The sequence below is a fragment of the Crotalus tigris genome, unplaced genomic scaffold (assembly GCF_016545835.1).
Source record: "Crotalus tigris isolate CLP2741 ecotype Arizona unplaced genomic scaffold, ASM1654583v1 scf7180000024167.7108832, whole genome shotgun sequence".
NCBI lineage: Eukaryota > Metazoa > Chordata > Lepidosauria > Squamata > Viperidae > Crotalus > Crotalus tigris.
In genome coordinates this window covers 297,810-410,849 of record NW_024100417.1, presented here as the reverse complement: position 1 = coordinate 410,849, position 113,040 = coordinate 297,810, and the positions used below count along the sequence as shown (strand labels likewise).

At 37.6% G+C, this 113,040-nt stretch overlaps 5 protein-coding genes across 33 annotated transcripts; 2 read left to right on the top strand and 3 right to left on the bottom strand.

The window, feature by feature from the left end:
- Positions 1-3,281: 3,281 nt before the first annotated feature.
- Positions 3,282-21,987, bottom strand: NFYA (nuclear transcription factor Y subunit alpha). Of its 8 annotated transcripts, none has more exons than XM_039323116.1 (10): positions 21,864-21,987; positions 19,481-19,597; positions 18,533-18,619; positions 15,245-15,391; positions 13,675-13,806; positions 13,389-13,494; positions 10,681-10,847; positions 9,607-9,780; positions 7,071-7,163; positions 3,282-6,263 (listed from the first exon to the last, which is right to left on the bottom strand). In XM_039323116.1, the coding sequence occupies exons 2-10, from the start codon at positions 19,553-19,555 to the stop codon at positions 6,210-6,212; spliced, it is 1,035 nt and encodes a 344-aa protein (XP_039179050.1). In that variant the 5' UTR covers positions 19,556-19,597; positions 21,864-21,987; the 3' UTR covers positions 3,282-6,209. The 8 variants fall into 8 exon arrangements, with proteins under 8 accessions (XP_039179050.1, XP_039179055.1, XP_039179053.1 ...); XM_039323121.1 differs by having other exon boundaries at positions 10,681-10,829; XM_039323119.1 differs by having other exon boundaries at positions 18,536-18,619.
- OARD1 (O-acyl-ADP-ribose deacylase 1) lies at positions 21,961-29,103 on the top strand. 11 transcript variants are annotated; one of them, XM_039323130.1, is made up of 7 exons: positions 21,965-22,093; positions 22,775-22,840; positions 23,557-23,628; positions 25,572-25,716; positions 26,664-26,722; positions 27,794-27,906; positions 28,649-28,906. In XM_039323130.1, the coding sequence occupies exons 2-7, from the start codon at positions 22,805-22,807 to the stop codon at positions 28,749-28,751; spliced, it is 528 nt and encodes a 175-aa protein (XP_039179064.1). In that variant the 5' UTR covers positions 21,965-22,093; positions 22,775-22,804; the 3' UTR covers positions 28,752-28,906. The 11 variants fall into 11 exon arrangements, with proteins under 11 accessions (XP_039179071.1, XP_039179064.1, XP_039179068.1 ...); XM_039323128.1 differs by lacking the exon at positions 21,965-22,093 and adding an exon at positions 22,189-22,271; XM_039323126.1 differs by lacking the exon at positions 21,965-22,093 and adding an exon at positions 22,232-22,373.
- An 844-nt stretch (positions 29,104-29,947) lies between these two features.
- APOBEC2 (apolipoprotein B mRNA editing enzyme catalytic subunit 2) lies at positions 29,948-40,116 on the bottom strand. Its single transcript, XM_039323125.1, has 3 exons — positions 39,867-40,116; positions 31,552-32,090; positions 29,948-30,101 (listed from the first exon to the last, which is right to left on the bottom strand). Exons 1-2 carry the CDS (start codon positions 40,001-40,003, stop codon positions 31,553-31,555), a joined length of 675 nt encoding a protein of 224 aa, XP_039179059.1. The 5' UTR covers positions 40,004-40,116; the 3' UTR covers positions 29,948-30,101; position 31,552.
- Positions 40,117-40,235: 119 nt separating this feature from the next.
- Positions 40,236-112,761, top strand: LOC120298930. 8 transcript variants are annotated; one of them, XM_039323162.1, is made up of 9 exons: positions 92,146-94,194; positions 96,158-96,269; positions 99,948-100,373; positions 101,829-101,941; positions 102,752-102,849; positions 106,449-106,472; positions 106,823-106,950; positions 109,846-109,942; positions 112,255-112,761. In XM_039323162.1, exons 3-9 carry the CDS (start codon positions 100,021-100,023, stop codon positions 112,264-112,266), a joined length of 825 nt encoding a protein of 274 aa, XP_039179096.1. In that variant the 5' UTR covers positions 92,146-94,194; positions 96,158-96,269; positions 99,948-100,020; the 3' UTR covers positions 112,267-112,761. The 8 variants fall into 8 exon arrangements, with proteins under 8 accessions (XP_039179095.1, XP_039179090.1, XP_039179094.1 ...); XM_039323161.1 differs by lacking the exons at positions 92,146-94,194; positions 96,158-96,269 and adding an exon at positions 40,236-40,437; XM_039323156.1 differs by lacking the exons at positions 92,146-94,194; positions 96,158-96,269 and adding an exon at positions 40,521-40,939.
- Positions 61,156-91,992, bottom strand: BAK1 (BCL2 antagonist/killer 1). Of its 5 annotated transcripts, none has more exons than XM_039323167.1 (7): positions 91,386-91,809; positions 86,220-86,426; positions 83,101-83,214; positions 71,088-71,223; positions 70,864-71,007; positions 67,200-67,380; positions 61,156-66,384 (listed from the first exon to the last, which is right to left on the bottom strand). In XM_039323167.1, the coding sequence occupies exons 3-7, from the start codon at positions 83,180-83,182 to the stop codon at positions 66,283-66,285; spliced, it is 645 nt and encodes a 214-aa protein (XP_039179101.1). In that variant the 5' UTR covers positions 83,183-83,214; positions 86,220-86,426; positions 91,386-91,809; the 3' UTR covers positions 61,156-66,282. The 5 variants fall into 5 exon arrangements, with proteins under 5 accessions (XP_039179101.1, XP_039179099.1, XP_039179097.1 ...); XM_039323165.1 differs by lacking the exon at positions 91,386-91,809 and adding an exon at positions 84,872-84,920 and having other exon boundaries at positions 86,220-91,376; XM_039323163.1 differs by lacking the exon at positions 86,220-86,426 and having other exon boundaries at positions 91,386-91,808.
- Positions 112,762-113,040: the final 279 nt, after the last annotated feature.

The window sequence follows — 113,040 nt, the reverse complement described above, 5'->3', positions numbered from 1 at the left end:
CACAATAGGAGCTCCATTCCTTTGCTGCTAGAAAGCGAGTGTTGCCCACCACTGCTTCCCTAATGCTTCCTGAACTCAGCTGGTATTTTTCAATATTCAATTTCAAACAAATGTTTCTTTTTTAAATATTCTCTCTGGTAGATCCCATAATCTATTTTCTTAATTTTCACTTTGATCTTTTTCCTTTGACCAGTATCTTTCTTAATCAGTGAGATTTGCTGAATCAAAAAGTTTTTCCATATATTCATGACTGCTGCTATAGGTATAAGAAGTAAATCAAATGTTTCTTTTTTTTTGTAGATGTAATGTCCTTAATTTATATAGCTTACTGTTTTCTACTATTTAATTGCTTTTCCTGAAAAAGAATAAAGTGATGGGCGATGTAGAAAAATGTATGCTTTGTCCTGTTAGTGCTTATTTCTGTAAAAAAAAAAATAGGGCTGGCCACTAGGGGGCAGATTGGTTTTAAATTCAGAGAACAGCTACCTGTATATTCCGGCATATAAGATGACCCCCGACTTTTGAGAAGATTTTCAGGGTTTAGAAAGTCGTCTTATACGCCGGAAAATACGGTATATGCTATGCTGTTGGGTGATTGGCACAGTCATAATTCCTTGACAATTTCCCAGCCAGTCTTGCAATCCCTCACTCCCTTCCCCACCAGCAGCCACTTACCTGCCTCTGGGAAGAGAAGGGGGAAGGAAGAAAAGAAATCCTCTGTGCCCCTCTCCACTTGCCTTCCCTAACCCATGCAGCACCCGTTGCACACCCCATGCATCTTCCATGACTGTGTGCCTTCTCAATCCACGCTGTCCCCCAAATGTCTTCCCTCAGTCAGCAGCGCCTTTTACATACCCCTACACACCCACCCCAACCCACTCCCTCTTGCACCTTCCCTGACCCATGCAGCACCTCTTGGGCACCTCCACGACCCTTTCTGATCCATACTACCCTCCACATGCCTTCCCTCACCCTATAGCACCCACCCCAACTCACTCCCGACCATATGGTACCTCTTGGGTACCTGCGTGTATTTCACAACCTGTGCTGTCCCCATGCAGTCTGAGTTGCACAGAATCTCTTGCTCACTCTCAAGCACTTCTCCCACAGGCCATCCCCAACTGGCACAGTATCCCTCTCGCACACTCTTACCTTCATGCACCCACCTTGACATATTTTTCCTCCATGTAGCTGACATGATGCACAGAGGACCTTTCACACCTCCCCCAGCACCCTTCCCGACCTATGCTACTCACCTATCTGCTCTCTCCAACTTTCATGACATCTCTGGGCCACATTTCTGACCTGCATTTCTGCACGTACTCCCTCGTTTCCTCCCCCACCTGGCAGCAGCTGGGAATAAACTGATAAATTTAAGGTTTTTTTTTTTTTTAAGCTGGGCTGCTGTGCAGGACATTTGCAGCCCATGGGCCATACATTGTGCAGACTTAATTTAGATCTCCCTTGATGTGGAATCATACTGCTCATATACAGAGACAATTGTTTGGTACTAGGCTTAGAATGGGTTGAAATCTCTGATACAAATTTTAAGTGAAAGTACATTCTGATTATCCACCAAAAGCATGAGAGAAAATAAAATTTCATTTTATTTGAGGCACTTTTATTTCATTTTATTTGAAGCACTTTATGGCACAGCAGGTGTTGGATGTTGACATGAACTGCCAGTTGAATCTTATCTCAGTATTGATAAAAGAACATTGCCTTCCATTATATTTGAACTGATGTCACTAACATTAATTTTATTTATAGCGATTTATAGCATATCTACTGCTGGTTCATAATCTTAGTAAAAGTTGGAGACGAGCCACATTTTTAAATGGTATTATTTAAAAAAAAATGCTAGATTTGAGTGGCATTATCAGCATTTGGGGAGGCAAGGGAGCAAATAACATGTACATCATAACCACCATTTGCATCGTAACATATGTGCATCATTATGACATTGCTATGACTTGTTAGATACTGAATGCCAAGCTGAACCATGAGCAAATCCTTCACTTTTAAACCAAACCTTTTAAAATGCTGAAATCCAACAATACTTTTACATTTTTTAAAAAAAAAGCATTACCGTATATTCCAGCGTATAAGGCGACTGGGCGTATAAGACGACCCCCAACTTTTGAGAGGATTTTCAGGGTTTAGAAAGTCATCTTATATGCCAGAAAATACAGTACAATATTGAATTTCTGTTTATAGATGAGCACAATAGGAGCTCCTTTGCTGCTAGAAAGCTTTGTCCTGTTAGTGCTTAGTTCTGTAAAAAAAAAAAATAGGGCTGGCCACTAGGGGGCAGATTGGTTTTAAATTCAGAGAACAGCTACCCGTATATTCCTGCGTATAAGACGACCCCTGACTTTTGAGAAGATTTTCAGAGTTTAGAAAGTCGTCTTATACACCGGAAAATACGGTATCTTAGTTTTTGAGATACATTAGGCTAGGTTGCAAAAGTTTATAAAATCCTTATACCCGCATAATTGTAGCATTTTTCAAGCAGTTAGAGACGTAAATAAATACAAGTTCTGTAATAATGGGTTGCTGAAAGTAGCAGAAACTATATTAATAGATGAACTACAGTATTAACAATTCCTCAAAAATATAAATTTTGATATACCGTAATTGTGCTTTAAAAAGAGAAGCTTTTGTTCTAAGTAGATATTGCAGATCAACAGAAGTGGCAGAGGCCCAGACAACCTGGCCATTTTGTTACTTAATATCTACTTAATTATCTAATAACTATGTAATACATTTCTGGAATACTGTACAGTATAAAATGTTCTAATTTGCCATTTTTCTATGTAAAAGTGTTCCATAAACTATTAAGCACTCAGATGTTATCATCTTAATTGTAACTGTGATTAAGATTAAGAAATGTCCCAAGAATGATGATTCCAGATTAATGTATGCAAATTTCCATGAATTCAATTCAAAATGGGGGTGGAGGGGGGAATTGTAAGCTATCTTTAAAGCCAAAGCAAATTGTAGTTTAAATTTTAGTATAGAAAGTTTATGGAACAAAGGACGGAATCAGCAGAGTTCTAGTAAAATGCAAGACAGTTCTTTAATCAGGTAAGAAGGTAACTACTGGACACATCAATTTGCATCAAACTTAAATGTAGCGAAAATGCATAGCTTTTATAACCTGCTGCTGAGAAAATGTTTCTCCAAAGTCAAACTTTTAAAGGGTACTTCTAGCTGTTTAGAACTGTTGAGTATCTCTGTCATTCCAGATAAAAGTGTGAGTGCAATGAAAGTAATCAACATATTTTATAAACATTTTATTGGTTTAATAGTGTACACAGTACTTACAGTTGTATCTATTAAAGACAAAATACACTTCAAAATGCAGAATAAAAAATTATAAACTTTTGAACTATATACAAACTTTGCATTACAATTTCACAAATATCAATGCCCCAGCTCCATTCACAACCCAAAAGAAAAGAAAAAAAAGTTTTTTTACATGCAAAAATTTGGAAGAAGCATCACTTGGGGGTTACCTATTCCCTCCCTACACTTCAAGCCACTTTATATAGGCTCAACATTCCAGTGCTTTCTAATTCAAAATAAAAATTCACACTTTTTTTTAAACCCACTACATCTTTATCCTTAAGTCTACTTCCAATTAAGCATTTCATGGTCTGTCTTTTCACTTGTAATTAAGAGTTTGCATTTGGTATATTACTTTTTGCTTGAAAACAAAACATTTTGCATCATCTTGTAGTTTGAGATTCTCAAGATTAAAAAATCTAAGCCATTGGAATAATAGATTCTATCAGGTAATTTGCACAATTACAGAAAAAAACTAACTAGAAATTTTGTAAAGACTAAAAATTAAATAGTTTTCTGCATCATCTACATACAGATATCACAAAGACCATTTTTGTTTCTTTTTTTTTAATAAATGTAAAGGTTGCAGTGGCTAGATAGTTTTAAGTTGCAAATGTATTGTTATGTTTTAAATATACATAAGAATTAGGAGAACCTTGATCTATTTAATACCCAATATGCAGAATTAAAATGACAGCTGAAAAGAGGAATTTACGGGAAGAAAAATCCCTAACCCAAACAATAGAGTATCTTCCCCTTGCTCAGCATTATTTCAAAATGCATCAGTGCTTTTAATATTTACAGCAACCTCCCAATCTGATGTTCTACAGATATTTTGGGATCAATCCCAAGAATTCCCAGAAAGCATAGCCTTTGGGAATTGTCAATGGGAATTGTAGGAGTGATAGACCTAATACATCTAAAAGATACAAGATGTAAGAAGGCCAATATACAGCAATAGTAGAAAAGAAAATCCATTCCCTACCCACAAAGCATTTATTGTTCCTTTACTAATACCATTACTTAAATACCAATCAGATATTTGTTATTTAAAACAGTGAAGAGAAATGCTACATGCTGAAGCATCCAGCTGAAAAACAGGACAATAATCAAATACTCAGTATACTGAAAATATAAAGGAAAAATCAGAAAGACAGAAGGAAACACATTTATAAATATACAAGCTATAATGCAGACTTAAATAGGACTTTACAGATACCAAATGAAACAAATCTCTTTGCTGCCAAGAGCTTAAGTTATAGCACTAAACTGCATGTAATCGGCAACTGCTTAAAATTTGGTCCACACCCAACTTCAAGTTGAAAATTTTTAAAACTAATTCCAAAGGTTTACCAGCCTATTAAATACCAGTTGTTTGATTTTTTTTTCACTTTTGAACTCTCTATTTCAAGTAAAAAAGGAATTTTGTGAAGGCAGACTTCTCCAAGCTACAACAAAATTAAGTGAGGACCAATATCTACTTTTTTTTTTTTTTTTTAGTAAGGAACCACTTTTTCTAAAATCTCAAGACCCCTTTAAAAATGTATTGGTCAATTACCAGGCCACTTTTTTTTTTGTATGCAGCATTGTGTTTAACTCACTGTTTTCCATAACAGACCTACTCCAGTATTCCTCCACTCTCAGATTTGCTGAGCAGCCGAAGGGCTGAACAGAAGCCTATGAACATACAAAAGCAGACCTCTCGGCATTTACCAAAATAAGTAATGGAAGATACACAAATGAAATAAAGCTATATGTGCCAGTATGAATCTCAGATCTGATGTCAAAATCTGAGTGATCAAGTGAGACTGCAAAAAACAATCATGGTTTTGCAGTTTTGTGTAACAATAAAACATAAAACTGTTATAGACAGGACCAAGGGGAAGAAAGAGTTCTTCACAACAGGAAATAGATTTTGAATTGTTAGATTTACAAAGTGCATTATATGTAAAATTTGAAAAGAGTTTATATTTTCATATCCAAAGCAGTCTGAACTTTGACAGGATACAGTTATTATAGTTTAGTTAGATGAGTGATATGGTCCTTACATACTGTCTGATGTTCATAATTCAGTAATGCATCTTATCCTTTGATCACAGAAAATCAATGGGTCCAGGCAAAAGACTAGTTTGCATAACTGCAGGCATTCACAACCTGCACAATCAGTTTCTAGGGGAGCAGGTTAGTGAACTTTAACTGTCAAAAGCACAATTCAGCTACAAAACACTTTACTAGCCATAAAATCAGATACCCCTCCCCCAAAGGCCATTCCCTGAGATGAGATTAATTTTGTCCCAGATATATGATGGACAGTATTTCAAGGACAACTTTCAGCACCTTGGCAAGATTTTATGAGAGATTATGCTTCAACAATAGAAAGTTATGCTGCTAGAAAGTAATAACAATCGTAATAAAAAGTTGAGTCTGTGAGAGACCAAAAAAATCACACTGAGAAAATAAACATGTCAGCTCTGGCTGTTCCAAATATTAGTATTTCTGTGTGGTTCAAACCCCATGGTTTCCAAATGGTATAGTTTTCCTTTAACAAGTCAGTTATTGCTATTGCTATCAAGCTGAGCCATTGTCCTGCCAAGAATGCTAAAGGTCTCTTGAGCCAGATTTTCAATCCCCGGTCTGAGAAGGGTGAATGGACACTCCATTAGTACCTCAGTTGATTGAATTCACTGCATTGAAAAGCCTAAAACAAATCACTCACTGCAAGTGTATTATTTGTTCTGAAAAAGAACAAGGTTGTGCATGTAGCAAATTTTCCCATTCAGAAGTTGATTTGATAGAAAGGTGAGGGAACAATTGCAGAGACACAAGATATTTGTCCAGATGTTTTGTTATTTAGTTGGTTGTTAGGATACTCTAATCATCTGTGTCATAGCTTCTTCGTTTGCCTGGCCAGGATCCTGTATGTATATATATAAAAAAAGGTTTTGTAATAGCTACATCTACTTCATAATATCTAAACACAAGCAAGAGCCACATGTTATTTAAAGTTAGACCTGTTGCTATAGTACAAATCAGGAATGATAGAAATTTGCTTCAAGGAGAGGAGACTTATCTGCAGATGGATTTATTAGTTTCTACTTGGAATGTGGTACTCATACTAATGCAGCCTGAAACATTAAGTATTGGCTTCAGATGTGAAAAAACCCTATTTATTTATGCCTGTCCCTGATGCTTTAAGACCACCCAAATTCTCAAAGTTCAGAAACAAATAGTGTTTATGATTTCTAATGTAAATTTTAAAATATGTAAATAAAAATAAATTAGCAGAATTATACTGTGAATAACTGTAATTTTTTTACTCTATAAAACAAAGCAAATCAGATTACCTCCACAATTAAGTAAGATTTCTGTCAAAAGCAGTTGCTAAATAAATACCAGTGGCATTGCTTTTGAAACTACATATATTGAAATGTACTAACAGTATAAACTTTATTTTTATTTAAGAATTTAAACATGTATAAGAAAATTAAAGCGTGCTCCCCCACTCACCTGGAGATGACTGTTTTCTGACATATATTACTTAAGTGTTCCATAGTTTTTTTAATAAGTGAGCTAGGTGAAAATGTCAAAGTGAACCAAGTCTGCATGCTTTGTAAAATGAAAAATAAGTAACAAAAATTCAGAATTTATTTCTGGTAAATGCTAAAATGGTAAATTGGAAGCACCAAGCCATGAAAATCAATTTAAATAAATATTTCATTTACCTGCATATCTTTTTCTTTTGGAGAAAAGAAGCGTCCCCCTTCTCCTCGTTTCCTTGCCATCGCATGTCTATGTCGGGATTCATGAAGATATTTCTGTATATACAATTACAAAATTGTAGAGATGAAAGCACACTTTATGTAATGCTAGAACACATATCCATCCATTTTCATTAAGTAAAGACTAGGGGCAGAAAAGGCTGAAATAATACTAAGGCTAAAAAGGAAGGGAAGGGAAAAATCCTCAGTACTATCTAGCTTGAAAGAAGAAATTTCCCCAAAATGTAATATTGAAGCCCCACAGACCTAAAGAACGTGAGTTTCAATTAACTTATTCTAGTCATTTTAACTAGCATTTTTTACAACTAGGTTGGATTGATATCAAGAGGTAAAAACAAAAGCCCATTTGGCCTTTATAATGTATATACCACGGGTCAGCAATCCGCGGCTCCAGAGCCGCATGCAGCTCTTTGACCCATTTCCTGCGGCTCCCAGCCTCCTCTATCATTTGCAGAGAGAGAGACAGGGACAGAGAGAGGCACTTGCACCCCCCCCCTCTCTCTCTGTAAAAAAAAGAGTGGCCTCATGCAGTTCTCTGATGAGCTGACAAGCTTATTGGGTGGGGCTCCTGCCTTGGCTGCGTCTCTGCAGGAAGCAGGAAGGGCAGGAAAGAGGCAGCCCAATAAGAATGTGTGTCAGCTTGTTGTAGAACAGCCTGAAGCAAGCTTGCCAGGTAAGCAAAAGATCGGAGGGAGAGAGAGAGAGAGGGAGAGAAAAAGGGAGGGAGAGGAAAGAGAAAGAGAGGAAAGAGAGAGGGAGGCAGAGGACAGAGAGAAAGAGAGGGAGAGGAAAGAGAAAGGGAGAGGAAAGAGAGAGAGAAGGAGAAGAAAGAGGGAGAGGAAAGAGAGAAAGAAAGAGAGAAAGGGGGAGAGGAAAGAGAGGAGAGGAAAGAGAGAGAAAGGGGAGAAGAGGAGCAAGAGAGGGAGAGAGAGAGGAGAGGAAAGAGAGAGAGAGAAAGAGAGAACTCATGCACAGCAGCCTCTATTTCTTTTTAATTAAACTCTTCAATCAAGCTCTATTCCCCTCTTGCGCGCAAGTGTGCACGTTTTGCAGCTCCCAGTGTTTTCTTTTCTCTGGGAAATGGGTCCAAGTGGCTCTTTGAGTGTTTAAGGTTGCAGACCCCTGGTATATACTATCTGACATTGCCCTTTCAGTAACGGAACCATCTGATGCTTCATAAAGAAAAACACAATGTTTAGGAATCAAATGTATATCAAGCCATCCAAATATATCACCATTCAAATTTTTTGATCAAACTGAATTCTGCTTTAAAATAAAGGTAACTGTTACATATTTCTTACGGCTGCCGTTTTTTTTCTTCCAGCTCTTAAGATAAAAAAGAAGGAATATCTGGGAACCGCCATATTTCTAACAAATGTGCACTTATTTCCCACACAAATCATCAAACAGAAAAGTTGGGTCCTGAAGACTTATATAGGCTGCCTTTATAAGTAGATACCCAGAGATCTAGGGCCTGGAATCTAACTGCTAAATATTACTTCAACTAAAACAGTATTTGGAGTGACATGTAAGTTAACCCAGAGGGCGTAAAGGTGAAAAGTAAGTATGGGCTTTTCTGTAGAGCTTCTTCCCTTCTTTTAGTATTTGACTACTGAGGCATTTTATCTAATTCTAATCCCTGGGGGCCCCCTTGGAGAAAGAATAAAGGAGAGAAAACTGCTCAAAGATCTGAGAAAAAGAATGATGATCTTTGGGGGTAAGTTATTTGTTTGGCTAGAAAGATAACAGGAGACACAAAAAAGAATGGAAGGAATGCAAATCTTTTAGAAACTGTTACATGGCTAATAATTTTGAGCTTTATCCTTTTAATGTTCAGAACCCATCTCTCTTTGTTTATGGAGTCACTTTCTATTATGTAACTATCCCTTATATAATAACCAAGCCTCCACAATTAAAGTTACAAAGACTGCTTACTTCTTTATCCAGGATAACCGATTCATTTCTACATCTTGCTCATTTATTGAGTTGTCATTATTTCTTAACAAGAGGTAACCAAAATTTGTACTGCTGTTCTAAACAAATCTTATCACTGTCCTAAACAAGGCGTAAGTATTAACGTGTTGAACTCCTTCTGAAAGTGCAATGTATTCCACATGTACAAGTATATGCATCTTCTCTCGTCCTTCTATGATCAGCTAAGAACTTTTTCTGTAATTTTCAGCTGAAATTTATTTTAACTCATTAAAATGTATGAAACATCTATGCCTAAAAACATAGGCAATCTATTTCTAGTGACTTGCCAAGAAAGACTTTGAAAACCAATAATCTATTTCTATTCATTAAACAACAACAACAAAAAAGTTTATACTGTAAATATGGTATCCTTTTGAGTCCCATATGGTTCATTATAATGATTGGGAAAAGACTTCTAAAGATGGATGTTACTGAGCAATTGTAATGATATACAGCTATTTATCTTCTGCATCTCATGAATTATAATAGTAACTGATAATCTCACCCGCCTCTCTTTAGGTATTTTTCCTTCTGCTTCTAACTTGGCTCTTGCTTGTCTTCTTTTCAGAATCCGGTGATACTGTTTTGCATTCACGTACAGAGGCTCTTCCTCCAACATCTCAGCCCCAGGCAAAGGTATCCTTTGGATGGCTGGCACTGATCCAGCACCTGGCACCATCTACATCAAAGCAGGGAAATGCCTGATTAAACTATATCTCACCAAGAGGCACAGAAAGACAAGGTAGGAGTGGGAAGTGAACACAACCGACTCCTAGAATTCAAGTCACTTCCTGAAAAAATATTCTCAAAATTCTGCAGTAAATCTCATAGAAATTAATATAAAAGCATCTGTAGTTTGAATATTTCTATTACATCAACTATATTCTAAATATGCAAAATCAAAGCAAATTTCTTTAAAATAAAATAAAGCAAATGGATATCAAATTAAAAAGCAATGGTCTAATTTATAAATCAAGCTGGCAACCTTTTTGGTCCTGTGGCTCATGAATGTTTCTGAGAAGGGGCTTTGCAATCATTCAAAAGTTCTCATTCACATATATCATACATACTAATAAAACATCCCATCATTAGGGTGGAGGGAAATTTCATTATTCTATATACTCATGGATAATTTGAGGTGCCAAAATGGATGGATTTAGCCAACTATCTACCATACTACTTTTCCACAGTACTGCATTTCTCATATATACTTACATGTAAGTTCATACAACGATAAGCCAAGCTTCAAATTTCCAACCAAAATATAATGAAAAATATGGGTTGGTATTATCTGTGAATTGCACAATTTTCATGATATTTTGGTTAAAAATTTGAAGGTCAGCATATGTGTGGATGGGCTTTTATGGTACTTTCCTGTCCAATGATGGTACTATACATTTTATTTATTTGTTTCTCCTGCTGGCAAGGTTTGAGGAAAATTAGTGATTGTAAGCAACTTTGCTGGAAGAAAAGCCATGAGAAAAAATAGGCAATGTTCCTGGAGGCCCCAAAGTTTGCCCATTTGTGGTATACAATAATACACAATAATAGAAGGAGGAGTATAGAATGCAATACACACCATGACCATTCCACCAGAGTTAACCACATTTCCAGCAACAGGCAGAGTCACTGTTACTGTCCCTTGTCCACTGCTAGTTGTATTGGTGTTGGCTCCAGTCTGAACAATCTGTGCTCCAGCCAAACTAGCTGCTGGGATGGTGATCATGCCTGTAACAGGGACTGTAACTTTAAACAGAACAGAACCCATGAAAAATAAGGAACAATTTCAAATGTTATTCCCTCATTTTGAGTCATGCTTTTGGATGTTTTTTAAATAAGATTTTTTTTTTTACTTGAGATCTGAAATGAGAGTTATGCATGTATTTCTAAACAGAGCTGAATCAGCATGAAATTCAAAGTTTTTGCTAAATACCTTGTTGTTAAGGCAATAAATACAAGAGATACCTTACTTTTCACTTGTTGCTAATTGAACTGTATCATTCCACAAAGGTATAATAATTTCCACTAGGTTTTATATAGGCTTAAATAAATTCACAGAGCAGAGTGCGACAGATAGGAAATGCCAAAGGGCTTTCCAGTTCTATGGGAATGTATTTCTGAATATTAGTTATTGGGAACAGGGATGTCTGTTATTTAATATTTTTCACATAAGTTAGTAGAAAATTTATACTACATGTTAGCTTCTAGTATAATTAAGGCTGCATAATATTTTAGATTAGGCTCTTTGAGGTGCATGCAAATGTTGATGATCTGTTAAAACAGAAACATCTTTTATTTTGTATATGCTACTGATGATCTTTTAAAACAGAAACATCTTTTATTTTGTATATGCTACTGACAAATGCTGCATTTCATTCCTGCATATTTTAAAGCAATTTTACAGAATTGAATCTGAAGAACAATTTCAATCCAAAAATCATAAAGGAAGTCTGAGTTAGATCTAATTCAGTGAAACAAAGCAGATGTAAAGGATTTCTCAAAATTTGGACAAGTGGTGCAGTTTGCAAAATATTACATGTGGAACATTTTGCATGCCTATCAGAAAAAAATGGGCAACTACCTTCCCACATCATACACAAGCCATTAGTGAGAGGATCAAGGAATCCTACATTAAAGTCAGAGCTAAACAGATGCTGAAATAAACGTATCCAGTTGTCCAGATTAATATCAAGCCCCTAAATAGCCACTTACAACCAAGTCAGCTGGATTCATAGTTTATAAACCAAATTTATAGAAAGTGGAGAAAAGGGGGAGCTATATTACAGAAATCTTGGCAAATGGATACATTTACTTTAGCATAGCAGAAAGTTTCTCCTCAGAAATTAAAATTGCTCCACTGCTTATCATTTTCTAGAAGCTAATAAAAAACTTTTGATGTTCATTACAAGATACTATTTCTTCAGCTGTGGCATAAAGGCTCCAGTTATATTTTTAAGAATAATGTTAATAAACTGGTTTGTGTGCTGCTGTGGAGGTTTTAATTTAATTTTACTTGGTATATAGTGAATGGCTCATTGTGTACTTCTGTTGTGTTGTCAGGAATATCAGTGAAACATGTTGGCACACAAGAGCACTCAGTAAAAATAAAATAAACCATGCCACATGACATTTGGAAATTATGGGAAAGAGAAGTGCTAAGCAGCACCTCCTAACGGTCAATGAGGAGTCTTCAAAAGTTCCTGTATAATACCTTATAAAATATGGATGGATCTTGCATTTACTTGCTACAAATGTAATTTAATTAATTTTAATTTTAATACATTTGTACATTTACAACGTACATGTACATGTATTTTAATACATTTGATGCATTTTAAATATTTTACTTTAGGTATTAAACTGCATATATAATAGTGCCCAAGATTTCTACTGTATATTTATCCTTGCTGAGTATAACTTAGTCTCCAACCTCTATAACAAATAATTTTTAACAATACAGTAGGTACTCCTAAATTGTATTTTAAAAAACAGAAACAAAACCCAACACTTTTATCCCTATAGTCCATGAAAATGCATCTGTAAATCCTTCAGTCATTTGGATAGTGAGATGGGTGGTGTTCAAATCTGATAAACAAATAAAATATTTTAATACATATTGCATGTTTAGAAAGTGAAATGTAATTTCCAAGTTGCATATACATGGATTTGTTGAACCTAGTATTCTTGCTGGAATTCTAGAATGATCAGTTGACATTTCAAAAAAGAAATGTACTTTTCAGGAAACCAACAGTTTCATGCCTGAAATCCAAGCGTCATAGCAAATAGCATATCACCATTAGTAATGGCCATCTAGAGTCCATCACTCTAGAAAGCTCATAACTGCTAATATTATACCAATATCCTACAATTCTACTGTGAGATTAAAAATAATCACATGCATGCATATCTACGTTAGACTGGCAGGTTTCTGGGAATGTATATATACATACCTCTAAGAAAGTATATCTGCTAAAACACGAAAGTGAAGGAAAGAGAACAGTATAGCTCTGAGGTGATCAGGAAATAATATGTAAATCAGATGTCAGTATGAAAACACTGGTGCTCTGGGGATGGGAGCACTCTTTAGTACGTCCTCTAACAGGAGACTGGAAAACTACCAGAACAGCTCTTGTTAAAGGGCACATTGTAGAGAGCACAAGAGGCTGTCAAGGACTATATGGAACTTATTAGCCACCTACTCATGTTCCAGAAATTTTTTAAAAATGAATGTAATTCTGAAACAGTTGATATTTCTTAGAAAATGGTTGTAGCACATAGAATTCCTACCTTGTTGAAGAATTGTCCCATCAGCATTAACTGGTTGATAGACAATTGTCTGACCTTCTGCTGTCTGAGCTACCTGTTGTCCTTGGACTGCAATCTGTGGCTGGGTCTACAGAAGCAAGCACCACACAAAATTAAAATAGGGAGCAATATAAAACTATTATACCTTGGGATTTCCCATGGTTTCATATAAAACACTATGCCAAAATCAATTTCCCTGCATGTTCCATTGCCCTTCCTCCCTTTAGTTGAACCCCTCTCCAACTTCTTCCCCTTTTTAATATGCTACCTGTGTTTGGCCAGCTGTTACTGCTGTCTGTGGCTGCTGGATGATGATTTGCTGTGTCTGGCCCTGCTGGCCCTGAACTTGTACCGCTTGTCCACCTTGAATCTGAATTTGACTAGGCTGGACCAACTGAATCTGTGGACATATAAAATAGAGTAAGATGCTGTTAACTACTATTCCTAATCATGGCTTAAATTGATTATTCTGATGTGATTTGTTAACCAAACAAAAAACTAGAGGAAAATTATTCATATTACATAACAAAAGCAAGGATAAAACAATGCTGCACCACTATACATATTTTCTACAGTATTAAAAAATAAGGATAGGGGGAAAAAACCTTTGCAACTCCTTCTTTACAAATTCAAAAAAATATGAAGTCTTAAGCAAGAAGTATTCAAAAATATAGTATTAGCTCTTCTTCATCAAGTAGGGGAGCATTCTTGTACAATGTTCAATATGACTTTAAATAATAACAACATTACACTGATTTTGTAACGAGGGTTACAAAATGAGGTTGGAATTTCATCATTCTCAAGCAGCACATTATATATATTTTTATATGGCATTTCCTTCAAAGAGGAAGGCTAGACAAATAACACAAGTGATACAACCAAGCAGTCCAGCAACATCTGGAGAATCACAGATCAGTACTAATTATTTTGGGAAGCACCAATTGGATTAAGTTGAGAGGCCTATAAGTAGTCCTTTACTTACAACTGTAACGGAGCCTGGATTCTCCATCATAAGTCATTACAGTCATAAGTTAAGGCATCCACTTGACCAAACAAATTTTATGACCTTTTTTGTGGTCATTAACAAATACTGAGGAACACTGCAACTGGCTGTAAAAGTGTAGCGGGTTGCCAAGGGCCTGAAATGCAATCACGTATATGGTGCCATGAGAACTGTGGAACTAGGTTACAAGTACTTTTGAGGGGATTGTCAAAACTTTGAAGGGTCTGTAAACAACTAGTTGTTAAGCAAGGCCTACCTTCATTGCAATAAAAATGGTAAATGTTTCTTCCTCTGAAATCGATGTTCTTGTCTGACACAATTTTTTTTATTTCACAGAGTAAAAATGCAAGAAATTTCTTCACAGAAATGTAATACTTTTTTAAAAAGTATTAAATTAAATTAAAGTAATTTACTGAAATAATTTATCAGCAAAAAGAACATAGACAAGTTCCTGTCTATTCAAACATATTGCATCTTTAAATTCCAGTTGATGAGGGCAAGCAACAAGTTATGGTTGCTTCCCTTTATATTTCAGTTTGAGCTTCCTTGTATTTTCCTAGACAGAGGAATATTTTCTGGTATTTTCCTAGTCAGAGCTGGTTTATCTAGAAACGTATGGATTCATTTGAACCGATTTAAATTAATTTGATCCTTCAAATTAATTAGTGAAAATGCTAGCACAGAGCCTTTTCCAAATTACTGAGTCAATCTGAAGCTAGTAATTTGATGATTTAGTTTTTAAATTGATTTTGAAAAACTGATTTGATTAATAAACGTTTTAATAGAATCACTGCATCATATAACACTAATTTGTATATCATTTGGGCATGCTGACCTGCTGAAGTCCTTGTGATCCTGAAACTGGAACTTGCATAATAGTTTGACCTTGGCTTCCAGGTACAGCCTGTACCATAATTGGTTGACCAGTTGATGTGATTAGCTGGCCTCCACTCACTTGTACCATCAGTGGCTGACCCTGGACCTAAAGAATGGGGGGAAAAAAAAGAACCACAATGAAACACAAGCTCAGATAAGCAACTAACTTCAGGCACCAACCTTTTCCTATATAGAAATTCTGCAGAAAATGATCATCATAATATACCTTCAAAAATAACATCTGCCTATTCCAGGTCCTTGAAAAGGACTGGATAGGTGAATACAAATGTCAATTCAAGTCTAAATATCTGATGACTATGTGACCAAGCATAATAATATAAAAGTATGAATAATAAGAAATGTATATATATATAAATATATCAAGGAATGATATTATTAAGAAAAAAATGTTAAATGTGACTGGAATTAAAGATAAAGAAATTTGCATAGATTTGAGCAATTTGAAGAATTTGAGACAAGGAAACTTGAAAAATAAGAAATCGAAGCAAAACTGTTTGTGAAGCACAATCAGGAAAACCACAGAGGCTACAGAGCAACTGAAACAAAGAGTCATGCTCCTATAGAGAAGATCAAGCAACAGGACAATCAAATAATTTAATTTCAACAGAACTTGCAGTTTAGAGCAAATCAATATTAATTCTACAAAACTCTTGAAAGTAGGAAAGGACTGACTACAAATAATGAAAAGCCTGACAAAGAGACCTTAACATTTGGGACAAGTTTTGGGACAACAATAAGAGTCACAATAAGAAAGTACATGGGTCAAGCAAATTGCGCTCCATGGATTCTGACTAAAATCATTGACAAATCCATGCTTGAGGTTAGTAGACCAAGGTTTTGGAAGCATCAAAAAATGAAAAATGGCTAACAACTAGAAGGCCATTCTTAATTGAGGAGGAAGAAAGAGGAGAAGGGAAATGACCTTGAAAATCACAGGGTACAGCCCCATAACCTGTTTCTCAACAACATATAGCTAGTCCTGAACATATAACAATTTCGATCATTTCAAGTTACAATGGCACTGAAAAATCTGACTTATGACCGTCACTGTGCAGGGGGCATGTGATTGCCATTTGTGATCTTCCCAGCAGGCTTTTGATAAGCAAAGTCAATGGAGGAAATCAAATTTGCTTAATGACCCCGTGATTCAGTTAACAACTGCAATAATTCACTTAGCAGCCAAGGCAAAAAAGGTCACAAATTTGAGCATAACTTACTTAGCAACAGAAATTGTGATCCCAGAGTGTTTGTGTCATGACATGCATTAGAACAGAGGTGCTAGACATTTGCTAGTTACACACATAGACTTCCAAATATTTCACACAGATTGAGACTTCGTTCAGGTAGTATTAATTTTAAAACAGATGCTTAAAATTATGAGATCTGAATAAGAATCAAAACAATGTCCTTCATGTCTTTTAGATGTAAATTACATAAAATTGACATATGTGCTATAAGGGTATGTTTCTGAAACAAGTTTCCATTCTCAAGATTCTTAAATAAGTGTGAGAGATAAGAATATAATGTATATTGCCTATTATGTCTGTTCAACTCTTGGATCTGATCTCAAGAACATGCCGTGCAGTGCACAGGATACAAACAGACCACCTGCTTGCAAAGCAGCCAGATGTTTTTCTAAGACTGATTCCAAAGTATTGCGTACTATATGATCTATTAATACAAGGAACCAAGAGGCTCCTGAATTTCATGAAACTCAAATATTTTATGAATACAGGTAGTGCTTGACTTACAGCCATTTGTTTAGTAACTGTTCGAAGTTACAACGGCATTGAAAAGAGTGATTTATGACTATTTTTCACACTTACAACCAGCAGCATCCCCATGGTCATGTGTTCAAAATTTAGATGCTTGGCAACTGGGATGTATTTATGACAGTTGCAGTGTGCCAGAGGCCTATGATCACCTTTTGCGACCTTTTGACAAGCAACGTCAATAGGAAGCCAGATTCAGTTAACAATCATATTATTAGCTTAACAACTGCAGTGATTCACTTAACATCTGCTGCAAGAAAGGTCATAAAATGGGGCAAAATTCACTTAATGTCTGTCTTGCTTGGCAACACAAATTTTGGACTCAATTGTGGTCATAAGGTCTACCTATATGTGCACTTGTAACTAACTCAGACATATTTGGGAACTGAAAAGGAAGTCCAAGAAGAACATACAATATAAATGTCTTCTGAAGGTTTTTCTATGGAGTTTAGGCCAAGCTAAATAAAAACTCTTTCAGAATACTGGGTTTTAATTTTCATGATTACCAAAGTGATTATGGATTTGAAATTGAACACATATGGATAATTCTAGGATGGAAAAGGCTAACAAAACAAGAAATAGAAGAGCTAAAAAGGAACAGTGTAAAATTCAGGGTAAGTCAATATAATGCAAATACATTTTTATCAACTTTATTTTATTATTTCTTAGATGTAATAAAATATTGAATATTTTGAAAACAAAACAAAAAAATCTGAATAAGAAAAAAGATACCTTTGATATTATAAGATGGATGTTAATGTGCTTTATAACACTAATCCTTAAAAAGGGCAGAGGAAACGGAAATAGTAGTCTTGTTTTCTTTAATACATGATAAGAGTCTTCACATGACATTTACTATTTCACAAGAACACAAATCAGGATTTGAAATCTTTCTTCTCCAGTATTTTAATATTTTAAGCTAACATATATTATTGATTTTTGTCCTAAACATAATCTATTAACTAAATCTCTCAAACAAAATTTCCTTTTTTGCAAATCTCACTGGTAAAAGGGAAAACAACCCTTCAAATAGATAATTTTAAGTGTTCTTTATTTAAAAAGACTTTTTGAAGAGTGGCAAGCCCACAGTCCTCCCCCAGCATATTATCCTTATTTTTTCAATCTATAGTAATAGAAGTTTCAGATAAGTCAGTTTGCGGCATGCATTTTTAACTGGATAATCCATTCCAACATTTTTGTTAATTGAACTGTTATCTGCTACAGTTAGAATGAACTATCATCCATACATTGAACTGTAACTCCTCTGATTCACAGCCAACATGAGAATTGGTTGAGAAGCTTATTCCATCCCGTTTAGGGACATATTACTTATAATTAAAACTGCCACTATTTTTCTGTTTCCATTTGAAGCCCCAGTGCAAACACAGCATTGAACATGCAGTGATGGTGTGATTCATGCAATGCTCACACAAAAACAACAGATAGATCACCACTACCTGGAGGGTCTGAACTTGCTGGCCTGAGGCAGATGCCACCTGAGCCTCAGTCTGCAACTGGACAGCAGTCACACCACCCTGCTGCTGGGAACAGGAACAGGAAGAGCTTGAAATTTGGCAGGAGGAAAGGAAATGCTCAACACAAGATTAAAAAAAAAAAAAACCTGCCAGAAGAGACAACAGGCCCTACAAGGAGGAATGTGTGAATCCATTTCAAATGTGGTGGCCTACCAATGTTTCATCTTCATATTATTCTCTGGTCAAAAAGGAGCAAAGTACACCCTTTCTCAGTGCAAAGTTTGGAAGCTCTAAATAAGGACAGAAAAGAAACAGATGGCTGACTTGTGGCTTCTGAAGGGAAGAAATATGAACACATTGATATTGCATTGTGCCTAAATCAGTGTAGGCCTTACATTGTGATTTCTCTCAGAAAAAAGCATTGAAATTTAAAAAATATAGCCAAGATATCAAAGAAAAATATACGATAAGCATAACCTTATTTAGATTAATCAAAGAGATCTCTAACTTTGTAGGTAGTACTGTAATGAAGTATTAAATTATTTTATATTGACATCATTCACAAATAAAACAAATCATTATGTTAGTGTTAGAACTGGCCAAGATACGATTTATTTTTCATAATTATGCTTTAATGTATAAAGATTAAATGTGCCCTTGTAGGGCTATGCAAACCATATGGAAGTATAATTCATTCTGGCAAAAATTCTGGTAGAAGTACTCTCTGTGCACATATATGGGCAAAGACATTGGGGAGGGAGCATGATTGTTTTTACACTTGAAGGAGTGATGCTTCTTTTGCAACAAAAAAGGGTAACCCAATATTTTGCACAGCTCTACCAACAGTATGGAAGTACCTATTTTTCTGGGCACTTAAACTGTTAAGAACCAACATACTGAAATCTGAATTACAAGTAACTGTCATACCTGTTGCTGTATTTGTCCAGCCTGTACAACTATCTGTTCTGTTGAGCTACTGCTGTTTGTGGTGTACTGCTCCATAGTTTTCTGTATTAATTCTTTATCCAATCTTCAATCAGAAACCTAAAAGAAAACATAGAACATTATTGTCAGTGTGTATTGAGTACAAGTTATCTGGGAACCCTAAAATAATGAAGTGGGCCCAACTGCAATATAGTAAAATGATAGAAATTGGGAAACAAAGGAAGAATTTCCAGGTGAAGCAGTTTCAAAAGGCAAACTTACTGGTGGCATTAGGTACATAGGACTGGATTAAAGTTCTGGATCTCTAGAAGTTCTGGGAGGGAGGATTCTCTCCTCTCATTTACCAAGCATTTTTTTAACTATAAGAATTACTGCATTTATTATTCAACCTTGCTGATCCTCTTGAGAATTTAAGAGTGCACAGGGTTTTTACTCATTTTATCCCCCATCAACAATAGGCAAAGTAATAGTGGGAAATTCAGTGGGAAATTTAGTTTACATCCTCTTGGATAGGAATTTATAACTGTCAAAAACAAACACCTAATAGTGCAATTTCCTACTCAACAGCTCTAAATATATTGGCTTGTCTTTTCCCACTATCATAGGTGAAGGTAGGGTGGCTATAAATTAGGTGATTATCTGCAAGGAATTAGGATTGGAGAAGATTGAAGTAGTACAAGTACCTCCACCAGATCCAAGTATGAAATAGGTTGAAACCAGGAGTGGGGCTACGATGGTTTAGGTAAACATTCAAATATTCACATCTTCTGATTAATTCTGCAGGACACTGCCAGTGTTAATTTAGTCAAGAAACTGAAATTGTTTTTCATCAAATGTATTTGTACAGGACACAGGGTTTCAGCAAATCCTACCGATAAGCTTAAATCAGAAGTAATGGGTCTGAGGCCAAGGAGGAAGCAAGCAGGCTATACGATTGTGAGATTTTGCATTAAACAGTGGAACAATTTGCCTCCAAAAGTTGTTCGTGCTCCAACATGGAGGTTTTTAAAAAAAGGTTGGACTACCAATTGTCTGAAATGGTATAGGGTTTCTTGCTTGAGCAAGGGGTTGGACTGAAAGACCTCCAAGGTCCCTTCCAACTATTATTCTGTCATTACTAAATTCTACACTTTTTGTTTTCAGCAGAAAAATGCACATTTGTCAAATTACAGAGATAGCCAATTGAAAACTAATACTCTTTAGCCTTACATTTGAAATATCACCTTTTTCTATTTTAACTACATTTTAAGCTTACTTGCATGTAAACAGTAGTTATTTTAATATGCTTTTTTAAAGAAAACAGCCAGTAATACAACAGATTCCTTTTCTGCAAATTCTAGACTGGGCCATAAAGCATGGTCTCTGTAAGATTTTATATTCAATGATATAATACATAAACACAGAATATAATGAAACCAAAAAACCAAACCAATGTTATTCCCCAACACTGAATTTAAGAATTCCTATATAGTATCTCTGTCATAAGCCACTAAACCATTTTGTATAGGAAGTACATTAAAAGATTTCACACACACAAAAGAAGAATATATCACCATATGGTTATTCTAACATGACAGAAGAAAACATGCCTTAACTCCACCATTTATTGAAAGGCTCCTCTTTCGGGTTATCGGTCAGCCTATGTAATATACATTTGTACTACGTGAGCAGCCTACACCAGGAATAAGCAGCAGTGGCTTTCATCTGAAGCAGATTATTTTTGCACAATTGTAACATGATATGTAAGGGAAAACCCTTTTGTTTTTTGTCATGGGAAAAAGCAGCTATGAAGAGGCCTTCTCGGCTACAATATCGGCCTTGATCAAAGGCTAATTTTTTAGAGGCAAAAATTTGGCAGAGTGGCTGACGGAGAAACGCAGCGCTCTGAGCCCCGCGGCGTTCGGTTACAGTCCGTGCTCTGAAAGGCGTGCGAGCGAAACTGACGTCCAGGGCCAGCGGCCGCCAAACACAGGATGGCGAGCCCCTTACACAGGCCACTGAAAGCCGCCCTGTGAAGCAACTGGAGGAAACGCCCCATGGGCTTTCTGTCGTTTCCTTCATCCAGCGAAGGCCACAGAAAGGCATCTCCGAAGGTCCTCCGACGGTCCCGCGGGGACCGGGCCGAGCAAGACGGGACTAGCTAACCCTATTCGCATTTGCCCCAAACAATGACATCTCCGTTCCCACGTCAGTCACCCATCCCATTTCGATGCGGGTTCCGGGCGCCAACGGGCCACAGCCACTCGCTGCCCCAGCGCTCGCCCAGCCCTAGCCCGCGCGCGGCCTTCTGACTGGCCACTCGGCCCCGCCAATCCCGGCTCTTGGGCCGGCGCTCGGGGGCTCCATATTGGCTGCTCGAACTCACCGTGCCTTGCTCCCCCGGTTCGGGTCCCGTTCTGATTGGCTCCGCCACCGGTCCCCGAAACCCAATCAGCGCCTCCACTCAGCCGCCGCGCAAAATGGCGCCCAACCCCCGAAGTCCAACAAAGAGAAGACGAGGGTGCCCTCGCGCAGGCGCGGTAGAAAAGTTCCTCCCGCGGATGCTTGCGCGAGTTTAAAACTGCACGCATGCGTTGGCTTCTTTCGAACTGACGGGTGCGTTTAGGCCGTTTTTATTCTCAACAATTCGTCTCGAGATAGCTTTTCTACGCATGCGCAGGATAAATTTTTTTTTCAGAAGCTTTTTTTTTCAATAGCACTTCACTGACCTGCTTCTTTATATAACGCATGCTCTCGGCCGGGGCCATAGAGTCCTCTTCCTAGGGAGGCCCACGTAAAGGCTGACATTTTGTGTTTTTTGTTTAAGGGGCTTCCGAAGAGGGTTGCCGTAACAGAACTTAGAACTTAGTGGGAGGCGAAACCGAATGCTACAGTTGTATGTCTAGGCTGGTGGCCAGTGTGGTCCTTTTTTTCCCGCCATTGCTGTCTTAGAGAGTTGGCGGGCGGGGGCGGGCTAAGGAAACACGTCATGTCTTGGAGGCGCATCGAGGGGCGGCCACTCGCCCTTTGGTGGAGCTTTGCCGGTTTCAAAAGCAGTGTTTTTGTGGCCCTGTATAGGTTTTTACACACGAGAGGGCGAAGGATGTGTTAAAAAGTCTCAGAATTATTGTTTTTCATGGAGGGGGGGGAAAGGGAAGGTTATCGCTATCTAACTGGTGCCCTAATTCGTATTTGATAGTTTGGGTTTACAGCAATTTTAAATTTTTTAGTAGTCATTTCTCTTTGCTTGCTTTTCCTGCCATGAATATGAAAATTATTATTTTCTAATCTTTGTAGCTGAAAAAAATTCCTGTGATCCACCCAGTTATGGCTAGTACCCGAGTTTCTGGAAATGAAGAAAGGGTTTGTAGTGAAGTTTTTTTTTTAATTTGAAGTTCAGTTTTGAATTCTAAAGATAGTTTTATTTCTCAACAGAAATTAGCTGGTCTGTTTTTAAAAAATACCATCTGGTGTGGAGGATTGATTGTAGGGTTTTGTTTATGCAGGAAAAAATAATCCTAACTCATATTTGTAAAACTATTGGAATTAATTTTTGCATAGGTTTCACTTCATCTTAGTATGCTAGTCATATAGTTCTGCCAAATAGGTTATAATACAATTCATTTTCAGTACTATTCATATTTTATCCATCCTTTAATAATACATTCTGCAGTGTCTGTAAGTCAGTGCTGTTGATAGTTCTGCCTTTTCCTCATCTTTGACAGGCTGATTGCTCAGGTGTAAAACATTGTCTTAAAAAAATTAACTCACAATGGAAGAGTACCCAGATAGAATGGCTGACTCTTTGTTTTCTTCCCCTTTAATGGATTCATAAGAAAATTGATCCCTTATCATTTGGCAATTTCCCAAAGCAGTAGTTAGAATGCTATAAAGTATAATATAAAGCAGTAGCTCTTCCTGTTCTGTTTAAAAATTTAAAGTTACTCTATACCAATAATGTTTATAAATGAGGAATAACCAGCCTTTTTATAGTAAGAATGCATTTGGCATTTCAAGAGTAATTTTGTGATTGATCCACTCACAGAATGGCTAACATACTAAACTTTCCTTTTAACAAGTGGCTACAATCTAGTAGAAACTTTGTGGGGCCAAGAGGAACAGTTCCAAATAAATATGATGCTAAAAGAAAGGTGAGGTTTGGAGTCCAATAGTGTGAGTGTATATGTCTGGATATACATTTGCTTCCATGCATATTGCATTGTCTTGCAGGCTATAGACCTTGTGCAGAGACTGTGCTTGCTATTATAAATCATGCTTGAAAACGACAATGACATGAAATTTCAAATTATGTGAAATTTAATGTGATCTGATTGAACTTCACTTAAGAATATTTTGTGAACAACATCACTTTTGTATGATATATTATTCATCATATATATGATAAGATATAAACATGATCTTTAATATGTTATATAAATTAAATTAGAATATTAATGAAATTAGAATAAATCATCTAAGGGCAAAAACTCTCCCAAAGAGTTCCTCTGCAGATTGCAAAGAGGAAATAATTATACAAGCTGAGGCTCACTTGCATTTTTACCTTCTGCAATGTTATTGATTTATATTATAAAACAAACTATAATATAAGCTAACCCAATTTAAATTGTGTATACTTACTTGAAAGTAATTGGAGCTTACATACAGTTCATTGAATCTGTTGAAATTTTTGTATGACTATTTAGTATAGATACAGAAAATGAAGGTTTAAGAATTGTTAATTACAGATAATATGCCCTTAATCCAGTACTACAGGTCATTAAGGCAAAAATTGTCCTAAAGTTTTCTACCATCTACTGTTTACAGCATAAATGATCTATTGATCGTTAGCATGGAATACTTAAATTGATTTTATGTTACAGCATGAGTACCCGGAATAGATTGCAGTATGAGTCTATATAAGAAGTTTCCCATTATCTCGAAATCTATTTTTGTATGGCATGAAGCCTTAGATTTCTGTGGCATGAGATAAATTAATTACTCCCCTAAAGATTTATAATTATGACTTTCCTGACCTGTTTGCAGTGAAATATGTTTTCTTACCTTTGCAGTGAAATATGTTTTCTTATCTTTCTTACTCTATAAAGTACTGGTGTAATCTATTTTATAAATTCCCCAAATGCCATTCACAGAGTCCACAAATACTCTAACTCGGCAACTGTAGAACTTTGTTTCTAAAACAAGTTAACCAGTTGTGCCTGCTTTAACTGTAGTCAGTGTAATAATTCCATTAAAGGCTTTAAGAAAATGATTGCTTAACTTAATGGAAGTTCCCTTTGAAGAGCATTATGATTATGATTCAAAACAAAAATTAAAAATTTCATTTTCCTAATACAAACTTAAAAATAAGAAAGGCAGTTGAAAAAATTTAACAGTATTGAGATAACAGACATTAAAATAAAACAAATCAATAATCCAGAACGTATAGAGTTGTTAACAGATGAACAGCCAGGTAAGAAGCTGACGTTAAAATAAAGCCAACATAGTATCAAATCTCCACGAAGAGGAGGATCCTGAATCTAGGTGTTAGACTTTAAGAGTCTCTCCTGTTTCTTTGCACAATGTACAGCTGTGAAAGAAGAGAAAGAGACTTTAATATTTATGTGGATATATACTAGGAGGAGTGATCCTTTGGATATTAGAGAAAACAACATTGAACTGATTATTGGGAAGGAGGATGCCAAGAAATTCTATGGTTGTAGGAAATAAAAAAAAATGAGAATGTGGCAGTGGCAAAGTAATGTAGTGCTGTTACCCAGAAAACTAAATGAAACCACCAGGAGTTAAACTCAATTTATGGATGTTGGCTACCTATGTTACTGAATGCATAATACATATTTTTCTTGGAAATAAATTCTATTTTATTGTTTTATTTTGTGTATATCTCAAAAGAAGCCCTATTTTATATAGTGGGAAATTTAGTAAATACTTTTACAGTAGGTTCATTGTGTTAAGAGTCTCTTATGTGTAGTAGTCAGCAGCTTAAACTGTGATATTATCTTTATATATTGCCTTACATTTTCTAGTTCTGAAATTTTATCTCATATATTGAGTCTTCTCTTTCCTTTTTACTCAGATTAAATATGTACAGGGAGATCTTTTTACTTGTTCAGAAACAGATTCCTTGGCTCACTGTATTAGTGAGGATTGTCACATGAGTGCTGGCATAGCTGCTATTTTTAAGAGGAAGTTTGGTGGCGTTCAGGAACTTTTGAACCAACGTAAGTAAAGGGTCAAGGTAGAGCAGTTTATAAAACCACAGAATCTAGGTATTTATTATACTTACTATACAGTAAAAGTGAGTGTTATGCAAATAGATTTCTTCAAGTGGCAGAAACACATAATGTGTTCCAGATGGGGTTTTTTGAGTGTGGCGGGGGCTTCTAAACTAGCTTTTGAGGGCATTTAGTGGTCAGGGACAATTGTCCCTTCCATAGAAACAAAACAAGTATAAACATAGTTAACTAACAAAAATAATACAATTATTAAGTAATATTCAGGATATAATCAGTAGTTAAGCTTGCCGCAGAAGAGGTTTAACTTGCTGTAGTTACATACCTATTTCAAATGGAACTACTAATTTTCATCATATTGTATGCTCCTGCGTTGGAGACAAGCAGCCAGAAGTTCATTACTTTTGTTTAAAAGTATCTAAACAAGGTTTGTGTTAACAACAAACAACAGATGAATAGAACCAATAGGTGATCGAAGAGCTTACTTTGTATGTTAGCTCTACAAAGTCTGGGACTTTGAGACTATTGATGGGGCAGGAATTTTATCAGTATATTATAGTTTTAAATGCACCCTATATGTTATTATACACTTGTTACCAGCTTATTCAGTTGTATTGTCTAGTATAATGTGGAATTGTAACTTAGAAATGTTAGAAATAGGACAGTAACCATATTACAATTTTAGAATGAATCTTATATAAGCACTCATCTAATTCTTACCTACACTTGATTAAGTTACTCATTGAATCCTGTGCTGTAAATTTTTCACATATAATCAATTTATATATTGTTTGGTGTCTGTAAAATATATGAGAATAAAGGATGGCCATAGAGGTCTATTACATGTTTATTATGATAGTTCTGAAAAACAATAAACATATTTTCAGTACTTGGAGATTAGGAATTAACTGATATTTTTAAAAAAATTCTAACAGACAAGAAGACTGGAGATGTGGCTGTTCTGAAGAGGGAAACTAGATACGTATACTACTTGGTATGTCTTTGGGCATATTATTGATTCTAATACAAGAATAGATATTCTAGAGATAAATATAAGATTTATGCATTAAGTATTATGATTGGCGAAGTTAAGCACCCTCTTCATTGACAAATATTGCTGAAATTTTTAATAATGGTTTCTCTGAAGGAATGGCTATACAAATGCAATGTTTGCTGTGCAGTGGTTAGAATGCAGTATTGCAGGCTAATTCTGCTGACTGCCAGCAGTTCGATTCTTACCAGCTCAAGGTTGACTTAGCCTTCCATCCTTCTAAGGTTGGTAAAATGAGGACCCAAATTGTTGCAGGCAATATGCTGACTCTGTAAACTGCCTGGAGAGGGCTGTAAAGCACTATGAAGCAGTATATAAGTCTAACTGCTATTGCTATTGCTATCTAATAAATTCTCAATTGACATCAGATAATCACGGTTTTACTGTGATAAGTGTATTGTTTCAATTGTAATAAAAAAATTTTCAATGATTCTTGAAGTTATACTTCAATCTTTATAAATTAAACCAAATCATTTAGAAGTAACATTCTAAATCAGTTAGATTTCTTCTAAATAAAATGTGTTTATTATTTGAGTATATTATTATGTCTATCTAAAAGCAAGTAATGAATGGGTCTGAAGGATTTTAATTACATTTCATTTATCATCCTCTAAATTGTCATTTAAAAAGACATTTTAGAATTCTACTTCAGCTTTTTTATCACAGCACAGATTAAAACCCCTTAGGAATTCCTTTGACTGATAATTTAGGGTGCCCTTTTATATTTATTATACACTTTAAAATAATCTTGAGATGAAAAACCTGTTATGTTCTTTTTGAATGGAATTAAAATCTAATACATAAGAATAATATATTAATGCAATCCTTTGTATGTCTATCCAGAAGCAAAGCACCTTGAGCTTAGTAGGATTTGTTTCTGGATTAATGCTGCAATTTGGAACATATTTATGAAAGATTTCCCACTGAATTTACTGAAATATCTCAATAGACATATAACATGCAACACAGAATCAGATCTAAAATGTGTCTTATCTACATTTTACCACTTTTTAGATCTCAAAGAACAAATATTTTCATAAACCTACATATGACAATTTACGGAAGAGTTTAGAAGCTATGAAAATCCATTGTCTGAAAAATGCAGTAATTCACGTTTCTATGCCAAAGTAAGCTCATTTTTATACTGTAATGTTACTATACTGTACTATATTTGCACATTGACAAATAAAAAAGTTTTTCATTAATTGAAAATCTTTTACTTTTTTATTTATATTGAAATATTTTGTCTTTGTAAAAGGTCTAAAGCAGGGCTCCATAATAAGTCCAAAAGAACTGGAAGAGCTACTGACTTTTTATATTAAGTACATTCAGAACGTATTTTTGTATATTTAAAGCAAAAGACCTGTTTTCATTGATTTGAATTTGAAATGTTATTAAATGGAAGATATGTTCTGATATGTGATTGTATAACTGAGAAAATGTAGTTTGAGAGCACCACACTTCTATAGCTTAAAAAATGTGACAGAAAATGGTCATAATTATAGATGAGTTTCTAAAAAAAATCTAGATTTTTAGCTTAGTGATATACCTAATGAGCTAGTGAATGAATTTTAGTTTCTTAGTGTAATAAGAGTATTACACACTCTTATATTTTTGTGAGCCACAAGACTTCTTTTCCACTTGTGGGCTAATAATAATAATAGGAATGTTTCTTTAGGATAAATCAATAATTATGACTATATTGAGATAGTTGGCATGCAATTAGTATTGTTATCATATTTGCACCTAATATGTTGGTTTGAACTAATCCTTGTTTTGGCATTGCTTATATGCTTCCTATAAATTATGGTGAAATAAATGTTTCAAAGAAAATATCCAATAAAGACACCTGTATCCTCTATGTTTCAGGATTGGTTGTGGACTTGACCGTCTGGACTGGAAGAAAGTTTCAACAATGCTTGAAGAAGTATTTGAAGATACCAATATTCATATTACAGTTTATACTCTTTAATTTCTAATATAATTGTCTTTTCGGTTTGATGTCATATCGTTGTATCTTAGCTGGCATGTGCTGATAATATTCATATTACTAATTCTAGTTTCCACTAATTCTAGTTTCCACAATTCTTTAAGTCATCTGCTTACTCAAATTAAAAAAAAAAAAAGTCAAAATGTACATTCTAATGTTTGGATACTTTGTATATCTATCTCCTATTTAGCAATTGGAAGATGTTATTTTTGATCTTGATTGGCAATCATGGAAAAGATTGGAATAAGGTGGAACATTATGTTTCAGTTATAGATTTAAATGTTTACAAAAAAAATCAGATGTTCACATATGTAAATAAAAGACCTTTTCCAAATATGAGTTTTATGTATTTATGCCTTTGAAATACTGCAGTATATCAATTGCACATGAATAGTTATTCCTGTCCACCCAGGTCCATTGTTGAAATGTATGGGGGTGCTATTTAAGCATTCCATGAATAAGTTTATACACATCGTAGAATGCTGGATCAGATTTGCTTAGGTGGTTTCTTTGACAGAGTACATATTGCTAAAATAGCAAATGAGTGCTAGATAAAATAAGTGTGAATATGAGGGCATTTTTGACTCATCTCTAGGCCAAATTTTTAATAAAAATGGATAATGGAATAAAAATCATATTTTAAATCTGAAAGAGATCTTTTCAAATTAGAAGTGTAATTGGGGACAACTTACTGAAAATTAGATGTGTTTAGTGAGATTGTATTCTTGCTTTTCATTTGTTTAATTTTTTTAAAAAAATTATAATTTGCTTTAAATAAATTATAAGCAGCTGAGTCAGCAGGAAAATATTTCTCATTGATTAACAGAAACCATTTTTTTAAAAAAATATGTGTTAATCAGTTCACAAGTGCAAAAATATTTCTACCTCCCTCAACCAATGCTTTGTGAATGGTCGCTGTCAATAAAATAATTAGTAATTTCTCTCCCTATTACATTTCCCTTTGATTTCTCTCACTATTCGCTGCATATTAATTCGTTTTAAAAATTATTAAAAATACACAATTATTAAATTTAATGTTTGAAGTTTCTTGGGATGGGACTTTTCTAAACTTAAAAGTGATAGAATTTTGCTTTGATTCTGTCATTCATAATGTTTTTTTCTTCTGTGTGAACAATAGCACTGCAGGTTTATCTATTTAAAAAAATCAAATCCCTACATGCATTATAATAAATTTATTTTTATTTTTAGCAGTGGGTCAGCTGGAGACATCTGGTGTTTCCTGTTTCAAAGCAGCTCTGGAAAACTGAGTTGAGAGTCCCAAATATCAGTATATCATGCTTGTTGCTCCATTGGTTTGGCACATTTTTTTTCCTGGAGAGACAGAAAAAGAGGCACAAAATGATTTTGTCAGCAATATGTTTTATTTCTTGCAAAATAGGAGAACTAATACAAATGTTCCTTATTTTGCAGGGGGTTTGATTTCTTCGCTTGTCTAAATTCATAAAATCTATTTGACACCCTTTATGTAGTCAGAGACACTTTATTAATAGCTTCTTCAAATCTTTCTTGATAATTTTATAGAGATTGATATGAGATTTTTGCCATGTAGAATATGAGATAGGTGGCAGATAAATTTCCTAAACAAACAAAAATAATTTTAATGTTATACCTTAAGATTCCAGTTGAATTTTATTGTAATTATGTATTTGTTTTAGTTGATTAAAATACTCTAAAAGATTATTTCTGAGCTTTTTTATATTCTCATTCAAATATGAGATTTGTAGTATGGAATTTGTATTGCAGAAAATGCAACAGCACTTGAAAAATGCATCACTATAATATATTTCTGTTTAAACAGTAGCAGATGGATTAGGGAGAGAGTCCTAGTTTAATGTTAGAGCATTCCTTTGCATTCAGAAATACTGTGTTTCAATTCCACAAAAGTATCACTCTCCTGAAACTTTAGTAGCTGTTACTTTTGAATTAGATAAGTATTTTTCAAAATTGGCAACTTTATGATGGGTGGACTTTTACTCCCAAAATTCCACAGCGAGCATACTGTGGAGTTCTGTGAGTTGAAGTCCACACATTTTAAGAGTGCCAAGTTTGAAAAATACTGAATTACAATAGATAGATAATATGTTTGGCTTTTTGTAAGACTGATTCTTATATTTATTTGCTATTTCCACCTACCAGTGTTTGTAACTGACCTAATGTAGATACATGGAGTCATTGCCATATGGAAGTGTGAGTGAAGAAGGAATGGATTCCATGGGATCCAGACTCTGAAAGCACTATGGAAAAACAAGCTGATCTGTGAGTCCAGGTTGGAGCAGAAATAGTCTCGTAAAAAGGCAATAAAGAGATGGGGTTTTCTTTTAAAAAAGGGATAACTCGATTTTGCCTGTCTTTCATCAGAGAAGTAGGATCACCTCTCTTCCATGGTTGACTGAAAGCCAGGAAAGAAAAATTGCAGTTGTGTAGAAATCTGAGTTAAAGATTGGGGAATTATAATACATAGCTAGAGATTAGTGAAACATACAGTATGCAGATTAGAATTCTAACCTAGAGGCTAATTTGAGCTATGGAATTTTTGTGCATAATCCTGTCAGAAGGAATACTGTAGGAGCTGAAAGCAACTGTGGAAATTGCTGTCAATTTCTTCTTTACTTTTGTGCCTTTTCAGCTTCTGAAATGCAGAGATGTGTGTTCTAATCTGGCCAAAGTTGTCACATTAAAAACCAAAATAAACTTTGTTTCTTATGATGGTCTGAAAAACTATCCTAAACAGGGAGATTTCAAAATCACATTTAACACTAACCTCAGTGCAAAAGTTCAGCAAGCTTTTCTTCATAAAATTGGAAGTTCTCTTGAATGTCTTCCCAGGGTGTGAATGCCTTTGCTTCTTCTTCCTCCTGCTCTACAAAGTTTTGCCAGACATACTCAAAATCTTGAGGTTTCATGATCCTCAATTTACAACCAGCTGTTTTCATTTTCTTCAAGGCAGCTTGTATGTCAGGTTCCTCCCACATGAATAGACGACCTACTAAAATGGAGAGATGTAGATTCTTGTTCTTCTGAAGTGCTTTAGTTATCCGATCAGCACATCCTACACAGGGGCTACAACTGGCGTACCAGGTGACATTGTAGCGCAAGCCAGACTCACACTTGGGCAAGATAGTGTTGAAGAAGGCGTCTTCTGCATGGGCTGCTGCATGTTCATCTTCCAGGTAGCCCCGTACGATTTTGGACTCCTTGCCCTGAATCTCTATGATGTAGCACAAGAAGGTCTTGTTTCTTCCTGAACTGTATTCGACATTCTTGAACTGGAAATTGAAAAAGCAGGCTGGAAGCCGTTCTCTGGAGAGAAGAGTGAAAGTATCAGTGTGCATACAGAGTTTATAATGTAACCACCTGTATGGTTTTGATTTCGTTAAGATAATTTTATGACAACTCTATTGTTCCCCAAAGTATACTAGAGGTAAGCAACCTCACAATAGCTATTTCCTACTTAACAGTTTATGCAGAAGCAACCTCATCAATAAGGAGGTATGGAACAGGAATTGCTAGGAGTTTGCTTTGAATTGGGAAAAAGTAAACAGAGATGAATCACACAATATTACAATTATCACCAGCTTTTTGTTATTGTTTTCAGAGCAATTTTTTCCATGCTGTCTAAATGTAATAGGCAACATTTCTCACCTGGATAAACATTACAGAATTTCAATTCAGTAGTTTAATTTATTGGGATTTAAACTGGAAAGTTGTGCAAGGGGTAGGCTGTGTGCTATATACTGCTTTTGTAATCTATTGGAGAAATATCCAATTAAAAGCACAATTTATATTTTCATTTTCTTATTTTCTAGTGGTGATGCAGTCTATTAGAGAAGTATATAATTATTCTATATTTTTGTTATCTAAAGCCATTTGTAACTGCGTTACCAACATTTTCTTTTCTATCAGTTTTGCCCTCAGAATACATTAGTTTTACCTCATATACATTACACAATCAATATTATTTAATATAAAAAAATAAAATCAATAAAGCACAAATAGTTTTTATTTTACTGAAAATGAGTGAAATAATTCTTGAGTCCTTGAAAATAAACCTTTAAAAACATTTAGTATTTTTCTTTTGTACTTTAAATAACTTGTACACCAGAAACCTTGTGGAAAATAAATTTAAATCATCTAATGTCTTCCTTTCTTTATTGTTCTTTTAAAGCAGGGGTGTCAAATTCAATTTCACTGAGGGACGCATCAGCATTATGGTTGCCCTCAGGGAACCGGATGGGTGTGGCCAGGGTGGGTGCAGCCTACTGGGTGGGCATGGCCTACTGGGTGGGCATGGCCAGGTCTACATCAGCCGCGTCAAAGGTGCCTGTGGTGGCCTGGGCAGGAGTGGGACAGATCTGAGGGTCTCTGGCAGAAGGGGGTGGGACCAGAGCAAGTACCAAGGCATGGTCCACTGGAGGAGCCTCACTGTTCCTCTCAGGCCATGCGGGGGGGCTCGGTGGTGTGGGCTGCCCGGAGCCCTGGGCAGCAGAGGTCAAATGCCCAGCCTGGCCCTCGAGCACTCACAGCACCAAGCCCAGCCCCACTTCCCCAAGGGGGCGCCCAGCTGCAATTACCTCCTCCTCAAGGCTGCTGCTGCTGTGTTTGCTCTCCTTAGCCAGGTTGCTCATGATGGGTACAAGGGCAAAGTCAGAAAGAGGCCCATTCCCTCTCCATGGGAGGAGACCCGGCTTTGTATCCAAAGCTTCCTTAGCAATAGGATGGGAGACCCCCAGGATAGGCCAGGATGAGGGGGCAAGGGGATGGTGAAAGGGCAGCAGGGCAGGACTAAGGTAGGACTTCCCTCAGACCCTCCCTCTCCTTCTTTCCTTCCTTCTTAAGTACAGAGTGGTGGAAAAATATTTGAGATGAGGGAGGAGAAGAACAGGCAAGAAACGCAGCTGGGGAGGTGTCACCTCCCCAGTATGCACCCAGGGGGCGGGGGCGACGCGGCAGGGGCTGGTTCCTCGTTGTTTCCAGATGGCCATGTGGAGCTAAGACTGAATGCGTTTCAGCATAGATGGTCACCACAAAATTGTACATTGGCTCCCGGCCAGCCTGGGCCAGGGCCGAGGCAGCGGGGGCCATTCCCTTACTGTTTTTCAGGATGGCTTTGCGAGCCACATGAAACCACTTCTTGGGCCGCATCCGCCCCCCGGGCTTTGTGTTTGACATGTCTGTTTTAAAGATTCCCAAGTGCGTGTTCAGTGAGATATGGATGTGTGAGAATATTACAGAATATTTTCAATGGTAAATTAATAGGAAAGGAAAAACGCTTAATTTTCCTGTTCTGTTTTTTCTCCCAGTGACCCCAGCAATAACGTTAACAATACTAAGTAGCCTAGATGTTGCAATGTAAGATGATGGTATAGATCAGGGGTATCAAACTGCCGGCCCGCGGGCCGGATGTATCATAGCAAAATCGCGCCTACCCCATTGACGGCAATGGCAAAAAAAGTTGTAATATATCACGACACGTCACATGACGTTGTGAGTGTGACACCCCTGGTATAGATAGAAACAATATGATTGTACCTCCAAAACATTTACAAGTCTTTTTCTGCAGGTCTGAAGCAATAGCAATGGATAAGGTTTTTTTTTTTTTTTTGCCTTTTCATTGCAGAGAATCTCCCTTGCCCCCTTCCCTTCTACTCTAGTCTAGTCCAATTAAAGAAAGCAAAACAATCTTCATAACGTATGTATTCACAGACTTTGGATGCATTCATGTGTCCCTTATAATGATAATTGCCAGGAAATTCAGCTGTCAGCACCTCTTCAATTATCCTGATTTGTTAGACAATTGATCTATACTGCTGCGAAGTATGAGATACACAGATTTTAAATTAGACTCTTCTTTCTGTATAATACTAGTGTACAGTTTATATATGCTGTTAAAAAGTTAAAGTTAGAAAGCCTTAAGCTCTTTGTTTTGAAAAATTGTTTATGCCTGTTATTGTTTTCCCTCTCAGCTCCAACTACCAAACTGTTATACTACCCATTTTTTGGCAGAATGCTCATTATTGATGAGTACTGAAGTAGTTTTTTCATTTTTTTTGTTGACCCTAGGAATTACAGATAGTCCTCAATTTACAAAAGTTCATTTAGTGATCGTTCAAAGTTACAACAGCACTGAAAAAAATAATTTGTGACCCTTTTTCACACTTATGACTGTTGCAGCATCCCATTGGTCATGTGATCAAAATCCAGATGCTTGCGAAATGACTCACATTTATGACTGTTGCATTGTACAGGAATCATGTCACTTTTTGTGACTTTCTGACAAAGTCAATGGGGAAGTCAGATTCACTTAACAACTGTGTTACTAAATTAACTGTGGTAATTCAGTTAACAACTGTGGCAAGAAAGATCATAAAATTGGGCAAAATTCACTTAACAAATATCTCAGTAACAGAAATTTTGGGCTCAATTGTGGTCATAAGTCAAGAACTACCTGTATATCCATATATTATTAGAGGAATGTTTTCAATCATTTCAATATGATTATATGAAGGGTGTGTCCTGCAAATAATTGAGTCTTCCACTCTATAAATCTGATTTTTTTTTTTAAAAAAAATAAAAGATAGATTTTGTGTTTGGCTAATTAAAATTTTTTTAAAAAAATGTTACTCTATTACTGACAGACCAAACAGAAAATCTTGTGATATCTTTAAGATTAAAAAAAAGATTATCTCACAAGATTTTCTGAACTACAATACAATGTTAATTTCATTTCCACATTAAAATAAAATATAGAAGCCCAAAAAGTGATGGTGGCTGTGCACAAGGGAGTTATTAGGTGTGATATTAGCATTTTTGTACTAGTGAATGGATTGGCCTGTATTAATCTGTATTAAAGAATTTTGAACCTCTTAATTGTAGATTAGTTCTTTTATGAAAAGTTATATTTTTAATATTCTTCTGCCTGAGGACAGCCCTCTACCCTGAGACCAGTGATAGAATGGTATTTCTGCTAAGTTGCTTATATCTTAAAACTGGTTGTAAAGAAAGCTGGCTTTAAAAAGCATTATGGATTTCAGGTTTTGGCAACTATGCTGACCAGAATTATGTCTGGGTAGCAATTTCCATCATCCCTAATTGGTGGATTTCCCTGCTTCTTTACCCCTCCCATTCATGCTGGAAATCAAGTACCAATTACTTTCTTTTTAGTTTAAATCTTTGGAACTATTGTGGACTGGTAAAGAAACCAAAACGCATATCATTTGGGCTAGAAGGGCAAACTGCTAGAACGCTTGTTAGCTTCACCTGGTTAAAAATAAATGAATAAAAATTCACCCTTTTACCATTCCATCAATGAACTTCTTAAAATAATCACAATAGAGATAATTCTCAACTTACGAGCAACATTAGTCCTGGAACATCTGTTGCTAAGTAATATAGTTAAGTGACTTGCATCCAATTTTATGAACGTTTTTGCTGCAGTTGATAAATGAATCCTGCTTTTCCCATTGTAGACGACTCCTGGGAAAGTTGTAAATGGCGATCACATGACCCTGGGACACTGCAACCATCGTAAATACATGCCAGTTGCCAAATACTTAAATTTTGATCATGTGACAGTCATAGGTATGAGGACCAGTTGTAAGTGACTTTTTTCAGCTCTGTCATAACTTTGAACAGTTATTAAATGAATGTTCATAAGTTGAGGATTATCTGTAACGACAACACAGCTTTTCATTGGAACAGCAGCTCAGGATGAAAAGGTTGTGGAGGACAGTGACGAGAAGAAAGGGAGTGTTTCCCTACAATACAATACAATAACTGACTAAAAGCATTTTCCTACGAATTGCCAAAGTGTACCAGGTAGACAATACACTATTTATGCACCAGAAGATAGGAAACACTATTTTTTGATGTAGTGTAAGAATAGATAGCAGGTGCTTGCTTGCATTGGTGATGCGATGGGGACAGGTTGAGGGTAACATCATATTTACCTGACAGGGAGATAACATTTTCATGAATTGGTTCTAACTGCTTAATTTTGGCTGCAGAACAACGTAGTGTAAATGAATGCTCCATATATCTCAAGAAATTTACATGGCTATCTATAAAATAATTATCACACTGAAAAATGGGGCAAGGAATAATCTTAATTCTAAAAACTGGTCAGGCCATAGGACAGTTCCACAGTTACATCCATTTGGGGTGGGGCTCAAAGATACTTTGGCAAAAAAGCAAACTTGTAATCTAGTGATTGTAGCTGAAATGTTTCAACTGCCAGGGATATTTAGGCAGAACTGTTGTTATTCTTAAGGTTTTTAATTCCTCATTAGCTAAATGTCTTTTTTCATCAGACTAATATGTAAATAATTGAAACCATAACTTAATTTTGTGGCCACAGGGGGTGATATAAATCTTAGAATAATACTGTTTTATGAATAAAACATATTTAAATTAAACCTGATGAAGAAAACTGGCATCTTATTGCAGATGAAAAGAAATTTATCAACATCACAACAGTAGGCAACTAATGTTCCTTTTATTTTAAATAAGACTCAATCTATTAATTTTAAGTAATTTGATACAGAGTCCTTAACTGAAAATTTTAGGTCAAGGCTAAAATTCCAATACATAATCATTTTAATCTAATCCATGATGACATTGTTTCAATGACATGAGGCTGATGGTGAGACCACACCATGTGTATGACCTTTGGCTCCTGGGAGATAACATGAAATATAAATATCAACACATTAAAACATTACACTTTCCTAGTTCCCCAGGATACATATTTTCTAATTTGCTTTTCTAGCAGTATAAATAGAATTAAAGACTTTGCCTTCCATGATCCTATTTAATTTTGGGCCTGTCACTCTCTCTCAGTCCAATTCACCTCGCAGGCTTGTTATTGTGAGGAAAATAGGAGGAGAAAGGAGTAAATAAATAAATGATCCTTCATAGGGTACCCTTAAATTTAAGTCACATCTGCTTTCAGGTGAAGGAGCGCACTTGGACTTGAATGACATGCTGGGGAATAACACACCAAACAGACTTATTGAGGTTAAACCAAAGATTAAATATGATTTATTCCACTCATAGGTAAGCTTAAAATTACATATTTAAGTAATACTATATCTTTTAATAAATATTAATATGAGTATCCTCCAGTCACAAATTTGATAACTTTTGTTATGATTAAAATTACAGTTTAACAACTTTTGACAGTCCCTGGGTGCCATTGCCTACTGAGGGGGGAGGACACACATAGCCTTGGTCTTTCAATACAATTTCTTTGCATTGGAAACTATTACTTAGGCAGCAGTTCCTGTAGGACAAAATACCTCCAAAGTGTTAGAAGAGGGAGCTGTGAGGATTGTATAGCAGTCGTAGTCTTGTTGATCTTGTATGCTGCCAAAACACCATTACCTCATAATGAGCAAGTTCATTATGACTCATGAACTGGGATTATTTTATGAGGACTCTAGTGCAAGGGTGTCCAACATTGGTAACTTTGAGACTTGTGAACTTCAACTATGGCTGGCTGGGGACTTCTGGGAGATGAAATGCATAAATCTTAAAGTTGCCAAGATTGGACACTCCTGCTCTAGTTCATAATCTTACTAGGGAGTTCAATGGGATTTATTGCCTAAAAGATGGTGCACTTGCTTACATTCTTACAGTAGTTTCAAATAATACAATACTCTTTGCAGCAACACTGACATTTACAAATTGACCCAAATTGCCTTGTTACTATTTTTGCCACTAGACAAAGGAATGAATAAAATTTAGCCATTGCTCCACCCTGGCATGGCTTAATGGGTTAGGCTAGAAAAAATAATGTCTATCATAAGAACTGAACCTTAGAGAGCTTTTATCTAGAGATTTGTCTATAGATTTGGATAATAGCAAATTATACTGTAGTTTCAGGATTTCACTGCAAGCTTCACTTATTAACACTTATTTTTCATAGGTCACGTATTACTAAAAAACAAATGGCAAATAAAGACAATAGTTCCAACTGACAATGACTTGAAAATATACTACTATAGCTAGATCCTTCACTGATGTTTATGGTAATTCTGTTTTTTTTAATGTACAAAATGAAAGCTAAACTGCCCCAGCTGAGGTTCCAAGGTGCCATTTAGAAGATTATAGGATTTGAAATCCAACAAATATGAGTGGTACTTAGTTGATAAAAGGTCTGATAAACCAGTTAGTTGATTTTTGATTAAATGTGTGCCATCAAGTCAGTTTTGAGTCTTAGCAACTACACAGATTGAGTTTCTCCAGGAAATATAGTTACAGTAGTGAGTTGTAAAAACCATGAAGATAATGCTACATGTTTGATTCTGAGATCATAACAATATTTAATTCAATTATAATTTTAATTCAATTATATTTAATGATTAAATATAATTATATTTAAATATTACAAATGCTTAGCAAATTTTATTTTCTCATTTTTTCCCTCTATAAGTGATTACAATAAATAATTCCTGATACAGAATGATCAGGCTAGGTTTGTTTGTTTTAAAAGTAGTTCTCTTATCTTAATCCTTTCAGAGTTATCTAATGAATTTACCACTCACTGCTGCAATTAGGTTTTTCTGATTATCTGATTTTAAATACCTCCAAATAAACTAGCAGTTCTTATTTTTTCCAGGATATGAATTTAGCCTTAAGTTTCTCCAGTTCTAACCTTTCCCTTTACCTATCATTGCTTTTTAACAGAATTTTTGATGTGGAAAAAATGCATGCTTTTAAGCAGTCTTATGAGCTTTGCAAAGCAATATTGTACAGCCAAGTCATAGATAAGATTTATTTTCTTTTTTTCATTTGCAAAGGGAGAATAATCATTTCAGTGCCACACATGATCATGCTAAAATAAGTGGCTTTGCTCCAGATATATCTCAGCTCAGCCTGGCTGGATATAATTTAAGTCTCTCCCCATTTTATTGCAGGTCTCAAGATACAATCTCCTTTCATTATTAACAGCAAAATCCTCACATGTGGAGACTGGCATTTCTTTTTAAAGAAATCTGCAGACATGATCCTGGTTAGCTTACACAGATTCCTAAGGAAGGAGTTGCTCCTGTCAACTTGGCAATGAAGTAGGGCTCTTACCCTGTGACAATTTCAAAGGGTGGCAATTCCTCCAGTTCCTTTGGCTTTTCTGCCTCTGCAGATTCCTCTGCATTTTCAGCCGTTTCAGCTTTTTCACCATTCTGGGCCTCTGGAGGTTGTTCCTGCTTCTCGGCCATCCTGTTGTACTCTAGCGGGTACCCAAAGACCACAGCGATGGCCAAAAACTGGGCACAGGCTTCAGAAGCAGAAATGGAGCAGGGAGGGAGACAGAGAGTTGTCTGGCAGTTCTCAGGAGCTATATATGGAATGGGAACAGTAGCAGAGATGGGAATAGGCTAGGATGACCCCCCCCCCCCAGCACTCTCAGATATCACCTCCTTCACTTTTAACTCTGGCCTGAGACATTCTTTTGCTCCTTTTTTATTTTAAATATGAAGTGATGAGTGGAGCGTGGGTGGATTAGGTAATGGAGGGATGCAAATGTAATCTATTTATCCACAGAGAAATCAGACACGGTGCAGGAAAGCTGGCCACTCTCCTAGGCTCTTGGACTTACCAAAATGCCTTCTTCCTGCCCCTGAGGGACCACTTCCAGAGGTGCCAAAAAGAGGCAAGTAGCTTTGCTAAAAAAAAAAAAAAAAAAAAGTTCCATATATTATTAGGTGGAGCTGAAATAAAATGTTGTCAGAGGGTTGGGATTTTTTTTTTTTGTTGCTCAAACCTGAATTTTGTTCCTGATGTGAAAGTGACAGCTCTAAAATGCCTTACTTCCAAGGCAAATGTATTGAAAATATTTCAGGTGAAAGTACTGCATTATTATCTGAACCTAATTGATTTCAGTTTTCCTCACCTCCTTAGGCAGCTCACAGAAAACCTGTTGGATACAGTTTGACTTTCATTGAAGATTTAAGAATGCTATTATAAAAGCCTTCTAATGCTCAGCTGATTTTTTCTCTTGTGTCTTACAGTCAACCTTGGTAGTGAATATTGTACTCAGCTGGAATTCCAAGTTAGGGACTAGTACCAACTGCTATTATCTTGAGGCAAGAGATTAAAATAAGAAAAAGAATGCACAGATGAATGTGGAAATGTGTAAAATCTAACCAGATGAGGTATGAAATTGATTTTGGTTGAGATACGGGATGGTAGATGGATTCTGCAGCTGGTTTGTAAGAAGTAAAAACTAGATGCCTCCTCTGAACTGCAATTGGTGCTGGTGCAAGAAAATGGAAGTGCACTGATTTTGCTTGTTAGGGCATCTAAAAAATATACTCATTCATTATTCATATTCATATTAATTCAACCATATTATTTTGCAGAAAATTATATTACTGAGACATACAAGGTAGAAGCTAAAATGCTTACACATGGATGTGATATGACAGATAATCTTGTACTTTGTACTCACTTTTACAACCTTTTTTTAAAAAAAATGCATTATCAAAACTGCTTAGAATTAGATGGTTGGCATATTGTTATACATTGATACATCCCATGATTCTCAATTCTTTCTGATAAATACTTGTTCTATAGAAAGGTAATTTGAAAAAATAAGCACACAACAAAGCACTCAAAAAGCATATTTGTAAAATATATAGTACATTTGCAAATATATATTAGCCATATTTACAGTTAGTATCTTTGTGTAATTTACAAATATATGTAGTGTGAATTTTAAAATAGTGGCATTTTTTTGCACTTGTGGAAAGTCCTTTGGCTTATGAAAGATGAGGCACTTTTTTTGCAGATTCATTTACCTTCTGCAGCTTTTTCAGAACTGAATGTTTGAAAACAGTATTCATAATGGTTTGGAATATTGCATAAATGGCTGTGTTAGAGAAAAGGGAAACAGTGAAATATTTTTGACACAAAGTTTTATTGTTTTTCCCCTAGTGTTAACTATGTTCAAATTCCAGCATCTCAAACCTATGACTGTCACATCTGACATTTTACAGAGGAATTATAGAAATGGGAATCCTGAGTTGATGAGTGATACTCTTCCCCTCCTCTTCTTGTGTCCCTCTGGCCCATTTTATTTTTGGAAACTCTTGACTGCTGGATTAATCAGGGTCCCATCATTCTTGCTGCTTTAACTTTCCCTAGAGCCAGCCAAGCTTTACAGATCAATGTTCAGCTTTAATCTAATCTCTGGAATGTTGATCTGGGCTAGAAGTTTTCTCTCCTCAGCTGCTGCTGAACTCCTTCTAGGGCAGAACTTGGCATTCGTGCAGAGACCACCAAGGGCTCTGCGCAGACCAGCCACAGATGTTATGCGGTGGTGTTATGCTTTACAGATCAAATGGTTTGTTTGATTCTATACATACAGAAATGTATGTGTATTTGCAGACATACAAGGGTGCTTGTGTACACATATCTTCCCCCTCCGAATCTATTAGGAATGTAAAGAAAGAATTGCAAAACAAAAGGATGCCGACTGGAAACTTAAACTACTCTACTGAAATAGAAACAGTCCATGTTACAGATTTACATTTCATCTCTTTTTGCCCATGGAGGGCTTCAAACGAGGTTCTTCATGTTATGCCTGATAAAGAAGAGACCATACCCGTTATGTGAGAAAACACATTCTCAGTATGGCTTTACAAGCCATCTGTTGAAGTAATGTGATCCTTATGCAGAACTGTCTTCTGTAACCTGGCTTTCTCCAGATGTATTGGACTTTAATTCCCAAAATCCCTTGCAAGTCATTGTTTATGCTACGTAGGGGTTATGAGGGCTAAAGTCTAGATATCTAGAGCTAGAGGACGTAGAAACAGTTTTATGTTTTTTTTTTTTTTAGCAAATACATATGGGACAATATACGTAGATGTTCCATTTTCTGAATATGCAGTAACATCCAGATTGGATAACTTATCAGTTTTGTATAGTAACTGGGAAATTTATTTTATGTTAAGTTGCTTTGTCATATAAGTAAATAGGGTTTAAAAAGAATGGTTGCATTGATTTTCTACAATATACCTTTGGTGTTCCTATTTTTTAATTTCATTGTTTTTATAAATTCAATTTGACACGAGTCACTTTTGCTATGATATTTCAAATATCATCCTAATACCATGTTTGATACTGTTATGTTCAACATTATTTGGTACTTTTATATTACCCTGCCAAAATTGTTCTGTAATCTGCCAATTTATAAAAAAAATGCAGGGAGTCTTGTTCTTTTTAATGTTTAAACATATTAAAATAATAACAATCTTAATTTCTACTACTTATAAGGCTGGTCAATCACAATTTGTGATCTAGTTTCAACTGAACTCACTGTGATTAAAGCTACCTTTTATCTAACTGTCTTATAAATATTGAGCAGCAATCAAAATTGCCTTGGCTGTATCCATTGACAGCTCTCCTTAAAATTATGTGTTTAGGGTCATTAAACCATCAGTTGTTTAAGGGATGCTTTGTTGGATTGCACGCCTGTATTAGCTTTGCTGGATGTCCAGCAAACTATCTAGGTTATTTTCTAATTATAAAGAGCTCTGAAGAGCAACAGTCTAACTGGTACATGATCAGAAAATATTTAGCTAGCCAAAGGCAAAAGTGAAATAAGACACTGTATCATGCAGAGATGAGGTGTGCTCTTTAGAATAAAAAGGACAGCTGGTTATCAAAATAAAACATATCCCTGGATATATTGTCTGGCAGTAATTCCCAAGCTGTAAGGACCCACCCCACTTTGCATCTTAAGAAGACAGAACTCTTGGAATAGTTCTTCCAACAGGAATCCTTTATTAAGAGAAAATGGTTGCAGGCATGCTAGACAGGACTTGGGGTCCAAGCTCTCCCATTCAAGGTTTTAAGGGGTTCCCCAGTAGTCCCACCCAATCAACCCCCCTTCCAGTGATAGTTTCAAGTATCACAATTCCACCTCCTTTCTTCTTTCTTCCGTCTGGATGGAGACTTCAGATACTACATGAAAGGCAATTACCCTTCTTTGATATGTTAACGCTTAGAGGTTACAATAAACACACATTCAGCTCTTTGAAGTGTAAAGAAGGAAGTGAGGGCCATAAAGCCCCTTTGCTCTCCCCCTTCTCTCCCTCTTATGGCAGAATCCAGAGAAGGCAGATTTGGGAGTTTCTATATTTGATAATTTAAAGATGAAATATAATTGGATTCTGACATCCGGCCCCTCTTAACAATAAGAGAGATCCACCTGAAAGAAAACGCAAGTAAAAATTTTAGTTAGGCTTGTTAGTATACTCTGTGTGAAACTTCTTCAATAGCTTCGGGGCTCTGACATGACGTTTATGGACCCACTCATTTTGTGAGGGAGGGAGGTGTTTCCAGGCAACTAGGTACTGAGGTGCTCCATGATATCTCCTAGAGTCAAGGACTTCCTTTATTTCGAAGTGTTGTTCACCCTCCACCATGATTGGAGGTGGTGGGGGGGGGGATTTTTGGCCGTAGAGGTGACTGATGCTCTCTTTTCAGCAAGCTGCAATGAAAAATTGGGTGTATTTGCCTGAGATTTTTGGGTAATTCTAATTCTACTGTTACTGGATTTATGATTCTTTTAATTGGAAAAGGTCCTATATATTTTGGTCCAAGTTTTTTACAGGGCTGTAGGGACTTTAGGTATTTTGTAGATAAGTACACCATTTCTCCTATAATGAATGGTGTAGGCTCAACCCTTTTTTTTATCGGCTTGTGTTTTGTAAGCCTGCCTAGCTTCATCTAGTGCTTTTCTGACTATTGGCCAGGTGTTTTGTAATTTTTCCATCCATTCTTTCAGCGAGGGAATCGTTGGTTCGTTTGGGGTTAATTCTGGCATGGGGTTGAAACTTTGACCGGTGGCTATTTGAAAAGGAGTGTAACCTGTGCTGGAGTGGACTGCATTATTGTAGTCAACTTCTGCAAAGGGGAGTAAGTCCGCCCACTCGGTCTGCTGGAAACTAAGAAAACATCTTAAATATTGCTTAAGTACTTAGTTCATTTTTTCAGCCCCCCCATTTCCTTGAGGGTGGTGGCTAGATGTCAGTCCCTGAGTGGTTCCTAAGAGGGATAAAAATTCCTTCCAAAATGCAGACGTAAATTGCACCCCCCTGTCAGAGATGATGCGTTGGGGTGCCCCATGCAATCTGTAAATGTGTTTGATGAAAAGTTTTGCTAAGGCTTTTGCAGTGGGAATCTTTTGGCAAGGGATAAAGTGCACCTGTTTGGAAAACAAGTCCGTGACCGTCCAGACCACAGGATTCCCATTGCTTTCTGGCAATTCCACTATAAAATCCATGGCTATTTCTCTCCAGGGGGCTGAGGGACTTGCCACTGTTTGCAATAGTCCTGGCACTTTCCCTTGCAACCTCTTTGCCGTGGCACATTTTGGACAACTGGCTATATAACTTTCAATGTCCTTTTTCATGGATGGCCACCAAAATTGCCGTTTAATTAAATTTAAAGTTTTTACAAATCCAAAATGCCCTGCTGATTTTGTGTCATGGCAAAGGTGCATGAAAGTTACTCTTTGAGTTGTTGGTATATATAACTTTTCCCCTATCCAAGGCAACCCGTCTTTCATTGTGCACACATTTTTGTTTTTCTGGAACCAATCATCTGTTTCCAAACTTTTTCTGAATTCAATTCCAGTTTGGCTGTCCAGTTGTGGTTTTAATTTGGCTTGGGTTCTTGTGGTTACTGGTGCGCTGCAGTTGTGACTCTGCCATTATTGGTCTAGAGTCTGTGGTTCGTGCGCTGTTATATTGGGGCATGCGAGATAGTGCATCTGCCAGGAAGTCTTTCTTCCTGGTAATGTTTTGAGCTTAAATTGGAATTGGTGAAAATGCTGGGACCAGCGGGCTTGTTTGGGATTGAGTTTCCTGGAAGTTTTCAGGGCTTCCAAATTTTTGTGATCAGTCCACACCTGGAAGGGGATTTTGTTGCCTTCCAGGAACTGTCGCCATGTGAGTAATGCCCAACGTATCCCATAAGCCTCCTTCTTCCATACAGGCCAGCGCTGTTCTGTTTCCGTGAGTTTCTTGGATGTATATGCACAGGGTTGCAATACTGCATCATCATTTTCTTGTAATAGCACAGCCCCCACTGCCACATCACTTGCATCTGCCTGTATTATGAAGGGTTTGTCCATGTCTGGGTGCCTTAGTACTGGTTCGGCAGAAAAAAGTCTCTTTAGTCTCTCAAACGCTGCTTGGCACTACTTGTCCATGTTAGTGCCTGGCTAGGTTTTTACTGAGGCGCTGTTCCCTTCGTTTTTAGTAAGTTAGTGAGGGGCAAGGCTATCTGTGCAAATGAGGGGATGAATTGGCGTAAAAATTTCAAAGCCCGGGGAAACTTTGTAGTTGCGTTTCTTGTGCGGGTGTTGCCCATTCTAATACTGCTTTGACCTTCTCTGGGTCCATTTCAATGCCCTGTGGGGATATGCGATAGCCTAGGTAGTCTATCCTTTCCTGGTGGAATTCGCATTTTGAGAGTTTGGCATATAGGTGGGCGGCTCGCAGCTTCTTAAAAACCGCTCTGACAAGTTTGACGTGTTCTTCTTTTGTTTCGGTAAAGATAAGAATGTCGTCCAAGTAAACAAGGACCCACTTAAACAGGTGCTCCCTTAGAACGTCATTGATTAATTGCATAAAGACTGCAGGGCCCCCTTGTAATCCAAATGGCAAGACTTTGAATTGATAGCACCCCATGGGGCAGTTAAATGCAGTCTTCCATTCGTCCCCTTCCTTGATTCTCACTCGATAGTAAGCTTCCCTTAAGTCTAGTTTAGAAAAAATTTTCCCTTTCGATAGGTGTGACAGCATGTCTTTCATGAGGGGCAGCGGGTATAGGTTGCTTTCACTGATTGTATTCAGGGCCCTATAATCCACGCATAAACGTAAAGAGCCATCCTTCTTCTCTCTAAAAAGGACCGGGGCAGCCACTTTAGGCTTGGCTGGCTCAATGAAACCTCTCTCAGGTTTTTTTTTATAAATCTTTCCATTTCCTCCTTCTCCTTTGGGCTCATGGAGTATAATCTGGGCTTCGGGAGTTTTGCCCCAGGCTTGAATTCAATGGTACAGTCTGTGGGTCGGTGGGGGGGGAAGCTCATTCGCCCTCTCCTCACTGAAGACTTCAGCAAGGTCCCTATATTCCTCTGGTATTTCTGTTAATCTTTTTTCCTCTCCTATGGATGCTTTTTCTATTCTTGATTCTGGTAGCCTCCCTTGGGGTTTTAAGTCCATAGGGTCCCCCTTCGGGAATTTGATTTCTGTCGTCCTCCAATTTACCCAGGGGTTCCATTTTTTCAACCATTCATCCCTAGAATCATTGGGCATTCCATACCTGGGGTCACCACAAACGTTAAGTCCTCTTCATGGTTGCCCAGGGAGAGGTGTATTGGCAGAGTGGCTAGGGTTAGCTGGCACCCCCCCTGCTATGGATCCATCTAGCTGGCCAAATGAGATTGGTTGTTCCAGTCTCCTGGATGGGATGCCCAGATTCCCCACTAGTGTTTGGCTAATGAGGCAGCGGGTGCAGCCAGAGTCTATTAAGGCTTTCACCTTCACAGCTTCGGGCATGGGGGGATTAATATAGTCACTGTTTTGAAGATGGGTGTGATGCATCCACTTACCAGGGGTTCGCCCTCCGAGCTGTCATCTGAGGCATCCACCGTCCCTGTGGTGTAGGCTGGAGTTCTTTCCCCTTGGTGAGCAGAGGTGGGGGTTACTGCAATTTCCATCATTTCATGGCTGTTTCTTTTGGCTTAGCTGAATACCCTCTGGGTTTGTTGATTGGGGATCTGTCTGGGTTGTGCTGGGGGGCCTTTGAGCGACATTCTACAGCTCGATGCCCTTCTCTTCCGCACTTGAAACACCCCATTTGCTTCTTGGCTGTATCCGATGATTTCACCGGTTGGTGTGTCAGCTCAGGCGGGGGGCGGCTCCATTGTTTTCCTCGGCGATGCCTCTTCAATATGTCGATCTCTGCTTCCTCTGCCAAGACGTACCATTCCTCAAGTCGATGTGGGTCTCCTCGGGGCAGGCAAGCATCATATAGATCATAGTTTAGTCCGTCTTTGAAACGGCCAAGGAGGATGTCTTCTGGCCAATTCAGTTTGCTGGCAATGGCTCGGAATTCTTGTGTATACTCAGCCACTGGGCGTTTGCCCTGCCTCATCGTTGTTATTCTTTCACGGGCTTTGCGATCAGCCCGGGGGTCTTCAAATCGTCTTCTCAACGAGGACATGAAACGGTTGAAGTTACTGAGTTCTGGGGCATTGGAGTCATGCAGGTTCACCACCCAATCTGCAGCTGGGCCATCCAGGGCAGATTGCACGATCCGGATGCGGGCTTTGTCGCTGGGGATGTCCTGCCCATATTCCTCCATGTAGCTGAGGACTTGGGTTAGGAAAACCCCAAGCGTGTTGGCTCCCCTTTGAATTTCACCTCCAACGGTGGACGTCTTTGAATGGATCGGTGCCTCCATTGTGGGTGGTAGTGTCTTCCGTCCAGATTTCCATCTGTGGTCCGGTAGGGGGTGGGAGCTCCTGGATCAGTAAATGTCCCTGGGGTTGCAGGTTCCACGTCCCCCTCGGTGTCTCTCCCTTTGTGGCTCCAGGAACTGGGGCGGGCGTAGGGCTCAGGAATCTCCTCTCCTAGGGAGCTGAGAGTTCTCTTCATCAGGTCAATAGCTCTCTCTAGGATCCAGTCTGAGTACGGCATACAGCTTCCTCCCTCTTCACTTGCGTGCAGGGATTTCTCCATCTCCTGCTTCCATTCTGGTTGCTTGGTCCCTCGTCTCAGGGTCACTTTTCTTGATTCCTTTCCCCACTCGCTTTTCTTTCCAACGCCCATCGACCAGCGAGGCTTGTGGTCCTGTGTCTCCACCACTTCTTCTTCTGAGAAATCTGGCCTCTCGGATCCCAACATCTGGCAAGGTTCCAACTGGGTCAGCGGCTCTCTTTCCAGGGAGTTTTCTCCCTCTCTTGCTTCGTTGTCTGACATGGTAAATTTTTGCAAAATCCCCCGGCAAGGGTCTACCTTCCAGGTGGATTAATTTTGCAAGTCCTGTCTAATGTAAGGACCCACCCCACTTTGCATCTTAAGAAGACAGAACTCTTGGAATAGTTCTTCCAACAGGAATCCTTTATTAAGAGAAAATGGTTGCAGGCATGCTAGACAGGACTTGGGGTCCAAGCTCTCCCATTCAAGGTTTTAAGGGGTTCCCCAGTAGTCCCACCCAATCAACCCCCCTTCCAGTGATAGTTTCAAGTATCACAATTCCACCTCCTTTCTTCTTTCTTCCGTCTGGATGGAGACTTCAGATACTACATGAAAGGCAATTACCCTTCTTTGATATGTTAACGCTTAGAGGTTACAATAAACACACATTCAGCTCTTTGAAGTGTAAAGAAGGAAGTGAGGGCCATAAAGCCCCTTTGCTCTCCCCCTTCTCTCCCTCTTATGGCAGAATCCAGAGAAGGCAGAATTGGGAGTTTCTATATTTGATAATTTAAAGATGAAATATAATTGGATTCTGACACAAGCTTCACTGTTCCTTCCTGTGTAACTATTGCAAAGCAAAAAACAATGAATTAATAAATAGTAAAGTGTAGCACGGTGTCCTTTGTCTTCCCAGCTCTGTGGGCTATAGCATCTCTCTATCCACTCCTAATTCTTGAGAATTTTTCCAGGGATGTCAAGGATAGATTGGTAAGATTTCATAACTATCTCTACATTTGTTCCCTATTGTAGAACAATGCTCAGCATGGAGTAGCGGTAGCGTGGAAAAAAAAATCAAAGGGAGAAATGTTCATACCATATGATAGCTTGCATTGTCTTTCTAGAATTAGTTGGAATTTTTCCTCTACTTATCAACATCCTTAATAAGATTTTCAGAATGCAAGCACATGTGTAGGAGATGACAACATGAGTTAATTTAGTAGAGTCTATTGCAATACATATGCCTGAATAATCTGATGACTAGGTATATTTTGTAAATGGGCAGAAACTTATACAACCCATTTACTTTCTGGAAATCAAATAATTATGAGACATAAGTCTTCACTAGGCAATTCTGTGGAACATGAGAATGGGAAATAGCAATTTACTACTCATCGTACTTCTCATTCCTGCTTGATTTGAGATTCCTACAACATAGGTCTCAGAAGGTAAATGCTATTGCAAAGAACAAAAAATTACAAATAAATATTACAAGTACAGAAGTTTTAGTTTAAAGATATTTAAAATATTTCATTTGTATCTCTGTACATGTTAACAGTGTGTTTGGTTTGTGCAATAAAAGTGTTTTCCATTCTGCATATGATGTAGGTATGGCTGTACTTCCAAGAATGCTTTTGTTCTAGACATTTTCTCATTTTCTTCTAGTTCTATACAAACTTTTTTACAAACTTTCTTTTTCATCTACCTTGTAGCATAACAGCTTTGCCAAAAAAGGTTCCAAATTCTATTCCTGTAATATCCAAGCCATGTTGGGAAAAGTTTATGCCTGAAATTCTAGTGAGCAAAATGCCTGTCTGTTTAGACCAATGTTGGCCACTTTAGGATTTGTGGACTTCAACTCCCAGAATTCCCCATGGAGTTGAAGTTCACTCATTTTAAAGTGGTCAAGATTGAAAAGCACTGCCTTAAATGTTTGCAAAAGTGTTACCAAAAATGTTTTCTGTCATGAGGAATAGTTGTGTTTTCTTAACGTCACTAGATGGTGCTATAAGTTTTTAAATCATAGGCTGGTGAAGCACGACATTTACAAAAATGGTCCACTGAAGGATGATCATACAACCTATCTGCAACTCCTCATCTCAGCCATTTTTTTTTTCTGGGACAATGTGGTGGCTGCCATCTGCAGCTGCCCACCATTATGGGAAAAGATATGTCTGGTTTCAAGAAGAGCAAACTGGTGTTAGATGCACTTCCTACAACCCACAAAGCAGATTTTTTCTTCTGATTCAAAGCCCACAGTGCATATGTCCTTATATATATATATTTCCCACAGTTCTACATGCACACATGCGCTGCAACTCAGAGACATCCACAATAATGAATAACAATCATAAAAACAGTAAAGCAACACAACCAAAACAGCACGCTACAAACAATAAACGGAGAAAATGAAGATGGGAATAATAAAATCAGGAGAACAACTGTTTTTAAAAGCTTCCAAAATATCAAAAAGGAATGGGCTAGTAGTCTGATCTCAATCAAGAGTTTGTTACACAAAATCAGTACTGCCATGGGAAAACAGTGCCTGTTTGTTTTAGACTCCTGGAACTTTTAAAAATGTGAGAATAGTAAGTTTCTCTGTTTGAGCTAATTAATTGGCTGGTCCTGATTAGAATAGGTGATCCTGCAGTTAGCCAGGTGCCAAGCCATAAAGGGATTTATAAGAACATCAGCTCCTTAAATTGTACCCAGAAACCATTGTAAGGTTTGTTATATGTTCCCAGTGAGAGATGCCAGAAAACATATTAATGCAGAGTTTTATTCAGTAGTCCCATGAATCCATGAAATGGTGAAAAATAGCTAAGTTAGAAAACAACCTTAAAAAAAAAATCTGAGAAGGTAAATGCCTCTATTAGAACAAAGCACAACCTTTAGCTAGCTTTTGAGTTATTCAACTCCTTGCCAGGCTGGCATGAAATAAAATATAAGGAAGGGAGGGGAGCAGAGCATGGCATTTAAACCCCCAAATCCACAGTTTATAATGGAAATGCAGGAACAACTGTGTAAATGTAGGCTTATGCTGCAATCTTATGTTACCTTAGAATAAAGCTCATGGAATTCAGAGGGATTATTCTAAATAAGCTTAAAGATTCCCTTGGATGCTGAAAAAATTTCAGGGTATATCAAGGGCTTCTGGAATAAAGAAGAGATAATGAATCTTCTCTTGCCTTTTCAAAATATAACATCTACAGACTCTAACGCCAGCACTGAACTGAACTTCTTTAGTTTAAACACCGGTATCTCTGTACTGGGAATTTCTTTCTTTCTCTCTCCTTCTCTTTCTTCACCTTGCAGAAGCAAAAACTACTGAAATTCTAATGAACCAAGTGCCTGTCTGTTAGACCAGTGATTTTCAACCTTGGCCACTTCAATTCCCAGAATTTCCTATGGAGTTGAAGTTCACCCATTTTAAAGTGGTCAAGGTTGAAAAACACTTTCACAAAAACTATTTGACTGAAAATTACTCCTGCTCCATTCCAAACATTTGACTCTTTGCATGCATTTTATGAGATGGAAAACCCAGCTACAGCTTAGTGGCTTACAGCACCACCCAGTTACTGCTTTAGCAAAATCACAACTGTCAGAGTGACTGACTCCACCCTGGGTTTGCAGTCCCTTTCAGAACTCAGGGCCAAGTTGTGCTTGCTTGGTGCATGTCCCAATTTTTTCCCTCTCTGGAATTGTCCCCCTTCTGCTTTGCCAAGATAACTGAGGTGGGAACATGTGGAAATCAGGGTGCTGGTATTCGGAAGAACAGAATTGCTCCGGATATTGTATCTGTGCTAAAACCTTTTCACCTTTATGATATCTTGGGAGTTAGGGAGTGGAGCTGAGAATGTATAACAGCTTGCCAGGTTTTCTTATGTATGTCATCACTCCCATGATTTACAACAATTGCTAAATTACAGCCTGGACACACAATAATCAAGCCCTAAGATTTGCCCTTCTAGGAAGGATATATCCCCTTTTCAGAATTTTCTTTCTTTCTTTTCTTAAATACTAGATCATCTGCAGTGATTGCAATTAGAAGATGTTTGTTTAGGTGGACCCGCTGAATATGATAACAATACTTTAAAGAGGGTGATCCTTTTCCTGGAATTTCAGACTTGTAAAAAATACTTTTAACCCTTAAGAGTTACAAGATGGGCATTCATGCATACTCCAAATTACCTTTCCTCTTTTGAGTCTTTATCAATGCATAATCTCACAGGAAGTGTATACATCCAACAGTCTGGCACATGGATAAACCCACTCTCACCAGGTGAGGTGACAAGGTTTTTAAAAAAAAAAACCCTAGTTCCCAGTTTAGTGTATTTATTAATTAACCCAACACAGAAGAGTCTGAACTGATCAATTAAAATAAAACAATAGATACTTCTGGCTTTTATACTTCTTGAAGGCAAAGCAATTTTATCCTACATGAAAGGAGTTTTTTATAACTTCCAAGAAGAGAAAGCAAACTTGGATGATCTGATTTGGTGCCTTCCAAGTGTTTCTTACCACACCAAGGATAAGTCTGAGTCAAAGAACATTCAGTCTGGAATGAGGATTTAGATGGGTTTTGATCTGGACATGCCTGAGCATAGAAGAATAGTTCAACAAGTGGGTAGGGGAACCTTGATCTGTCATACTCTTTGCCCAAGTTCAACCTGTAAAAATCCATTTTTATTCTCAATGCAATTCAGTCCAGAGATTGCTTTTTAAAATTATTTTATAGGATCTCGTTGTTGTTTAGCATGTTTTTAGTATGTCACCTTTGAGTTGAGCTCACTCTTGATAAGTTACAGTTTCCTTGGCATAATATAAATGTGGGTGCTATATTTTCTGGGTTTTTTTTTTACTTCCAAGTCAAGCTTACAGCACTGGACTTCCCAGCTGGTCCTTCAGCTAAGTTCTAACCAAGTACTTGCTTAACTTTGTAGAACTAGCTAAATGATACTTTATGTGGGCAAACAACATGAACATTCAGTTGGATAAATGAAGTCCACTTGCTTGTACTTAGATGTTGAAAATGGATAAAGTATTTCATTATTTGGATATATTTTTCTCTCAGTCTTCCTGGGTTCCTTTATACCTCACCACTTTACCAAACCATTCTTGTTTGGAGATTGTTACTATGGGATGTTGTGCAGTAGGTGGGCAGCTGAAGCGATCAAGAGGACATGGTTTGAAAAAGAAATGTTTTTAGCTATAGCTAATTATGTGATACACATCCCCCTCCACAAGCATACACGCAATTTGGTTCAAGGTTTTGTGCAAAGGTAATACTCTGGTCAAATTAAAAGTCAAAAACATTTGCAGGAAACAATTCCCTAGTTCAGTTGGAAATCATACTTTTATGTCAGACTCTGGCAAGCATATCTAGGTTTGAAGAAAAATGGGGTGCATTTGAAAATTCTTCCAGTGGCACCCTGTGTGTACAGCAATTCTAATAGCTAGAGGAATAAAAATGATATTTAAAAAGAAGCAAATGTGACTTTTCCATACTAAGATTGTGAATACATCAACTCTTACGATTTATACTGCTGTTTAATGGGTCTTGGTATAACAATGGCATAGGATATTTGTCTAAAGAAAATAATGTTATCAAAGCCATCATCTCTTCCTAGAGACTATTCCCTTGGTTAAACTGAGCCTTAAGCTTCTCAATGACTCCTCTGCTCCTCTACATTTAAACAACAACAACAACAACAGTTAGATTTGGTTTTTCTCTGAAAAAGTCTCCACATTCCAGAGCAGATCGAAAACTAGCAGATGTCTAGCTAAAGGTTTATAATGTAGGCATCAATATTTGCTACAAATTAAAAAAGATTCTTACTGGCTTCAGTTTATGAGCTGTAAATATTGGAGTCTGTTTAGTTTAGGAAAAATGGAATCGTTGGATGTGCAGTGAAATAACTGCTCAATTGCTGAAGCCATCCAAGTCCTTCCACACCAAATATGAAGAATTGCTGCAAGTCAGATCTTTGTGGCTAATATCCCCTTTAAGCCCAACTTCCAAAATAAGCTTTATTCTAGTTAAGTTAAAGATAATGATGCTACAGTATGGCACTGCTGAAATTTTATCTGTAGATATTTCAAACAGACAGAAAACAGTGGAAGAAATTTAAGGATTTACTTACTTTAGTACCTTGCTATTCATTTCTTTATATTTGTTTTATATCCCAAAGCTTATTACTCTTAGCCTTGAACAATCATTGAGTGATTTAGTAAACTTTCTAAACAACCCAAGGCACCTACTATAAACAGTATCCATCATTCTGATATTTACAGTAACTAACTCTATCTTTCAAGACATAGATAACTGGAGATGGTATCCTCCTTAAGTGAAAATATTAATTGCACTATTGAATCTACCAATGGCAACTTCTCTCAGTCTGACCCTAAATAGGTTTTGCTAAACGTGAGTCCTGCTGCATATTCTGTTTAGAAAAGTTGTCTTAGATGAAGACAAGAAATGTACAGACCACTTCATCCCATGCTTGCTTACAGTATAGTCAAGCAATGGGAATACTAAGGAGCAATATTGCATTGACTGGATCCAGGAAGCTTGCTTTTTCCTTGCAAAGACAGAATAGAGTTATCCTTTTTATTTTTGAAGATGATTATTGAACCGAGGCATTGTAATATCATGTTCCTAACTGGCTTATGTGCTTTTATAAAGAAACCTGCCCCAGTTGCCTAGTCCTGATGTTTGTTGCTTGGACAGCTGAATCTAGGAAGGTGGCATTGGATTGGAAACAGCAGCTAAGCTGGTCTCTGTGGTTACTAAGATTGTGCCCATTTGAAAAACAATTTGGAAAAAGTGCTCTGGACCTTTAGGGCCATCTATTAATTGACTTCTAGGATAATCTGTTGCTTATTTCTACAGACAGTGGCTTAGCAGTGGCTAAGTAACCATATACAGAATGATTTTTTTTTAAAAAATGTTCTGCTTGTACTCCTGTTTATAGCAGTATCAGCCCCGAATATGCATTTCAAGCAGGGCCTGTGCAGTAACACAATTAGATGCATAAACATCTGAGCAATTGGATTTGCAGTTTAATTACTGATGTTCTTTCTTCATAGCCTCCATTAACCATATGCACTTGGGAACACCTCTTCACCAAAGTGAGCACAAGCTATTTGAATACACAACAACATTACAGATGTAGGTTAAATGCAAATAAAAGCTAGATATCCATTTCCATTAGGGATTTGCCAGCAATGTAGGGAGTATTAAAACTTCTTCACTTTGCCTATAGATAGTTATTTCATTTTTTATGGCCTTAAAGCAGAGCTGATGTGTCCAGATGGAATTTAGCACTATTGCGATCCAAAGAATTAGTGTGATGTTTTATGATGCTCAAACAGCACTGAATAAAATTAGTTGGTGGAAGTCATTTGTTTTAAGGAGCAGATGCTCAGCTCACGGGATTACCCAGAATTTTCTGGAAGTGCTATTAACTAACTGCTTTCAGCTGTCTCTCCAAATAGTAAAGCACATGAATTAAGGCAAGGATTGGAGTTGGGATACTATGTGCCTGATGCAAGAGAGGCTTTCAGCAAACATTTTCTTCAAAAATTTATTTACCTATTAGGTCTGTATGTTGTCTATATAACTCACAAGTCCCACTGTCTGGCAGCAACAGTAAAAAAAAAATACAGACATCAATGCAAAGAAATAAAATGTCCAAAGTAAAAAAATATAAATATAAAATAGAGCAGTTAATTAGACACAGATAGCAACATCTCATTAATCTCCCATGCTCTCCAGAAGAGCTCAGTTTTAGTTAACTACCATAAAGGGCTAATCTAGTTCTGGAAGAGGTTGTTCCAAATTACAGGGATATTACCAAAAAGCAGCCCCTTTTCACTTCAAGGAAATGAGGCACCACCAACAGTTTTATGGAGAGGAATCTCAGAAGAATCGACTCTGCTTGGAGAAGGAAATCCAGCACGTGCCAAGACATCAAGCAATAAATGGCTTTATGGGTAATAACCAGCACTTTGGATTGTACAGGTGTAAACTATTGGCTGCCAATGCAGTGTTAGCAATACAGATATGCTTCCAGGAATAAATGTCCATTGAGAGAGCTGCTGCATTCTGAACCAATTGCACTTCCTGGGTGATCTTCAAAGGCAGCCCCCAGAGAGAGCATCTAAACTTCAGGGATAAAAGGCAGCGTATGGATGGATGTGTGGAGAGATGGAAGTGGAATGGTTCGTTAAGGACAGAAATCTATGGAGAGGCACTAGTGCAGGGGTTCTCAACCTTGGCAACTTTAAAACTGGCTGAGGAATTCTGGGAGTTGAAGTCCACAAGTCTTAAAGTTGCCAAGGTTGAGAACCCCTGCACTAGTGAATGGGGTTAGTACTGACTCAATTGAGTTTGCTTTACTTTTTCTTTTTATTTCCTGCCTTTATTTTCTTTTGTTCATGATCTCTTACCACTTTTCTTCATTTTGCATAATGTTGCTTTCTTCAAAGCGGCATAGATAGGTTGATGGAGATATATGTACATACACATGTATATTAGTGGAGAGTCTAGCCAATCAGTAACAAGATGTTTCCATGGCACAGAATGAGGCATCCTTTGCCTTCCCAGCCACCATCTCACTGCTAAAAGATTAAAAAAGCCCACTTTCTCTTTGGCCCTTCTGCTAATGGATTCTACTAGAAAGTGGCTTCACCAATCAGCACTGCCACATTACCAGTATTTTCCTTGGAGTTTTCTTGATGGTGATTTTTTTTTGTAAATATTTTTTGTGCAGTACCTTCAGCACTTTTATGGTCCTAAATAGATTGGAATGTGGCTTTTTATTTTTAATCCCCAGGTGTCTAATTGAGATTGGAGCCACAAATGGAATAGCTGGATCCGCCTCCTTTTGTAGGGGATGCTCTAGAGTAGTGTTTCTCCAGCTCAGCAATGTTAAAGTGTGGATGTCAATTCCCAGAATTCCACAGTCAGCATGGGGGATTCTGGGAGCTGAAGTCCAGACATCTTAAAAGTTGCTGAACTTGAGGAACACTGCTCTAGACTTTCAACTTGGTGCCAAAAGCTAGAAGAGAGGCCCTAGCCTGAAGAGGCTGGTGCAGGTTAAAATATATTGCAAATAAAAGGAAATAATAAACATTTTGAATTAATCCTGGTGGTCCAGAGCTCCTCTGGGTGCTGGAGTGGAAGATTTGTTGCACTTGTTTCAGCTGAGGACTTGAAGGAAATGAAACAGATTGCAGGCAATAAGACACAGCTTCTTCTAGCCACATCTTCTTGTATTTTATTTGGGTTTAGGTGTTTAGTAAAAAAGTGATAAATGCCACTATAGGCTCTGCAGGATGGAGTCTGAGGGCCTTTCCGATTGTTGATTCTCTTCTCTGTGGCCATTCTCCCTTTTATAGCCTCCCTTTCATCCCATCTCTTTCTTTCACCCAGGACAGATAATTGTGTTGCTTATGAAGCAGAAAATCAGTAGCAAAGATGGTTCTGGACTGAAATGTCCCTGCTCCAATGTTGCCTTCATTGACAAGACCGCGTGTGAGAACTTTTCATTTATCATATCATCCCCCTGGCAATATGGAGAGGCAATATTCACATTAGGAGCCTCAGCAGGGTAGACAGCTGCACTTTTTATGAGGGCTGTTTGTCTTTCATTACAATTTAACCTTTCTCTGAACAAAAGGAGAAAGAGCCTGTGGCAGCAGGTGCAGTTGCAAGCATTCTTTCTGAGTCTCTTTCTGTAGGCCACTGGCCAATCTGCCAACAGGCAGGGCATTAAGAATAAATGATGATCTCATAATTCAAGGACTAGATATAAAGTAAGAGAGTGCTAGAAGAATCACACTGCTCCACTCATCCTTGAGGTTAGTAGATTGCAAGTAGAAAGACTAAAGGGCTTCTTGCTAAGAGTTGCATGATGGGAACATTACTCAGCAAAAGGAACATTTTAGAGCACCCTTTGGTAACAATACTCTTGTTCAGCATTGTCAGTAGAAAGTGTATCTACTGACTGTCCTCTTTCATTTATTCATTAGTTATTTGAACTATTTTCACTCCACATTAGTGGTTTTTTCATGATGTCAAGTCTACACATTTTTATAGGAGTCTTAAACTTGGGGACAACTCTTGCCCCATTAGCGAAGGATTGCTGCCCTCTTTGCTTATAATTGGGATATCCAACATGATGCCTAGCAACAACCAGCCTCTGTCCAGTCCAATTCCCCCCAGCTCCCCCACCCATAATTTCAAAATAGAGGCCAATCAAACATCAGTTTCCAACTATAGCTTTATTTTTTAAGAAACCTTTTAAAAAAAACCTCTGAATTCCACGTTATCTAGAGGCAGTGAGGCTTAAAACAAGCACTTTGATACAGCTGATTTGCTCCACATTTTGTTGAATTACAGTAAAATGCTTGCTTCAAGCCCCCTAGAACTACATACATCGCCTGCCACATTTGAAGCACTGGAGCAGATATCTTTTCCACCAGCATGAAGCCCTCAGTGTGGAGAAACTTGAGTTTTTGACTGAAGGAGCTACTTCAAATTGGATTGTTGCAGCAATTGACACCGAGGTGTCTCCTTGATATGGAGCTGTGCAGCTTTCCATGGCCACAGCAGTTAGGCAGGGGGCAAATCATTACGAGTACACAAAATTATCTGAAACAAACATTGTGTGGCCAGTCACTTCCAATTGTACGAGCTCTAAAGAAAACATGTTTTAAAATCTGTGTGTTTTCCAAATTATTCTAGAGATAATTTTTTTTAAAAATTGTTCCCTTGGTCAATTCTTTGATGAACTTATTGGCAGACTTGTTATTTAGATCCATTGCTCTATATATTGATTGGAATTTGCAATCTATGCAAAATGTTCCAAGGAAAAAGAATATTCCAACGAGTTGGTTTTATTCCAAACTGAGTTTTGATGTTTTTTTTCTTATTGCGATATCCTTAAAATATATTTGCTTTCTAGAAATTTTTGTGACTGGTCATGCCTGCTAGCATGCAGTATGTTCTCAAAATATCCAAATTTTGGTTCAAATCCAAAATATTTTGAGTCTCCTGTTTTAAAGGAATGCATAAAGTTTCCTTTCCTGGCTGAAAATAGGACAGGTATACTTTACGTATTTGGAAAAATTAAACAATTTCCAAATATTTAATACTGCGCAGAGCAGAAACCCAAAACTCAGGGGGAAAGAAATGAAGTCCCTGAGATTCAAAAGCTGGGTATCTCTAGTAAATACGGTAGCTGCAATGTCACTGAGACATGTTCAGACTGCAAAAGCCCCAAGAGTTCTTTGAACAGCTGCAAACACAGAGCCAAATAGCTTCCCTAGGAATTGCTATAATAAGCCAACAGTCAAAACCAGTCACTTTTTAATTTTAAGATATTTAATACTCTTCTTTTTATTTTTATATGTTTAAATAGATTGCAACCCAAGATAATAATAAAATATTGTAACAAATGTATCTATAGTTTTTCTGCAACAGAGTTGAGCAATGAGTGTAGCTGTGGGAAGTCCAATTTCTATTACTCCCATTATCTTTGGAGAATAATGATGGAACCTCATGTTGTGCAAAACTGAGCACAACATAACTCGGCTTTTTAAGGAATGGATCCCATACATAATAAATGACAGTCTTATCTTACAGTAATAAATAGCTATACACTTGCCTGAAGCTAAGCTAATTTTTGTTGGCATGCAATGAATGCTCACCATAAGATGATGACAAGCTCCATTTTTTGAAAATTCTACAATTGTGCAATTCCTTACATGTCTGACAAATAAGCCTATTAGAATTCAACAGGCCAATTAATCATTGGCAAGAGTGGACATGGGAGGTGCCCAATTTGCCACCCTTCCCACTTTGGATAATGCTTCCGGAGCCTTTCCAAAAGTCCTTATGAATTGTAATTTTCAAACAAACCTACAAATATTTGCTATTTTAATTAGGCTTAATCACAGCTATGCAAAACAATTTTGCTTTGATCCATCCTAAAGATGTATGTGTATATATCAAATGGCCCACCCTGAGCAGAACATTCAGCCAGTTGCTGTTGGTGCTGACAAGAGAGCTTTTTCTGCATGGGCTGCAGTTTGTACTCAAAATTGAAATAATAAAACTGCTTAAAGGATCTTTGATTTTAAATTGAATGAAATTGAAATCAATTGAAATACAGTTCTGTGTCTTTGTCTTGCTGCTTTTTGAAATATGGGCCATTGGCATGCCATTTAAAGGCCAGGAATGGCCCTCAGCTCCGAAAGGGAGGCACCCCCTCTACACTACAATATATCAGATTGCAATCTAAGGCCTCCTTTCTATTTTCCATGTTGAACATTATGGCTATATAAGTTAACTGACTTTTTCCTCCATTAACCTCTGGTTATTTCCAATTCTCTTTAATTGTCTATGCTCATCAGACTGTTAACATGGAAAATATAATCTTATACTTTAGAAACAGAAAAGCATATTCAAGCTGCAACATCCAATCCTGGACATAGCATTACCAATACCCTTTATGGCATACACACTCCAGGGTGATGACTGTAAGTCACAGGTACCTTTCAGACCACCTACATTTTTCAATGATTTTCTTAATAACAAGAGAACATTCAAATATACATTTGGAGTTTTCTGCTCAAAGAATAGAAAAGCGTATCAGTAAACACATTTTATTTTAATGTGTGCGTGTATGTATCATATATATTTTACAGACCCTGCTGTATAGCATTTATTTTCCATCAACAAACGGTGTGCTAGGCACTTCACAATTTGAGGATTTGTTTTTTAAAAAAAATACATAAAAGATTCAGCTTTTTGGTAAAAACCCAATACATTTCCTCATGGATATGGCATACAATGAAACACTTGTAGATTTATGGTATATGATAAGGCACATTTTCTGTATCTCAAGAAATAATAGCACCCTCCCCATGAAGGTTTACTTTCTTTTTTTCTATGATGGAGGTAGACTGGAACCCACCTGTGATTCTCTTTTGCTTAAGACATGATTGATTTGATTATCTTCTTTATCCAACAACAACAGAAATGTTTCTCCTCCTTGATACACTGAGGCCAGATGAAGCATCTTTACCAGCTTCTATTCTGTATTTAACCACATTTCCAAACCTCAACTTCCAGTGCAAGTTGAAAGGATAGTTAAGATCTCAACTAAATCCTTCAAAAACTGAATTTATTCCAAAGCCTGTCTATCTATGGTTGGGTTTGATGGTACCTACCTACAGTGATTTGAAAACTGCAGCTCTTCCAGAGATATTTTCTGAGTGGAAACCTCTTGCTTTCTCTGGCAATTCAAATTTCTAAATAAAATAATGGAAAAAAGGTGATTCTAGCTGCTTGGCAGAAAGGCTAGTACCTATTAAACAGTTTCCCAGCCAGCATGGGAATTTTGGGAGTTGAAGTCCATGGATCCTAAAAGTTGACAAGTTGCACTATTGTGTTTACTTAATTCCCTTTAAACTCCTGAGGAAAGTGGGTTCTAAAACAGGGTATGATGCATGGAAACAAAAAGTAACAAAGTAGCAAAAAAGAAGCAAAGCCATTCATTACTATATTCCCCTCAAGTATTTAATTTTAAAAACAAAACTATAGCTAAAGGGAAAAAAAACAATGTATTTCTTCATTGACTGGACAGTTCTTATTTAGTTAAACCATTGTTTTCAACCTTCATGAATGTAAATTCAAAGTGGCCATAAATGTCATCAGGAATGCATACAATGGTTTAGTGAAGCATATATTCCATGGCTCAGATGGAGAATTTAAATCAAATGGTGTTATCTAGTTCTCAAAAACCACTTAATGTCAAGTCCTTTATGTGCTGAAGCTAATACATCTTAAATCAACAGAGTGACAAAGATCAGGCTCTGTGTTACATGTTTATGGGTTAAAATGCTCAGGTTACTCACATTTTAAACCAGCAGACAATTTTCTCTTAAAGAGAACTTTCTACCGCCACCATGGTTTTTCCTAGCAGGTCAGGCAGACCGGGAGATGATGTAAGGCAGCCCTTCAGTTCAGACTGGGTAGCAGAGCCAATAAGCCTGGTTAGAGCATCTTGTCTACTTTGCAATCTGCAGCAAGATTTTCAGATGGGTCCTGGGATTCCATGACAGTTATACCTATAATGAAATGTTTAAAAAGCCACATGCTATCTTTTCCTGGGGGACATCTGACAAAGCGATGTCCCAAGCATCCACAGCTAGTAAAGGCCGCAGAAAGCACCATGCTATATAGTAAGAGGCAATTGGACCATCACAGGTATTTATTAAACTTCTGGCATAATACCCATGAAGACAGTAGAAATGAGACCCAAATTTTCTCCAACTTGCAGGGGAGGATAAAAGATGGACATGTAGGGGAGGATAAAAGATGGACATGCAGCAAAGCAAATGATGTTCTTTTAAGCCTATCTGCAGCTAGGCATTTATTCTATGTAATTATTTGCCTGCATTAGTCAACTAGAGTTCCTCAAGCTTCTGGAAAATGTCCTTGGAAGTCATGTCCAGCTTTGCTTTGCAAATCTCATTGGGCATCCTCTTTTTATTTATTTACGCATTTGTGGGCTCACTTTCTCATTCATATAAAGCAGTGTTTCTCAACCTTGACAATTGCTGGCTGTGGAATTCTGGGAGTTGAAGTCCACATGCCTTAAAATTGTCAAGGTTGAGAAACACTGATATAAAGCATTAGCCCAAAACTTTTTGTCACCTGAGGCAGAAGAGCAAAATCTCCTGTTGCTTTTCTTGCTTGCAAAGTTAAAGATTATCATATCAAAATTAGCCAAATTATTTTGATGCCCGAGGCAGAAAAGTCCACAAATTCCAGTCTGCCCTGCTGTAAAAGCAATCAGTTCCAGGGCCTCTAGGTGGCACCTAAGATAGCCTCAATGCTGCGTATAGACAAAGTTAGCCTAAAGCAAGAGAATTGTGTGGGAATGATGAAGGCCTTCACATAAACCTGTCAAAGATAGCAGAATAATGGCAGGAGGGAGAGAGGAAAACTTTGCTGCTTGGTATAAATGAATCAACTGGAGGACTAGAAACCTAGATCTCAACAAACTCTGCACCTGGCTAAAAGATGCTCCTCTCCTGACTATGGTCAGTTTCAGTGATGGGGACCTTGATTTCCCTTGGACCCGAACCTGAGAATCTGAGGTAGATTCAAGGGGATAGGCAAACTTGGGATAGGCAAACTTGGGATAGGACCTCAAAAGAAGTTATTGAGAAAAAATACCCAATTCATTTGCAGCATCGAGGAAGCAAAATTAACCACAATAGATGCTTCAAGTACTTAGCAGATCCCAATGTTGATCCTAATATTAAGAAAGTTTTTTTCCCACAATGCTCTCCCAAGTATCTCTGCTCTGGGCTGTTATATATCAGTAGCTGCTTTAGTGGTTTTGTGGACTACAGAAAAAAACCCTACTCACTGCACTGGTGAAAAACTGAGCAAACTTCAGATCAACCAGTGACATTAACTGCACAATCTATTTGCTCTGGTTGTAATTATGACCATCATACAAGTCTTACTTACAAGAAACATTTGCCTGAACCCCTAATTATAAGTCATCTTATCTTAAGCTACTATGCTGAACCATTCAAACACGAAGGGCTTTAGAAGGTATTCTTTTAGAAAGAATTTATGGAAATAGATTTATTCTAAAGATTAGAATAGTTCCAGAATTGCAAGACTGTCAGTATGCTCCAGCCCAAAAAAGGGGACATCCTTTGAAATAAGCAGGTATAAAATAAACATGGCACAGTGCCTTGCTTAGGAATAAGAGAGAAATTTGTTCAATTAGTATAGGAACTTATCAGGCTCACTATTATAAATCTACATACTGCAATCTGCACTTTTCATAGTTTTGAGATACAATTTGCAATTCAAAAATAATCATATAAAAAGGATATATTAAGGAGATGTGCACACAAAAATGTCTATATTAGGATAAGATATGAATATAATTTTTAAGGAAAACTCAAGAAGAAAAGTGCATTAAAATGAGTATATTAGGTTACTCTTCTGCCACAAGAAGTTCAAAGATTGCTGAAATCCTCAAACTCATGTAAAAAGAAATAGATAGATTTATCTATCCTTTGTTATGACTGTTCTTTTAAGACTATGACCAGGTTCAGATTGATACTCTCTTTAAACGGAAAACCGCTATTTTTTTCAGTATTAAAAATAAATTGACACATGCATTCAGGAAATCTCAGAGTATCTTTTTTTTTAAATCAGAAATATAAAAAATATTATTATATTCAAGTCATCTGCTTAAGAATTTTTGGTAACTGAATGGCAGGAAAAACTACTCAAATTTCACTATTGAGTTATGGCTTTATAAAGCATGGAAAGAGAACAGAGTTGTAACCAAAATGTCAGTTTTTCCTGACATAGTAGTAATTTTATCTTAGACATCAAAATGAGACTCAGTATCAGAAAAAAGCTATATAAAGTAAACATTTGGGAGAGTATTGGAAGAGAAATACCAGAATTAGCTTTGGATTTTTTTTTTTTAAAAAAAATAAAATTAAAAAAACACGCAAGATTAAAAAAAAAACAATTATTTGAATAGAAAATTTCAGCTTTGCACATTTTCCTGCTTCTGGTTCAAAGAATTCTGTGTTCCCATTGAGAAGGGGGAATTTAGTTAAGCGCAATCCAAACAATGTTAAGCATTTGTATATATTCCACCAATTTTAAATGGAAGTTTTAGCACATATTCAATTTCTCACTGAAATCAATACAAGTTTGCAGCCTGATTCTATGCATATTTACTTAGAAGCAAGCCTCACCAACGTCATAGGAAATGGCCTTAAAATTTGCTCAACCTGACTGGATTTTGCCCATTTTCCAGTAGGGAAAGCAGAGATTCCAGCTCCTATGATAGCAGGAAATCACATTTTGTCCCTCCTTTGTGCGATTGTCACCCACTCCCAAATGCACACGCACCATTGAGGTGAACCACAATCATACTTAATCAAAAGGGAAATAGAGAACCATCCTTTGAACAGAAACAGGCCTCATTTCTTAATCTTTACAAGCAGCTGACTCTCTTCACCTCAGAAGTCTCATTGCAATATTATTTCAAAGCAAGGGGAGCTACTCTGCCCATTATTACAACTAACTTAGGACAGCAATTATCAAGTGAATGAAAAAGTGCCAATAAAATAATATAGCTACCACTTTTTTCTCTTCTCCTCTGGAATATCTAGATATATATTCATATCTAGCATATCTAATCTTGCATGTAATTCTCAGATAAATCCAGAGAGCTCTAAAATTACTCAATTATTTCAGCCCTGCTCTAGCTCATAGAAGCAGAACTGCTCAAAACTGATCTGCACAGATGAAGGAACATTCCAATGTGGTTCTGCTCTTTCTATGGTGATGAAGTTCAGTTGATTGAGAATTCAATTAGTCCTGAGAATGATGTCTAAAAGGTTGTGTTCTTCTTAAAAAGACTTTGCAGAGGAAAGCGCATCTATTTTTCTCATCTGCAATACCATGAGTACTTGCCTGAAGTTTCTCATGAAGACCTGCTGGTCAATGGCCGCTTGATGCAGTAAATTCTGCCTCATGGTTGGTTCCACTCTTCTTTTAACTAAACTACAGGCTCTTTTGCTTTGGAATCACCACGCAGAGGATAAATAAACAGATGTCCTGGTAGAATAGAAGCTGGTAACATGCACCACTTTCCCTGGTTGTTGTTTCTTGGATCTTTCTTTCTTATGCAATAAACCAGCAGCATTTTCTTTTCCTGTCATTGATTGAAGAAACGGCGTAGAATGAATTGGCCCAGCACAATCACTGTGATTATCATAATGTATTTCCAATAAATATTGCTCAAGTCCAGTGCTGCCACCTAGAGACAGAAGAGTACTGTTATAAATCCAATTCTGTATTAGCTTTCTCCAACCTGGTGCTATCTAGAAGTGTCGGTTTTAAACACAAAGCACTGCCATCAGCCTGCTCACTGGGAATGGTGGGAATTATAATCCCAAAGAGAGGAAGCATCAAGTCGAGGAAGGCTGTTTTAAGATCTTCTCTCAGCATATTCTTTCAAAAGAGTAATTCTGGAAAGGGACCCTAGTATCTGAAGAACTAAAAAGTATACCCTTGGGTTTTAGAAGAAAGATAACCATCCACACTGCCTTTCTTCACCATTATTCATCAAGGTCCATATATTATTTTACTGTCTGCTTAGCTGTTTTGCAACCTGGTTCAGAGGCAGAATGCATCTTTAGAAACAGAAAATATTTGGCTCAGTATCCCCAAGTAGATTTAGGAATGCCCTTCCTGGAAACCACTTTGAGCATTTTTGAACTGAGTGGCATATAAATTATAGCAAAGCAATCAACCCATCTGCCAATCAATCAATCAATCTTGGACAGCCTCCATCAAACAATGCCGTTGAAAAGATTGCTTTATAGGTTCCAAAGGTCTCTGACTCAAATTCCTGCTAAGAGCAGCTATGAATTTTCTTTGGCCTCTTCAGTTGAAAGAGGCAAGCAGGATGTTAGGCTTCCACACTGCATCTGGAAGCCATAGATTGTTACTGCTCATCAGACTAGATTCTAGTTGCCTAAATGGAGAAAGAGACTTTATACAAACTACAGGCTCATATAATTTATATATTTCAAAGTGTACTCAGGTAAGATGTTTCTTCAGTTCACTTACCCATCCTCCTTGCTGCGCAATCCATTGTGCAATGCGATTGTGTAGCACAAATTCAGCCATGTAATGTGCAATTCTTCTCAGGAAACCAGTTATCCCATGCTGGTATACGTGGATTGCCATCCTGTAGCCGAAGCCCAGCAGGGCTATCACACGACCCCAATTGATGCCACTTTCAAACAAACTGAGGAAGAGAAGGTTAGTTCCAATTACATATTTTCAGTTCTTTTGCTGATTCAGGAAAGGCATTACACAGAGGCCTTGATCACAGCAACTAATATCTTGTTCATGCTAATATTCTAACGGGAAGAAGAACTGTAGCTTGACCTGGGAAAAGACTTGTGCAGTTTAAGGAAACTGTTGACAGGTGTTATATGTGTACCTGTGCACTTTTTAAAGAAGTGTATCGCAACCTTAGCAACTTTACGATGACTGGACTTCAACTCCCAGAATTCTCCAGCTAGCCAAGTCCCACTCATCGTCAAGCTGTGAAACACTGTGTAAAGTACCTTTCTTCCTCTGAATCTGATGGGCTTCCCAGACTAATGATAATCATGATGATGATTAGATTCTGATGCCATCTTTTTACATATAAAACTCAAGGCAATGAACATTAATGCTCCTGCCCCGTTTCCTATTACTTGCTCTTACAATAAATCTAGGAGAAAGGCTGAGATGCCACATGTTTCAATCTCTAGGCTTTTTCAAATGGTTTTGAAAAGTTTAAACACAAAGACCTGTTTCAAACTAGACAACCTGCCACCCACAATCCCTTTGTTTGACAACCCTGGAACGTTACAGAACCCCAACACCAAAATTTGGCAACAGATCACTGAATGTAAGCAGTGCAAGTTCTTACTAATTTCTAAGGGGAAAAAGAAATGACAAGATAATTTTTTGGAAAAGCTCAGCACCCTAAGCAAGGAACGGGGGGAGGGAGGGAGGGGAACCCTATAAAATGATGGAAAAATGTGAAATATCTGTCATTACATCTTTGCTTTGCCTTTCTGGTCACTGGTTGCTAAACATAATAGCAAAATGAAACTGCCCCCCCCTTTTGATGTTTTGCCTGTCCACTGAAAAAACAAAGTCCAGTTCGCTTTTGAAAAATCACTTTTGGGGCAACCATGATCTGGATGACTGAGAATCTACATAAATGTCCACATACTTAAATCTACAGGATCAGTTCTGATTTGGCTATCCCACTCTGGGGGGGGGGGGGAGAGAAGCTGGCCTTTCTTTCTGCTCCATAAAGGCTTTTTCTGCCACCATGAAGCTGGGCAGCATCCTTTTTAAAATCTGTGCTTGCATGTGGCTATAGATATTTCATTTTTAACTTGATGTATGGTTGCTTGGAAATAATATTTAGCTATCTGATGGGATAAGATGATTCTGATAGTCCAATTTTTAAAAATCAGCTTTATAAGGCAACATTAGCATTTGAGTGCAGCTGGAAACTTAGCAGACACAGCACAGAGAGTGTTTCCATACATAGCAACTGAAAAAAAGGAAAGAGAAAGCACAGTAGGTGCTGGTTTACCTGGTACCTAGTTTACCTGAAGGCAGCAAAATGGTGAAACTTGGCTTCCCAAGGAGGGGAGAGCAAGAAAAGAGGACAGAAGAGAAAGTTAAATGATCTTTAGATGGAACAGGAAAACAATGTTTGTGAATGTAAAGATGCATGTGTATACATTGTCACTGTTTTCTCTCTGTTGGTGATTTTTACTTTGTCATTTTGTTTCTTTAATAAAAATCAAAGGGGAAAAAAAAGGAAAGAAACAGAGGAGAAAACTGTGACTTTTCTAAGTGAAACACCATAAACCACCTTGGAATTCCATACAGTCTCTTGTCTGGGTATCCCTGCCATTATAATCTCCAGGTTCATAATGGTTCTTGTTGCCTTCATGATACTTCTGATGGCCTAAGACAGTGATGGCGAACCTTTTAGAGATCGAGTGCCCCCAAACTGGACCTGTCCCCACTCCACCCCCTGCCCCGCCTCTGCTCTACCCCCACCCCACCTTACCGCCTCCAGGGCCCGCCGCAGATCGCTCAGCAGCGCCATGGCAGCCACTCCCTCTACCCTTGCCCCGCAGCATCAACTGTGCGCGATGGGGCGTGAGGGCAGAGTCTTGTCTACACTGCCTGGCTGCCATGTCCTTGACAGACTGCTCCGCGTGGGCCATGCTCAGGGGCGACCCTTCTCCAGGAGGGCTGCTGGTGAGGAGGGTGTCACGGGGGAGTCAAGGCTGGGGCAACGGCACATGCAACCACAGAGAGGGCTCCGAGTGCCGCCTCTGGCACCCGTGCCATAGGTTCGCCACCACTGGCCTAAGAATCTAAAGAGAAAGAGGAGTCCAGCATCCTCTTTCCCATGCTAAGATAACACATCTGGCAAGCTTATAGGCAGGCAAGCTATAGGCAAGCTTATAGTCTACTCCTGCTGCTGTACCCCAGCCACCAGCCCTGAATCAAGATGGTGGCCACTACTCTGTGTGATTGAAGATTCCATCCTCTTTTTCCAATCTGGTTTGGATCCCATCCTGCAAGGAGCTCCAGATGATAGATATATCCTGGATCTGATTCTGGAGATGAACTGGCCTCATTTAGCTTCAGTGAGGCTGGGAGACAGCTTCTGAAGTCACAGCACCTTGCCCAAAGTTGATCCTTTCTCTTCACCTTCATAGGGGAAGAGGAAGATCTGACATAGCCTTTGCTCTGTGGGAACTTTTGGCCTCATTTAGCTTCAGTGAGGCTGGGAGACAGCTTCTGAAGTCACAGCACCTTGCCCAAAGTTGATCCTTTCTCTTCACCTTCATAGGGGAAGGGGAAAATCTGACATAGCCTTTGCTCTGTGGGAACCTTTTCCAGAGGCCACAGAATTGCAGGTTCCATGCAGATTCCAGTAAACATGAATGCAAACATTCAAACATGAATGTTTTTATAAGATGCCACAAGGCTGGCCTTATATTCAGAAGGTTTTTTAAAAAAACTTTAACTGAAGAGCCAATTGCCTTTACACTTAACACAATAGTAAATCCAGTAAAGGATTCCTGTATCAAGAGATGCTCTGAGTGTCAGAGAAGATCCCTCCAATTCTCCTGAAGGCTCAAAAGTCATTTTATTTATTTATGAGACTTATATACCGCTTTAAGTGCAAGCACTCTCTAAGCGGTGTACACCAGTAAGCAATGTATATATATATTTACATTGTCCCCAACAATCTGGGTCCTCATTTTACCTACCCCGGAAGGATGGAAGGCTGAGTCAACCTTGAGCTGGTGAGATTTGAACCGCTGACCTGCTGAACACAGTCAGCTAAAGTGGCCTGCAGTACTGCACTCTTTACAGAGAACATGTGTTACCCGAGTGACAGCAGCATATGATTAAATTAGGGGCTGGATTTTGGCACCAAGATAGTAATTAGCATATTTTTTTAAAAAAATATTTGATATATCAGATTGTGAGAACAGCTTAAGCCAGATGGAAATCAAAAAACACAATATTTGTTATTTTGGTCTGTTCCATCTTTGTTATTTGTCTGGTTTGCATTACCACCAGAAATTCTTGTCATTGCACAAGCAGTATAGAGGTTAACATCAACCACAACCTTAAAAAAAAAAACCATACGCATCAAACTCTGGTTGAGGGCCCTGGTCTCACTTACCTGGAGGCTATTCTGGTGAAGTACTCATATGCATTGTCCCTAGAAGGCTGCAAGGACTTCAGCATCTCAGAAAACTCCTTGTCATACCGTGCATTGATGTCATCAGCAATGATAGCCAAGCGTCGACCCACCTGACTGTTGATGCTGCACAATGAAAAAAATAAACTGGTTAAATTGGAACATGGAGGCAGACTAAGTAAATATTAAGAGCCTTTGGTACTTACCTATTTGGCTCCTGCTGAATTGCGGCAATTTCTGGGTCAACTGGCACATCCCCCTCAGTTTGCTCCTGCTCCTGCTGGTATCGATGGAAAGCATAGCTCTGGAACACCTCCTCAGTCTGTTGAGCTACCAAGTCTTCTGCAGAAGAGATAACAGGCTCCTTCAACTATCAGCAGCTTCATTTTGAGCAGAGGTAGGTCACAATTATTGAAGCCCAAGGCCCTCTTCTCTCAGATCAGGCTGCTGAACGTCATGAGCAAAAACAGCAACTTTCAGCAGGACAGGTTTTGCCCCCTTCCCCAAAATACTGAAAATATGTCTCTTAAGCCTTTAAAGGAATTAACACATTTATTTTTCTTCCAACCTCCCCAAATCCACTTTTTCCCAAGTAGTTCACGCCACATAGATATGCTTTTCTCTTCTTTATTTGCTTATATCATCATCATCATCATCAAACTCTGTGAAGCAGGATAGACATTTTTTGTGCTGGTAAGTACAGAAAACTTCCTCACTGGAATTAACAATATGTTTTCCCAGCTAAAAGTTGCTAAGCCTGCTTATGGACAAAACATCACCTAATAGGAATGTGCCAAGATCATCATTGACCTTGATAGTCAAGTCAGAACTTGAATGTCATTTTCCTGGTCCAAGTATTTTCCAATTAATTATCTCCAAATGTGTCCAGCCACATTGTCTATTATCCCTTAGATGCTGATGGAAAAGGGCAGCTTCTGCTTAACGATATTGATAGAGTTTGACCCACAATTCATCTTTAAGAAATTTGAATTCTAGGTCTTAGCTAATCTGCATTTGGAATCAGCTTGTTTCTTTATCCCAAAGGTGCTTTTCAAAAGGCAACTGAACTTTCTTGGTTTTTTTCCTTGAAAACATTTCACTTCTCATCTAAGAAGCTTCTTCAGTTCAAGAAGCTTCTTGGATGAGAAGTGAAACATTTTCAAGGAAGAAAACCAAGAAAATCCAGTTGCCATTTGAAAAGAACCTTTGGGATAACCATGACTTGGATGACTAAGAATCTCCATAGACTTGTTTCTTTATGTTATTGATCTCCCAAAGGGGAGTCTAACTCAATGAGGTGAGCACTTTTCCATTGCTTATCTGGTGCTGGCCTTTCTTAACGAGTTTTATTTTTTAATCTCAGCAAATACATACAACTGGTAAGGCATGGCATTCTGAACTACTGTCTTTACAAAGGAGAGGGAGAACTACTCTTACTAAACAGCAAAATAACTAACGTTTGCATTATAAAGAGCAAAGAAACTTCTTAAATATAACTGTGGCTTATGAATTTAGAGAAATTAATATCTGACACCTAGGAAGAGTGGGAAAGAGCACTGATGCTGCAGTAAAAACTGAGTGGCTTACAATCTTCCTCATGATAACTTGGTTACAGATATACTAAATAACAGGAAAAAACCCTAAATCATATTAAACACAATATGATTAATCTTAATCTTCCACCACATACTAAGCACCACTTTATCAGCAGCAATTCAATCTATCGCATTCCCCACAGACCTCCCTAAAAAGCTAGGTCTTCATAGCTTTTCTGAATGAAACAATTGTAGGAAAATGGCCATGCTCATTTCTGGGAGCACCTTTTTCCAGAGAAAGGGGCAGCACTGCAGAGAATTCTCACCTAAGAGTCCATAATAATGAAATTCTGCAGCAAGCCTTCTTTTTTATTTTATCAGATGATCAAGTTTCACTCAAAGAAAGCAGTCTTGAAGAGATCCAGATTTTGAATCGTAAAAGGGACTTTAATGATCAGTACCTTGAGTTCTACCTGGAAATCCATTGGTAGTAAAGCCACAATTGGCACACCAGATGGAACCATGCAAAGGCCCTTCAGGCCATAGTTTCCATCTGTACTTCCAACTGAAGCTATATGTAGAAGAAGACATGCTGTGCAAAGAGATGAGCTGCACCAGAGGTCCCCAACCATGGCACTTTATGACTTGTGGACTTCAATTCCCAGAATTCCTCAGTCAGCCATGCTGAGTGGCCATGGTTGGGGACCCCTGAGCTATACTATCCAGGATCAAAAATGAAATTTTACTAGAATCACTTGATTTTCACACCCTTACCATTCTATTGTGCTGGGACTGATTTTAAGTTTCTCCCCATCCAAACTCTAACAACCTCTACACATCAGGAGAGAACCATACCTGCATCTCCAGTTTGGCCCAAGTTTTTGGAAATAGTCAAGTATCAACATCATCCAACCTCTTCTCAGGTTATCTAGGGATTCAGTCCACAGGTGATAAGTGATGTTGCAGAGAACTCTATCCATTTTCTTTAGATTGATAGTCTTAATAATATTTCAATATATTGCCTGCCATCTCTTAGGACTTTGCCTAGCGACTGTCCACATCTGAATCAATGAGAATTATTTATTTTCCAAATGTTCTGCAAATTCATCACATTCAACAACTGTTTTATTTTCCACCCAGTCCTCCCCCAAAATGGTCTGAGTTACTTTAAACGAGTCCATAACGTGCTAAGTCCTGAGAAATATTAATACTTTGCTGTTCCTATTGTCATGTAAATTTCTACCTGTGTTCAGACACATTAGCTCTTTAACATTCGCCAGCATTTTTTCAGAAGTCTCCTGTCCCATTTCATCTCCCAGACTTCCTCAGTACTGAGAAACCCCTTTGGACTGGCACATAGGGAGAAGCCACTTAGATGAAATCTTGCCAAGAACTATATTAACTCCATATTCGATTAAAATTTGCCCGGAATTGCCTCAGGTAATTCCCCAAATGTCATCTGGAAACCACTGGATCCATAACTTAGGCAGACCCTCCTTAAAGACATTGGTAACACCAGCCAATTCCATGGAAATCAGAAAGTGTTTGAACTATATAGGATTTAGGTTGATCTTCCCTCTCTTCAAATCATGTCTCACATACTCTAATATGTGGCCTGCTATATGTTAGGCTTGTGGTAACCTTGGTTCCAACAAAGGCAAACCAAAATCCCCCAGAACAAGAAGCCTTGGGTAAATCTATGACTAACCTGGTGGTGAGATCCAACAGCTTTGGCTTGCATACTGCAAGGCAATATTGAGGGCAGCCCCACCTTACATCTTGATCTCAAGCTCATACACATCACTTCCAGTTACCTGTAGAACAGTATCTTTATTGTCCTACAGAAAAAAACTGAATGACAGTGACTACACCTCTGCCATGTGACCAAGCTGATAACTACTCAGTATTTAGTTGGATTCATATCTTAAGGAAAAACATACTTCCTTCCATGGCAGTCAAACGCCACAATCCCAAATCCTTAATCGCTATCCACACAACACCAAAACAACACCAATTTGATTGGAGCAACACTAAAATCATTGGCCACACTATCACCTGCCATGCTCGTGAGTTCATCAAAGCCTGGCACTCCATAAGCAACTCCATCAACAGACATATTGATCTACAATCAGCCTATGAACCCCTCAGAATCCAATTCAATTACACAGCCAACAAGAGACACAGCACCAACCCACAACCAACCTACATAAGCCCCCTCTCCCTCCCTCAGCAGTTCACCTTCCAATGACCATGACCTGAAGTAATCTCCCCATCACAAGACTCTCTCCGATGACTCACACCTGGACCGGTACTGGGCCACAGCATGCCAGTAACCAAACAAGAAAAGTCCCATCCATGGGATGTAGGCAGCACACAAAACCACGCACTCTCTGGTCCACGGAAAAAACTTTCTCCACAGAACCGGTCCCTGGTGCCCAAAAAGTTGGGGACCTCTGGTCTATAATACTCATTGTCCATGCAAGCTGGACTCTAACTATGCAAAACTAAGAACTCACCAAACAGAACAGCAACACAGATGAAGACAATGCAATCTATAAAAAAACAGCTGGTACTAGGATTATTTTTCCCCGTTTGCTCTTTCCTCTACATTTCTCTCTCCCATAACTTTTTTTTTTCTTACCCATTAACACTCAGAAAGATTTTGCTGGGAAATTTTACTCTGGCCTTGAGCCAGAAGTGGGAGAGATGAAATGACTCAGCCCTGACAAACTGTATGAGAAAACATGAGAAAGAGAGTCAAGATAGCTCTGCTTGGTTGTGTTGTCCTTAAAAAGAGGATAATACAGTTTTCAGACAGACTTTCAAGATTCTGTTAATATTCTCTGCAATAAAAAAACTGCATTCCTAGAATCCCTGCAGTGCCTATTCTTGATCTGATTTATCTTGGAGGGCTGACAGATTTTAATATTTCATATGCTGGATGAGAAGAAATGCAGAGGAGTTTAACCCTTTGTCATTGGTTACTTCTTCTAAACCCTGCCTGACCGCTCACCTCCCAAAGCTATTTTTAACTGTTCTGATAAGAGACCTAGAGACCTATTGCCAGATTATGGCCTCTCTACTCCTGAAGTGCAAAAGACAAAGCCACAGTAAAGAGGGCTGCATGTACTTTCCCCTCTGTTCCCCTATATTTCAACTGAGAATATGGTTATGTGTGCTTAATGGACATTATTTTATATATTATGCTACATTATCTTTCTTTTTAGCTAGCAAGTAAAGCCAAAAAATATAAACTTTTGTTCATCTCATTTCCCAACAGAAAAGCAAGATATTTTCTATTGCACTAAACCAGGGGTAGGCAACCTTGGCTCTTTTATGACTCGTGGACTTCAACTCCCAGAATTCCTGAGCCAGCTTGGCTGGCTCAGGAATTCTGGGAGTTGAAGTCCACGAGTCATAAAAGAGCCAAGGTTGCCTATCCCTGCACTAAACTATTTTAAGGTAATATCCAAAGCAACAAAAATGACAATAAAGGTTATCTTTTTTTCTAGCTGTAGGATCATTATCCTAGGCTAAAGTGAGAGCCAGCACAATGCTAGTAAATGCTGGATTGTGGAAATCCAGGGTAAAACTGAATCTAGTCCTAAAACGTCTTGATGATTTTAGAACAATTCAGCATAAACTACCTTCCAGGATTATTATGAAGGTATTGGGGAATGGCTACGTATCCTGAGATTCCGAGAGAACAGACAGCATAAAACCAGCATGTAGTAATACAAATGTATCGACACTGATGCTTATCATATATATGCACACTTCCTTGGAATAAGCCTCAGTAAAGTTCAATTCCTTATGACTTTAGGTACACGTCCATGCTATTTTTCTTAATCACAGTAAGAGGCACTTACACACATTAATGTGTGTACATTATCACAATGCATAAGGGATGGATCTTGTATCACAGTGGCACAGTGCCTTTTGTCATCTGTCCTCTTGTCCTATCTGCTCTGGGATGTCTTATGATCTCCCATCCAAGAGCTAACCAAGACTGCTTAGTTCTTGAGCCCAAACAAGGTCAGCTAACTGATGATTCTAAACCAGAGGCCCCCAACCCTTTGGGCACCAGGGACTGGTTCCATGGAGAGAGGTTTTTCCGCAGATCGGAGGGTGCATGGTTTTGCTGCCTTCATCCTGCGGATGGAGCTTTGCTTGTTTGTACGGACCGGTTGCTGGCATGCTATGGCCTGGTACTGGTCCATGGACCGGGGTTGGGGACCCATTCTAAACCACAAGTCTGATGGCAAGAAATTGGAGTGTTTAAAATGCTCTTGAAAATTCCCTCTTCCACTGGACATTATGAATCATTATAAGACGCCATGTACTTTTATTTGGATTATGTTATGTTCATCATTTATGTATTATATCTAAAAAAAAAATTAAATCCCCAAAGTTTCATGTAGGTCCTGTATGCTCCTGCCACTTGCTATATACTTCACCATGTACTTACTGTCATTCCCAAAATCATTTGCACATATTGTTTGTGTCACTAATACCGCTGAACTGTGGCCAGGGTGGAGTATTGTCTACACTCTACAATGTTTGGGCTGCACATTTTATATTCAGCTTCTAGGTGGGTTTAGGATTAGTATCTTTTTACTAAATGCAGTTAAGACTTCTCATCAAATGTTTGTGTCATATATAGTCACTGCAGCTTAAAATAAAAGCATTATTTTTCAGAGAGTTGCAAGGGATGATAGTTATAACCTGCAACCTTAAATGAGATTTTGTGGTCAGTGCAGTGCTGTTATTTTTACTTCCCAGTTAGGCATGAGTTTTTTTAATCATCCAATCCACAATCTTATTAGATATTCTGTCCCCCTCACCAAAGCCTTCTCCCAATTAGATTCTTCTCTTCTTTTCCCTCCAATCAGACCGCACCACAGGTAGTCCTCAACTTACAATCACAATTGAGCCCAAAATTTCTGTTGCTAAGTGAAACATCTGCTAAATGAGTTTTGCTCCGTTTTATGATTTTTCTTGCCACAGTTGTTAAGTGAATCACTGCAGTTGGTAAATTTGTAACACGGTTTTTAAATGAATCTGGCTTCCTCATTGACTTTGCTTGTCAGAAGGTCCCAAAAGATGATCACATGATCCCTGGGACACGGCAATCATCATAAATGTGAGTCAGTTGCTGAGCATCTGAATTTTGATCATGTGACCATGGGGATGCTGCAATGGTCGTAAGGGTGAAAAATGGTCATAAGTCACATTTTTCAGTGATGTTGTAATTTTGAATGGTCACTAAATGAATTGTTGTAAGTCAAGGACTACCTGTATTACAACAGCCATTAGGAAAAAAAAATCCCCAATGCTATTTTTGTCTTTACAAAAACATTATTTCCTGTGTTGTTATCTAAGATTTTTGATTTTTTTTTATAAATCTTCTTGGTAGAATTTGTTTTATGAAAGGCAAAATAAAACTAGTATAGTAAATAAGAAATTATACCCAAGAAAGTTGTAATGTGGTTAACATTTTCTGCTGGCTTTCCAAGCTATTGACCTTTCCAAGCTATTTGCAGCCCTTCCTCCAAGTAATCATATATTTATATAGTATCTATATTATAGCACGAAGATTGGAAATATATGGAAATGTTTTTCATCTTTCATTTAAAGAAGTGACTTAAATTATTTTCAAGAGCTGAACTTTCATTGGAAGGCTAATTAAGACGTGGTACAATGGAGGGACCTGACATGGTGGAAAAATCAGAAGAAATCAGTGTCTTGCACAAGCAGAGGCTGAGAAAGGAGAACAGCTGCACAAAGTAAAACCAAGTAATTGACTCATATTCTCATTGAAGCATTGCAAAATCACCCACAAATTACAAGCAAACAATTAACCGAAACCTTTCCCCCCTGCAATCTAGCTTACTAAGAACATAGTCTCTATTTCTATCATTTCTTAGCAAAGTACTGTAAACGAATCCTGAAAAATAAGCAAACAGGAAAATAAGCAAAAGGACATTCTTGAAAATTATACCAGTTTCCTTTTTTAATTTGCTTAAAAAAAATATTTCAGGACATTTAAAATGTAAAGTGAACTGTCTCTTAAAAAAACAGCTATAAAATTCCATTTGGGTCAGGTATTATTAGACATGTCAACAGAACTTCTGTTACAGAAAAATCAGGCAGCCTATTACTGTCCTCACTAATTTCTGTTATCTTAAGACCCCCGCCCCCCAGAACCCAAAGAGAAAGTCACAACATAGATTTTGTTATTTTACTTAATCTGCCTGAAAAGCTAAACATTTCCTCCTCCTCCTCCTCCTCCTTCTCCAGTGACATCATTCTATAGCATCATGCTCCAGCAGCCCTAAAGTGAGTAAAAAACACAAAAAATACGCATCTCTCTCTACTCATCTTTAAAGGATACTATTCCAGGACAGAGAAAGATGTAACTTTCAGAAAGAGAGGAAAAAACACAGCTACTTGCAATTTTGAACTACACTATGTTTATGGCATTATATAATAATCTTTTTCAACATGCTTTTAAATAGGCTTTCAAGTTTGGATGTTAATAGCCCATTCTTCTTGTCTCTTAGGGCCATTTAAAATTGTTCCACTGTAATTCACTAACAGATTTCAAATAAAACTGGTCGTTTCCTCCTTGCTAGTTGTTCTTGCATTAATCTCCTTGAACTATAAATTGTTGCCTCATAGGCAAACTCTGATGAATAATAAGAGGAGCGATAAATAAGTATCTCACGTGCAGGAAGTCAATGTTAGCTCATACAGCAGGATTTAAAGGAAGATGGTTATTGTACAACAAACAGGAAATATGCTTGCTTGAATATAATGAAACGATTCCTAATTTATACAAAAACCCGAATTCTTTGGTTTTGTAAAATATCGCACATTGCTAGCAAAACTTTAGTATGTTTACATTTTATAATTAGTCTCATCATTTGTTTTCCCCCCCTGTAAAACTTAAAAAGATAAAAATAATAATTGAAGTAGAGTGCTAGAGCAAATTATGTAACATTATCTAAAAATCCTGGTTATGCAGTATATTTTGCTCCATATCATATAATTAAGTCTGTTTTGGAACAAGCATATGTAAGTTAAGTATGCTAGATATTCATTCTTTCATTCAATTTCTAAAGCTGTCCAACCCAACAAAGTGACTCTGACTGGAGTCCAGGATATTTAGAGAAGCAACATCACTATTGTTTATACAAAGATTAAAGTATAAACCAATATATTGGTATTAGGTGCACTGGAATGTGTAAATAATAGGGAGCAATCTTTGAAGAAAAATTATTTTCCAACAGATCAAATGGAGTCATCCAAGTTGTTTAAACAAAGTTAATTATTCAAAATTTTCAAAGTAAAAAAGGCACATTCATATACATAACAACAATAACAACAACAATAATAGTTGGAAGGGACCTTAGAGGTCATCTAGTCCAACCCCCTGCTCAGGCAGGAAACCGTATACCATTTCAGACAAATGGCTGTCCAATCTCTTCTTAAAAACTTCCAGTGTTGGAGCATTCACAGCTTCTGGAGGCAGGTTGTTCCACTGATTAATTGTTCGAACTTCCACTGATTAATTGTTCTAACTGTAAGAAAATTTCTCCTTAGTTCTAGATTGTTTCTCTCTTTGGTTAGTTTCCCTCCGTTGCTTCTTGTCCTGCCTTCACTAATTCTATGTATTTACTTTAAAAAATCCAGTAAATAAGCCAACATGATCCCAATGTCACTGAAAACACCACTATCGTTCATTGATTAGGAATTATTCATAATCGTACATTGGCCAAGTGTGGGGTTTTTTTGGTATCGTCAGTTCTACAGGGATATTTGCCAGGTGATTTTTTTCTTTTTTTATCTACATTTCTGGGGCACTCTGATAATTTTTATTTGCAATGTCTGTTGGACATCCAGGATAAATCTCTCTAAAAGTAGTAAAATTTCGCTCCATTATGTGTAAGCTTTGCTCACAAATGTCTGTGCAGATTCTCAGTCATCCAGGTCATGGTTGTATCAAAGGTGCTTTTTCAAAAGGTAACTGGACTTTGTTTTTTCCTTGAAGATGTTTGCTTTTCATCCAAAAGCTTCTTTAGTTCTTGAAGAACTTTTGAAAAAGCACCTTTGAGACAACCATGACCTGGATGACTGAGAATCTCTACAGACATTTGGGAGCAAAGCTTACACATACTAGAGCAAAATTATGGAAATTTAAGGAAAAACAAAAAGTCCAGTTGCCTTTTGAAAAAGCACCTTTGGGACTTTGCTCACAAATCGTTGCTAGTAGTCATTGATATTAGGGCTTAACTTTGCTTTGTTTTGACAAACGTATTTTTATTGATCAATAACTAAAATAAAATTTCTGTCTATCATATATTGTACAGATTCAGAGGATGCAAATGAAGCCATGGCAATGAAAACATAGTCTATGCATTAATGCATACAAAATGATACTGCAGAACTCATTATCTGAAAGCTATGCGGTGGCATAAGAGCCAAGTACCCTAGTAACTAACATTTTATCTCAGCTAATCTATAGAGGAGGTCTCCTCTTAAGATTATTATCCCATATGGCTGAGGCTAATAGCAAGCACTCTACCTACAACTTCTTAAAAATTCAGGGTTTTAAGAGATTTGCATTGAGAATATAGCAATTTTTCCTCTGTTAAACCTGCACACAAGATATATGGATGGAGAAGTTGAACCAAATAGCCTATAAACTACCACAAAATTTAAGAAGCTGCCTATATGTGGGATGAATGCAAATGCCAGTCCTAACTGGTTTAGTGTATTAATGAATATATAACATATATACTAAGCTTTCTTCTAAGACAGAAATCTGTAAAATTATAATCCAAAGTAATCACGGACTTGATTCTGAACAATATATTGTCCCATGTGTTATTTGCATGTTAGGGACAAGGCTATGCAGTCTTAGGCAACTGCATCCCTGGGATAGGAAATAAGAACCCACAACAACTCTAATGAGTTGTTAACACTTTCCTAGCAAAATATTTAATAATTATTTTGGGAAACAACTTGAATGTCTAATGCAGCAGAACCCTAGCCCTAATCTTAAAGTTTTCATACCCTGGTAATTCACAAATAAAATCCCCTATGTCTGAAAATAAATTTACCTGCTGCAACATATTTTAAGATGGAACTTACACATTAATTTTTTCTAATGACTATTGCACATATGGGTGGATGATGTTGAAATATGACTGCCAAGCTGAAGGAATTACTCAAAATTGTAGCTGAGCTACCAATAGTCTACTACACAATGTACACATTCCAATAATGATTTTGTAACGCTCTCCTTTGGAAGCAAGCTTGTCAAATGAATAAATTACACCAGATACTTATTTATTTCTGCTTCATATCAGGATAAAGAAAAAACAATTTTTTTCTGGGAAAGAAAGAGGTTCCAATAAATTCTTGGGCACAGTCATAAAATACTGCACATAGATTATGCCTACCATGACATCAACAACCCCATATTATCAAGAGCTGATGCAGATATCATTTTATGGTTCCCATATATCAAATGCTGGTAACTGAATGAAACCTGAGTGGAATTTTTTTTTCTTTACAGCTGCTTATCATGTCCAGCAAAAATTGTTCTAAAGTGACAGCCCCCAATAAAACACAAAGATTTATTTCAACTTGATGATTACTCATACAGTAGTCCCCATTATCTCCTTGATACAAAAGCAATACTGATTATATATACGGTTAGTCACTTTGGAATGGCTTGATTATATTTTTTGATGCCTTCCAAATAATAGGGGAGTTTGTTATTGGTCACCTGCAGGCAAAAGACATACATGAGACTTTTCTGAGACCAAGGCTTTCAAAGAATGATGTAACAGTAATAGGGGATGGGGGGGGGGAGAATATCAATTATCCTGGTATGTGATGTCAATCCAACTCTACCAGTAATCAGAGATGCAACAAATTCTTGGCCTCCATTACTGACAACGTTACTTGTTGGAGTAGGAAAAAAGAAGCTAAGAGAGGAAAGTGCTTTCTCCACTTAAATAAAAGGTTTGGCTGTAGCTTTTTTAAATTTGAGAATTAAATAATAAGAAAGGCAGTCACTGCACACTTATAAATTCAAAGAAAGAAAGAAAGACAGAAAGTCCTAAACATGCCTGTTCCAAATCTGAATCCAAAAGAAAGTCCTAAACATGCTTGCTTCATATTTGATCTCCCAAAATCTAGGGGTATTACAAATATTAGGGTTTTAGTTTTGGGATGGGGAACACTGGGCAGCAGGAGGTGAGGATTGTAAGTCTTAGTATATTCAGACATAATTTACTGCTGGAAATGAGGGGTCGCTCTCTTCCTGGTCTATGCGATAATCCGCCTTCCACTTAAATCCTGGTGCTTTTGAGCTGGTATTGGCAGGCATGTTTGATGTACCTATGCCATGATCCATTTGTTTTTCTAAGCACACCGCCTGCCAAAGCCCATCAACAGCCAAGCACAGAGGCATCTCAGCCTAAAACAATTAATCCTCCTGATATGAACTGACCTCACTACATAAATTCCTGCAAAAAGCATTAGAATGTGGTAGAACTATATTTCTAGCAAAAGCCATTGCTACTGTCATGTTTAAGAAAAACTGGCAGGTGAAGCTTGCCAACTGGTTATTCATCATCAGAGTCAAATGAAGAGCTGCAGCCATGTTTACCTGATGCTATTTCCTGGGATGATCTGCGTCTTTCTCCTGTTCTTCTCCTGTCTGCTGGATTGCTGCCATTCCATGAAGCCATGTTGATGTGTCCTTTGGTAGAACCGAATTAACCTGAAAAGATTATGGGACAGATAAAACAATCTATTTAGTTGTTCCAAGATCACCAGCCCAACTCTTGTTTTTATCACTCAAAAGTCTGCCTCGCTTTCTTAAAAAAGCAATGCTCCTTCATCACGTCCTCCCCCCAAACGTTGATCCCTAACTTAACTTAATTTTTGACACAATTATTCCCATTGTTCTCACAGATACACAACTAAACAGCTCCTGAAAAGCATATTGGAAATGAGAGCTTTTTAGAAAAATTTGCAATGGTTTGAATTGCTGAAACAGATTTGAATATCTACAAACAGATAACGTATGGTACCTATATATGCAATACCTATACCTGCAATTCTGAGATTGATACATTTATATCATAAATAAATATGTCTATATCTGATGAAATTGCACAGCAATAATAGAGACTGTTTAACAGAAATGTTTATAAATACAATATAAGTATAAAGTAATGATTCAGTCACATATCTTACAATCAATATCTTATATTAGGATTTATATAAAATATAAGACTTATTATTAAGGCTTAATACTTCAAGTCCTAACCAAGAACCTTTGAATTATTATAGTGTCTAAAAATAGACTCAATTCCAAGCAGGGTGTTGTTTTTGTAAAATTAGGGTGCTCAGGTCTGATAAACCTAATAATTCCAGATACTGAGGAATCCTTTATATATATCTTTGAGGGCTCCAATTATGATTTGTGTAAAATAGATTTCTTTTTCTATAAGTGCTTATTATTAAGTTAAATATAGTGCAATTCTTGACTTTCTTGGCCTCTAAAGAATAGATGAGCCTTGGTCCCAATTCTGATACCCGTTTTCTCTCAATTCTAGCTTAAATTAGAAATATTTACATTTGAGATGGCACTGATTTTCAGTTTTTCTTCCAGCAACTCCAGCCTGCTTTTTAAAAGTGGCCATTAAATGGCTATTTTGATCTCTTAGCACAAAGGGAAGTTTGGGAATGATTTGCTTACATGCCCAAACCCATGTAGATCTATTCAAGGTAATATGCAGCTGAAGTAATGCTTATATGACTGACGAAATAGAGAACCTGGTGTCTGGTCTGAAGGGCTGGCTGACAGGCTGGTAAACTGCTACCGTTGAAGCAGGAGGGGAACAAAAGGAAGATATTCTGGAAGAATATGATAAACTCACAATTCAGTGGCTATACTGAACAATGCCATGCTTGGCTGGATGTCCTGCTTATTTATTTCTGATTAATGTAGCCCAACAATTCTAATCACCTTTACAATCCCATAAATTTGCTCTGAAAAAAAGAATCCTTTATAATCTATAATCTAAAGGGATTTAAGGCCCCTTTTCTGACTCTTTCAGTTGAATACAGATGTTGTTAATTGTTTGGAGACCCTTTCTCTTGTTTATGTAGGGAATTATGTGATTTAGATTTATCAGCTTCTGTGTCTTCCTGGGTCTACTTCTGTTTTCATTATTGTTTGTCGTATGCAATAATCACCTTAGGCATAATTTTGATAAAGAAGGGTTTTCATGACAGAAGGAAGTGGTTGCTCTTTATACTGTAGGAATTGGAAAGAGAAAGGAGGCAAAGGTCTGTTTTATAGTTAGCACTAAGGACCTGTATGACTTGGACAAACTGATAAGCAGCTGCTTATTCCTGGCTTTGCTTACTGGTGCATCTATTTACTTGGGACTGGTTCTGGTTCCTCTTTCATTTGTTCTGCAAAAGAAAACCACCGTCATTGTACTGAATTAACTCTTTTCTAGTCGGAAGGAAAGAGAAAAGAGAAGAGGTTGACCAGCAATAAGGTGGATGAACTTAGTTAACAAAGGCAATGACTGCTCCGTTGGGAGACTTGAAAGAACAAGTTAGGAATAAATTGTTATGGAAAACATCTATCTATGTGGTGCCTAGGACTCAAAATGATTTGATGATACATCGATCAGTCAATTGATGGAGGCCCTGAACATGCTTGTACTTTTATATCGTTTATTTTTACATTTCTAACATGCATGATGAAAATAATTTTTAAACTTTTTCTATTTTAAATAGAGACTGAACCAAAAGAAAGTTAGAAAAAATACAACCCCAGACAAACTAAAAAAAGAGAAAAAAGAAAAACATTCCTTATAAATATTTGTAATAGCCATTGGACTTCTAATAAATATACCACTATCATATATATTAAATAGATCTATCATAATAACAAATATTGCAGCATCTTCTGATTAGTAAAAATACTGCTTTTTCCAATCATATAGATTATGTATTTCTGACAAACATTGCTTAACATTTTAAATAATATCACTTTTCCAATTTCTCAATATGATTCTTCTAGCTCCTCCATTTAATACACCCACAATTCCAGATGTAAAAATTCCAATATTTTGGTAAATAGTTCAACTTCATATTAATATCCTTAACATTTAGAGATGTTCCTATAAATTTGCTTATACATATTAACACATTATTTCAAAAAGATATCAATTTATCCCATGACCATATCATATGGGTCGGTAAACCCGCAAACATTTTATACTGTACTTCCAAAACAGAAAATCTGATGTCCATTTTTAAAAATATATTCTTTGGAAACTCCAGTTCACCTTAAATAAATTTTAATGATCTGTACATACCACTTTAGCAATCAATTTATTGATGGAATAATTTGACACTTGGAGGAATAGAAGATTTTAATATCTATTGTTTAATACAATGTTAAGGCCCCAAGGATACTTTATAGTAAAAGGCAGGTTGATGTTAAGGCTCTCTGTGCTGCATAATCACCTAAATAATCGTGTGGTTGCTATAAGTCATGGGATGGTAGGTCTATTGTTAGTTATTTGCACCCCCAGATACTTAATACTGTTGACCATCTCTATAGCTGCATCCTTGATACAGAGTGGAGTATGACTATGCCGGCTCTTTCTAAAATCTACAGTGATCTCCTTTGTTTTATCAACATTTAGAACCAGGTTACTTTTATTGCACCAGTCCACCAGAGCTTTCACCTCTTACCTATAAGCATCTTCATTGTCATCCTGAATAAGACCCACCACTGCCGTGTCGTCTGCATACTTCACAATATGATTCGTAGCAGATTTGGCATAGCAGTCGTCGGTCATCAAGGTGAACAGTAGCAGATTCAGGACACAGCCCTGTGGAGAACTTATACTCAAGGAGATGGAATTAGAAACTTTCTTTCCAACTTGCACAACGTGGCGCCTATCAATAAGGAAATCAAATATCCAATTACATAAAGGAGTATTAAAACCTAATTGGCCCAGTTTGTTCACCAGATGCTGCGGGATGATTGTGTTGAATGCTGAACTAAAATCCACAAACAGCATTCACACATGAGTATTCTTCCCCTCCAGGTGCGCCAAGCTAAGATGAAGCACACAGGAAAGTGCATCTTCTACAGAGCGGTTCTTCGGACAGGCAAACTGTAATGAGTCAAATGTAAGGGGAAGGCATGAAACCATGTAACCCTTAACCAATCTCTCAAAACACTTCATAATGGAAGTGAGTGCATCTGGACAGTAATCATTAAGGCATGTGATTTTAGTTTTTTGGGGCACTGGTACAATGATTGCAGCCTGATGCAACGAGAGATTGAAGATGTCCATGAGAACAGTGGCCAGCTGGTCAGCAAACTCCCTAAGTATTCACCCAGGGATATTATCAAGGCCCGCAGCTTTCTTACTGTTGACTTTCCATAGGACCTTCTGAACAGCAGTTGTAAAACAGTAATAGAATAGTACAATTTTATAAAAGAAAATAAGGGAGAACACTGACTCTTGTTAACATGCATGTGTCTGCAGACATTCCAAAAACAACAGATATACTACAACACTAACATGTTCACAGAGATGCTGGAGCCATGTACTTAGTTTTAAGACATTTACTGGATTGCCAATATGTGGCAATAGTTTGCCACATGATCAACAGAAATCAAGTATTACAGTATGCAGAAATGAGAATCTGGTCCATTTTAATGGGGTCAATCCATTCCCATCCACAAATGCATTAGGTTTCAATAAAATCAAATTACAAAAACTTTACCAACTTTTTTTTAACAGAACAGATTTCAATGCTTAAATGTAAACATTTTCTAAACTAAATAAACATATAGTATACAAATATTCCTTTCAGATTTACCTGCTGTAATTTAAGGATCTCAACACACAGAAGCCTTTGCACCTCTACTAAGAAATGCAAGCAGGTGGACAACTGGTTTGTAAGCTTAGTACTACTCACAATTCAAGCCTGAATCTTATGCCTGAAGTAAAATTTTAAAAGATATTGCAGCTTGAGTCTCTAGTCAACACTTACAGTTTGAGAACTCTGTGTAAAGAAATAACTAATCTCTGCAGTGGGGTCTTAAATTCTAAATAAATAAGGGTTTGATCTTAAGCTAGAAAATTTTCTTTCCCTTACTTGAATAAATTTCAGAGTCCTTGAAATGTCATAATAATCATATTTTTGTTCAGAATAATTCACAGATGGATAAAGGAGGCAAGACATATCATCTTCTATGATGGCACTCAGTAATAAATTACTGGCAGTATTGAAATAATCTGCTGAGTCTAATTTATATTTATTGACCCAATTCTTTGCCACATCTACAAAAGAATGGGAAACACCATGAGAATTCGCCCACTTAGTAGATTGTATAGCACTGTGTGTGAGTATATGTGAACATGTCTGTAAAAACATTTTTTCAAATGTTATTTCTATGTCATTGTTTAGTTTGGTGGAAAGATGTTATTGCATGTTGGCAACTAATTTTTTACAATGATACAATTGTACAAAATCACCACGGAGACTACTATGAGCCCTCCATAAATCACTGAAATGAAAAACTAAACCCATTAAGAGTGGCAACTGATAAATTACCACTACATTAAGTGAGACCAATGTTGCCAAGGAATTTCACAGAATTCTGGATCTTTAAGTTTCCTGAAAGGTTTTATTCAAAATAATATTAGGTTGCACTAGGAAGATAATTTGTGTAGCATGATTTACTACATTATGCCAGAGGCAATTATTTTTCCTTTACTGACTGTTTACTTGATAATTCATTTACAGATACATAGTTCACTTGAACAGAATTTCTGTTGGGGAGAAAACTGTCAACCCTGGATAATATAGCTTGCTGACTTCAATGGCAAGTGAACGTAATATCATCAGAGAACATTGCTTAATGGATGGGACATAAAATAAATTTGCTCTATCAGACTTTGAGAGAGATAGAAATGAGGTGAGAGAAATGATCCCTCAGACCACCTCTCTCCCCTCATTTAATGAAAAGCAGCCATCAAACTTCCTACCCACTAATAGCCTAACCCTTTATGAACCTCACTAGCTCTCTTTGAAAACCATCCAAATTGGCTATTGTTACCACCAGCCTCATTGCCAACTATTCTTGCCAGACAAGCTCATAACCCAGATGCTCATTTTTGGACATGGAATTTACTCTTGCAAGAGAGGCAAATAATTTCCAATTAAAGTTATAATTTGCAGGAGAAAGGCAACAAAATGGCATAGAGGTAGTAACATTGGTTACAAGTGTGGTCTATTCTCTAGAACAGGAAAAATTAGCTAAAAGCTGTGCGTTTCGATTTGATCCTTTTTTCTCTGGCAATGAAGGGAAGAGCTGGATTAAGAACAATTAGCAAATTAATATAACAACATAAAATCACTGAAGTACCACTGCAGTTCCTCCAGGCAATTAACTGACAACTTCGGGCAATAAAAGTTCCTCATATGCAATTGCCAAGGTGAACACTCTTCACTTATTTTTACAGCTCTCAGTAGTTACTGGCAGTGATAACCTCAGTGCACATAATGCCAGAATCCTCTTGCTTTCTTAGAGTAAACAATTCATTGGGCCTGCCCCACACAAAAGAATTTATGTGGGGCAGGCCCAATGTTAACTTGCTGTACTGCACTCCTCTCATCCTTTATCACAGTAAATCATTTACCACACATTCTAGTCTTGGTTTCCCTGTAGCAAGGCTACAGAGAACATAAGCCTGATCTAACACTGAACTAGATTCTTAAGAAGCCTTATTTGAACTTTGTTGTATTAAACATAATGGCTATTTTGTTTAACAAATTATTCCAATTGTTTCTGGCCCAAATGCCACCATGTACTTGAAAAATGTGTCTCTAAACATCTTAATATGTTTGTTTAACCATGGCTAATTAAATAAGCAACAGCTGACTGAGTTTATATTGCCCATTCTTTTTACCACATGGTTTAATTTTGGTAAATTTAGTGTGTTTTGTGAACTCAACCAGATTCTCTCAAGTCCTGAAATATACAGGAGCTAAAGAGTATATTGAACAGGTAAGTCATTTTGATAATTCATTCAACTGGCATCTAAATTAGTGTGGGGGCCAGTTCTATTTGTGTCTTTATTCACTTTGACAGTAAATAGCAAAAGTAGGCTAGGATTGGTTCTCACTTTGATGTAAGACCATTAAGGAATACCAAGGCACAAAATTGGCCTTGGAAGCACCCCCTCCCCTAAATCTCAAAAGGTACTAAGGGCCAACCACTTCCTTACTGCTGCCAATAAAACTACATGGGTAACAAAACACAAAGAATAAATCTCAACTGTAGACTATACCTCTGAAAACAAAACAATGTTAATTTACAACTGCATGGAGTATTTATACTGCTTCATTCTTGTCACTTTGCAGTTATCTGTTCTTGTGCATTGTTGTTTAGAGCAGGGGTCTCCAACCGGTACAAGGCCAGGGCTGCAGCATGCCAGCAACCAGTCTGCACAAACAAACAAAGCCCCATCCATGGGATGTAGGCAGCACACAAAACTATGCACTCTCCAGTCCGTGGAAAAACCTTTCTCCATGGAACCAGTCCCTGGTGCCCAAAGGATTTGGGATCTCTGGTTTAGAGGGAAAACAACTATGAAACTAATTTCTTGCTTCTTTCTCCTTTATTCTGCCTCCCTGTTCCTCAGCTATCTCCAAATTAAATTTACAATTGAAAATGAAGAGTTGTGACTGATAGATTGACCTGGTAAAGGAGTTTCTGGTAATTACGAAAGTGAAACTCAAATATCTCTGGGCATATCCAAATCTGGGTAGAAGCCATCTAAAGCCAGTCCTATGCTTTGTACTTTTTTCCTGGATAACACATTGTATTCATATTTGCATAAGAGAAACAGTACAAATGATTAATTGTTAGGTAAAGGAGGTTCAGAAAAGCCTCATTTTCTGATATCAAAGCTAAATCAGTGCTTTATATTTATACTACTAGTATATTCAGATTTAATAGTTTAATCTTTAAAGAAACAATTATAAAACTTGTCCATTTTCCTCAAAAAATCCACCTTATACTACCATTCTTAAACTAATGCAAATATTGCTGTAAAATACCTTAGTAACTTCCAGATAGTGGACTTCAACTCCCAGAATTCCCCAACTAGCATGTCTATTGCTGACAATTTTGAGAGTTGAAGTACACATATCTGGAAGTTGTCGAAGTTGGAAAACACTGTTCTAAAGCTATATCATGTTAGGTTTTGACAAAGCATATAATGTGAATACAAACTGTAAACCATAATTAAACTATCTACTAGTGAACTGCATGCAAATGCATGAATTGGAAAAACACAATGGATCTTAAGTTAAAACTAAAAAGGCTAGGTTCACGCAATCTAGTGAGGTCCCATCTCATATATGCTTTAGCCTCCTATTGTGCAAACCTTGATATATATTTTTTTTAGTTCAGGTGAAGCAAATGTTAACTCTGGCAACATAACACTTAATACTTGTGATAACGATAACCCCTCTTGCTGTGGTCGGTTAAGGCTGAAGATTTCAGTTAGGATATGATTCACAACGTTATCAGAGCGAGCATTACACTTTCCGGTGTTAGTTTTAAATTGGGTTTTGTTACTCCTAAGAAAAGTCAGTAATACTTTGTGCAGCCCTACATTATAAAGCACAAGAAAAAGGACCTAGTCAAAACAACCACAAAGGAACATTTATAACGCACCTCAAACATTTGCCACTGTACCATCGCTAAGACGAAAAAAAAATATGACTGTAGGTACCTTAGGAAAACACTTCTGAATTTCATGCCCCAGGTCATATGCTAATTAATCCGGAATAACTGACGCCCTGTAGTTCCCAATTTACAATATCTACCTTTAAACGATGACAGCAAGATTTTATCCCCAACGTTGCACTGCAAAGCTCTAAAGTGGATTATTGGGTTCTGGATTTCGGCAATCTCGCGTCTGGAAAGCTGAGGCTCGTCCTTCTCCCCGGTTCCCCCCTGCTGACCCTCCGGCTCCTCGGAGCACCTCTAGGCCTGCGGCACACTTTTGCTCAGCCGAGCAGGCGGCGCTTCAGAGCGCAAGCGTCGCCAGCAGCCTCGCATCCTCGCTCCGCATCCAGCCAAAGGCCCGAAGAAGACCCGCCGAGCTGACGGCGCCTCGTCCCCAAAGAAATAGATGAAATATTTCTTCCGGCTTCCTTGGGGCCGGGAAGAGCCAGAAGATCGTGGCTACTGCACGGCTCGTGCATCCCACCGCGTCAAGACCCGCCTTCGCGTGGATTCCCCGCCTCACCCGGCCACGGCACTCACCCCGCTTCTAGGGAACGGTGGCGACGGCCGCGCCCTTTCCACCCAGCCAGCTTTTCCACGGACTGTTCAGAAGAAAGTGGATCTGGCCTCGCCCACCTCTTGCATCGCTTTGGTTCTCCCCCGCCCGTGGCTCTTGGGCTGCCGGGCAGGCGAGAGCCAGAGACCCGCACTCCGAAAGGATGAAGTCAAAAAATCATAGACGCAAACCAGGTGAAAGCTATGGGTCTTCTTGCAGCGCCCTCTAGAGGTCGTGCTCTTCGTAGCCGCTGTATGTTGTGCAGGAAAATGGGGCGGCCGGGCGGGAGGGAACTGCTTCCTTTTCCCTTTCGCAAATGGGGCTCGAAAATGTACGTTCGTACATGTAGATCACACTACTATTGGTATATCCCATGGCAGGAGAAGTTTGGGGTTGGACTATGACCTACAAGATCCCTTCCAATTCTGTTATGTTAAGGTTATGCAAAGCGCAGAAAAAGGGTTTAAACATTCAAAAGGAAAACTTGCTAATTCTATACACCAATACCATTCGCTCTTTTTTTGGGGGGGGGTAGGGGTGCCTTCGGGTCAGTGTTGACTCCTGGAGTAGTCTCTGTACTCTGGAAGTGGTTTGCCATTGCCTCTCTCCTAGGGCTAAGAAAGGGTTTCCTGGTTTCTAGCCTGATGACTTACTCGTTACAGTACTTCAAGCACCACATCTCCCTATCTCTCTGAAAACCATTTTTGCTTCTATCACCTCCTATATTGCCTAGTTTCTCACCTTTCTCATTAACTCCATTCAGCTGTGCACTTTTGCAGTCTTCTCCCTTTTCTCCACTCATCCAGTCTTCCTTCATATATTGCTTTTGAGACGTGATTCTTAATTCATTATTTAAAATGTATTCAGTGTTGCTGGAATTCAGTTGAAGCCTGTTATTCCCCATAATCTCCAGGCATTGGGATAGGATATCAAGAGCATCGATTAATTTATCAGGGGTAAAGATGTATTGATACTTATGTCACCAAGACATATCGTGGTGGCAGATGAGCTTATCCAATAGTTCATGTCGTTGTTACGTAGAGAGAGTACTAGAGCTTCCAGGTAAGGAATGGTGAGGTAAGATGTCTCTGTAATGGGTAGAGATGATGATTATAGATAAGACCAAAGGAATGGCATGTAGATTGGTAGCATAGAATATTTCTGGACAAGGAGAAGATGGGAGATTGCCCACTTGCACTCTGGCTATTCCTTGCAAGGACAGGGCAGCAGTTTCCTATGGGTTTTGAGTGTCAGGAGACAAAGGGAATCATCATGCTCTCAACCATGGTGGAGACTTTTAAGGACACTGAGTTTATTAATTCATTTTCTAAACACTTTTGAAAATTACCTATTCAAGTATCTTAAGGATATTAGAGATCTTCTAAACAAGTTTGAAAATGACTACCTTCATTTTGAATAAAAGAAAAATTAACTATAATTAAGAGCATAAAGAATTAGAAATAAATGAAAAAGGGTAAACAAAAATCTGATTTAAGAAAGTTATAAATGAATTAAAAGATCGGACAAACTTGGAATAAAAGAATATTAGGACTTTTGCTGTTAGATTTTGGAAATAATTATATAAATAAACAGCACATTCATAGGAACTAACTTGTTGAGTATATCCTAAATCAAAACAGAAATCTGAATCTTTATGGTGTTAGTAATTGAATCTATTATAGGGGGCCTAGAAATTTCAGGCAAAAAGAAAAAAAAAGAGAAAATAATGAAAAGCCTGTCTCATCTTTGGTCAGCAGTGGATCTTACAAATGACAGAAAATGTTATGACATTTGAAATACTTCAGGAGATATTTGAAGTATGGGGTCAAAAACTAGCAGCAATGCTTTTAGGAATAGACTATGTCTAAAATATATTAAAGAAGACATTACTGATGTGAAAGAGAACATCTTGGAAGATTTACAACATTAAAGAGATTGCACTCTGATTCAGGTAAGTCTGAGGATACAGATAACGCCCCCAGTGGCTTTAACATTCTCAGAGAACTAACGATAGATCAGAGTGCAAAGATCGGCTCACTGTGAAGTATATAAATCCTTCTACTTCCTACGAGAACTGAAGAAGCTTCTTAAATGAGAAATGAAATGTTTTCAAAGAAAAAAACCAAGAAAGTCCAGCTGCCTTTTGGAAAAAAGCATTTTTGGGACCCTGATGCAGAAATATCAGGATATAAAAAATTTGCAAACATACTAGAAAATATAAAAAATATGAACTATAAGACAGAAAACCTTAAAGTGGAATTACAAATAACAAGCCAAGAGATTGACCTGGATAACAACATTTTACTGGACTTACAAAAGAAATTGGATAAAGTCTTGTAGAAATCTTTAAGGTGAGATAAAGAAAAATTGAAAAGAGATCAAATCCTATGACAGTATCTGAATGAACTAAAGATTAAGATTGTTAGAAGCAAAAAGAAATAGGTGGTTTGTTTGAATTAAGATTAAAATAAGACATGTATGTATAAATCTAGGATAACTTTATGGATTTTTGCTGACACCAAGACTGAAATATTAATGGATTTGCTTATGAATAAGGGGTGGGTTATGAGGAGACATATTTGCATGTAATGTTATGGAGAGGTGATAAATTATTAAGTTTGTTCATGCCTGTTGTGATAAGATCAGAAGCTACTTTAAATATTTCTTCTTTTTTTCATTTTTCAGTACATCTTTTCTTCTTTTATTTACTTTCACCTATTTTTTGAGTTTAGTTTGTATTTTATTGATTGCCTATTTATTGTATTTTATTTTCTTATTAAATTTCAATAAAAATAGTTTTTTTAAAAAAAGAGTGGGAGGGTATTTGACCTCTGTGAAACCTCATAGAGCAGGGGTCAAGCTATATGGCTGCATATATTGCCAAGGCAAATCTGGGCAGCAAATGCAGTTAAGAATATCAGTAGAATAATAATAAAAGATAGAAATAGAAACATATCATAAACAAGCAATAATTAAAAAAAAAGAATGATAACCATTAGGAAAGACCTAAACAGGTAGTCCTTGATTTATGACCATTCATTTAGCAACCACTCAAAGTTACGATGTGCTGAAAAAACTCCGCTCTTTGCACTTACAAGGAGTACTTTTTTTGCCATTTTACAGTAAAATAGCCCCATTTGAAACGGTGGGTTTGCACTTACAGCTATGATGTTAGCTCAATGATTGCAGATTAGCTTAATGACTGCAGTGACAGTGATTTGCTTAAAAAGTTGGAAGTCCACACATCTTAAAGTTGCCAAGATTGAAAAACATTGTAACCACTCCACATACACAATGCTAAAACCTTGAATGGGATGTAAAACTGTTCCAGGAGGAGAATAGCAATAGAATATACCAATTAGCTTCTCCATACCCATCTTTAATGCTAATAATAAAGAAAGTCTTGCAAGTGACTAAATCAGGGGTAGGCAAACTTGGCTCTTTTATGACTTGTGGACTTCAACTCTCAGAATTCCTGAGCTAGCTATGCTGGCTCAGGAATTCTGGGAGTTGAAGTCCACGAGTCATTAAAGAGCCAAGAGCCTACCCCTGGACTAGATAATGCTTGGTGTAGTGATTAAGATGTTGGTCTAGAAACCAGAAGACAGAGTTCTAGGCCCACCTTAGGCATGAAAGCTGACTTGTATGACTTTGGGCCAGTCACTTGCTCTCAGCCCAACCCACTTCACAGGGTTGTTGTGGGGAAAATAGGAGGAGTGACGAGTATTATGTATGTTAACTACTCTGAGTTAGGTGGGCTAGAAATGTAATAAATTAAATAAAATTGTATAAAATGGGATATAATACTTACCTGTAAGCAGCTGGAAAAAAAACATTTAAAAATCATGCATAATTGCCTGAATTTGGGAGCTGACATTGCACACGTTTTTGACTATATCTGACAGTTTGCATTTGACAGCTCTGCAACGCCTCTTCTCCAAAAAAGAAAAAAGAACAGTAAAGGACTGTAGATGGTAGATCTTAATTCTGTGACAAACAATTTCTATAAGAGAACAAAACATCTACAGCATACAATAATAAAAAGAAATGGACATCTTATATCGGAATGGGTCTCCTTGGAAGATAATTTGACTACAATTTGATGGAATACTATTTTTTCTTTCAGTTAATGTACCCAAATAATCATAGGGAAGTTGTTGAATATAATTATGACTAATGATATTGGAATCTGGGTATAAACCTCTTAGTATTTCTATGGAACTTTTTTTGTTCTGAAAAATGAATGAGTGTGATACAGTTAGCGTTTGACATATTCTGTATTTTCTATCTAATAAAAGTTGTGCCAATTCAAAGGTAGAAAGAAGCTTCAAATCATGCAAGGGCCTGGACAGAGCATCCATCAGGAGTTCCCTAGATCAAACACATCTTTATTATGTGCCATCTGACAGCAGAAATGTTTCTTCAGGTATGCTGGCTGCCATATAATTCTTGTGACACTAATCTGACTGCATACATAAACCTTTTTGGAATACAGAAGTCTATGACAAAAGATTCTTGTGGCACACTGGAGCTAACATGGCTTAAAGTTTAATTAAAATCATAACTTAAAATGTCATGGGCTCTTCTGCCCACGATGCAGATACATGAGAATTTTGTAACCGAATAAAAGTAACAAAAACTTATTCGAGTTGAGTTGCACTAAACTCAATGATATCATGGACTCATTCATGCAATTTTTGTGGTGAAAGGATGGAAGTCACTGCTTTCTTTGGGGAGGTGCCTGTAGCCATGGAATTCTGTGGTCATCTCCTATCTATGTACTTATTAGGCTCATCAGTGCTTAGCTTCTGAGTCCAAACAAAGGTTCTTCCCATTGCCATTATGATAGTAGCAATGATGGCTGCAAGAGAACCAGAGAATTTCAGAGTTCTGGACTTGCAGTTGTAATTGCTAGTGTAATTGCACAATGATATAGATATTCCTCGACTTATGACCACAATTGACCCCAAAATTTCTGTTGCTATGACAGTTGAGTTTTGCTTCATTTTATGATCTTTCTTGCCACAGTTGTTAAGTCAATCATTGCAGTTTTAATAACATTAAGTGAATCCAACTTTCCCTTGACTTTGCTTGTCTGAAGTCGCAAAAGTAGATCACATGACTCCGGGACACTGCAAGTGTCATAAATTCGAGGCAGTTGCCAAGTGTCTGAATTTTGATCACATCGCCATGGGGATCCTGCAGCAGTCATAAGTGTGGACAATGGTCATACAGTGCCACTGTAACTTCAAACAGTCATTAAATGAATTGTAAGTTGAGGACTACCTGCACTGCAAATGGCAGACTCTTTGGATTCAAAAGCTAAGCAATGAACCTAATACATAACTAGCATTATCCTACATCTTCTAGTGCAGTGGTTCTCAACCTGTGGGTCGGGACCCCATCTGGGGTCGAACAACCATTTCACGGGGGTCGCCAAACAACGCAGTCCGCCATTTTTTTCCCCTTTTCCTTAGCTGTGCTACTCCCTTTTATTCTATTGGTTTTGAAAGCCAAATAGACTCTCTTGAATTGTCCAGGCTGTCTCTGCCCTGCTGAGCCCGCCAAAAGTCCCATTCTGCAAACGGTGATGCACCAGTTGAGTAGTCCTTGACTTACAACCGGTTGAGTAGTCCTCGACTTACAACTGGTTGGGGGTCGCGGCATTAAAAAGGTTGAGAACCACTGTTCTAGTGAGAATTGCTATATTATTTAAGATAAATAGCCTGTGGTTGATGTTACAGTGGCCTGTTAAAATCTAAGTGCAAAGTGCCTGAATACTGTTGATTGTATTTGCAATGTAGGTGCTAAAAGAAAGGAGTATTTAGAGTACTTTAGGTTTAAGTACACTGAGGTAATATATCCTGGTCATTAAGAGCTCTCAAATATTAGCCTGAAAATTTAAGGTCTTGCTACTCTGAGGATCTATTTTGTTCACAACAATATTAGCTTTGGTGCAATTACCAAAAAAAGAGCTAATGAAAATAATATTGAGTGGACCTGGATAGGATTTGTTAAAAAAAATCATTGCCGCAGATTGAAACTAATTAATTTGGAGATAAAGTAGGGGGTCAAAAGTATTTGTGGAACTGAATTATACTTGAAAATTTTTAAAAAAACTTAATCCAGATAAAATGGACATATTCATGGAGAGAGAAGTGAACTTGATAGGGCTGCATACCCACAAAATGTGAGTTTGTACCTCCAGAATTCAGCACTCTTTTGGCATATTGAGATAGTGGGTTTAATGTGTATGTCTAAATGTCATGAAGACTGCCAGTATAAATGGCACGAAGACTGCCAGTATAAATTTGCTCTGTCCTATAGATCAGAGGTCCCCAACCTTTTGAGCACCAGGGACTGGTTCTGTGGAAAGATGGTTTTCCACAGACCGGAGGGTACATGGTTTTGTGTGCTGCCTGCATCCCGTGGATGGAGCTTTGCTTGTTTGTATGCACTGGTTGCTGGCATGCTGCGGCCCGGAGTTAGTCTACAGATCAGAGATTGGGGACCCCTGCTATAGATGGTCTCTTCTGCGCTGTGGGAATAAAGAAAGCAAAAGCTGCTGTTCTAATTGTTTACTGGAATGGGGCACTCAGAATGCAGCTATTGTTGTCTGCCTTGCCCCTCCCAACAACTGTGCACTCCCACCAGCCAGCCATGCAAGAAAAACCAGTCAGTTGCTATCCTTCACAAAGTGTGTGGGGCAGGCTATGTTAACACTCCATACTGCTTTGTGTTCTCGCTTGTTTTTTTTTTTTTTTTTTTACTTGTATTGACTGCACTTTGATGTTACAGTCTGATAGTTTGTGAGCTGCCCTAAGAGAACATTCCTTGAAAAGTGCCACACATTCATACAAGTATGCATATGCTCATATGTACACACACAAAGACACACAAAGACACACTATCCCAGAAGATATTGACATTTTGTAGTAGAACACATGCCATACATCTGAAGATTCTTGGTTCAGTCTGTAGTACTTCTACTTAAAAGAGTCAAATAATGTAAGACATGACATTTCTCTTTAAGATTCTGGACAAGTTGCTAGTGTTAGGCTTCATTATTAGCGTTTTAAAAGATGGCATTAATACTTTTAACATGGCAGTCTAGTCTTTTTTTTTAATCTTCAAGAGAGCAGTTTTTTTTATTTCTTAGCCAAGACCATGCCTTTTGCTATGCAAGAACTTGTCTTTTCAGCACTAAACAATAGAAAGTGTATTCTGAAAGTCCTTGAATACACTTGCAAGTTTAAGGAAGATATAAACTCAGCTGGGAAAGAGTAATGTAACCCATAATTTTACCCCTTGCCACATTTTCTATTATTCAAGTCTCACACCTATTCAATGTCTTTCTTTGCTTGATTCACTTGTTTTCTAATGTATCACATAAACTGAATATATGAATCATTTATTTCTGTGCCCTATAAAAAGAATTGACTCCCCTAATAAATGCTCTTTGCTTTGCCTGAATTGCTGCACTTGGTGACTCCTATTTTTAGGTGGACAGAGAAGCCCCTTTTCAAAAGTAAAATTATCTTTCTCAAATTCAGGGATCAAGTTCTTATCAGCATAATGCCAAACTCGGGGTGCCTGATCTTCATGGCAACAATGGTAGACAATAAACAGTAATATTTAATAAACATTAAATAGTTTATTGAGCTGCATTGTAGGTATCCTGTTATTTCCTACATAAGTTCATTATTCAAATGTTACTACATTACCAAGAGATTGATAATTTATGTCCAAGATACTGTACAGCTATTTATGTGGAAGCCTTCCTTATTATAGAATTTCTGGGTATTAGATTAAGATTTCTATAATCTCTCAACAGTATTGTTTTCAGGGAAATTGAGGTTATGAGAAACACTAACTAGACTAAGGAAGTGTAATGGGAGGGACAGACATCTGATCCAAGATGCTGAAATCCAGGAAGTCCCTATTCTTAGACCCACCCCTTAGAGAACTTCAGAAGTCCCAGAGGATTCTGAGCCGTTGGGTTTTCAGTTTGAAGGCTGGCTTCTAATCCACTGAGTGGAGCAACCATCTTGCCCCATAAGTGGCTCACAATGGAAACTCTTACAGCCTCCTCTGTTTCTAACAGGGCCTGGGTGCTTCAGTTCTTCCGAAACTTATTTGGAGGCAGCAGACATGTAACACAAGAAGGGGAGAAACCTATGACAGGTGTGAAAGAGAAAGATGACATCAAAAGTGAGCTCTTGGACTGTGCCCTGTCTGACACTGAAGTAGCTATCCCAAGCCAAGAGCCTTGCATTCCCAAGACGACTTCTAGTGAGATCTGCCCGGTGGTAATGAGTGGCCAAACTGAGGAGCTCCCCCTGATGAAGGAAGCAACTCTTGGAGACACTGCCCTTAAGGATGAGAACGAACTCTCTGCTTTATTTAACTCAACCAGGATGGACCTAGGAGACACAGACCCCTTTGCTGAATCTGTGCTAAGTAACAATGAAAGAGTTTCTGTTGCAGGAGAGAAGGACCATAATTCTAGTGACAGAGGAACACTAGAAAAGTAAGTATTGTACCACCAAAGTTGTGGCTACACAGCACAATGTGAATCAATATTTCTGACTGGAGTCATGTTAAGAAGACTACTTCTTTTCATGGTGTACAATCTGAGACTGGCTCTTTCCCATGTTATCAGGGACAAATAAAAGTGATTCTCTTTTTGGACTGACTGGCAGAATGCGAACAGAGAATTATATAATAATCCAACAAGGATTTCTATTAATTAGCTTTTAGTTGTATTACATTAGGAACTAATTAGAGGTCAAGATGTTCTTATGATTATATGGCTACGATTGGCTAAGACAATAGGTTTCCTTATTAACTTTCCTTTACATAGAATACCATACACTGAATTGATGGCATAAGGGACTTCAGCTAACTAAAGCTTATCACACGAAGTTCTGTACTACCCAGAAAGACATGCAGGGAAGGAAGAGCAGCGTTGGCAGCCTGCCAATGTTTCACAGTACCCACTTGTTATCATTTCGACTTGCTGCTAGGAGTGAAGGATGCATAATCAGAGAAAAATCCAGCAGAACTAGAATTAACACAGGGGGACACATGTAGGCTCTAAAATAGGATATAAATCTAATGAATACATGTTAATAACAACTTTGTTCGTGGGAGAGCTGCCCTTACTGAGAAATGTGGAGAAGTGAGTGTTGGCATTTATTAGAGTTCATGAGGCAACAATGCATAAATTTGCTTGTCTCTGAGCTGCTGCTCTTAGATGAGCTTTTTCAGAGAAAGGCCCACAGTCTTTTTCATCCTATGGTGCCTCAGTTCATGGAAGACTGGTAAAGCCCAAGAGCCTTTAGGGCAAAAACAGAGAATGTTTCTTTCACAGAGGAAAGGCCCTTGGAACACACTCCAAAGTATGTTACACTACTCTAAAGTGGTGGTGGTGGTGGGGGGGAATCCTAAGAATTTTTCTGAAATCATATGTGGCAATGTTAATTTGGCTTCCACAAACTAAATCTTTTGTGGGGCTTTTGTGTGAGAATTAGTAGTAATTAGGAATTAGTAGAATTAGTTATCCTATGAAGGTAGCTTTGAGTATTATAGTTTACATAAACAATGACACCAGGACTAATGCTTTATTTAAGCTTTTCTGAGTGAAGAGTTTTCCACACCCTATAATTATAATCATGGGGACTGAGTCACTGGGCTGATTAACAAAAAAGATTAATAGTGTAATTTATACAGTCAAACAAGGGGTATAGCTTCTGGATATGTGTGATCCCAGCAAATCCAATTCATTCTCCTTCTCTACTCCATGTAACACAGCTATCAATAGTGCTGGTTTTATTCACTCTGGCAATATATATGTCTATGTTTATGCAATATACCAAATAAAGGATTTGGGCATAGGTATTGAGGTGGGAATGATAGGTAAAGAATCAGTGCAGGGAACTTATTCTTCAGAAGAATGCTCATAAAAATCATGTTTTGGATTTAGGCATGAAATCACCCCAGTTATATATGCAGATGATGGAGTTTCAATGGCTGCTGGATCCATGGCAGATATTAAGGACTGTAATGTTGAAGATGAAATGGAGCATCTGCTGAAAGGTGAAAAATAAAGGCGGGTTCTTCTGATCTATTTTTCAAATAGCCATTGTTAATCCTATTGCTTGCATCTTCTTTGATAAATGAATACTGAAAGTTTAAAGTTGTATTTAAAGAAACCAGGAAACATGTTATACTATATTGTGCTAGAAGGGCCATTAGAATGAGTATAACAATGAACTATTGGGAGCACTACATTCCATTTGACTATTGGCTGGTTCTCTTAGGAAGAAGAGAATCCTATTCTTATATAATTTGAAGAAGGATATACTATATTTTCCTAGAATTGGAAAGAATCTTGTAGCACTTTTTCTCATTGATACATTTAATTAAAAAGTATATGTTTTTAGATCCTCACCAAAGTTTATGCCTTTTAATAAAATGTGTTAGTCGGAACAGGTGCTACCAACTTGTGATTTTTGGTTACTGTGGACCAACATGGCTGTTCTATAATGTCTATTTTACTTCCTAGATAATATTCCCAACCGGGGCCCTTTTTTCCCACTTCTTAATTGAATGGAGCTGGAGTGAAGGGAGAGGGTGAGGGAGTGGCAGGTGGGTTTGGTCAATTGTTGGAGAATAGAAAGACATTCCCACTTCAAGTGCAAATGTCCTGCTGCTCTGGGCAAGTGAGCTGTTTGTTACTTTAAATGGCTTCTGATTTTTTGCCTGTTTATTTTGCACCACACAAGTAAGTAGAGACAAATACCGTCTCTACTTTTTACTTTTGTGATCTGGGGTAAGCAAAAAGGCAGAACCCAGGAAAACATTGGCTGTTGAAAGCTGTTGTGATGTGATTTTTCTTTTCTGTAGAAGATGTACAAAAAGAACCTCCAAAATCGGAGCTTTCTCCCTGGAACAGACTCATTAATATGTACAAGCAGCGCCGGAGGCTTCCTGCTTCTAAAGTGGTAATTATAAGATAGTAAGAAGCTTTTAGAAAGGCCTTTTCTTTCTTTCTTTCTTTCTTTCTTTTTTTCTTCGCTTGTCTTTCTGCTGCTGTTGCAAGAGGCATGTTTTTTTATGTTAGCAATATAATTCCATTCAGGAAAGTAAGAAAGCCATAGCAAAAGCAAAACCATGGAGGCTTACACACATTACATGATTCCAAGAAAATCGTTTGAGAATGTAAGAGATGTATTCCATTAGATCAAAAAGGTAGAATTTTAGACTTGGAAAGTATTTTAGAGATCATCTGGTTTGACCGTTCTCAGTGCGGAGTTTTCTATTGGCTGAAACATGGAACTTGACATCCAGCCTCTGTTTGAAGACCTCCTTAAAGAAATAATATTTTTTCTTAGGTTCTCCAAGAAATATACAGATTTAAGGAGATGCTGATAGATCATCTTACCCTGTCATCACCACCTTTACTCAAAGTATTTTCCTGGAATCAGAAACACTATGTTGTTGTATTATTATTACTAGTAGTAGCAATTCTATTACTCCCACTAGAACTCATACTGTTAGTAGTTCTATTATTTCTACTCTGATGTGCAGTAAAAGGAAAGATCTTCAGGAAGAGCACAGTGAGGAGTATGAGTCTGTGTGTCTGTGCTCTTGAATGCAAAAATGTATGCATTTATTTTGGCATATGTATATGAATATGTTAGAATTTGACAGGGAAGACCCAGGTTCAAGTCCTCAGTCAACTACAGAGCTCACTGCATGATTTAAACTCAAGTGCTCTCTCTCTCTCTCTCTCTCAATGTTATATAGGTTGGTGGTTGGGGGGGGAATGAGGGAGCCCCTCTTCCCCGCTGCTTTGAGCTCTAGAGAAATGGCAGGATATAAATGCAGTAATAATCTAAACATTTTTGAAAGGGTACATTAGTCTTCTCCAGAATGTCTTTTGTTTAAGAAAGTCCATTGGGGGTGATCTGAGATTATATAAAAATTCATCCCAAAGAAAAAGCAGTTATAGTTGTAATACTTTTGTGCTTAGTTAGTAACATGGTAAAGCAGAATTCTTTGAGGTATTTAGATTCTTAAAATATAGAAAGGCTAAGCAAATGATGAAGGATTTGCATTCTATATTCCCAGCTCCATAGCTACTGCTATGCTTCAGCTCTCATTCTTTCTACAAATTGCTCAAAGAAAAAAAATGATCACCTCAAAACTCTATGAGGTGTGTGAGACATTTTTAATGAAAAAAATAACATAATGGAATCATCCAGAAATTTAACCTTCAGGGATTTGTTTTCTGATGGAAACCTTTATAGTTGTGGTTTTTTGACAAAGAGGGTGGCACTCAATACTTTGGAAAGAGCAAATCTTCTTTTAACATGCATTTGCAATACATTCACAGCTGAATCATACCTTCAAACATTCCCTAATTGTCCTACAAAGCTGAATGAGATGAAATGGTTTTTGCCATAGTTAAGAGTACCTGTTTCTGTCAGCAAAAAATATAGATCTGTAGTAGAAAGGCAGACGTACTGGTTTTTAAAAGTCTGTCAAGCTGCATGATATATCCAAGGCGGGAAAAGTATTCTCCTAAACATCTATTTCTAACTAAACGCTGCTGGTAAAGTCACTGTTTAAGTTTTAGTTTTGTCTTCAGGGTTTTTTTTTTTTTTTGCATTGATTCTTCACTTTCTTTACTTTTTAGAAGTTTCCCATTAAGTCTTTGTGTGGTTGATTAGATATAACCTGATTTACAAGCTATTAGCGTGCAACACTATCAGCGTGCAACACAGTGGGAAAAACAAAAAGGCCATAATGAAAAACATCATGGCTGCCATGTTTTGTAGCGTAACCATTTTGTAATGTTTCGGGCTGATACAATTTTGGAACACTATGAGAAAAACAAAATAGTCAACTTTAGGAGGGTGCCCATGCTATTTTTGACAGAGCTTTTGCATTGCTTTGCATTCATAAGGTGACCAACTTTTTTACAATGAAAAGGAGGACACAAATAAATTGAAGAAAAAATATCGTAAATAAAAGAAACATTTTATTCATTGCAACAATAATACAGAATACACTATAATATGATAAATGCATAATAAAAAACATTGGTAACAATAACATTTTATATTGTAATTATGCTTACATGATGTGCCCCGCCCGCAGCCATTCCGCCAGCACTGCTGCCCCGCCGTGTAGAGCAGGCCCCACGGCTCCCAAAGCACCAGTTGTGCTAGCTCCAGCTCTGCCCTGGGGGACAGCCTGCCATTGACACACTCTGCCTGCAGCCGCCCCGCCAGCACCACCACCCACCCTGCGCAGCCCCATGTAGAGCAGGCCCCACGGCTCCCATAGCATGGGGCAGCCGGCCACTGCTGCCCCTCACACTCCCACCCACAGCAGCCCCACAGCCCCTGCCTCACACCCCCCCTCACACCCCCACCCCCACGCGCCGCGCCCGCAGCCATTGCCCTAGCAGGGTTGAAGATCAAGAAAAAGTTACCGTGGTGTCGTTGCTCCAGTCTCCTCCAGGTATCTTTGGGACTAACTAGGAGATGGTGTAGTTGGGTAGCAGGGAGGGGTGCAAAGTTACTGCAAATTCGCCTTTGCTGCAGACAACTTACATGTGCAAAGTTTGCCGACCAGGTGTTTTGGCGCGCTCAGCAGCAATTCCTATTGGCTTTCGAAAGCCAATAGGGGGAGTAGCACAGCTCATGCAAAAGTAGAAAAAAAACCATCAATAAAGGTGCCGGAATGCCGTTCTGAGCATTCTATGAGGGAAAAAAAAGCCCTGCAGATTAGTCTTCAAATTTCAAAAAGGAGGACATATAGGAGGACACTTTTTGAGGGAGGACAGAATATCTTGTGGGACATAATAATTCTGCTGTAAATTTGAATGTTCTGCTAGGTTTATAGCCTCTGTTGTTGATTTTGATATAAATTTACATAAAGTACACCTGAAAGCTCTATTTTTGCTCTGTGAAAGAAAAGCAGTAAATGTGGGTTGTTAAAGGAGCTCTAAAAGATTGTAAGCTACTTGAAAGGGACCCTACTGCAACACCTACTTGTACCATCAAATGATCCAGTAGTAGAACTATTCTGTTGGTAAATCAGTAGACATTCTCAAAATCACTGCAGTTGTTAAGTTAGTAACACTGTTAACTGAATCTGGCTTCCCTGTTGACTTTGCTTGTCAGAAAGTTGCAAAATATGATCACATGTTCATGGTACACTGCAACCATCATAAATTCATGCCAGGTTCAAGCATATGAATTTTGATCACCTGATCACGGGATGCTGCAATGGTCATATGTATAAGTCACTCTTTTCAGTGCCGTTGTAACTTTGAATGGCTACTGAATGAATGATTGTAAGTTGAGAACTACCTATGCCAGCTTGGACCTGGTACAAAGCTATCCTTTCCATTGCCTTCAATATGAAGAAAAGATATTTAAAATGCCTTCTGTTTCATTGAGAACACTTATGGCAAACTATCATCTCAGTGCCATGTTAAGCACATTTAGTTTTAGTTGTTTATCTATTTATTGGCTTTATTTCTTCAATTTATATGACCACCCACCAGGCAAATAACTCTTATTTACAGATTCCACTCTGCCTACCCATCCAGGTAAGTCTGCAAGGCGCTTAAGGGGCATGATTTTCACATAATGCATGTACATGTAATATGTATGCTCTTAGGTCTTTTTGATAATATGATTTCTGGTAACATCAAATAACAAAATGTAGTGCAGTCATATAATCCTATATAAAACCAAACACTGAAAATTATATGAAATGAAAAATGGATTCTTAGGTAGTTATGAATATTAATTGAATATAATTAAACATTTTTTATTAATAGAAAATAACTTGCACCATATAGAGCCAAAAACATTAGTTTATTGATTTAGTTACCGGTAACATAGTGAGCAATTTCAAATAATTCCTTATCTGGGTTTTGCCTGTACTGTTTTGTAGTCCAATATTCAGGCTATTCCAACACAGCCAGTAACTGAAGACGAAGCCACACTGGATCTTATGATATATGGAATTGCAAATCCCAATGCTGCAACATCAAGTTCCCCTAAGGCTTTTTGCATCCTAGAGTAAGTATATTTTGAGGGGTACCTCTCATTCTTTTGAGACTTGGAGAGGTGGACAGGCCCTGAAAGTCAAACCATTTGCAATGTTACACCCCTTAAGCTAAAATACAGAATGTAATAATAAGGATATATAAACAAAAGTTATGCATCGTGATCATTATAGATAATGAGAATCTAATGATTCTGAAAGGAACCATGTTAAGAAAGGTGACCCTGACAAACAATTTAGAGATTCCAGTTAGAGTGGTATAAAAATCTGACAGATCTGTGGGGGTAGATTTAGGAAAAAGAAGGACAAAGGTTGCATTTTCTTTCTCACTGTTTTCCTGTTGTACTATATACAGTATATAAAGAGTTTAAACTAAGAACTGAATGACAGATACAAATCTTTGTTTTTAATTACTATACTGTGCAGAGAAAAAGATCTTTAACACCATGTATCCATGTCCTTTTCTCCACCCTTAATCCTTACCTCTATTATAACTGTTCGGGGTCAAAAAACACACTTCTGTTTCATCATCTGTGGTGCACAGTGTTTAGAATGCAGTATTGCAGGCTAACTCTGCCCACTGACAGGAGTTTGATCCTGACTGGATCAAGGTTGACTCAGCTTCCATCCTTCCAAGGATGGTAAAATGAGGACTCAGATTGTTGGGGGCAATATGCTGGCATTGTAAGCTGCTCAGGGAGTGCTGTGAAGCACTATAGAGCGGTATATAAGTCTAAGTGCTATTGCGATTGCTATCATCTCTCTGTCTCCTTCACTGGGCACCCAACATCTTGGAGGCCACTGATTAAGCTTAGCAATTTATTTTATTTTCAATTCGCAGAGTAGTATATTTCAAAGTCTATGCTCTTTTCGGAGAAATTGGTATCTCAGTTTACTAGTAGTTTAATAGGAAAGGAGCTGAAGGCAGTGTGAACGTTTCTAAACAAATTCAGCCAGCACAGCTACTTCAGTATCTATTGGATAAAAGTAATTGAATAAAGTCAATATCATTTGTTAGGCAAAAGCAAAAACAATGTTAATTCTATGAATAATCGGCATTTTAATTACATAAATATTAGGTGCAGTAGAAATTGGAAGAGGCAGATTTGTTTCTCTGCCTGACATGATTCTGATAAGTATGTCCTGTCGGAAGCCATACTTGTATTTCTAAGATATTTTTTTAGAAATTTATAATGTGTGTGTGTGTGTGTGTGTGTGTGTGTGTGTGTGAAGAGAGAGGGAGAGGGAGAGAGAGGAGAGAGAGAGAGAGAGAGAGAGAGAGAGAGAGAGAGAGAGAGAGAGAATAAAAGAGTGACAACTTGATAGACCTATTCCCCAAAGAGAGCTTTTAAACTTTTCACTAAGTGGATTGAAGATAAAAAGCATGTTTAAATTTGGAGCACAGGTAGCATCTGGGGATAATACTAGGTATGACCACTTGGTGTCAGTGTCGAATTTAAAATAATTTTATTGAAGTTTTATTTTCAATAATACTAATCACAAACGTTAGTAAATGGAGCAAAATAATCATAACACTGTAATAATCTTTAAAGGGCAGGGGAAAGATGGAAAGACAATTGTTTTAAAAAAAAGTGTGAGGCAGAAACAAATGGTCTGGAATATTATGTTTCACGTAAAACAACTTTGAAAATCCTTGCTTGAAAATTTTCTTCATCCTTGGGATTGGAAATCTCCCAGAATTTAAATATTGACAAACAACACATTTCAAAAATCTATTCCTACAAATTAAGTATGGATGTATCTTCTCTATGTTACATGATAATTATTTAGCCAAATACAATGGATATGGTCAAGAACAGTTTGGTCAAACTCCGGGAGACGGGAGGACAGGGGAGCCTGGCAGGCCAGGGTCCATGGAGTGGCATAGAGTTGGACACGACTTAGTGACTGAACAACAAACAATACGGGGATTGATCCAACGTCATGTTCACATCTTCGGATTGTTTTATATCTACATATATATTTATACAATATTGATAACATGTCAGCTGCCAATGTGATAATAATAGAAAACCAAACCATATCAGTTAATTGTCAAAGCAAGAATATTCAATATTAGTCGGAACCATGACATTAATATTCTAACTCCTGAGTCTCCTTTTCAGAAATTAGGGGAACATAAGCAACCTTTATTAAACATTCTCAGGACCATGGTGCAAAAATTGTGCTGCATTATCCTAATGTTAAGATTATAGGAAACTTACTTCATGGTGTTTAAATTGATCCTTATCTGGTTAATTGTCCAAACCTAGTGTGCATACATCCCTTTATTCCCTATTTGCTTAGATTCCACCTGCAGCTGCATAGTTTCTCCTTGGTGTGATAGATTAGAAATACAGCCACTGAAACACGGAAACAAATAATGTGAGATGTGATGAGCTATCTTAAGCTCTCAATACTCTTCTGTTTTAGTGATTTTTATGTGGGCATTGAGGACCTGGTAATAAGGTACAATATGGGAAAATCTGTATAGAACTCTGATTGTTGACCTTTAGGAAGCAGTTCGATAGATTCTTCCAAAAGTTTAATGTTTTTTCAGCTGGTTTAAAATGACATAGTTTTATGCTAAGTCTATAGGACAGAAGTCTTGAAAGCAGAAAATGACATTTGTTCAAAACAAGTCAAACAGTTGCTTTGAGGTAAGATGGGTGGCAAATAAATGTAATAAATAATAATTTTGTAGAAGCTGTTTGCGGCATTTAGATTTAGGGACAAAATTGAAAGTGGATTGAAAGTGCTGTGGAACTCACAGTAATCCTAAGAAAGAACCTTCTATTTCCAATTTTTTTAAAAAACAAGAATTTGCTAGGTTGTGGCAATTCTAAATTTGCTTCTAATATGTCTAATATTCCTTCTTTTTGTCTTTCCTTGCTTCATTTCCAATCAAGGCTGCCTGAAAATGAAATCAGGGAAATGGCTGGTGACTGTGAGATAGCATGTCAAGATACAGGATCAAATGGTAGTGGTAGCCCGGAGCATTTTCAGGTGCAGTACTACAGTCAAGTGCTGTAGATTTTTATTTGAGAAACCAACAAAATAGCTGCAATATTCCACACATTGGTGTGCTCATCTTTTCCCCAGAGAACATCTGAGCTTTGGAATCAAGAGCTATCAAGATCTCATTGGTTGCACACAACATCCTGCCTAATGTGAGATGCTGAAAACTAATTTAAATAGAAACACATCATATGTCTGCATATGGGTTGCAGACACATACTGATTCAGCAATTCTAAAATTAGAATTGTGTGATATTCTCTAACTGAATTTCCTTCCTCTTTTCCCTGTATTTTGAGCTATCATTTGAAACTGATGAGAAAACGGAATTAACATTTCATCTTAATGAAAATCTACCTTTGGAGACACTGGCCCTATTCATACATCATGCTAAGCCAAAAACAAACTAGCCCTATTAAAATTAGCACAATACAATAAAAAAATTCACCATGGTTTAGTATAATGCAGAGAAAAATCCATTGACTTGTTCAACAAAGCATGTTCTCATATATCCTGGCTGAGTGTCTTGTGAGAAGACAGCTTTATTTCCAATCCAGACTCCATATCTTGGTTACGGTATGATTTTTTCCACCTTTTTATCTGATAAGCTCAGAATGAGATTATGTCTTTTAGAATATTACTTATGCACATATGACTGTTAAGTTCCTAATCAATTCTCCAGTATTTCTTGAGAGCACCAGTTGTCTTCTGGTTTTGACTAAATAAAAAGTCCAAATATCTACAGTGAACAAAGGGCAGCAGAAAACACAAAGACAGCAACTGCCTCTTCCATATGCAGGAAAAAAAATGTTTGGAATGTAATAGCGTACAATAATGCCTGCTGCTCAGCATGTGTATGTATTTATAATTTACCATCCTATACAAGCACATCCTTGTTATTATTCTTTTTCTTTTTTCTTTTCTTTTATCCCATTTTCTGTTTTTCTCTTTTCAAAGGATAATTGTTCAAGAATAGTGGTGCATTTTATGTCTTGCTCAAGAACAATCTAACCGTGAAGCTCTATGAGGTTTTTGCCTGAAATTAAAGGATTAGAAGGGCTGGAACAAAGAGCATAAATGAATTCTTACATTTGGAGTCTATTGGAATTGTGGAGGAGGATAAATTTAAACAAACAAACAACCATAATCCAGATTGGAAACAAACTCCATTTCTTGATCGTCATAAAAGACAGCTGCCTTTTGAAATCCTTCAAAATGCAATGGGTGGAGGAGGCAGTTAGCTAGAGCCAGTGAAGGCAATGAGGCCTGTTCATGAGGCATTCTTTGCTTGTGTCACCCAGGTGGCAGTATAGCCTGGGCCAGCTGCAGCTCTGTAGGGTGCAGGGTGTTCTCTTTAAATGCTATTATTTAGTAATAGCACTAGAAATTGGAGACTGAGCAAGCAACATTTTGTGTCATATAGTTGTCAGAATCATAGATTCTGCATCTCCTTAAAGTATAATGCTTTGATTATGAGATAAGCTAATTTTTACCTGACTAGTATACTCTCTAGATTTGGGTCTGTAGCTTCTAAAATTCCCAGCCACAATGGTCAGTGTCTGGAATTGTAGATCAGTATACCCTACGACCACTAAATTGGAGAAAATTATGAAAATCTTAGATAAACAACCAGTAGCTAACTGGTAGGAAACTTTAAACTTGCTTTTAAACTGTAGAATTTTTTTTCCAGCATTGGATGATGGGATGTGATGGCCCTCATTTAAATTAAGATGCTTAAAGCAAGGCATATTGGGCACACTGTGGAATATCAAAATGTTGGCTTTTAGTCGCCCAGCACTGTCTTTTCACATGATACCAAGCCAGGATATTTAAGAACATGTTTTGTTGAACAAATCAGTTGGATTGCTCCTAGAATTTTCTGCTAGAAGTACTATTGCAAAGGTTCATTCACATAAGAGAAGGAGCATTTAGAAGCCCCAGCTCAAAACAATAGCTGGCCTTATTCTTGGCAAGGCCCTACAGCAGGGTTCCCAACCCCCGGTCCATGGACTGGTACTGGACTGCTGCATGCCAGTAATTAGTCCACACAAATAAGCAAAGCCCCATTCACAGGATGCAGGCAGCACTCTCCAGTCTGTGGAAAAACTCTCCACAGAACCGGTCCCTGATGCCCCAAAGGTTGGGACCTCTGCTCTGCAGTACCTCTTAGCCTTAACTGTTTCTCAACTGTTTCTCAAGAGGGGTTAGACACCAAGGAGAAAATTGTAACAAATATTAGAATGAGACAACAGAAAGTTGATTACTTCTGTAACTTTTTCCTGTCTTCTCTTATTATTTTTAGAGCATGTTGTGAAATGACACTGCTGGATTCAACTTGAGTCTGACAGCTTTACCCGTCTCAACTTTACACAGGGAAGATCTATTAGAAAAAAAGTATTTTCTATCCACCAGGACATTTCAAATTTTTGTGTATTTTTCTTTCTTTACTTCGTGGAACAAATAGCTGCTCATTATCTATGTTCTCTTATTTTCTGTGGAATAAGTCTTGTTAAAATTAGCAGATGTATTTCAGCATATGTTTCAGACAGATAAATTGTTCTATTGCTTCTCTTTCTTTCTCCTCCTAGAATACAGTTTTACAATGAATTTATATTTCTGTGTTGAGCATTTATCCTGACATTGTGACACTTAGCTCATTCACAAGGCACATGATGCACTTCCCCAACTGTCTATTTTCCTGTCAATATTCTGAGCTTTGGTTGGGGTTTTTCTTTTGCCTGTGTTTATAGCAGTTATATGGAATAATCACTATTTCTAAACATTACTAAGTAAAATGTTTTACACTGGGTATTATGATTCATCCTATAAAGAGTGGTTTTAAAGTCCAGCTGTATGGAATCGGTAGAGAAGCAAAATGACCTGGCAGTTATACCTTATTGGAACATCGTAAGGAGTATGGTGCTGATAGCGGGGGGGGGGGGGATAAAAAGGGACACTAAGCAATCCTTTTACCTGGTGTATCATGGCTTGAAAAGTTCAGTTTGATAGGAAACAGTACACCATAGTCTTAGTTATTTGGAGGAGAAAGAACTAATGGGCAGGAAATTACTATTTTTTTTTAAAGCTA

What these genes read in the sequence shown, in the direction of transcription:
- APOBEC2 (XM_039323125.1), bottom strand. Translation starts at nt 40,003, where the DNA reads ATGGCCGAGAAGCAGGAACAACCTCCAGAGGCCCAGAATGGTGAAAAA. An exon ending in CCCTTTGAAATTGTCACAGG is followed by an intron (nt 32,091 to 39,866) that starts GTAAGAGCCCTA and finishes TCTTCTCTCCAG; the next exon opens with AGAACGGCTTCCAGCCTGCT.
- BAK1 (XM_039323164.1), bottom strand. Translation starts at nt 83,182, where the DNA reads ATGGCTTCATGGAATGGCAGCAATCCAGCAGACAGGAGAAGAACAGGA. An exon ending in ATTCAGCAGGAGCCAAATAG is followed by an intron (nt 71,008 to 71,087) that starts GTAAGTACCAAA and finishes TTCATTGTGCAG; the next exon opens with CATCAACAGTCAGGTGGGTC. An exon ending in TTGCGCAGCAAGGAGGATGG is followed by an intron (nt 66,385 to 67,199) that starts GTAAGTGAACTG and finishes TTCTGTCTCTAG; the next exon opens with GTGGCAGCACTGGACTTGAG.
- LOC120298930 (XM_039323154.1), top strand. Translation starts at nt 99,913, where the DNA reads ATGGAAACTCTTACAGCCTCCTCTGTTTCTAACAGGGCCTGGGTGCTT. An exon ending in GGCTTCCTGCTTCTAAAGTG is followed by an intron (nt 102,850 to 106,448) that starts GTAATTATAAGA and finishes TCTTATTTACAG; the next exon opens with ATTCCACTCTGCCTACCCAT. An exon ending in AAGGCTTTTTGCATCCTAGA is followed by an intron (nt 106,951 to 109,845) that starts GTAAGTATATTT and finishes TTTCCAATCAAG; the next exon opens with GCTGCCTGAAAATGAAATCA.
- NFYA (XM_039323116.1), bottom strand. Translation starts at nt 19,555, where the DNA reads ATGGAGCAGTACACCACAAACAGCAGTAGCTCAACAGAACAGATAGTT. An exon ending in TGGGACAATTCTTCAACAAG is followed by an intron (nt 10,848 to 13,388) that starts GTAGGAATTCTA and finishes TTCTGTTTAAAG; the next exon opens with TTACAGTCCCTGTTACAGGC. An exon ending in ACTCTGGTGGAATGGTCATG is followed by an intron (nt 9,781 to 10,680) that starts GTGTGTATTGCA and finishes GCTTTGATGTAG; the next exon opens with ATGGTGCCAGGTGCTGGATC.
- OARD1 (XM_039323130.1), top strand. Translation starts at nt 22,805, where the DNA reads ATGGCTAGTACCCGAGTTTCTGGAAATGAAGAAAGG. An exon ending in TTTCTGGAAATGAAGAAAGG is followed by an intron (nt 22,841 to 23,556) that starts GTTTGTAGTGAA and finishes CCTTTTAACAAG; the next exon opens with TGGCTACAATCTAGTAGAAA. An exon ending in TCAGGAACTTTTGAACCAAC is followed by an intron (nt 25,717 to 26,663) that starts GTAAGTAAAGGG and finishes AAATTCTAACAG; the next exon opens with ACAAGAAGACTGGAGATGTG.